Source organism: Dicentrarchus labrax, unplaced genomic scaffold (genome assembly GCF_905237075.1).
Source record: "Dicentrarchus labrax unplaced genomic scaffold, dlabrax2021, whole genome shotgun sequence".
NCBI lineage: Eukaryota > Metazoa > Chordata > Actinopteri > Moronidae > Dicentrarchus > Dicentrarchus labrax.
The window spans coordinates 1,008,551-1,130,446 of NW_026136719.1; the positions used below are offsets into that span (position 1 = coordinate 1,008,551).

General features: G+C 39.1%; 5 protein-coding genes and 2 long non-coding RNA genes across 8 annotated transcripts in view; 4 read left to right on the forward strand and 3 right to left on the reverse strand.

Annotated features, from left to right (window-relative positions):
• Positions 1–7,407, forward strand: part of phb2a (prohibitin 2a) — a 10,857-nt gene extending 3,450 nt beyond the window's left edge. Inside the window, exons 4-10 of the mRNA XM_051378201.1 lie at positions 1–62; positions 1,362–1,546; positions 1,630–1,759; positions 2,253–2,356; positions 3,311–3,388; positions 5,733–5,809; positions 6,321–7,407. The exon at positions 1–62 is cut by the window's left edge and continues 18 nt beyond it. Of these exons, the coding sequence (XP_051234161.1) occupies positions 1–62; positions 1,362–1,546; positions 1,630–1,759; positions 2,253–2,356; positions 3,311–3,388; positions 5,733–5,809; positions 6,321–6,336 (652 nt within the window). The 3' untranslated portion in view covers positions 6,337–7,407. The remainder of the gene's footprint in view (positions 63–1,361; positions 1,547–1,629; positions 1,760–2,252; positions 2,357–3,310; positions 3,389–5,732; positions 5,810–6,320) is intronic.
• A 31,125-nt stretch (positions 7,408–38,532) lies between these two features.
• LOC127351056 (uncharacterized) lies at positions 38,533–42,118 on the forward strand. Its single transcript, XR_007880777.1, has 2 exons — positions 38,533–38,599; positions 41,975–42,118. It is a non-coding gene; the product is annotated as an uncharacterized LOC127351056 (long non-coding RNA).
• Positions 42,119–47,556: 5,438 nt separating this feature from the next.
• Positions 47,557–51,217, forward strand: ptmab (prothymosin alpha b). 2 transcript variants are annotated; one of them, XM_051378212.1, is made up of 5 exons: positions 47,557–47,724; positions 49,925–49,990; positions 50,107–50,191; positions 50,278–50,363; positions 50,455–51,217. In XM_051378212.1, exons 1-5 carry the CDS (start codon positions 47,680–47,682, stop codon positions 50,497–50,499), a joined length of 327 nt encoding a protein of 108 aa, XP_051234172.1. In that variant the 5' UTR covers positions 47,557–47,679; the 3' UTR covers positions 50,500–51,217. The 2 variants fall into 2 exon arrangements, with proteins under 2 accessions (XP_051234172.1, XP_051234170.1); XM_051378210.1 differs by lacking the exon at positions 47,557–47,724 and adding an exon at positions 48,828–49,016.
• Positions 51,218–56,532: 5,315 nt separating this feature from the next.
• Positions 56,533–57,002, reverse strand: LOC127351052 (uncharacterized). The gene is made up of 2 exons (XR_007880772.1): positions 56,908–57,002; positions 56,533–56,804 (listed from the first exon to the last, which is right to left on the reverse strand). It is a non-coding gene; the product is annotated as an uncharacterized LOC127351052 (long non-coding RNA).
• Positions 57,003–64,371: 7,369 nt separating this feature from the next.
• On the forward strand, positions 64,372–83,469 carry LOC127351393 (verrucotoxin subunit beta-like). Its single transcript, XM_051378883.1, has 5 exons — positions 64,372–64,488; positions 65,541–65,653; positions 66,129–67,111; positions 81,810–82,769; positions 83,446–83,469. Exons 2-5 carry the CDS (start codon positions 65,554–65,556, stop codon positions 83,467–83,469), a joined length of 2,067 nt encoding a protein of 688 aa, XP_051234843.1. The 5' UTR covers positions 64,372–64,488; positions 65,541–65,553.
• Positions 83,470–87,601: 4,132 nt separating this feature from the next.
• Positions 87,602–90,017, reverse strand: LOC127351015 (tripartite motif-containing protein 16-like). The gene has a single exon (XM_051378162.1). The coding sequence runs from the start codon at positions 89,984–89,986 to the stop codon at positions 88,322–88,324; it is 1,665 nt and encodes a 554-aa protein (XP_051234122.1). The 5' UTR covers positions 89,987–90,017; the 3' UTR covers positions 87,602–88,321.
• A 3,008-nt stretch (positions 90,018–93,025) lies between these two features.
• LOC127351032 (immunoglobulin lambda-1 light chain-like) lies at positions 93,026–120,670 on the reverse strand. The gene is made up of 6 exons (XM_051378195.1): positions 120,571–120,670; positions 120,156–120,478; positions 118,045–118,108; positions 95,063–95,371; positions 94,872–94,946; positions 93,026–94,205 (listed from the first exon to the last, which is right to left on the reverse strand). Exons 1-6 carry the CDS (start codon positions 120,611–120,613, stop codon positions 94,057–94,059), a joined length of 963 nt encoding a protein of 320 aa, XP_051234155.1. The 5' UTR covers positions 120,614–120,670; the 3' UTR covers positions 93,026–94,056.
• Between the last annotated feature and the right edge of the window lie 1,226 nt (positions 120,671–121,896).

A 121,896-nucleotide genomic window follows, 5' to 3' on the forward strand; every position in this document is an offset into this window, starting at 1 on the left:
TCCCATCATCTACGACATCAGAGCCCGACCCAGAAAGATCTCCTCCCTCACCGGAAGCAAAGGTCAGACTCACACATGTGAAACAGAAGCTGTCATAACCCGACTCCTAGGCTATGACAAATACGACATAGGACACAATAGATGGCAAGAAATGAGTGAATTTATTATATTAACGTAAACAACTGAGGTTATAAGTACAAATGTGAAGTGTGTCAGTCAGTAACTTCAGTGATGTAAATGTGGATGTGTGAGCAATATGAGGTTTAATGTTGTAAAGTGAAAACAAATCAGAAACCAAACAAAGAGAATGTGCTGCTGCTGCTGAATGAGAGAGAGAGAGAGAGGAGAGAGAGAGGAGAGCAGAGTTGAGACAGGGTCTTTATCCATTAAGGAACCAGGAGCTCCAAATCCATACTCTGCTGATGGTACCTTCAAGGACACATAGGAAAAACAATAACTGGTCAACCACATCAACAGTAGACCGGGACCATCACAAAACTCTCAAAGGAAACTGAGGGAAGCTGGACCGGAGGCTGCGGATCAGTCCGTTTACGGGGGGGAAACATAGTGATTGAGTTCTCTGATTCTGTTCCCTAAAACAAAACATAGAATTATTAAAAACGTAAAAGAGAGATTGTGACAGCGCGTTTTACTTTAAATATATTTCCAGACGGACATTTTGAGTTTGTGCCGTTTTCTAAATGTCACACTTTCTACTTATAGAATAAAACCAATCCTCCTCGGTTTGAACTCTTACGTATGAGTTAAAGTCGTGTTACCGTGTGTGAACCCTGGAAGCTCGTTGAGTTTCTCCAGTACGGCGTTTGTCCAGCAGAGGGCGCCCACCAGCTGCTCTTCACTCTCCCATATCACACTGACACTTCTTTAAACCAGAGTCAGTTCGGATCCGACCTGCGGCCCTATGCTGCCTGTCATCCCCTCTCTCTGCCCCCCTTTCCTGTCTATCTTCAGATGTCTCTGTCATAAAGGCAATAAAAAGCCCCAAAGAAGAAGAAATGTTTGTTAGGATTATTTCTGAACTCTCTCTCTCGTTGATCTGAACCTCAAGAATCCAGCATTGATTATCCTGGAAAACCTGGAAATTGATTAAAATTACTCTCTGTCTCACTCTCTCTCTCTGTCTGTCTCACTCTCTCTGTCTCTCTCTCTCTGTCTGTCTGTCTCTCTCTCTGTCTGTCTGTCTCTCTCTCTGTCTGTCTCTCTCTGTCTCTCTCTCTGTCTGTCTCTCTCTCTGTCTGTCTCTCTCTCTCTCTGTCTCTCTCTCTGTCTGTCTCTCTCTCTCTCTGTCTCTCTCTCTCTGTCTGTCTCTCTGTCTGTCTCTCTCTCTGTCTGTCTCTCAGACCTTCAGATGGTGAACATCGCACTGCGAGTCCTGTCTCGGCCGCTGGCGTCCAACCTGCCCATCCTCTACCAGCACCTGGGACAAGACTACGACGAGCGCGTGCTGCCGTCCATCGCCAACGAGGTGCTGAAGAGCGTGGTGGCGAAGTTCAACGCGTCCCAGCTGATCACGCAGAGAGCGCAGGTACACGCACAGCTCAGCTCACACTGAGTCTGTTCACAGTTTATTATTATTGATGTGACATCATGCTAACCCCCCCCCCCCAGGTCTCCCTGCTGATCCGCAGAGAGCTGTTCGAACGGGCCAAAGACTTCAACATCATCCTGGACGACGTGGCCATCACAGAGCTCAGCTTCAGTCGCGAGTACACCGCCGCCGTCGAGGCCAAACAAGTCGGTGAGTCGACGCAGGAAGTGATCTCTCTGCCCGTATCCATGACAACAGCTGTCATTGCCCAGCTATAATGGACTAATGGCTTTAATTTGACCTTTAATTTAACCCGTATGTACGTATAGAACCTTTTAATTAAAGTTACACCATGTGGTTAATGTAAATACATTCAGGTATACTTCCTGTTAACTGTCCTGTAAAAGCTGAAGGTTCACTTCTGTTTAATGTTTAAATGTAAAATAAATAGTTAATTCAGTCTAATAGAACAATGGTTCAACATCAGGAACAATAAAACTAATCTGTATAAAAAGTTCCTTAAACAATTCATCCAAATATCAGAGGAAGCATTAAAAATCAAAGTTATTCCACCAAACTTTTGAACTTAACTTTAGCAAATAAATGTAAAATGAGCTGAATGTAATTAGTTTATTATTATAATGAAAGCAGTCTGCTGATCATCAGTGTCTGTGAGCATCCAGTGACTGTTGTTCCTCTCCAGCCCAGCAGGAGGCGCAGCGAGCTCAGTTCTATGTAGAAAAGGCCAAACAGGACCAGAGACAGAAGATCATCCAGGCTGAAGGAGAAGCTGAAGCTGCCAAGATGGTGAGTTCATTCAGTTTCTGTACAGACGGAGAGTTTCTATCTCATATAATCTATAATCTATAATCTTCAGGTGTTCTTAAAGGTATTTTACAGTTTCCTGATAATCAATAAAACTCTGTCGTCCTCCGGCTGCTTCCACTCTCTGAGATTTACAGAGTTTCCTGATGGACAGATAACTTTAGCTAAAGCAGCTAACAGCTAATTAACTGCTGCTAACTGTCTCAGAACCGGGCTCAGCAGCCGGACCGGGATCGAACAGCCTCCGAGACCGACAGTGAGTAACGTTACAGCACCGAGGTCAGTTCCAGTTTCTGATGGACAGATTGATCAGCTGCTGTTAGCTCGGTGACTCGCTGGTCAACCTCGGTGCTGTAGTCCCTGTTCGGTCCCGAGTCCGACTGCATCCACTACCGCCTACTAGACGCTGATGTTTTTACAGGCAACCAAACTACCTGCACAGAGACACAGTATCTGTTTGTATTATGGGATGGATCCGCCCCTAAAACAAACACTTTCAAACCGGATCAAAGGTCACCCGTTCCAGCGAGAGCCGCCTGCTTGTTGTTACTGTTGTTGTGTCTTCGGGCTGTTTGTGTTTAAATGTGACATTGAGCTCCGACTGTGCAGTTAACAGATTGCTGGTCGTGTTCAGCTGATTTATAACAACGTAATTAACCTGAAACCCAGCTGCAGATCCTCGGCTCCGACAAACTCATCACTTAAACAAACACTTCATCCAAATATGCAGTAATTGTTTTTCCTGCCTGTCGACACGCGTGAGAATATCGCAGCCGTGCAGCGACACGCCTGCAGCTCCTCGCGGCGAGCCGCTCGGAGAGACCGGCTCAGCCTGCTGCGGATCAGCCTCGGGTCGGACGCTCCCTTTTGTTAGGTGTGTAACAGTGTTCTCCTGTGAATACACTAACAGTTTAAATGTGTTTGTTTGTGTGTCAGCTGGGCGAGGCCGTGACGAAGAACCCAGGATACCTGAAGCTCAGGAAGATCCGGGCGGCGCAGGCCATCGCCAAGACGGTAAGAAACGCCTCCCTGAAACGTCCTCGCTGCACCAGAGTTCTGACCTGGTTCTAATAGACCACATCCATCTGAAACCCAGACTGGACCTCAGGGCTTTATTATCCTCACGGAGGAACTCTGCTCCGTTCATCATTAAACCTCCTCAGATCAGATATAAACATTTAGTTTATACTCGACTGTCGGTAGGATGAATCAGTGTTAAACGATTAAAAAGTCCCAGTTTAATGACGGCAGCTTTAATTTGAGATAATAAAACCAAACGAGGTTCGATTACACTGAAAGCGTGTCGGAGATCTTTGAGTCATTACAGCCAGGAGAACCAGTTTGTGTTCAGCGAGCTCCTGAATGTTGTTTTAAGACGCACTCACCTCTCTTTAAATAGGATTAAGTTATTAATCTGTCCTCGGCCTTAATAGCGCTGCTGTTGGTTCACACGCTGAGGAGGGTAAGTGTCGGCTTATAGCTCAGCGTCCAGCTCATATCTGTCAGTACATTATTATTTAAGATGATCACAGTGTTGTTTATTATTATTATTGATCGCAGCGTACAGTGACAGAGCTTCAGTCTCTGATCAACAGCCTCATCCTGCATCAGAAAGCAATCAGCTGATCGATCAATGAGAATAAACAGTGAATCTGTCAGAAAGAAGAATATTAAGTCTGATTGTTAAAATGATAAAAATACAGACAGAGAATGGATCAATATATCAGGAAAACTCGAATAATAAATAATAATCTGCTCAAAATTCATCCACATTAGGTCTCTCAGTCTCATATAGTCAGTTCCTTAACGGGAGAACGAACCAGATATTGATCTGACAGAACAATAACAACAATAATATGATAGATATATTCTGTATTTGGACTCACATCTCTAAAATACACAGATTTAATGTCACAACCTTCATAAATCAGTTTAATTGATAACTGCTGGTACAGTTGAGAGTGAAGCAGCTCGGGGAGTCCACCAGGTGGCGCCAGCTGAACATGGATTTGATGGAGAAGTCAGAGGAAGGATGATGGAAACAAACATTTGACCTCTTTTTGTTCACTACAGTTTATATTTATAACACAACAGAATATTTAATCAGGAGGATAAAGAACTTTATTTACAACATAATAAAGTTTCATACCTGATGAATCTGAAACTTTCCTCTACAGCACTTTTTGTCCTAGTTAGTCGTTTTCTTTGAGAATTGGAGTTTAAGCTGTTCAGATATTTTGTCCTGAGTCGGCCGCTCACAATATGGACTTAAAGTTAAAGAATGTGTCCAACGCTGTCGTCACTACGTTAATGACAGACCGCCTCTGTGCCTCATGTTTAATATTCACTGTAGTTAACAGAGAAACAATCGAGCGTTTGATAACTCTTGAAGAAGTCGTACACTGTTAGCATTTATTAAGGATTCATTAACGTCAGTCACTGTGGGTTGAAAACATTAAAGGTTATTACAACTGCTTCATCAGGCTTTCATTAACTGTTTGTACATGAGCAGAATGTGCTGTTGTAGCTTATCACTACATTATAAAGTTATAATTAATGTGTTTATAAACCATTTATTAATATGATCTACTGAGGTTGAAGGTTTTATCTCGATATATGTTTTCATGAATTAATATTTAATGAAATAAATGATAAAATAAATCTGTTTTATTGTTATGAGGTAAAAATGCTCTTTAAATATATAATATAAACCTACAACCACGGCGAGCACGGAGCAGGAAGTCGTCCATTAAGGGAACTTTTTGTATCTTAACAAGAGTCCAAGTTTTAGGTTTTCACTCGTGACCAAAATATAGTTTAAGTGTTCGGGGTTCCCGGTCAGTCTCTGAGATAATGTTGGGTCCCGGGTCCGACTGCGTTCACTGGAAGGTAGCTGCTGCCTCCCCAACTGTTTTTATAGTAAATACATAAATATGAGGAAGCGAACGGCTCTCTGCTTCCTGTTTCATGGGAACAGTTTGGGCCCCAGCTCTATTTTAAGCTTGTTAATAAAGTTTTATATTGAACTCTGATGTGCGCAGCCTCTCTCTGCACGTCTTTAACGAGACACGTGACTGTTGATGATGAAATGAGTCATTAGTCCGCTCTGTAATGGCTCTACCTCACAGTGTGACCTACAGTCACGTCATGTGTTCGGGGCGCTGTGGCGGTGGCGTGCGTTTCCTGTGTGTATCGGTGAACGGGCCTCAGCAGCTCGCCGTGCTGTGAATCAGCTCAGTGTTGAAGCTCTGACAATGTTCCCATTGTGCTCAGCAGCAGCAGCTCGGTCGAGCCTGAACGCTGAGAAACTTTCCACCTGTGTTTTCTCTCACTCGCTGTTTGTTTGTTTGACCTGCAGGTGGCGCAGTCTCAAAACAAAGTGTACCTGAACGCCGACAGCCTGGTGCTCAACCTGCAGGACAGAGACAGCTACAAGTGAGTCCCGACTGGGTTTCACCTTTAAACCTCTCACTCGTGGCCATTAGAGTCTTCATATGACGTCTGCCCTGTATCTATAGCAATGACGGCCCCTGTATGTTTATATGTTTGTACCGATCGGAGTTTTTATAGGTTTGTATTTTTCTTTAGTTTTAATTTGTTTTGAATTCAGTTTAGTTTTTATTTTATTTAATAATGTTTAGTTTTTAGGTTTTGTTGGGAGGAATCAGAGTCAGTTACATCTGATAGCTAACTTAAGCAAACCGATTGCTAACAAGCTAGCTAATCTAATGCTACATCAATCATTTGTTAGCGTTTTGCTAACATTAGCCGATGTATTACTACAGCTCAGTGATTAATGACGTAGATTGTCTCATTAACGTTAATTTATATCTGAGCACAGGATACAGTTTCCCTTTGCTTCCAGTCTTTGTGCTAAGCTAGGCTAAACATATCTTACTTATGTTCAGAAGCTGCTGCTTTAATGTAAAATCTGTGTTTCTTTCAGTTTGTTGCGGAAGTAAGAGGACGTCTCTCCGTCGGTTCGTCATTCCTTCTGGTCTTCAGAAACCTTCTCCACCGCTCTCGAGTCCACGACCTCGTTTACGGGCCACAAAACTGAACTCTAATCTGTGGACTGGTTTTATTTTGAAAGGTTCCTCTGGTGTAGGCGACTGGTGATTCTTCTGCTTCTGTGTTCCCTGTAGACGTTTACGACCTCTTTACTTTGTGAGTAAGACGTAACGGAATAAGTTTGTTTGTTCACGCTGAGAAGTCTTCAACTTCCTGTAAGGTCGTTGTTTTGGTTTTTTTAAGCTTTTCCATCTTTGAAAGATTATTTCTGTACAGTTTCACTCCACAGGTTGTTCCATAAATAGGTCAGAAGCACTGATAAACAAGTTATTCTGCTTTCTGCTATTTCCTAAAATTAAGAAAATTAAAGTTTCAAGAATAAAATGTGAAAAATTACTTTAACAAACACCAGAGGAATCTTTAAACTCGTCAGTTTTCCTAAATCACAAAAGAATAAACATTACAGCTGCAGATTTATCTGATTATTCTCCTGATTAATTGATGATTCTTTGGTCTAATAATTGTCAGAAAGCCTGTTACAAGTCCAGAGCCAATGAGAAAGACTTTAATAATCCTGTTTACTGTCAGCGATTAGGAATCAGAAAGAAAGATAAATTAAAAAGCTTAAAACAGTAAAATTACAGCAACCTGTTGTTTACTGCCTGATATAGTTCAAACGATCAATCAGGAAGTGTGTTTGTGATTTGGGTGAACTGACTCTTTATGTCTCGCTGAACTGAGCCTGGAGGAGGATTTAACCTGGAAGCTGTTATTGGCCGGAGGAGAAGCTCTGAGAGCCGATCACAACTATTGTGTCTGTCGGAGCGTCGCGGCTGTCTGGGACTCTGGACTGGATGAGAAGAAGAGATTGAAGCATTTGAACATTTAAAGCTTCACATGTATAATGTTTGTGTTCAGTGTCATTAAAGGAAAAAGAAATGAGAGGAGTTTATCGATTGTTAGCACCTCTTTAGCATTTATTAGCTCTATATGAAGATTGAATAAATGGTTTCTAACACTAAGGTAGTTGTAAGCTTTCATTAATGGACAGTATGGACTCATTCAGGATGACTTATTTCTGTGGTTCGACCCTGAACTCGTCCTGGTTGGGATTTCTCTATTGATTGACTGAGGCTTGCTCAACTGTGATTGGAGCACGGAGCAACGGGGGCGGGGCTAAGTAAGGGTCAATTAGTGGAGAAGATCCAAGTGGAGTGAGTAATGAACCTGAGACACAAATATAAACAACAAATAAAACGAGTTAAACGTGTCGACATTACGAATATGTGAGTAAATGATGTCCTGTAAAGTCAAAACCTGGAAAAGTCCTGGAAAAGTCCTGGAAGATAGTTTCCTACAAAGAGAGAGTGGAAGAGCTGGCGGGTCCGTTGGAGTATCGCTGTGTCTGTAGCACAGGAACTCTTGACTCAGGGATCAGGGATCAGCGTCGAAGCTGCAGGGACTCAGTTCTCGCAGCAGCTTTTGTGTTTTGTAACACTTCAATAAGCGTCTCATTGAGTAGAGCCTCCGCTCAGCCTCAAACTAAACATGAACACTGTTGGCTCATAATCGTTAATGCCAGCGAGTATTTATGTCGACAGCCACAGTGACCATAAACACACTGTTATCTTTGTGTCAGGGAAAAGCTTGTGTGTGTGGGGGGGGGGGGTCTCAGGGTTTCTGCACCAACTCAATTAACCTTAAATAATTCATTTAAATCATTAATAACAAGTATAATTAGGAAGCTAGTTTAAAAACAGGCACACAAAGGGACACCATTTACATCAGACTGCTGTTAGCTGATAATGATCCTGATCAGTAATCAATACCCCCATTAATAAAGCATTAATCCAACTAACATCAGACAACCTGATCAGCCTTCAGCAGTTAGCTAGTGTTTCTGTAGTGGAGACTAAACGTTAACAATGATCCATATCAGCAGTTTGAATCCAACTAAAAGCTCCCTGCACCAAACTCCCTTTAAGAAATATCACATTTTAACAATTCCTAACGTGTTCGTAACAACACGTAACTCTAGAAACACGAGCTAAAGGCCGTCATATGTCCACAGTCTGACTGTCAATACAGGATCAATATCATCCATACAGATACAGTGTATACTGATCAATATCATCCATAAAGATACAGTGTATTCTGATCAATATCATCCATAAACATACAGTGTATACTGATCAATAATCCATAAAGATACAGTGTATACTGATCAATAATCAATAAAGATACAGTGTATACTGATCAATAATCAATAAAGATACAGTGTATACTGATCAATAATCAATAAAGATACAGTGTATACTGATCAATAATCCATAAAGATACAGTGTGATTTGTTGTATGTAAATGTGTCTTACACACAGAACAGGTTCATCAATATTCATCCAAACAACGTCTCTGATTTATTTATTAATGAATCTGTCACTCATTAGTTTCATCCACTAACAGATCAATACGATCACACAATTATTGAAGAATAAGATAATCAATAAATAATTCAAATGTTCCGAATGTCAGATTCTGAAGCATTGTAACTTCATTAAAGTGAACAGAACCAGAATCAAACTCATTAAAATCTTCTCTGTCAGTGTTTCCAACAATCACCAACTCTGGTTTGGTGGAAATAAATCCTTAATTCACCGACGTAGATGATAAAAACAGCAGTTTCAGTCGGAGCAGACCGGCTATGGAAACAAACCACAGAGAGGCTGCGATACAACACAGGCAGAGGGAGAGAGACAGGCAGAGGGAGAGAGACACCATGTGACTCTGTGTCTTTATAAAGAGAATATAATGTTTAATGTATAAAACCTTTATAAAGTTAACAATAACTTTAATTTAATTACTTATGTGTAACAACATTTATTCCTCTAACAGCTCAATAAGACTTTGAGGCCTTCGGCTGATTTCGTCGGTCACATGACCCTCATCATATTCGTCCCCAGAGCCCCCCCCCCCCTCCCCTCCCCCCCTCTACAGGGTTACAATAAGAAAAAGAAAAGATAAGATGGCTGCCGAGTTATTTATAGCCCGAGAGGCTGCAGTTCAGAGCTGCTGCACTGCAACCTGAAATCTGCAGAGAGAGCAGGGGAGGGGGGAGGAGGGGGGAAGGGGGGAAGGAAGAGGGAGGAGGGGGGAGGTTTGGAGTCCATTGTGTTAGCGACACAAAGCGAGCTGCCGTCCCTCCATGTTGCGAGAGGCTGCTGTTCTTCTTCTACATAAGAAAGAGGAAGGAGGAGGCGGAGGGAGGGGGGCGGGGGCAGATTTAAATCTCAGAGGGAGGAAAGGAGGGGGGAGAAGGGAGGAAAGGAGGAGGAGGGAGGAGAGGAGGAGGAGGGGGAGGAGATGGTACAGGCGGGTGAATATTCATGGAAGGTTTTTTTTAAAAAAAAAAAAAGGAAAAGAGAGGGGGCTGGGAGACGGAGGGAGGGCGGGATTGGCTGCCGCTCCACGCCCCCCTCGCACCTCACAACAAGCCTGTCAGGGCGGCCAATCAGGAGCCTCGGCTGCGTTTGAAAGATGCCAGAGAGAAAAGAGGAGGCGAGGAGGAGGAGGAGGAGGAGGAGGAAGAGGAGTCAGAGATGATGAATGTGCTGCTGGTGTCGATGTGCAGCCGCTGCACTTTGTGAGATCTCTGAATTCAACCTCTTCTCCCGCAGGAAAACCTGCTAACGCCGCCGGGGTTCACCGTACGGTCGACGTCACCCGGCGCTGCAGATTAATCAGGTTGTTTGTTTTCTACCCGTCAGCGGGGAGAAGTGTTGGGATGATGGCAAAAAAAAAGAGATGGCTTTTACTTCTCCTGCTGTTTAAAAGGTCCCCTGAATCCCAGATACAGTAAAATATCAGCGCCAACACGTTAACAGACTTTTATTTGACTGTAAAGCCCCTTTAATGCTCTGCAGACGGTTGGAGTCAGTGCGGGGAGGTGTTAGTGAGGTCGTACATCCTCCGTCCTTCCTCATCGTGTCCTTCCTCATCGTGTCTCTGCTGCAGCTTCCTGCAGCGGCTGCGAAATGCCGCCTGTTTGTGGTGACCTTGTTTTTTTTTGTTGCTCCAGATCATCAGCGCCTTTTTAATCTTCTGCTGGTTCCTGCCTGATCTGCAGTGCATGATTGCAAATGAAGAGCGAGGAGGTGGGAGGAGGAGGAGGAGGAGGGAGGAGGGGGGTGAGGAGGGAGGAGGGGGAGGAGGAGGAGGAGGAGGAGGGAGGAGGGGTGAGGAGGAGGAGGAGGAGGAGGGAGGAGGAGGAGGAGGAGGGGGGTGAGGAGGAGGAGGAGGAGGAGGAGGAGGTGGGGTGAGGAGGAGGAGGAGGAGGAGGGAGGAGGTGGGGTGAGGAGGGGGTGAGGCTGCAGCATTTTGGGAGGGGGGGATCTCACACACACATGCTACCACATGCTCACGACTCGCACACCTCCCCTCCCGTCTCTGCCTCCAACCCGCCCCGTCCTGTTTCCACGGTGCAAAAACAAGGACGGATTACCGTTCATCTGCTCCGTCGCCATGGAAACACTGACCTCACACTGTGGTGACCGGCAGTCTGGGCCGGTCGCCATGGCGATCTGCTGCCGGTGCCGTGTGCCGTGCCGTGCCAGGCTGGGAGGGAGGGAGGGAGGGAGGGTCTGCTGGGTTGTGACGGAGAGGCCCTGCAGCTCACCGCAGTGTCGTCACCAAACAGGCTGTACCAGGATGTGACCAGCAGAGGGCGACGTCACTGATCCAGAGCAGGAAGTGACACACTAACGAGAACCAAGAGTTCATTAAGAGACTGGACTCTATGTAGGTTGAAGGTCAAAGGTTGTGACCTTTATGTTCCCTACAGTGTCCAACAGAGTCCACAACACAGAGTCCAACACAGAGTCCAACACAGAGTCCAACACAGAGTCCACAACACAGAGTCCAACACAGAGTCCAACAGAGAGTCCAACAGAGAGTCCACAACACAGAGTCCAACACAGAGTCCACCACACAGAGTCCAACACAGAGTCCACAACACAGAGTCCAACACAGAGTCCACAACACAGAGTCCACAACACAGAGCCCAACACAGAGTCCAACACAGAGTCCACAACACAGAGTCCAACACAGAGTCCACAACACAGAGTCCAACACAGAGTCCAACACAGAGTCCACAACACAGAGTCCAACACAGAGTCCACAACACAGAGTCCAACACAGAGTCCAACACAGAGTCCACAACACAGAGTCCACAACACAGAGTCCAACACAGAGTCCACAACACAGAGTCCAACACAGAGTCCAACACAGAGTCCACAACACAGAGTCCACAACACAGAGTCCAACACAGAGTCCACAACACAGAGTCCACAACACAGAGTCCAACACAGAGTCCACAACACAGAGTCCAACACAGAGTCCAACACAGAGTCCAACAACACAGAGTTCAAAGTCAAAGCTAACATTAATGCTAAGCTAGTGGAACATATTGTCTGATTGTGCTGTTAGCTGGATAACGTTAGCTTGGTTGCTAATTCAAACAAATTACTAGCTAGCTAACGTAGCAAAATGCTCTCAGAAAGATGTTTAGCTACCGGTTAGCTCGCGTGTTTTAAAACATTTAAGAAACAACCACTTTAACAATGTAGCATCAGGAAGCTACAGTCAGTTTACTGCTACTGCAGATAAAAAGGGTTAGCTAGCTAAAGTCCCACTTCAGTTAGCTTCGGCTCTCCTGAACTTTCTGAAAGAGTCGGTTTCGTTATTCCAAACTAAATGTACATGAAACCAGTGTTAGCATACTGAAAGCTATATCGTTGTTCAGCAGGACTTCGGTGGTCTGACGGAGACTCTGAGGACGGTTCGGGCCCAGGACGGTTCGGGCCCCGGACGGTTCGGTCCCCGGACGGTTCGGGTCCTCGGACGGTTCGGTCCTCGGACGGTTCGGGCCCAGGACGGTTCGGGCCCCAGGACGGTTCGGTCCTCGGACGGTTCGGTACTCGGACGGTTCGGGCCCCGGACGGTTCGGGCCCCGGACGGTTCGGGCCCAGGACGGTTCGGGCCCCGGACGGTTCGGGCCCCAGGACGGTTCGGTCCTCGGTGCCGCAGGAACGAGACAAACATGCTGCAGTTTTTATGACAGAGGCAGTTTATTTTCTGCTGCTACAGGATGAGAAATAGTGAACTGCCGTGTTATGTTGATGATGACGGTGTTTGCTGAGCGTGAAGGAGAGTCGGTTTCCCAGAGGCCTCTTCTGTCTCCGCCAACTGGTCTCTGCTTTTACCCAGAAGCCCTCAGTCTCTCTCCTTACTCACAGGAAACAATGTCTGCACTGAAAAGACGTGATAGAGTACAATGGAACCGCACTTTACGGGCTATTTACAGAACTTACAGCTTTAGTTTCTTTACTATTTAAAGGTCCAGCGTGTAACAGGGGTGTTTTTATTAGTGTATAATCACCTGAACATCAGAATAATGTTTTTGTTACTTTATAATGAGCCGTCCGCCATGTTGAACCGATATACAGTGGGTACGGAAAGTATTCAGACCCCTTTAAATTTTTCACTCTTTGTTTCATTGCAGCCATTTGCTAAAATCAAAAAAGTTCATTTTATTTCTCATTAATGTACACTCAGCACCCCATCTTGACAGAAAAAAACAGAAATGTAGAAAGTTTTGCAAGTTTTTAAAAAAAGAAAAACTGAAATATCACATGGTCATAAGTATTCAGACCCTTTGCTGTGACACTCATATTTAACTCACATGCTCTCCATTTCTTCTGATCCTCCTTGAGATGGTCCTGCTCCTTCATTGGAGTCTAGCTGTGTTTAATTAAACTGATTGGACTTGATTAGGAAAGGCACACACCTGTCTATATAAGACCTTACAGCTCACAGTGCATGTCAGAGCAAATGAGAATCATGAGGTCGAAGGAACTGCCCAAGGAGCTCAGAGACAGAATTGGGGCAAGGCACAGATCTGGCCAAGGTTACAAAAGAATTTCTGCAGCACTCAAGGTTCCTAAGAGCACAGTGGCCTCCATAATCCTTAAATGGAAGAAGTTTGGGATGACCAGAACTCTTCCTAGACCTGGCCGTCCAGCCAAACTGAGCAATCGTGGGAGAAGAGCCTTGGTGAGAGAGGTAAAGAAGAACCCAAAGATCACTGTGGCTGAGCTCCAGAGATGCAGTAGGGAGATGGGAGAAAGTTCCACAAAGTCAACTATCACTGCAGCCCTGCACCAGTCGGGGCTTTATGGCAGAGTGGCCCGACGGAAGCCTCTCCTCAGTGCAAGACATATGAAAGCCCGCATAGAGTTTGCCAAAAAACACATGAAGGACTCCCAGACTATGAGAAATAAGATTCTCTGGTCTGATGAGACCAAGATTGAACTTTTTGGTGTTAATTCTAAGCGGTATGTGTGGAGAAAACCAGGCACTGCTCATCACCTGCCCAATACAATCCCAACAGTGAAACATGGTGGTGGCAGCATCAGGCTATGGGGATGTTTTTCAGCTGCAGGGACAGGACGACTGGTTGCAATTGAAGGAAAGATGAATGCGGCCAAGTACAGAGATATCCTGGAAGAAAACCTCTTCCAGAGTGCTCAGGACCTCAGACTGGGCCGAAGGTTCACCTTCCAACAAGACAATGACCCTAAGCACACAGCTAAAATAACAAAGGAGTGGCTTTGGAACAACTCTGTGACCATTCTTGACTGGCCCAGCCAGAGCCCTGACCTAAACCCAATTGAGCATCTCTGGAGAGACCTGAAAATGGCTGTCCACCAACGTTCACTTTCCAACCTGACAGAACTGGAGAGGATCTGCAAGGAAGAATGGCAGAGGATCCCCAAATCCAGGTGTGAAAAACTTGACGCATCATTCCCAAGAAGACTCATGGCTGTAGTAGCTCAAAAGAGTGCTTCTACTCAATACTGAGCAAAGGGTCTGAATACTTATGACCATGTGATATTTCAGTTTCTTTTTTAATAAATTTGCAAAAATTTCTACATTTCTGTTTTTTTCTGTCAAGATGGGGTGCTGAGTGTACATTAATGAGAAATAAAATGAACTTTTTTGATTTTAGCAAATGGCTGCAATGAAACAAAGAGTGAAAAATTTAAAGGGGTCTGAATACTTTCCGTACCCACTGTATTTCTACAGTAGCCCAGAACGGACAAACCAAATACTAGAACATTTTAGATCTGTACATCTGAAACCATTAGTCCATTAGTCAACTCATTATCAAATATTTCACTAAAATCCAAGACTGAAGTAACAAAACCTGCAGTTCCTCTAACGGCCACTAGAGGCTGGCTCCAGCAGTGAGTCTCCATAAGGCCCATGTTTACAGCCTTTTGGTCTCTAGAGCTAATTTCGTCGTTATATATAGAATAACATCATTTTTTTAAAGTCTGTGTACCGAAGTCAGGATGTTGACCAACTGACCTCTGCCCGCAGTCTAAAGCTTGTGTGAAATCATCAGAACTGTTCATGTTCATTAGCCTACGGACTGTTATTATAGTTACACAGTCTGTGGGTTGGATAGAAGCATTGTGAAGAAGTAGTTTAAAATGACGCCAACCAACTTCCACAGTAAAATCCTTTTTTCTACATTAATGCAGTCAGTCATAACAATCTAATTATATCATATATTACATATATTATATCATTATATTATTATACATAAGATTCTGATCCACAGGGGACATTTTTCTTGTACTTTTAATATTTGATTACATATTAACTATTTTTACAGTGTAGTACTTTTGCCTGAGTAAGGGATCTGACAACCTACTGCACCACTAACAACATATTTTATGAGTTAATAATGAGGTTTTATATATAAAATCTCAAAGTCTCAACATTAAAACAACAGTAAACGTACACAACATGATTTATTTTGACTTTCACGAGCCCTGAAGTGCAGGAACTTCTGTTTTCAGACCGTTAATCACTCCCAGATTGCTGCCATCAGAGCTGATAATAAGAAGGCTGGGGAGGTCAAAGGTCACAGCACCCTGACAATATCCTTAAACCCCCCACTGGGCCTCCTGCTGGGACCTCGGCCTCACCGGGATCCGTCCGTCTGTCTGTGAGTTCAGTGTGAAGGTACCGCCCTCCTGTTGCTGATCTGATCGAGGCTAATTAACCCGCTTCCCTCTCTCAGCGCTCCCCCGTCGGCGTGAAGGTCCACGGGGACGATCGGGGAGCCGGCGTCCCAGTTCACAGAGCCTCCGTCACGCCCTCTTTGTTCTGCAGCTCCTGAATTATGTGACACGTAAACAAGCCTCGTGATCGCTTTTACTTGTGCGACATTGTTCCCGTCGCGTAACTCAAACAGTGCATTATAACTGTTTAAAGTCTAATAGTCTAATAACCATTTAATGTAGAGGAGCTTCCTCTGTGCCACTGACTGACTGATGTGTCAGGACTACAATCCAGCTCCATCATAGTCCAGACGACATTAACCCTTTAGGATCACATCTCCAGTCATATTGTTCCCATATTTAACAATGTACGCCAATAAATTAACCAAAAAATCATTTCTTTGTATTTTTATATAACAAATGAGTTTGTCTTCCTCTAAAACAACATTTCAACCAATAATATCCTGACTTTCACCCGTCAATCAATCTTCAACTTCATTTTTCATTAGTTCATTAGTTTCTACAGTACAAACACAACTTTATCAGGGATTGGAAACTGGATCAGATTTTATGGAGAGAATATTGTCTCTGCTAACTGCTAATGTAGCTGCTGTTAGCGTTAGCAACTGAACGGGGCTCAGCAGCCTCCCAGTGAACACAGAGACAGACGGAGGACAGTGAACACAACCTCAGACAGACGGAGGACAGTGAACACAGAGACAGACGGAGGACAGTGAACACAACCTCAGAGACAGACGGAGGACAGTGAACACAGAGACAGACGGAGGACAGTGAACACAACCTCAGAGACAGACGCAGGACAGTGAACACAACCTCCGGGACAGACGGAGGACAGTGAACACAGAGACAGACGGAGGACAGTGAACACAACCTCAGACAGACGGAGGACAGTGAACACAACCTCAGACAGACGGAGGACAGTGAACACAACCTCAGAGACAGACGGAGGACAGTGAACACAACCTCAGAGACAGACGGAGGACACTTGTGTAGGATTTTAAATACGAGACTTTTACTTGTAATTAAGTATTTTTAAATTGTGAAATTAATACTTTTACTTTTAGGATTGTAGTATTTCTTCCACGAGGTCCCTGAAGAGTCTCTCGTGCTCCAGTGAAACGTGGCTTAAAGTCTGAACAAACATGGAGGACTGTTGTTGCTTTGATCAGGAGGATATAACTTTATATTTCCTTACAAATTAAAGTGGGAGTCACAGTCAGGATCTTTGTTATTTGAGTCTTGTTTAAAAGGAAAGCTGCAGAGAACAGAGAAGCTTTCAGTGGTTTGAACCATCGTCTCATTTTGCTCATGAAAGTTAATCACGTCGTACAGGAAACGAGGAAATCTGACCTCCGATCAGCAGCCGAGAGTCTGCGGCGTCTCGCTGCTGCAGAGTGAAACTGACGAGCTACAAATTCACTTTTCATTTCTCTGCGTTCAGCTGACACAGCGGGCTGGAAACTGAGGAGGTGGGAGTCAAACCTGTGACCTTTTCAGCACTGGTTCACTCAGACTGCAGACCTGTAAGAACCTAAAGAACATTAAAGGAGCAGCACACAGACTTTACACCTGCTCAGCTTACTTACTGGTTATTCCCGTTCAGTTGCATCGTGTCCTCTTTGATCCCCAGTAAGTATACAGAAACTTTAAAAAAACTAAAAGCATCACAACTTTTTAGAAAAGCTGCAGCGAGACATTTTAGGCCACAACAATCCCAAAACAATGATTGAATTTAATATAAAAATACAAATAAACTGAGTTTTTGTAAAAGTATTTTGTTAATAGAGGAACAATATAACCAGGTCTCTTTTTTTATATCATTTGGACTTTAAATGTAAAAAATCTTTAATTAAAAATGCCATTGAACTGCATTATGGGAAATGTAGGATCCAGTGATTTTTGAGTTTCAATACTAGCAACTAAAAATAAAGATATTTCCTCCTCTGCTGCTCATTAACTATCTCTTAATCTGTCTCTTGTGACTCTTTAAACAGAGAAACCAAACCTTTATTATTACCATTAGTTAATTATTTAGATTTATTTCTGCGTCATATATTTGGCCGATCACAGATCAGCTTACAGACATTTATTCATACTGATGCTTCAGGGTCGGTTTCATGGTGCCCACGGACGGACACGTGACGCTGCAGTGAAAACACAAAGAAGAAGCAACACACAGTTATCAGGTTTCATGTTGTGTTCAGTGACGTCTGCTTTCTGTGGGAAACGTCGCCTCCAGGTTTTAGTCTCACCAAAAGAAACCTGAAGCCTCTTTTTCTTCTTTGTTGGTTTGAGGAGTTGTGACTTTTTGTTTTATGTTCTTTGTTGTTTCCACCAGCGGACAGACAGTTGACAGGTTGTGGGGGGGGGGTCGTGGTTTCAGGTGCATCAGGAACCAGCAGGAACCTGTTTGTTGGTAGAGGGGGTTTCCGGCTGAACGCTGTCACAAAGTTTCCCCTCTGAAACGCCACAAACGGATCTCGGCTCAAACCGCCTCACAACCATTTCAGGCTGAAATATCTACAGCTTTGTTTTTTCTGCGTCTGAGTCACAAAAACATTAACCAAATATTGCGGCGCTGGAGCTCGGCGCTGTTATCTCGCCTCCGCCCACAAAGTGCTGCTTCAAAAGGAGCAGGTCACCATTTTAGATCCTTTTACAGCCGAAGACTCAAAACGTCTCAACATTATTCTGAAAATATCTTACTGACGTCATACCGAACAAGTTTCTGCACATCGTCACCTTGTAACCTTCTTATTTAAAATACACTTTTGTTTTCATTGTAATTGCATATGAAGGTATTTTAAACAACTGAATTAAATAAATGAAGAATCCAGTGTTCCAGAGGGAGGAGGATGGAGGGCTGGAAATGGCAGTTTGAGGCCCCTGTTCTACAGAGTTTTAATGAAGCTAGGTTATCAGTTTCCCCCAGCTTCCAGTCTTTGTGCTAAGCTAGGCTAATCTGTGCACTGCCAGTAGAGGTTTCTGACCCCGGACTGAAGGCGGTCCAACTTATAATCAGTGTCATCAGGTCTTGCGGAGTCTCGTTGTATCACTGCAGTTCTGTGTCGATATCAGATCGATTTGCGTTTTGATTCCCTAGAACAATCAATTGTAATATTATTGTATATAAGTCTTCACAAACATCTTTAATGAACTATATAACATAAAACATTTTGGGGCCCAGTACTGATCCTTGTGGGACACTTCGTAAGCTCGGAGGTCAGTTAAATATTGAAAAAGTGTGAAAAACGGCAACTGGACATTTTTGACATAGTTACCAACTTTTAACCAAAAACCACTTTTCCCTCTTTCAGTAACCGAAGATCTCCACCCGACTGCGTCCATACGACCTCCAGGTAACACAAGGAGTCGGAAAGCAGCTTAATTTGTATCTGAGCTCAGCAGTGGGCGGAGGTCACATAAGTGTCCCAGTGAGGGGTTTCTGAGTGACTTTAGGACCCAGAAGAAACAATCAGTGGTCTTCAGTCTGCTGCTTCAAATCCATCTCAAATTACCCCCCCCCCACTGAAGAGTGTGGGAGTCAGTCAGACATGGAGGAGCGTCCGTATCGATTGATCAGCTCAGCGAGGTCGAGCTGCAGCAGCAGTTACTTCCTGTTCAAACAGGAGACGTTGGCACTAAATTCAGTTGTTTGTATGATTTCTGGTTTGACCTCCTGACCTTTTCTCCCAACGCCACCAAAATATAATCATCATTTAATCTTTAAATCCAACATTATATTGCTGTTCTGTACAATATCTGACATTCAAGGTTGTTTTATTGTTTCCTTTCTGCTACTTTAAAAAAACCTATTTCTTTTTAATTTGTGTTAATTTGGATTTAAGTGTTCCCACTACTACTGCGTGTCACTTGCATATCGATCTAATTAATATCTTAATTTCTTCCTTTAATGCTACTTTTATATAACTTGTTGTATATTATTGTTTTATTTAATTCTAATTTAAATATTTATTTGTACACATCTGTGTAGCATAGAGAGGATTTTATTACTAATAAATAACTGATTATTAGTAATTAGCTTGTAATGAGGTTATCCAGCCAGATCAGCTCCGAGTCTGGATGAAGCTAGCTGACAGTATTTTGCTGCGTTAGCAACCAAGCTAACGTTATCCAGCTAACAGCACAATCAGACAATATGTTCCACTAGCTTAGCATTAATGTTAGCTTTGACTTTGGACTCTGTGTTGGACTCTGTGTTGTGGACTCTGTGTTGGACTCTGTGTTGGACTCTGTGTTGTGGACTCTGTGTTGGACTCTGTGTTGTGGACTCTGTGTTGGACTCTGTATTGTGGACTCTGTGGTGGACTCTGTGTTGTGGACTCTGTGGTGGACTCTGTATTGTGGACTCTCTGTTGGACTCTGTGTTGGACTCTGTATTGGACTCTGTGTTGGACTCTGTGTTGGACTCTGTATTGTGGACTCTGTGTTGGACTCTGTGTTGTGGACTCTGTGGTGGACTCTGTGTTGTGGACTCTGTGGTGGACTCTGTATTGTGGACTCTGTGTTGTGGACTCTGTGTTGTGGACTCTGTGTTGGACTCTGTGTTGGACTCTGTGTTGGACTCTGTGTTGTGGACTCTGTGTTGTGGACTCTGTGGTGGACTCTGTGGTGGACTCTGTGTTGTGGACTCTGTGGTGGACTCTGTGTTGGACTCTGTGTTGTGGACTCTGTGGTGGACTCTGTGTTGGACTCTGTGGTGGACTCTGTGTTGTGGACTCTGTGGTGGACTCTGTGTTGGACTCTGTGTTGTGGACTCTGTGTTGTGGACTCTGTGTTGGACTCTGTGGTGGACTCTGTGTTGTGGACTCTGTGTTGTGGACTCTGTGTTGGACTCTGTGTTGTGGACTCTGTGTTGGACTCTGTGGTGGACTCTGTGGTGGACTCTGTGGTGGACTCTGTGTTGTGGGTGCACTCGGAGCATAAAGGTCACATAAGTTCTGTTTCTAGCAGCACGATGTGGTTAAAAGATCATATTGAGATTCATTTTGACAGAAATTGTGATTTGAGTCACTTTTAGTGTAAGAATGATAATTTCTGCATCACAAATGTAATTTTAACAAAAAAATGTAATTTTGTCGGTACTAAAGAAAATAAATCGACATCACAACAGAACGTCATTATAACACTGTTGGTCACGTTTTACTGTAGTCACATTACAGCCTTTGCTCGGATGTTTTGGATTAATTGTGCAGCCGTTGTGTTACAACCACTTCACTCAATAAAAAGTGATTAGTACATGAAAATAAAATGTGACATATGGACCTTTAATAATAACAGATGACAGAATGAGTGAAACTACAAACTGAGCCTCCACCTCTCCGCCGGGCAGCGCTTTATCTTTACATCATATAAATATAGAATAATGTATTTTTAGAGCTGAATCAGCTCCTCAGTCTGTTCACGTCTGTCATCACTTTCACTGCTCTGACTCTGAGTCAGGCTCCAACAATCACGGAGGGGGATTTTACGTTTCTGTGTTCAGATCGAATGTGAAGCTGCAGAGAAAAACAGGAAGTGTGCAGAGTGATCTCGGGCCGGCCGCCGTGTTTCAGAGCCTGCAGGTCGTCTCCTGCAGCTCGCCTCGCTCCACACAAACGCACCAGCACTTCCTCATTCTTCACATTTCCGCCCCGAAGCCAACGAACGGCAAATATTTGTTTTTATCCTCGAACAGGAAGACAGCGAACGCAGCCCGACTGCTGCTGGAACATGTGTTCAGATGATCTCCAGTTCTCCAGAAATGAGGCCCAGCGCTGATCAAGAAGATGGCGCTGGAACAGGCCTTTAGGGAACGCCACACAGTCCTGTCAGTGCATCAGACTAACATCAGTGCCCTGGTAAAGATCAGTTTAAAAATCTTATATAAGACTAAAGCATAGTCTCAAGAGGAATCGTGTGGACATGAGTCAGTTCTTTATTATTAAATTCTTGTTATTTAAGGCATATTTAATCCTTTAAAGGTTATATATACTGTATGAAGTCTCAGACCAAAACAATGGCACAGAAACAAAATAAAGCGTCTCTGTTAGTGTTTCCAATAATCACCAACTCTGGTTTGGTGGAAATAAATCCTTAATTCACCGACGTAGATGATAAAAACAGCAGTTTCAGTCGGAGCAGACCGGCTGTGGAAACAAACCACAGAGAGGCTGCGATACAACACAGGCAGAGGGAGTTCACTTTTTTTTATAAACTGGAAATAAAATACTTTTTTCAATAGAGTCTGGTGGATCCGTTAGCTTTATCCAGTCTGAAGCCACATTTTTAACCGTCCACTGTTTAGATCTTTTTGCCTTTTAACTCTAGTGTGGAGGTGGGTGTGGTTTGCGCTCAGCTGCAGGAGAGAGAGAGAGAGAGGTGTGGGGAAGGCTTGTGAGAGCAGCACCAGGTGAGTTGATTACCTCAGCTGCTGATCATTACCTAATCACTCTACCTTTATCTTGCAGTAGTGTGCTGGACCTGGAAGGAGACATGCTACTGGGAGTGAGAGCCACTGAGTAGCCTGAAGTTGGTATTGGTAACTGGGAGACTAAAATAAAAATTGCGTGTTCCAACTTCCTGGTGTAAGAGCTTGTGTGCAAGACTTGCTACATCTAGATTTGAACCGGATGAAGGATTTTAGTCATCAGACCACAAGAGTTATCAGAGAAACAAACAACATGTAGAATTCAGATACTTTGAAGTGTCCAGATTTGGACCTAAATAAAGCAACAACACTAGTACACACCCACATTCACAGGTCCTCAGATGGGGAGGTTAGTTATTCTCTCAGGTTACAAATAGTCTCAGTTTGAGGAACTGAAAGCTGCCTGTGATCAACCTGCAGCAGCAAAAACACATTTCACATCCACCTCTGGAGTTTCACATTGTTTATCTGCACTACAATCATTCAGGATCACAGACCTGCAGTCAGTTTTATCTTATTTAAACCGGTTTCTTTCTTTTAAAACGTTTCAGCATTAAGAGAACCTGTTTACTAAGATCATAAAAAAGATATAAAAGATTCCTGTGAGGCAGAAACCTTGTATCTCCAATTTTGGGAATTTCCCTGCTTAAAAATGACTGGAAGAAGAAAGGAAACATCAAAACCAGAAAACAGAATATGTAAAAGAATAAAGAACGTAAGAAATGTTCATATAATATAAATGTAGTTGAGGTAAAAACACATAATTTTTGACTGAAGTTTGGTGGAAGTTACCCAAAATGGAAACACTCATTCCAGAAACTGTAAAAAATGCAGAGGAAGGTTTTGAAGTTTCAACCAACAACTGAAGCTCCGACAAACATGAAGAGACATGATGATCCGTCTATCACCGTCACACACACACACACTCACACACTCTCACACACACACTCACACACACACACACACACCCTCCTTCAGCCAGTAAGTCTGCGTTTCTAAAAATAAAGGACTCGCCCTCTGAGACTCTGGGGAAGCACAGTCACTCCCTGCTGGAGAGGTTTTTTGGTGGCTGGAGGTTTGAGACATTTCCCCTCAGACCATACATGGAGTCCTGACTGCAGGAGGAGGAGGAGGAGGAGGAGGTGATGAAGGGTGAGGAGTCCTGAGAAAAACACAAACATTAACATGAAAATAACAGCTGCTGTCTGAGTCTGCAGAGACATTTTCTACATAGAAACATATAAAGAGATTTTAAAGACTGTTTTTGATGTTTTTCTCAGCTCTCAACTCTTGAATTTAAAGGTACAGTGTATAATTTCTGCCACTAGAGGCTCTCTCACATCCAACAGTAACTAAAGCGTGATGAGGTGGTGAAGCAGTGAGGGATCATGGGAGTTGTTGTCTTCACCACCATTGGTGTCATTGCAGTCAGCTTCTCCCGGTTAGGATTCCTTCAGTGTTCATGGTTCAGGAGGTTTCTACCGGGACCCAAAAAACCCAAAGACTCCCCCCCCCCAACACAAAAAAAGACCCGCTGATTAAAACCACTAAACACACTGAATAAAGCAGTTCCACCTTAAACACACTGAATAAAGCAGTTCCACCTTAAACACACTGAATAAAGCAGTTCCACCTTAACTGCGAGCTGACCTGCTGCTACTAACGTTAGCTCAGCTTGTTTCTCTGATAACTTAAGATCCAGACGTCCGATGACTAAAATCCTTCATCCGGTTCAAATCTAGAGTTAAAAAGCACCAAGATCTAAACAGTGGATGGTAACAATGTGGCTTCAGACTGGATCAACAGTCAATGTATGACAGCTTCTGGCAGACAACCACAGCGCTGACTCTGGTTGATAAGCTGTGACAACAAGTAGTGAATAAACATTGCTTCACAATAAACGCTCACGAGGGAAAAGGTTCACTTCTACGTCGAGGTCTGCAGAGTGACCGCCGGCTACTGTGTCAGCTCAGAGTTTGGTTCTGATGGCGTTATCCACAAACTGTACAGTGACAATTAAAAACTCAAAGTGTACAAACACTGCAGCATTAAAGGGACAGGCTGACATAACGGGATATATGTTTTATTTGCTGTCTTCCTGAGAGTTTGACTGATAGACTGATACCACTCTCATATCTGTACGTTAAATACAATGATACAGCCAGTTAGCTTAGCATAAAGAATGGAAAGGGGGGGACACCTGTCACTGTGTGTGACAAGTGTGTTTTCAGTAGCCAGGCTTCATTCAGCTACACCTCTTTGCCCATTTTTGGATTAGCCGGCGGACTCAGGACTGCCAAGATGGCGACGGCTAGAACCGACCACGCTGAGCTTCACAACGGGTCTTCAGAAACCTGTCACAGAGACTACGGACGGTTTTATTTTACAGTCTTTGGTCTGGAGATTTGTTGATTATAACAAAAATATAGAACAACACCATTTTGCATAATTTCTAATAATACAAGAATGTGAAAATTCATAAAACAATTTGAATTGATTGTAAAAAGAACATTGTTTTATGCAACATTCATCCCGATGCCACTGATTATAATAATTATAATACTCGTTGATAATAAGAAGTCAGAGCTTTCACAGAGGCCTCAGTGTGGTGGGATTCAGCAGTGGTACTTTCATTTATTTCTGTAGCTTTTCAATCAAACTCTGAAGGACATTTGTCCAGCTGACCTCCGCCCACATTCTAAAGCTTGTGTGAAATCATCAAAACTATTCATGTTGTGAATTTGTTTGATATCTAATTACGCAGTGTACAGAAGATGTGCAGAAACAGAACACTGTTTTATGCAACATTCATCCTGATGCCACTGATTATAATACGCATTGTTAATAATAAGATGTCAGGGATTTCACAGAGGCCTCAGCGTGGGATCCATGGTGGGATTCTGCAGTGATGCTTTCATTTTCCTTTTACAGTTCAGTCAAACTCAGCAGTAATTTGACCAAACTTCCTCTTCAGGCTGAATTAAACTGTCACACACATGAAAAACTGGATGTCTGCGTCTCTCTCGGGGGGGATGACAAATGAGTTTACTTCGAAGTGGAAAAACCTGAAACCAGATCAGAATCCAGATCCGTCCCCGATCTCTGGCTCCGCTCCGGGCTTTCTGTTCCTCCACCATTTTCTCCGGCCGCCATTTCAGGAGCTGCAGAGGCCTTTTCTGTCATGGAAGAACAAAAGCAGCTCTGTCTTTGTCTGCAGCTTCACGTTCACATGCAGCGTTTACGTTTACACACCGAGACACGAGACAGTGACACGACCTTAAATTATTAAAACATTTGTTTTAACATGTGGCTGAAAATGATTGAGTGGAAAGGTCAGCTGGAAAACACACACACACACACACACACACACACACACACACACACACACACCTTTCTGTCCATCTGCATCACATTTGAGATTTTCTTTGGTAGACTTTTATTCTGAAAGTTTGTCACAAAGATGTCTCACAATGATTCAATTACCATGAAAATGTTTAGTTTAATGTTCAATAGTTCTCACAGTTTGATCTTTTCATGCACTTTAGTGTATTTATTTATTTATTTATTTATTTTACATCTCTAGTGTCTCCAACTTGATCAGAAAATCATTTAAAGAGCATCAAAATATTCACTTAAACATAAAATTCTGCTTTTCTTGGCCTCGATAATCCTAAATCTTCCTGCAGGGACTCACCGTGGGAGAGTTTATAAAGGTTTTATTGCTCTTCAGGGACTCTATAACTGTGCTGTGATATGATTCCCATATGGAGATTAAACATTAAAATCTAAAATGTGGCTTTAGAAGCTGAATCCACCTCAGATTTTACACCCAAATAAATAATGAGAGCAAAAGAAAGCTGGTTACTTCCATGGTATGGAAACGCCCCCCCCACACACACACATAAAGGCCATCCCGTATCAAAGGACTGTTTGATGTCGGTCGGTGTGGGCCGGCTGGGTTTGGGGGGGTTGGGAGGGGACAGACAGCAGATGGGGGGGGGGGTGTCATGGTAAACAGCAGGAATACCAAACCTCCTCTGTTACACAGAATGCAAACACTGTACTGAAACCCACACATGCATTTATAACCAACAAAAGAGGAAGAGACTGCAGCTCTGTTGGCGCCCTCTAGAGGTTTCAGCGTTCATTACAGACTGAAGTTGCTCCCTAAAGATCGGACTCAAATTCACCTTTAATGCTGATTATTGCCTCCATTAATCCATTAATTGATTAATCTGTAATAATTCTGAAAATAGTAAGAAAACAGTCTAAAGCTCCAAATTATTTCAAATACATTCAAACTATTACAAAAATATTAAAACTATTACAAATATATTCAAATTATTAAAACCTTTAAAGGAAAAAATATCGGGGGATCTCCCATGGTGCACTGAGCTCCTCTCTTCCTCTCTCTTTCTGCACTCATTCATGTTCCATTAATGCATGTTACTAACTTCACTTCTTCCCCGGAGTTCTTGTGCTTTCTCGTCTCGCAGGTTCTTATCGATCCTGGTGGAGCCTCCTGCCATGGTCCTGCTAGATTGCCATTGCTAATATCACTTATATTATTGTTATTATTATTATTGCTACGGTTACTGTTGTTGCTGTTGTCACTGCTCATTGTCCCCCATCGTTGCTGTTGTCATGTTCATCATCATCAGTCACTACTATTAGTGTAGTTGTTGCTACTGTTGTTGCTGTGCACCTGTCTGTCTGTCTGTCTGTCTGTCTGTCTCTCTCTCTCTCTCTCTCTCTCTCTCTCTCTCTCTCTCTCTCTCTCTCTCCCCCACCCACCTAGAGCCGAAGGGTCTGTCCTAGGTTTCTGCCTTTTAACAGGCAGTTTTTCCTTGCCGCTGTCTCCGCTGTCTGTTGGGTCTCTGTAAATAATGTTTTAAAGAGTTCGGTCTAGACCTGCTCTATTTGAAAAGTGTCCTGAGATAACTTCTGTTATGAATTGGCGCTATACAAATAAAATTGAATTTAATTGAATTGAAAAACAGCAAATCTTCACGTTAGAAGCTGAAAAATGACTGCAAGCATTGATTTTCAATAGACTGATTGACCAGTGGACTGCTGGGTGGTTCAACTTATAATCAGTGCTGGGCAGTAATGCATTACTAGTAATAATATTACTGTGATTATATTACTTTGTACAGTAATTAATTACTAATAAATGTCAATAATAATATTACACAATTATTAATTTTGTGGGGAGTAGCAGAAAATAAATATAACTAGTAGTGTAACTAATTTACCTTGTCAGGTTAAGTAATAATATTACTTTTGAAAAGAGTAATTAATACATTTTTGATCCCAACACATCAGATTTCATAAACTCTTCAGATGTTTGTGTGTCACAAATCTTAATTTGTAAAAAAGCTGTCAGATAAAGTGTGAAAAGGTTAAACAGGTGTCCTGTAAACATCCTGGAAAACCTGGAAAATTAGACACTAGTTTTCCAGCTGTCAGATGTGGAGCCATTGAGAATATATATAAGACCTTATATATCATTCAATTTAGATTCAATTAAATTCAATACAATTTTATTTGTATAGCGCCAATTCATAACAGAAGTTATCTCAGGACACTTTTCAAATAGAGCAGGTCTAGACCGAACTCTTTAAAACATTATTTACAGAGACCCAACAGTACCACCATGAGCAAGACCTTGGAGACAAGGGCAAGGAAACACTGCCTGTTAAAAGGCAGAAACCTAGGACAGATCCTCCGGCTCTAGGTGGGTGGTCGTCTGTCTCGACCAGTTGGGGTAGAGAGAGAGAGAGAGAGAGAGAGAGAGAGAGAGAGAGAGAGGGTGGGGGGGTAAAGAGTATACAACTATACTAATAGAAATGACTGATGAGGATTATGATGTGAACAATGTTGAACAACAACAACAACAACAACAACAACAATAATAATAATAATAATAATAATGATAATAATAATAAATAATATTAATGACAATAATATCAGTAATATTAGCAGTGGGAGTCAAGCAGGATAATGGCAGGAGGCTCCACCAGGAATCAAACTACAGTCAAATGTCTGAATATAAATATAAATAAAATAAATAGTGTTTGCCCTCCAACCTGCTGTTGTTTTGTTACTGTTGGTTGAATTTAATCCGTCTGTCATTAACTAACATTTATTTTCCCTTTAAAAGGTCTATGTATGTATTTTTACTTTACACTATGGGGCTATAATGCATTGTAATTACTGTGTGCATGGAAGGATTTGTTCCCTGTAATATTTTGTGTTTTGTAACATAGCCTACGGTTTTTATTGTGTGTAGAAATGTTTTATATGGTTTAATTACTTTTTCATGATCAAAACACAGATTTTGAAATTGAACCCACCCGTCTCATCTTGGTGCCTACATCAATGGTCCCCAACCTTTTCCCTTAAGGAACCATTTTCTATCAATTATTAAACTGACATATTTTATATAAAACTGTACAATGAACCCAAACAGTGAACTCAGTAACTGCAGGAAGTTTGTGTAAAACCAGACATTTGGATGAATTGTGAGCAGATAATTTGCTGTTTAGGGAACTTTTAATACAGTTTTCTGTTTGTATTATGAATTTTCTGATCATTAATAATTAAATAACAATCATACAGACTGTTTTCTTCTCCCTGACACTTTGGCCGTTGTTCTATTAGACAGTTGTTTATTTTTCTCCACAGAAGTGACCCAAACCCTGAGATATCGGTCTACTGTGTATATTCTTTAAGTTTTCTTACACCCCTTAAAATCAAGAAGGCCTTGCGACCCCCAATGAAGCTTTGGCAACCCCTAGCGTGGGTCCCGACCCTCAGGTTGGGAACCAGTGGCTTACTGTATGTTACTGAAGCATTATAGATTATTGATTCTTTCATTTGAATTATCAGTAGTTAAATTAACTTTGTATCATGATTATTCTTTGGTAAACAAGGCAATAAAAGGTGACATTGAACCTTTAATTGGTTCTAGACAGAACTCTCTGAAGGTTCAATTATATTTAATGTGGAGGTAAATTATATGATTGTTTGTGAACTACTGGAAAATGATTAAAGAGTAATAGAGTAAAAATACCTTTAGTTTGTGCATAGTTATTCCACCTCTGGATGTTGACGATGATGAGCTTGTTTCAGGTTGATGAAGATGATACTTTAAGGAAGGTGCATCAGATACAGTTTGGGCTGACAGTAAGAACTGAGTTATTACAGTTATTAGTAGATATTAGTTATTAGTTTATTTCTTTGTGTCTAATATTTATATATTTAAATAGATCCTCTCTAAAATTATCCGTTCTGTATTGTGTAGCATCGTGTATGTTGAATGGATTCCTCTTGTTATAGCACCTTCCTAATCTTTGGACCACTCACATTTACACGTTCATACACCGGAGGATCAGGACCAAGTTGGGATTCAGTGTTTTGCTGAAGGAGCAGCTGGAGGATCGAACTACCAACCTTCTGATTGGTGGACGGCCGTCTCTACCTCTGAGCTGCAGCCGGACGCGTTGAATCACAGAGTTGAATCGCATTGTATCGCCAGATAACTACAGCACTGGCCCAAAAAGGCTTTTCTCCATTAGGTTACATTGTGAAAGAAACAGCTGTAAAATGGTGGATACGTTATTTCGAGCGCCACAACCTCCACAAATCCAAATTTGATCCATTCACTCCGATAACCTTTGAAAAGTCTAGAAGAGCTGCACGATTAAACCATTTATCTACATTAAAGTTAACCCTGGAACCCCATATTGCTCCTGATGCTGTGCCACTGAGGTGTGAATGCCATCAGTGTATTTGCTGTTTTATTCACATACAGATGTTCAAACTTGTTTCTTTTCACACCTCAACACAACTCAGTGTGTGAAGACGGTGAGATTTGTTAACACCAGTCCAACCACACTGCATACCGAGGCCTGAAGTCCTCAAAGGGCTCAGCACTGTTGGATCATCGGGTACTGCATAGAACTCTGCAGACTCAACAGAATAACAAAACAATAAAAACAGCTTGGAGGATTTATCTTCCAGAGCGGTCGCTGGTGTCAATAAAACAATAAAACATAAAGATTAGAAAGAGTTCAAAGAGACGTCCTCAGATTCCTTGTTTTACACGCCCCACAACCCAAAACCCAAATTATTCCTGTTACTGTCATATAGTATACACACATATATATATATATATACTATACATATATGTGTATAATTATATATATATATATATATGTGTGTGTGTATAATTACTATAGTTTACTTCCTCTCAAAGAAAAGCTGCATATTCATCTCATTTAAGAAGCTGAAAACATTCAATATTTGACAGAGGACAACCCCTGCCACCAGTATCCTGATGATGTCTCTTCACTGCAGCTGTGAGACATTTCCACCTTAAATCAGAGCTGATAATGGGAGAGGAACGGGTGAGGAACGGGTGAGAATTGGCGTGAGTTCGGTTCAGGTTGAGACTTGATGCTGAAGACCTCGACGGCCTCCACAGAGCCGCTCCAACCAAACACACATAATGAGGAAATATCTATAATCAGAGCAAACGTTTCCTGTTCTAAAGGTTACATCTCGAACATGTTCAGCGTTATTTATAACGAGGTTGCTGGGAAGATGTTGGACAACCGATCAGTAAGTTAATTTTAATCTACAGGTGAAGTTAAACTGGTTCTACTCTCACTGGGATTCAAGTAGTTCAAGTTCCTGAAACACTTTTGGGCCATAAAAGGAAAATAAATGTTTGTTTTTATTTATTTATCACCATTGCTTCTCTACTGTAGTTGAACCCCCTTTGACCGACCCCCCACTGACCCCTTTGCTTTCATCCTGCCCCCCCGGCGATGCGTCCGTCACACAGCTGACCTTTGTGTGGACGTTGCTCCCTCAGCGACAGCAACCAGACATGAAAAACAGATACAGTAAGTAAAATAAAATAAAGGGAAGAAAGAGTAATAATTATTAATAAACTAGAAATAAACTATATGAAAACATTTATTTTATTTTATGGGTCTTTTATAGGTCCAATGAAGATCAGGATTGTAACTGTGCTGTTTGACTGAGTGAACACCAGAGGGCAGCAGATACAGTCACACAGGAAACCTCAAACATCATCACACTGTTCATGAAAACTTTAAAGAGTTTAAAAACTTCTAATTATGAGCTCAGCAGGTTGAAATGAATAATAAATAATAATAACAGTTTATAATATATAAATACAGAAACAAGAAAACAAAGTCAAATGTTGCTGTTGTGCAAACAATAAAACTTCAGACACAAGTATTGATCAGAGATCAGAGATTATAATAAAAGTATAAATATAATTGTATTATTATTTTATATTGTTTTTAAGTTTATTCACTTGTTTTAAGTGAATATCAACTTAACTTTATTTGTATAGAACATCTCATAAAATAATGAGAATGAGACTAAATATAAATGAAAATTTTAATATAATTCTGTATTATATTATATAATTCTGTATTATTATTATTCCTATATTATTATTATTACATTATTATTATTATTATTATTACATTATTTTATCATTTTATATAATTATTACTTTATTATTTGATTATATTATTATAATTATATTATAATTATATAATTATATTATTATTTGATTATTATTATATTATTATTTTATATTATTATTAGTATATTATTATTATTATTATATTATATTATAGTATTATATTAATATTATTATTATTATTATATTATATATTATTATTATTATTATTATTATATTATTATACTATATTATTATTATTATTATTATTATTATATTTTATTATTTTATATTATTATTATTATAATATTATATTATTATTATTATTATTATTATATTTATTATTTTATTATATTATTATTATATTATTATTATTTTATGATACTATAATTATTATTATTATTATATAATACTTATAACCTTCTCCTGCTGACACAGAGTATGAAGCTGCCAGCAGATGGAGGCAGAGACTTGAACATTATTGACTCTGTAGACGTTCAGCTGTCAGATAAATGTAGTGAAGTACAAAGTTTTCTACAGTGGAGGAGTAAAAGTAACAGGTAACGGAGTAATGGATTACTTGTAACAGAGATATGTAATCAGGATACAAAAAAGGTAACTGTAATCAGTGACTGTTACAGACAAAATGATGTAATCAGATTACATTTTAAGCCTTTTGTGATGTCTGACCATTAATTCTTGTTTTATTTTCTTTATTCTCATTTTAACTGTTTTTATATTTTATCTTTGTTGTTTGTTTTATCTCATTTATATTGTTACTATATTATTATTATTGTTATTATCATTGTTATTATTATATTATTATTGTTATATTATTGTTATTATTATATTATTATTATTGTTATATTATTGTTATTATTATATTATATTATTATTATATTATTATTGTTGTTATATTATTGTTATTGTTATCATTCTTATTATTATTGAAAATACATGAGTTATATTTTCTGATCTCGTCCTGTTGTCTGATAGATGATTATCCGATCAATACTTCTTATTGATGTTTATTTGCTCTTGTTTTAATTAACATATTTGGTGTTGAAGTAATCCAAAATAACAGAAAGTAATCAAACTACTTTAATATTGTGAGTCTAGGGTTAGGTTACTGAGTACCTTCTTTAGTATTAGTAACTGTATCAGATTACATTTTAAAGTAATCCTCTCAACCCTGAATGTAAAGTAGCATAAAGTACTCGAGTAAATGTACTGAACTGAGTATAATGTAATCCATTACATCACTATGACCTCAGTGCTACATTAATAACAATATCATTAATTAATTAATTAACAGTGATCAATAACATATCAATATTCATAAATATATAAATTCTGATTAATTTACATTAAGCCCCGCCCACCTCCAACATTCAGAGCACAGGATTGGACGCTGCTCTCGCTTTCAAACTGATTGACAGGTTGTTTGTTTTCTGACGCTGTTTGTTTACGAAAGTAAATAAAATAAATAAATAACCACAACTTATCAAACAATACACACACATATTCATAATATATATTTATAATATATATCTCTTATATTTTTATATATCATATAAATATATAAATATTATTATATATAAATAAATATAAATAAGTATATATATTATAATATATATTTATAATATATATCTCTTATATTTTTATATATAATATAAATATATAAATATTATTATATATGAATAAATATAAATAAGGTTATATATTATAATATATATTTATAATATATATCTCTTATATTTTTATATATAATATAAATATGTAAATATTATAATATATAAATAAATATAAATAAGTATATATATTATAATATATATTTATAATATATATCTCTTATATTTTTTATATATAATATAAATATATATATTATAATATATAAATAAATATAAATATATATATTATATATATTTATTGAGGATTTTGTCACAAACTGGTTCCAGTGAAATGTTTTCACTATCAGACCTCTGCACTGATCCATGAATCATCTTCTTATTAAATTATCAGACGTACATTACACACTGACTAATGACATCATTGTGTGTGTGTGTGTTGTGTTTGTGTGTGTGTGTGTGTGTATGTATGAGAGAATGTGTGTGTGTGTGTGTGTGTGTGTGTGTGTGTCCATCTGCCTGCTGCAGGACTCTATAGAGATCAATAATTAAACACGGCTAATGGGCTGCGAGCTGCAGGGACATCTGTCTGACTGTGTGTGTGTGTGTGTGTGTGTGTGTGTGTGTGTGAGTGTGTGTGTGTGTGAGTGTGTGTGTCTGACTTGTGTGTGTGTGTGTGTGTGTGTGTGTGTGTGTCTGACTGTGTGTGTGTGTGTGTGTGTGTGTGTGTGTGTGTGTGTGAGAGAGAGTGTGTGTGTGTGTGTGTGTGTGTGTGTGTGTGCAGTCAGACTGAGCATGCTCAGTGCAGCTGTATCATAACGAGGTCAGAGCCTCAGTTTGACCTGCTGACCTCCAGAAACACGACGTCGGCAGAGATCATGTTTAAATATTAAAGCGACTGGTGCTGGTGAGACTTTAACTTTCTTATGTTCAACAAATGAACCACATCAATCAGAGGAATTATAATAATAATATAAAATAAAATAATAATACTTGTCCTCTACAATCAAAGGTATTTTTAATTATAACTTATAATTTGTAGCATAAACACAAGTTTTTAAGTTGATTAGACTAAAATGAATTGAATCTGTTTTATCTTGCAACCGTGTATTCATTTATGACAACAGGTAAAATATTTACAGGAAAAATATCAAATATAAACTTATCACAGATGTTGTATAAAAGTATAGTCACATATTTTATTGTGCTTAAATAAATAATTTATCAAATTCAGGTTATTTTCCTCTTTTGTGAAACATTTTATGGAAACATTAGTAGTTTCATTAACAGCGTTATAGATTGAGACTGATTTCATATTATTATATTCATATTATCAGTTGTTGGTGGGTTGTAGTTGACCTTTGTCCCTTTGGGGTCTTTGGACTAAAACCCACAAAAAAAAAAAAAAAAAAAAAAAAAAAAAAAAAAAAAAAAAAAAAAAAAAAAAAAAAAAAAAAAAAAAAAAAAAAAAAAAAAAAAAAAAAAAAAAAAAAAGAGTCCAACACAGAGTCCATTCAATTCAATTTTATTTTTATAGCACCAAAGTCAAAGCTAACATTAATGCTAAGCTAGTGGAACATATTGTCTGATTGTGCTTTTAGCTGGATAACGTTAGCTTGGTTGCTAATACGAATATTACTAGCTAATGTAGCAATCAGTCAGTTAGCTTATCCAGACTCCATGATATCATAATGTTATTCAATCTGACTGGCTAGCATTAGCTTGCTAGCATTAGCTTGCTTGCTCACTAATGTTATTGCTAGCAAAATACTGTCGTATATGTTAGTTGGCTACTGTTAGCTTCCCCAGCTAACGCGATCCATGATACTAACTGATGAATCCTGATGCTAGCCAACAATAAATTATGCTAACAGCACAAAGCTAACGATAGCTTTCTGCTAGCTGAGAGTGATGTGAGGCGGGAGCATCCAGCTAGCTAACTGTGGCTAAGCTAACTGGGGTTGTCTGTCTGTCTGCCAATAAAACAATAAAATATAAAGATTAGAAAGAAGATGGTGCAGTTCACCGAAAGGCCACTGGTGGCGCTGTTAGCTACAGGTACATGTAGAGGGGGGGGGGGGGGTTACTAATGAACCAGCTTTAAAATGTCTCAGGTGCAGATGTACCTTACCTGTGGCTGTGTAACACCTGTACCTGACTGCCCTCCCCCAGCAGCAGCCCTCCAGCCATTGTTATGTGTGGAGTCTCTTCTCTGATGCGTCCGACTCAAAGACATTAACGCTGTAATGAGAGTGTGTCTGACCCTCAGTTATATTCTTCCTCTATTCAACAAAACAAACTCTTCTCTGTACTTTTACATCAATATTCAATCTTTGTGTCTCCCTGTGAAACTAAATGTGACGCGTGTTTACGTCAGCATGAACCAACCAATAATATCCTGATACTCACCCGTCAATCAATCTGCAGCTGTTAGCGACACAGAGCGAACATTCATTAAGATTCACAGAGCTCACTGATTACTGTACAAACACACAACTAACCAACATTTTACAGAAAATTAAAACTGTACTTTAATGAAAGACAATTTTTTACGAGTAGTTCTCAGTTATGTTACGGGTTATGTTTGGTTTTTTACGAGTAGTTCTCAGTTATGTTACGGGTTATGTTTGGTTTTTTACGAGTAGTTCTCAGTTATGTTACGGGTTATGTTTGGTTTTTTACGAGTAGTTCTCAGTTATGTTACGGGTTATGTTTGGTTTTTTACGAGTAGTTCTCAGTTATGTTACGGGTTATGTTTGGCGCTGCAGCTGCTGGATTATCGGCGTTCTTGGTTTATCAGTGGTAGAGTTTAGTGAAGGGAACCCCTGTGGCAGCAGCTGGTACTGCACCCCCCACCCCCCCGCAGGAGGTTTTCCAGGAAATAAGAGTCAGTTAGAGGAGGAGAAGGAGGTCTGGAGGAAGAGGGGAACAGAGGAGGTCTGTTGGAGGAGGAGCAGCAGGGTTTTTGAGCCCCTCGCTGTTTCAGCTTGTTCTTTCAAACAGAATTCCAGCTGTAAACGCGGAGCCTCGGGCTACAGGCTCGTAAAGCTGCACAGACGCCTTTAAAAAGCCCGAGCGAGGGTGTGTGAGCACAAACATCAGATACACACATCAGGACGCGACAGCTGGAGCTGCTTCTCTAAATGTTTATCCATATCTGCTGGTCTCAGGCCTGCTGCAGCGCCTCCACTAACACAGGACCTGATGGTGATAGAGTCCTGATAACACAGAATAACAGAGCAGGTGGAGGTGGAGAAGAGTTGTTTTTAATCCTTCCACCAAAAGAAAAAGAGTCTGTAAATAATAATAAATAATAATATTACAGGTGGTTGTTTATGAGTTTACAGCTCAGCTGCATTCACAATAAACAGTAGAGAGTTTACAGGAGCAGCAGCAGGCTGCGAACTACAGGGGGCGCTAACAGGAGTCTGTAAAATAATAACAATAATAATAATCATTTTAATAATAATAATAATAATAATGATATTAATAATAGTAATAATGATATTAATAATAGTAATAATAATATAGTTATAATAATAATGATTAATAATAATAATAACAATAGTTATAATAATAATATTAATAATAATAATTCACTGCAGCTTTTGTAGTAAATTGTGATGTTCTTCAGATCTGTGAATATGAATGTTTTTAAATCCGATATCTATAATTTCTTTAAATATGATTTTTCAAAATAATGGTAATTTTAAGAAAAATAAACAAAAACATTTAATTACATTTAAAGGCAAATCACAAACAGGCTCATAAAAACAAAGTTATTCCAATGTTTGAACACGATCCAATGTTTTTATTTCTGCACATTTTTATTATATAAAACCTAATTTACATATTGAAACATAAAACTTCAGAAAACTTTGATTAAATAAAATAATGAATGTAATTAACGGGAGAAGTTTGATGGTGAAATCTCTTTAAATCATTCAGACTGCAGGAGGTTGTTTAAATGTTGCTGCTGCACCACAAACAGTAAATAACACACCTGAAACATCTGGAAACAAACAGCCAACCATGTTTTATTGATTTATTCATATAAATATAAATATTGATATTGATAATGTATAAAAGGAATCAATACCTCTGCTCTAATAATAATAATAAACAATAACTATACAGCACAGTTACAAAGTGCCTCAAATGCAAACCAGACAATGAAAATCAAACAGAAGTCGATCAGTAAAATAAATATTAACAATAATAAAGAATAAAATCTGCCCATTCGTCCTCCACCGAGGTTTCTCCTTCGCGATTGGAAGAGAGGGTGAATCGAAAGAGTTGTAAGTTCAGTTCTTTACCGACTGTATTTCAACTTTTCTTTACAAGCCGATAAAACCTCGCGACCTCCTCGTGACGCTTTGGTGACCCCTAGTGGAACCACCGATATAAAGCACTTAATAATCAATAAAGTTTCTTTAACATTGCAACATGCAGAGTTTTAAAGAAAAGCTGCGGTGAAATAGATATAGATACATAGATATATATGTGATAGATATATAGATATAGATATATATTATATATATATAATATTATATATATATATAATCTCACACAGACACCTCGAGGTGATAATCACTGATCTCTGTCATCTTCATGTAATGTCATACATCAGACATTATGTCCTTGCTGGGCGATCGATAGAGAGAGAGAGAGAGAGAGAGAGAGAGAGAGAGAGAGAGAGAGAGAGAGAGAGAGAGAGAGAGAGAGAGAGAGAGAGAGAGAGAGAGAGAGAGAGAGAGAGAGAGAGAGAGAGAGAGAGACAGAGAGAGAGAGAGAGAGAGACAGAGAGAGAGAGAGACAGAGAGAGAGAGAGAGAGAGAGAGAGAGAGAGAGAGAGAGAGAGAGAGAGAGAGAGAGAGAGAGAGAGAGACAGAGAGAGAGAGAGAGAGAGAGAGAGAGAGAGAGAGAGACAGAGAGAGAGAGAGACACAGAGAGAGAGACAGAGAGAGAGAGAGAGAGAGAGAGATAGTGAGACAGAGAGAGAGAGACAGAGAGAGAGAGAGAGAGAGAGAGAGAGAGAGAGAGAGAGAGAGAGAGAGAGAGAGAGACAGAGAGAGAGAGAGGAGAGAGAGAGAGAGACAGAGAGAGAGACAGAGAGAGAGAGAGACAGAGAGACAGAGAGACAGAGAGAGAGAGAGACAGAGAGAGAGAGAGACAGAGAGACAGAGAGAGAGAGAGAGAGGAAGTGAGAGCAGAGGAAGGAGGGGCAGAGAGAGAGACAGTGAAGTCAAGCTGTGGTGTCATGTGACCTGTGTATGAAGCGTCTCATTGGCTGTTGGTCATTAAATAGGACAAATGGATGCTGATATTATCTATAATAATAATAATGCACTTTAACTACTTTATATTCACTTTTATTTAAAGGTACAGGGTGCACTCTCTGCCACTAGGGGGCTCTCTCACATCCAAACAGTAAGATCATAAAGTGTGATGAGGTGGTGAAGCAGCGTGGGATCATGGGAGTTGTTGTCTTCACCACCATTGGCGGTTAGGGTTCCTTCAGGAGGTTTCTACCGGGAGGATGCTAACGGACTGAGGCCTAAAGCTAACTGTACTGTGAGTGAGTACAATGTGTGTACAACGAGAACACAGAGAAATAAAACTACTAATTACACAGAAAATAACATAAAACCATCAGATGGAGAGAAATGGAAGAATAATGAAGGAATATCTGAGTAGACATTAAATAATATACAGTCTGTACAGGTGAGTTAGTTTGAACCCATCTTAGGTTGTCAGTTAGCATTATATAGCTAACCTTTAGAGTTTCACACCTGTGTGGAGCTGTGTGATTCTGTTATTATAATCAGAGACCTTCAAAATAAAGACTTTATTGTGAAAGTTTCCAGGTATAATGACTTTATTGTGAAAGTTTCCCATTATAGTGACTTTATTGTGAAAGTTTCCAGGTATAATGACTTTATTGTGAAAGTTTCCCATTATAGAGACTTTATTGTGAAAGTTTCCCATTATAGTGACTTTATTGTGAAAGTTTCCAGGTATAATGACTTTATTGTGAAAGTTTCCCATTATAGTGACTCTATTGTGAAAGTTTCCCATTAAAGTGACTTTATTGTGAAAGTTTCCCAGTATAAAGACTTTATTGTGAAAGTTTCCCAGTATAAAGACTTTATTGTGAAAGTTTCCCATTACAGTGACTTTATTGTGAAAGTTTCCCATTACAGTGACTTTATTGTGAAAGTTTCCCATTACAGTGACTTTATTATGAAAGTTTCCCATTATAGTGACTTTATTGTGAAAGTTTCCCATTATAAAGACTTTACTGTGAAAGTTTCCCAGTGTAAAGACTTTATTGTGAAAGTTTCCCAGTATAAAGACTTTATTGTGAAAGTTTCCCATTATAGTGACTGTATTGTGAAAGTTTCCCAGTATAATGACTTTATTGTGAAAGTTTCCAGGTATAAAGACTTTATTGTGAAAGTTTCCCATTATAAAGACTTTATTGTGAAAGTTTTCCCATTATAAAGACTTTATTGTGAAAGTTTCCAGGTATAATGACTTTATTGTGAAAGTTTCCCATTATAGTGACTTTATTGTGAAAGTATAAAGACTTCCTGCTCTGTGTGGACTGGTTGCTGACAGAGGAAGTGATGGCCCCGCTGCTCTTCCTCTGGTGCCAGATGACGAAGGTTAAACACTCTCACCACACTGAGCACATGATCAATGCAGAGGACCGAAGCTACGCTACAACCCCATCACTGATTCATACATTAAATAATACGGACATTACTCACAGGAGGAAGCTTCATCTCCTCCTCTTCCTCCAGACAACATCTCAGACACCTTCACCCTTCATCTCCTCTGGTCCACATCAACGAGTTCACTGCAGTCAGAACAACAACAACAACAACAACAACAACAACAACAACAACGTCTTCTTCTTCCATCAAACTGTGTTAATAAACAACTTTATAGTATAATAATATTAATACTATATATTATATATATATATATTTATATTAATATTATATACATATTAATATAAATATAATATTAATATATATATAATATTAATATATATTATATATTAATATAGAAAATAGATGATATATTATATATTAATATTAATGTATAATATTATATATTAATAATAATATATAATATTAATATTATTATTAATAATTATGTTAATATTAATATCATAGATTATATATTAACATTATATTATATTAATATTACTCTTTTACTTAGTGTTGTTATTCTGGTGCAGCGGTTTGGACTAGCTTAGCTACAACACAGCCGCTAGCTTAGCTTCAAACAGGTAACATACAGAAAATGTAACAAACAGCGTGAATGTGCTTCTAGTGCCCCGTTAGCCCCGTTAGCTCTGTTAGCCACTGTTAGCCCCGTTTGCTCTGTTAGCTCTGTTAGCCACTGTTAGGTACAAGCTCACTGTTAGCTCTGTTAGCTCTGTTAGCCACTGTTAGCTCTGTTAGCTCTGTTAGCCACTGTTAGCTCTGTTAGCTCTGTTAGCCACTGTTAGCTCTGTTAGCCACTGTTAGCTCTGTTAGCCACTGTTAGCTCTGTTAGCTCTGTTAGCTCTGTTAGCTCTGTTAGCTCTGTTAGCTCTGTTAGCCACTGTTAGCTCTGTTAGCTCTGTTAGCTCTGTTAGCTCTGTTAGCCACTGTTAGCCCCGTTAGCTCACTGTTGCTGCTGTGGCCAATCACTATTCAGTTCATGTTTTTATCGGTTTGACGTCGCTGTAGAGTTCAGTAAAGGTATAATGCATTGTGGGTAATTTTAAAGCCTATTTTGGTGTAATAATATTACAACATTAGTAACTGAAGATTATATAATATAACAGTAATAATACGTATCAGTAATTATTATATTTAGCAGTAATGTATTTTAATATCTTTTATTTTGTGAAATGGGTACGAATATATTTTACCTAATGTATCTGTTTTATTTTTTATTTTATTTATTGTGTTTTGTTTTTAATGCCACACTGCATTTCATGTATGAAACGGCTATATAAATAAAGTTATCATTATTATTATTATCATTGTTGTTATTATTACTACTACTATTATTATTGTTATTATTATTGTTATATTTTAATTATTATTATTTTTTTTATTATTTTAATTATTATTATTATTATTATTGATGTTATTATTGGTATTATTATTATTTTAATTATTATGATTGATATTTTAAATATTATTATTTGAATTATTATTATTTTATTATTATTATTATTATTATTGATGTTATTATTGTTGTTATTATTACTACTACTATTATTATTGTTATTATTATTTTAATTATTTTAATTATTATTATTATTATTATTGTTATTATTTTATTATTATTATTATTATTATTATTGTTGTTGTTATCAGTATTATTATTGGTATTATTATTATTGTTATTATTATTATTATGGTTATTATTGATGAGTGTCTCCGTGGACAGCAGTGTAGTCCTGTAGACTGGCTTTATCCCTGCAGGGTGAGCTGCAGCAGCCTGGATTAACTATAAACCTGGATTAGTGTCAACGCTCCAAATGTTTAAACTCCACTTTAACCAGCTGAGTCTGACTCTCTGTCTGTTTACTCGGCGTCTGCGGTGCCGGATTACATCATTTAAGCATTTACAGATATTTACCTTTGATTCAGAGGAGTTCACTGTAAATGATACTCTGACACATCAGACACCTTCACACTGCTTCACTGTGGATTATATACTCGATATGTCCTCCTGCTGCTGCTGTGAGTTCAATGTACTCTCTGTAGTCTCTCTCGCATCCAAACAATAAGAAAATATAAAGCGTGATGGTGGTGAAGCAGTGTGGGATCATGGGAGTTGTTGTCTTCACCACCATTGGCGTCATTGCAGTCAGCTTCTCCCGGTTAGGATTCCTTCAGTGTTCATGGTTCAGGAGGTTTCTACCGGGAGCCCAATGATCCACAGAGGTCTCCTCCTCTCCAACACAAACAGACCCGCTGATTAAAACCACTAAACACACTGAATAAAGCAGTTCCACCTTAACAATCACTGCTTCTCCCACGCTGTTGGACAGACAAAGGACGTCCCGGAGGGGCTGCGAGCCGAGCTGCTGCTAACGTTAGCTCAGCTTGTTTCTCTGATAAAGCTAAGCTACATTAATTGTTAGCTAGCTTATTACCAGTGAACATTAGCTCTCAGCTACGTGGCTAGCTAGTCAGGTAGCATTTAGAGCGGGCGGTAGTTCACCTGGTAGAGAGCGCCCCACCTGTAGGTTGAGTCCTTCGATAGTTCGATTCCAACAGACGGCCCTTTGCAACATGTCCTATCAAAATAAGGGCATAAAAAAAGCCTCAAATACGTCTTTAAAAACATACAGTTAGCTAGCGTTTTGCTAACATTAGCTAACTTCACATGTGAATGTGTCTCATTCCGCCTCCTTGCACACTTCAAACACTTATAGTATATAGTGTGGATAACACAGAGAGTCAGTGCACTGAAAGTACCCGGATAACAACGGTCAAACAATTCAGTGCGTAATGATGGACCCTACTCGCACTGAACGGACGCCATCTTGCCTACAAAGCGGAAGGGGAGGGACCAGGGACGTCAGCAAGTTTTCAAAAATTTGGAATAATGGCGGACAACTCAGCCGAAGCTGCGACGACAAGTTCGACACCTCAAGCGTATAAATGTAAGTAATGGTGGTAATACGAGACATTGTCGTAAGTGTTCTAACATCAGTGTTCGTTTTGGGACAATACTAACCATCGAAAGTGGAACTACGGCAGGAAGGAGACAGCCTGTATGTTCTCTGATAACTTTGATACCATCTGATGATCTGATAGCTTATGATTAGCTATCGGAGGTACTTAACTAGCTAATAATTAATATAGATTAGTGTCATCCTCAAGCTCGGGACCAGAGGCCTGGGAGTTTGAGGGTTCTGTGCAGTATCTTAGCTGTTCCTAGGACTGCGCTCTTCTGGACTGAGGCTTCTGATGTTGTTCCTGGGATCTGTTGGAGCCACTCCCCCAGTTTGGGGGTCACTGCCCCGAGTGCTCCTACTACCACGGGGATCACGCTCGCCTTGACCTTCCACATCTGCTCCAGCTGTTCTTTCAACCCTTGGTACTTTTCAGCCTTTTCGTGTTCCTTCTTTCTGATGTTGGCGTCTGCTGGTATGGCCACATCTATCACCACCGCCTTCTTCTGCTCCTTGTATATATATAATGTAAGAGAACAGCTCAACTTGCTATAGAACATAGTTTATACACTGTTTATTGATTATATATTATAGATTATAGATTTAATGTTGGGGTTAAATATAATAAATAAAGAATATTTAGGTTTATCATAATATATATTACACTACAACAACATAAAGTCAATAACTCGGCCAACAGGGCGCCGGCTGAACGTCGGCACGCTCAGAGGAGTTCTGGCACTTGCCGCCCAGCATGGACAGATTAACCTGTTAAGGGGCCCCCGAAGTAAAAATTGTGTTGTTTGGCCTCAATTATAACTGAAATAACTGTGGTCTTAAAGCTATGCATCGACACGGGGCCCCTCTACAGGACAGGGCCACAGGATTAAGTAGTGATCCAGGACCTGTCTCAGTCGATATTGTACTTCAATGGTGCAAATTCCTAAACAAATGTGCAGTTAATCAAATTATGTACAACCAACTGACACACACTGAACCTGGGGCTTTGGGGGGGCCCCCTCTGGGTCTGGGGCCCCGGGGCAGCTGGTGATCCAGCCTTGCCGGGATATTTAAGGCTGATAGGTTTGTGTCTGTGTTTGTGTTGGTACCCAGAGTTGGATGGCTCTCATTCTTTTATATTTTATAGATTTTATTTATTGGACGGGGTCCTGAACCAGAGTCAGGCCGTGTTACTGCAGGAACTGGACCCTCTGGAACCAGGTTCTTCTCATGTAAACCAGGACCTGCTGTGTACACGTGATGAAAACAGGTTTGATCGTAGGAACTCGTCCTGAAAGAGTCTGTAGAAAGCACAGATTTTTATTTTGAAGGATGCGTTGTGTGTTTCACACTGAGGTCGGGTTGGAGGTCATCGCTGGAGGAACAGCAGACATTTTATTCTGTGCACTGAACCTGCTGCTCTTCTTTTGGCTTTACTTCCTGTTTACTGACGGCGAGTACACAAGAGAAACCTCTGAAGGATTCACATATAAATATATAAATATATAAATGCATCGTTTCATCAAAAGAGTTTAAAAATTACATTTTATGGGCTAAAGAAACACTGACAATCCTACACTTAGTACTAATGTCTATAATATAATACAATATAATACAATATAATATAATATAATATAATATAATAAAATGTAATATAATATAATATAATATACTATACTATAATATAATATAATGTAATACAATATAATATAATATAATATACTATAATATAATATAATATAATGTAATATAATATAATATAATATAATATACTATAATATAATATAATATACTATACTATAATATAATATAATACAATATAATATAATATAATGTAATATAATATAATATAATATAATATAATGTAATATAATATACTATAATATAATATAATATAATATAATACAATATAATATAATATAATATAATATAATATAATATAGTATAATATAATATAATATACTATACTATACTATACTATAATATAATATACTATAATATAATGTAATATAATGTAATATAATATAATATAGTATAATATAATATAATATAATATACTATACTATAATATAATATAATATAATACAATATAATATAATGTAATATAATATAATATAGTATAATATAATATAATATAATATAATATAATATAATACAATATAATATAATATAATATACTATAATATAATATAATATAATATAATATAATGTAATATAATGTAATATAATATAATATAATGTAATATAATATAATATAATATAATACAATGTAATATAATATAATATAATTTAGTATAATATATAGCTCTAGATACAACAGACAGAAAATACACATTAAATAAAAGATATAAATTAAAAATAGTAGTAATATGTAAACTATATACAGTGTTTGTATACAGATGAGGTTGCAGCAGCAGAACAGTGTAATTTAAAGGTAATATAATTTAATTATAGGAGTATAAATATGATCACATCTCAGAATGTGAATGAAAAACATTCTTTTTCAGTTTCTAGAGATTTTATTTTTGTGAAATAGAAAATAAAAATAAAACAAAGAGCAAAAGAAAATACTTTATTTATATTTGTTGTTTTTAAAAGAAAAGAAAATAGAATCATTTAAAGATACACTGTTCAATAAACCAACGGGTCCCAAACTTTTCTGTGCTGGGCCCCAATATAGCATTAGCTTATAGCCGGGGCCCCAATATAGCATTAGCTTCTAGCCGGGGCCCCAATATAGCATTATCTTATAGCCGGGGCCCCAATATAGCATTAGCTTATAGCTGGCCCCAATATAGCATTATCTTATAGCCGGGGCCCCAATATAGCATTAGCTTATAGCCGTGGCCCCAATATAGCATTATCTTATAGCCGGGGCCCCAATATAGCATTAGCTTATAGCCGGGGCCCCAATATAGCATTAGCTTATAGCCTGGGGCCCCAATATAGCATTAGCTTATAGCCGGGGCCCCAATATAGAAATAGAAACTGTGCAGTTCTTAGGACAGTAAAAACAATGATATGTTGCTATGACGATGGGGTATTGTTTACAAATAACAGAATAAAATAAATTAAAAATGTTATTTAATGTAATTTATTTATTATTAGCGTCTCGTTGTCCCGACTGTCCGTTTTCTCTTTCTGCGAGGAAGCAACTTCACATCTAATACATCGCAGACAGCAAGAAGTTCGGGTCAGGGGTCCCACAAGAGGGGGCGGAGCCTGTTCGGAACCAACGTCTCCACTAAAAAACAAACAAACACTAAATGTAACAAACAGCTCGGTGTGCTCCTGGCGGCCTCCTCCCGCTCGCTCATCCAGACCTCTAAATATTTTATTAAACAGCTTCATGAAACATGAACGCGGGCGGTTACACAGCGGCTCTCACGGATATCATGGCGGGAAAAAAAAAAAAAAAAAAAAAAGCAGTGAAGGTTGAAACATGTGAAAAAAAGCCAGAAGTGAAACTGATGCTGCACCGATCCACCGATCCACCGATCCGGATCCGCGGTTTGCAGCGCGCCGACCGAGCTCCCGGTTTGAACTGACGGACGTCCTCAGCAGCCAATCAGCGCTCTCCCTGCGCCAAAGCTGTGTTTACTCCACTTAACGGACCAATCAGAGGCCGAGTGCGTCAGCCGAGCAGAATGTGGATGTGGGCTGCACGTTACCGGACCGCACTGCTCCCATCCCCCCCATCCCGAGCGAGCAATGGCGGCTGTCTTTCTCTCTCTGTGCCGCTTTGTCCTCCTCATGAGTTCTAAGTTCAAACCTCGGTAAGATAAAAATACCTGTTTGCCCTTCATGAGAATGCTGTCCGCTCATGAGCACATTTATATCCGCACTTTCTCATCGCATGTTGTTGTGTCGCACTGCTTTTACCTCCCTCCCTCCTCCTCCTCCTCCTCTTCCTCCTCCACTCTACCTCTTTTAACAATGGAGGGATGGAGGAAGTGAGGCCACTTGTACCCGCTTCACTTTGCACATACACTTATTATTACACCAGTCCTCTCTGAGCACAGGGGCGACCTTGGGGGGGGGGGGGTGATAGAGAGAGAGAGAGAGAGAGAGGAGGGGGGGACGTTATGTAAAATAAATAAATAAATAAGCGTCAAGTGCGCACTTCCACAGATGAGTGAGGGAGTTTCAAAAAAAACATGGACGCCGGGAAGGAGGAAGAAAGGGGGCGGGGCCGCAAGCGAGAGATGAAAAGATGGCGGCCGCTGTACATTTACATCCTCCTGAGGGTTTTAATGTGATCGATAGTCGGCTGAAGAGGCGTCAGTGAGGTCGTAACGAGCGTTAACCGACTAACAGTGCCGGTGGCGTCGACATTTTGCCTCCCCCCTTAAAGATAACACACACTCTTATTCCCTCGTCGCGTCGGTGGGCGGGAAAACTGCTCTGTAGTGACTCGAGCACACGAACATCAATCAATCAAAGTGTGTCATCAACCGGAGCGGGGGTCTGCTCGGTGTGTTTGTGTTGTATTTCGGTGTAAACTTGATGTTCCCGGTGTCCCGGTGTCGGCCCGGCGCTCGGCGGCGGACTCACCCGGGTTTATTCGGCTTTTATCGGCTCTGCTTTTTGTTTTTGTCGGGAGAAAGGGCAGCGCGCGGCGGGCAGGAGGGGGCGTGGCCTCCGGGTTTAGTAATTCTACCCATTGTTCCACTCCAACGCGCGCGGAGAACACCTCTGTGGAGCGCTGCAGCCAATCAGCGGCCGCCGAACGTCCCCCCGGCCCCGCCCACCAGCCTATATTAAAGCCCCGGCCGTCAGCAGCGCTGGCCACTGGCACAATATAAAGTGATCGATCCACCAACCGAGGAGCGGGATTTACTTTATTCAACCTTTCTGTTCCAGCCGTCCTTTATTTTATTGACCTAAAACAATGGCAGACACACAAGTTGACTCCGGCTCGGATATCTCTGCCAAGGTAAGCCCCCTCTCACCTTCCCGCGGACCCCCCCCTCCTCCAGCACAATGAACCGTTTCCAGACTCTAACCTTCATTTTTATTTTAAAGCCCGTTCGGTCGGTTCGCGCTCACCCGGACTCTGAAGGTCCAGAGAGACAGCCGGTGTTAGTGTTTGTGTGTAAACTCTGTAAATGAGGTAGAATGGAGCGGGGGGGGGGCTCGGCTCTCGGCTCTCGGCTCTCGGCTCCGCATCATGGAAATCGGCTGCGTTCACAGTCCGTGTCTCATTGTCCGGAGAGGAACAGTCTGCGCGGGTTCTTTGTTTATACAAGCGGGCTCGGTTCTCCCCGGAGCCCCCGGAGCACCGGACCCGGGGGGACCCGGGGCTCCGGAGCTCCGACGCGCAGTGTTTGGGCAGCTTTTTACGCGCGCGGCTCGCGCTGCTGCACGGTTCTTTCTTCCATCTATCAGGACGCCTAATGCGAATTAATGCCGACCCGGTCCCGGTGTGCAGGAGAGTCTCCCGGTGGTTTTATTAATAGAGCGATAAGGAGCTGCTGGGGCTCAGCGGCCGAGGACTAAATGGGATTTTCGGAGGCTCTCCAGGCTCCAGCTGGGGGGGTGGAGGGTGAAGTTGGTCCGTTTGAATGGACGCACTGGCGGCCGCTGCGTAACGGAGCTCTCCGGTTCCAGCGGGGCTGTACCGGCGGAGGGAGCGGGTCTCTGTGTGTGTGTGTGGAGGCCCGGCTGCACCGTCCGACCCCCGGTTTGTTTACCGACTCTCTGGAAGGTCGGCTGCTGTCGGTTCAGCCTCCGTTCAACCGGAGACTCTGCTGCGTCTCGCGGCTTCCGCTTCTTCTTCTGCGTTTGGAGCATGTTCGCGGGGCGCGTGAATCTCTCAGGGGAAAAGTTTTTCTTTCTTTTTCTGTGATGCAGCCCACTTCCCCGTGCGCGCGCGTGTGTGTGTGTGTGTGTGTGGAGGTGTGATGTGACGGTGCTGGTTTTTTCCGCCTTTGTGCGACCCTGTTCGGCTCTCTCTGCTCCGGTCTCACCGTCTCTGTGCTCCGGTCTCACCGTCTCTCTGCTCCGGTCTCACCGTCTCTGTGCTCCGGTCTCACCGTCTCTGTGCGGCTGTTAATGTTGATTTCCGCTGGTGGACTTTGGATCAGATCGGGTGAAACTTTAACAGCCCCCGCCGCGGTGGGGGAGTCGGCTGTCCGCGGTGGGGGAGTCGGCTGTCCGCGGTGGGGGAGTCGGCTGTCCGCGGTGGGGGAGAGCAGGAGCCGTTTGGATGAGAGGAGCAGAATAATTGTGAGTGATTAAAGGAGGACATATGGAGGGTGAGGAGGGTGAGGAGTTGGGGGTCCTGGTGCTGCCGCTGAGGGTCCGGGTCTCCGTTCAGACTCTATTTATAGCCGTGGAGCGTTTTTACGCGCAGTGAGTGCGCGCAGCCGAACCGGAGCTCGGCTACCGGAGAGGATGCTCGGTAAACAGCTTAATGGATTTCAACCAATCAGATTATGTAAAGCAGTGAATCAATAACAGTGTGTCGGTGCACGGGGGGGGGGGACTCTGAACCGGAGCGCTGTTAACAGGCTGCGGCCGGTTTTCCGGTAAAAACCCCGGAGGTGTTTGTGACAGGGTGCGCGCGGACTCTTCTACCCGCTCTGCTCGGCGGCCATGTGTCGGTTTCTATTGTCCTTCCCAGCCTCCGTTACGGCCAGCAGCAGCAGCAGCAGCGTGCACCGCGCTCTCCGCCGCCTCCTCCATCACCCCCCCTCTCTCTCTCCCCCTCCCCTCCTCCCCTCTCCTCCCTCCCTCCCCTCCTGCGCCCTCCCGTGTTATTTTAAACGGAGCGGTGCATCCTGGGTATTGCAGTGCCTCTCCCGGGCGTGTCTCGTGACATATGGCTGCGACGCAGACCACGGAAGACTACAATACCCAGAGTGCCCTGGGGGCCACATCAAAGTATCAGATTACAACACATTAGAGGGGCTGGAGTGGGAGGAGGATGGGGGAGGGAGGGGGAGTCTGCAGAGACCAATATGGTGTTTAAATAGGAAGGCTTCATTTTGACAGGGAGAGGGCTGAAAAAGCTCCCAGAATGCACTGGGGCTGGTCTAACTAGGCCATTAGGTAGAAGGGCAGGTAGCACAAGTTTCTATATTTATAGTTTTTCTGGTTTTTAACAAGTTTTTTTCTCCTGTTTGTTTCATCAGGACCTGAAAGAGAAGAAGCTGGTGGAGGAGAAGGAGAACGGTAAAGATGCCGCCACCAACGGGAAGGTAACCGCCGCCGCCGCTCGACACAGGGCGCTCTTCCTCGCAACTTTTTATAAAGTTTTCTAACCGCGCTGCTCCGCAAAGTCAGCCGCTCTAAAGCTTTTCTTTGGCGTTTCCAGGAGAACGAGGAGAACGGCGAGCCCGACGTAGACGACGAAGAGGACGAGGAGGTGGATGAGGAGGACGAGGAAGATGACGGAGAAGGTAGCTGATGCTAAATTATTTTAAGTGTTAATAATGTTTCCTAATTTTTACCCCAAAAAACTCAAAAACTCTTCTCGACTTCGCAGGCGAAGAGGAAGACGAGGAGGACGATGACGACGACATCGAAGGCGGCACAAAACGGGCAGCTGAGGACGACGACGAAGACGACGAGGTGAGACGGCGCGAAGAATCCGAGAAACCCGTTCACGATCTCTCCATCCAACTCACTAACCCTCTCCTCTTCCTCTTCCTCTTCCTCGCAGGACGACGTCGAAACCAAGAAGCAGAAAACCGACGACGACGATTGATGTGTTTCCCCCCCGCCGGCGCCATCCTGCTGAACCACTTCCTGATTCTTCACCTGTGACTGTTTTTGTATGTCGCAGGTGGAGGAGCTGGAGGACTGATTTAAAGGAAAAAAATAAAAATAATAATAAAAAAATAAACATGGTCATTAGCAAGTAGAGTTCAACAAACATCGACCACACTCGCCCTCGATCTCCCCTCCAACTGATAACAAATTTTCTAGAGGAACTCGCCACCACATCGACGCAGAAATCCGGCTTCAACAACAATAACAAACAACAACAAACAACAACAACAAAGGAGAATTTGTTTGTATTTTTATTTACATTTTATATTTTTGTACATATTGTTAAGGGGGGGGGTCAGTTTCTCTCCCGGCAGCGATCTCGTCAGACCAAATCGGTGCTTCTTTAACGAAAGATTTTACTTGGTTGACCGTGTCAGGATCTGTCCGCAGATACAACGTGTAAAAACAGTCAAAGACCTTTTAAAGCCGTTGAACTCAGAGCATTCCAGTAAATTTAATGTATGTACTTTAGCTGTACCATAACTAGTTTGTTTGTATGGGAGGGTAAGGCCAAAGAAAAGAGCCTCTTTTCTTTTTCCTGTTTTATTTTCTTTGTTTTTGTCAGCGACTTTTGGTTTTATGACGGCCTGTTTTGATGTATGTGCGAAGTTTGTTGTTTGACAATAAACCGGACTTTTATTTTGTGAGTTGTACTTTTGCATCTCTGCTTGTTTTCTTCCTGTCCTCACGGTGGCGGCCGGACGGCGAGAAGGTGGAGGTGAACCCGCCGGCGGTCTTTAACGAGGGTTAAAGGTCATACTGTAAACAGCGACTGAATAAAAGAAGTAAACAAACAGAACTTTACTTTAATCAGTTACAGGATATTAGTTAATTTAAGTCCCGTTGACTCTTTTTCTTTAAGTTGAATTGAATACTATTACAAAAATATAAACCCCAAAATGAATCAGCGGACATTTAGACACACACTCAACAAATAAACAACAGTTTGCCTCAATCTTTGTGAGTTATGGTAACGATATTCAATAAATGAACTAATTGAGTTAAAGGCATCAACTTTTCCTCAACAATCAAATATTGTGTTTATTTACTGTTTAATAATTTGTAGCATAAACAAACTTGTTCTCACATTATTTATCTCAACACAACACAATGAAATAATGTTTCAATGAATTAGAGGTTTTATTATTTATTTAAGTCAACTGCTTCAAAAGGTAATGTAATAAGTTACTTTGTACAAATAAAATGTATTTAAGTTAATCAGATAAATTCTATAAAAACACATTTTAAACGAGAATGTAACTTATTAGTTTTAAATACAATTAATTTATCTTCCTGTAACAAATATTTATAATAAATGTAGAGTTAAACTAACTCAGTGAACGTCACTGTTAGAAAGTAACTAAATACATTTACTCGAGTACTATACTTAAGTACGATTACATTTACTTTCAGCTACAGTTTTTAACATTTTATATATAAAATACATAGAAAGTCTCTAAAGTTTGAGGTTTTTATGTTTGGATGTTATATCGACCCCGTTCCCTCGTCACTCCTACGTCATTCTATAAACTTTATTTAAGAAGATAAAGTATATGTTTTATATATTAATGTTTGAGTTGCACTAGAATTATCACATTATGTAATTCTGCATTAGATCAAGTAGGTTTGCTCTAACAATGGACAAAAAGAATCTGTATATATTATATTATATTATATAATGTTATATTACAATATATTATATTATATTATATTATATTATATAATGTTATATTACAATATATTGTATTGTATTATATTATGTAATTAGATTATATTATATTATATCATGTTATATTATATTATATTATATTATGTTATATTATATTATATTATGTTACATTATATTTCATTTTTATATTATATTATATTATATTACATAATTTATATTACAATTACATTACATTATATTATGTTATATTACATTATATTAGATTATGTTATATTATATTATATTATATTATATTATATTATATTATATTATATTATATTATATTATATTATGTCATATTATGTTATGTTATATTATATTACATTATATTATATTATATAATGTTATATTATATTATATTATATTATATATATATAATGTTATATTACAATATATTGTATTTGTATTATATTATGTTATATTACAATATATTATATTATGTTATATTATATTATGTCATATTTTTATTACAATATATTGTTATGTTATATTATATTACATTATATTATATTATGTTATATAATATTGCGTTATGTTATATTATATTATATTACATTATGTTATATTATATTATGCTATATTATATAATGTTATATTATATTATCTTATATAATGTTATATTACAATATATTATCATATGTTATATTATATTATATTACATTTTTATATTATATTATATTATATTATATTATGTTATATTATATTATATCATATTATATTATGTTACATTACAATATATTATATTACATTGTATTATATTATATTATATAATGTAATATGTTATATTACATGATATTATCATATGTTATATTATATTATATTATGTTATATTATATTATATTATGTTATATTATATTGTATTATATTATATCATATGTTATATTACATTATGTTATATTATGTTATATTATATTATATTATATTATATTATATTGCGTAATTTTATATTACAATATATTATATTGTATTGTATTATATTATGTTATATTTACAATATATTATATTATATTATATAATGTTATATTATATTATGTTATGTTAAATATATTATATTATATTATATTATATTATATTATGTTATATTATATTGCATTATGTTATATTATATTATATAATGTTATATTACAATATATTGTATTGTATTATATTATATTATATTATATAAAATGTGTAATCTTGTGCACACTGTTTGTGTCTTTGACAGATACAAATATGATGTTGTGCATTAATTCCAGTCAGATTTTAGTATTATAATATGTTGTATTTTTATTCTGGAGTCTGATTATAAAGCTAGTGGGTCACAGGGGCGGATCTAGAGGGGTGGGATCGGGTGGCAGCTGCCCCTAAAACCTGCCTGGTGTCAAATTAAACACATTAATTTAAGTAATTAAACAAAGAATATTGTTTTAATAATGGATATATCACATTTAGTAATTCTGGTCGAGACAGACGACCACCCACCTAGAGCCGGAGGATCTGTCCTAGGTTTCTGCCTTTTAACAGGCAGTGTTTCCTTGCCCTTGTCTCCAAGGTCTTGCTCATGGTGGTACTGTTGGGTCTCTGTAATTAATGTTATAAAGAGTTCGGTCTAGACCTGCTCTATTTGAAAAGTGTCCTGAGATAACTTCTGTTATGAATTGGCGCTATACAAATAAAATTGAACTGGACTGAATTTACTTTTAAAGTTTTATTACATTTATTCAATCACATTTTAAAGTTACAGTTTAAATATTCCATTAGTAACGACATCAGCTGAACGCAGGACTTTAACTTGTAATGGAGTACTTTTACTCTGCTGTACGGGTACTTGTAATGGAGTACTACAGTTAAAGGTTAACAGGCGTCTAATGAACCCGCTGGTGGAAGTTTATTGATCAGCGAGGAACGAAGGCGACAACCGTTAGATACGTTCCGGCTAACATTAGCTCTCTGGCTAACGTTAGCTCTCTCTGTTGCAGAGTCGTGAGGTTCGTCCTATTTCCTGGAGCAGTGAACAACGTTTCCATTGCGACATTATGGGATGGTAATGATTCTTCCAGGTATTAGGAAGGGCCTCAGGTGTTACCATGGAAACAGAGTAACGCTTGTAAGAAGCTTTATATTGTGCATGAATAAATGAACGATCTTTGGCAGGTGGCCGCGGTACTAACGGACTCGGGTCGGGGAAATAAAGCTTCCTGTTAGAAACCCTGAGGAACTCCTGGAAATGGAAACGTAGAAATACTGTGTCGCTCATTTAAAGTCAACAGTTCGGTTACCGCACTGTTTCCAGGCCACTTTATCCTTCACAGGTTTTTAGGCCGCAACAATCCCAAAGAAAGCCCGTGAGATCCAGAACCTCCACCGGGTCGGATCCAGTCACATTCCCCTTGAAATCAATGAAACCAGGCTGTAGAGACACTACCACGTTTGTCCACAGGGGGCGCCAGAATCACCCCAAATTAAAGGCTCCCTGTGGGGGTTGAATGTATAATCCGAGCAGCTCCTTATAGTCGTGCAGGTCCACACAGTTTGGATCCAGAGCGCTGGCTGAGCGCTCCCTGCGAGCTGTTTACAGTCTGCAGCCCGCCGTCGGGATCCGGGACAAACATGACGGAGCCTGAACGAGCGCAGGACGATCTGATCTGTGTTCAGTCATGTTGCCGCAGCCTGCAGGGGAAGTGCAACACACAGGAATGTTAGAAACACTTCATTCCCACACACACACACACCCCCCACCCCACCACACACACACACACACACACACACACACACACACACACACACACACACACACACACACACACACACACACACACACACACACACACACACACAGGAAGAAAGTGTGTCACAGTGTTACAGGTGAGTCTGCTGCAGTGGGAACCAGGAGGAGAGAAATCTGCTCTTTATGTGGATTTCTGTAACATCTTCAAAGTTTTCACTCTTTTATATTTCAGCATTTTCATGTGAGTTCAGCAAACTTAGTATTTAAATATTTAAACTGTTTATTTCTGTTATTTATCATCAAATTAACAATATTTATATTGTCTATTTTATTTTTTTAGTGTTAATATTGCTTTCTTTTATTCTTATATTTATTTTTATCAAGAATATATTTTTATATATTATAATATTTGTTTGTATTATTCTTTGTTTGTTGGGTTTTTAATTTTATTTTTTTCTAAAAATGAAACAATATTTAAAAAATGTATTTTCCATAATTTAAAATATGTATATAAATATTTCTATTGAATGTATTTATTTTATTTATTATATATTGTATTATTCAAAATGTTTTTAAAACGTAGATTTCTTAGAAACATTATTTAGTTTATATTTTTAGTTAGATTTAAATTATAAAACCTTATTAATATTTAAATATTAATATTTTATTATCTAAACAACAAATATTTGACAGATTATAATTGTTTGTTTAATATAATAATGTTGTTATGCAGACACATTGAACATTGATCAAACTCTAAAAGGACATTTAATAATTGATACATGTTCAGAACAGCAGTAAACCCAGCAGGTCTAACTGGTCCCAGTTCAGTATTAAAGTGTAAGTTGAGCTTTAATAATCCTGATCCTGGGCTCAACGTTATGTTTCCCTTCAGTAAAAACAATAAAGCCCTTTAAGTGCAGGAGAACAATTATTGTACGTAGAAATCAGAACCTGAATTGGACCAATAAAATGTGTCCGTGCTCTAATTGAGCTCAACCTTTACAACAACACCTCACTCACCAACACCTTCGGTGCTCTTTATCTCACTGATGTGTTTACCTGGACAATCCTGAGTCTCTGATTGGCTCTGACGTTCCAACCAAACCAATGAAGGCAATGGACAGCAGCCAATCAGAGGCAGAGTAGCCTCAAAGCAAGCCCTGATAGAAAGTCATTGAGAGCTGCAGAATAAAAGGTAGTTCCTGTATTGATGTGCTTCCTGCTGCTGCATCGTGCTCAGGATCATCGTACACTAACTAACTCTCTGCTGAACGTTGGACAGTGTTTGACCCTCACTGTCTCTGTGGAGCTCACATTCAGAGATGAGTCCTGACACGACACCAGATCAACGCCGCGGGCGGAAAACACCAAGTCTGACCTGCGTGTAACAACATGGCTGCTGGGAGAAGGGGGCGCTGAGGGGGCTGCAGCCCACCTGAAATCTGCCATAATTATTAGTTATTAATTAGTTATTAATCAGTTATTAAAAATGTTAATGATGACTTTCTCTTGTCTTTACTTTATAGCAGGAACGAGGTTTTAAAAACAGCTGTTTTAAGGAAGTAAAACCTTTATTTCCACCATCAGTGAGACTCTGATTCTCTTCAGTCTACAGACACAATCTGCTCACATTGACTCAGTAACATCATTAACTAACCTGTGAGGAAGAGTTGGACACAGACACACTCACTGACTGTCTGTCATTAACTAACCTGTGAGGAAGAGTTGGACACAGACACACTCACTGACTGTCTGTCATTAACTAACCTGTGAGGAAGAGTTGGACACAGACACACTCACTGACTGTCTGTCATTAACTAACCTGTGAGGAAGAGTTGGACACACACACACTCACTGACTGTCTGAACTAACCTGTGAGGAAGAGTTGGACACAAACACACACCAACTTTCTGTCATTAACTAACCTGTGAGGAAGAGTTGGACACAGACACACTCACTGACTGTCTGTCATTAACTAACCTGTGAGGAAGAGTTGGACACACACACACTCACTGACTGTCTGTTATTATTCTTACAGTAGCTTCATACAGATTCCAGATATAAAAGGAGTGGATATGAAAAGTGTCCTGATATAAGTGAACATATTCAGCGTTTGGGTTCAAACTGTGGCGCCATGAAGATAAAACCATCAGTAGTTTTTCCATTGGAGACAATAAATGTGCCTCTCTTCCTGTCTGATAACTGTCTGCTGGTGCTGCACTGCCCCCATGTGTCCACACTCTGAGCTGCATGTTGGTTCCTCTGCAGCCTCTCTGACGCTCACATTATTACATTCTTCATCACAATAACTGGATCTTCTTCTTCTTTTTCAGGAAAATGTTAAATTGAATCACTATTTTGATTAAATGTGCTGTTTCTGTCTGATTTTAAAGACAATATTCAGATCCTTTAAAGGTACAGTGTGTAATTTAAGAGGTCTCTCTCATCAAAACAATAAGATAAAACATAAAACTATTAAAACCACAGTTCCACCTTAAAAATCCCTGCTTCTCCCACGCTGTTGGGCAAAAACATAAAACTATAACTCAGTCTGTTTACGTGTGAAGTGTTGTTGTGCCTTTTTCATTGAAAGTTTGTCTGTAAATCACTGTAAATAATAATAATTCACATTTATTTTAAATATATATTTTATTTTATGACTTTAATAGGATTAAATGATAGGAGTCGTATTACTGTATTTCACTGTTGGATTTGGTATTGGTTGGTTTATTTTATGTACTGTTGGGTTTATCAGTGTGAGGCACTGGTTCCCAACCTGGGGCTCCCGACCCCCACTAGAGGTCGCCAAAGCTCCAAATAAACAGTAGGCCTATATCTCCGTTTATGTGGAAGAAAACTACATGAAATAGTTTTATTATAGAAGATATAAACAGGACGAGGCCACGCTGAGAGCTGAACACAGTGTATATTATTATTATTATTATTATTATTGATCAGTGTACAGTGACAGAGCTTCAGTCTCTGATCAACAGCCTCGTCCTGCATCAGAAACCAATCAGCTGATCGATCAATGAGAATAAACAGTGAATCTGTCAGAAAGAAGAATATTAAGTCTGATTGTTAAAATGATAAAAAAAAACTGAATACAGACGGAGAATGGATCAATATATCATGAAAACTCATAATTAATAAGTAATTAATAAGTGAATGATCTGTTATGGTGACATTTTTTGACAAAGTGATCAATGAAATGAAGTTAAAATAATAAAAAAGCAGATATTTAAGAAAGATGCAACCTTTCAATGTTTCTATTGGCTGCTTCACTGATGTGTCACAGTAATGTTTTTGACTTCAAAGGTCCATTTGGGGCTTTTCCAAGCAAATACTGATGTGATTGTCATTAAATAGACAGTATGGAGAGGTGCTAGTTCCACCTCCTGTGCACTGCTGAGGTGCCGTTAAGCAAGGCACCCTAACCCCTAACTGCTCCCCGGGCGCCTGTGGCTGCTCACTGCTCCTGATGTGTATAGTAATGTATATAGGAAGGGTCAAAGGCAGAGGACAAGTTTCAGTTCATGTATGTAAAATGCTGTAAATGAGAATAAAGACACACACACACACACACACACACACACACACACACACACACACATACACACATTGATTGATAGTTTAAGATATTTGATTAACATGAAGACAGGAGGACATACTGACAGCAACATCTGTATTACACAACAAACACAACAAAAAAACGACAAAAAACAAACAATTAGAAGTAAATATTAAAAAAGAAACAAAGTAAAACCAGAATAAATAAATAAATAAAGACGAGTAGAAGTACAGATATCGTCAACTGGTCAGAGAAATTATTAATGATTGAGGTAATTGGGGGAAGAAAGAAAAAAAATAGAGAAATACTTCACGCCCACTTTCAATGTGTGACTTTCACACCCAATCCCTATAGAAATACCACACACACACACACACACACACACACACACACACACACACACAGACCATCAGGGGTCTAGACATCGCCCCGGCAACCAGGGGCTCACCTAGCAACAGCCAGTATCTTCACCCCCCCCCCCAATCTTATATGCACACACCTCTTTAGGGAGTGTGTGTGTGGCATCATCACTGTATTATAAATAAAGTTGCATCAGAAATGACAGGACAGAGAAATATTACACATTTTAAAACACACTCGTACAAAAATATAGAATAAGAAAATAAATCCCAGTTAGTCAACATGAAACTCAAACTCAGCTTGCTAATAACTCATGAACCATGAGGGATAAAAGAAACATTTTTGTACTGTGGGTCTCTTTGATGATGCCAATTTTTTGTTAAAGACGTTAAAACATAAAGCCACATTAGACGTTCTACTGACAATAACTTCACAATAATACTAACAGGACAGAGACAGGAGAGAAGTTGGTGCTGTATACATGCAGGTCAGAGGTCAGTGCTGCAGATACAAGGCAGTATCCCCCATCACTCTCTCTCTCTCTCTCTCTCTCTCTCTCACACACACACACACACACACACACACACACACACACACACACACACACACACACACACACACACATAAATATAGAATAAGAAACATGAAATTCAACATCCACAGACTTCAAAACCTTCAAATTAAAACAAAACAAACTATTATTATCTGAGTCAGTAGTGAAACTCCTGCAGACATCGATGGGTTTCAGACCCATGAAGAGTGACAAAATGATACATATTTAAAATGTATTTTACTTTAATTTAATTTATTCAATTATAGCATTTAGTTTTGCATAGATATACATTCATATTGTGCAATCCTTTTATAATTTAAATGTGAGATGTTTTACTTTGCAGATCCTGTTGTTGGTATAAGTCATTTATTAAAAGATTTATTATCTTTTATTACTAAATCTCACAGCAGTCACTACACCTTTTCTTCTCTTCTGTTCAGTGTAAAGTAAAAGTAGAACTGCAATGCTCTGAAAGTCTAGAAGTATTATCAGCAATATGAACTTTAAGTATCAAAAGTAATACTCATTATGCAAATAGGCTCCTTCCATAGTGTTATATTATTATATAATATTACATTATTCAGTTTTTATTACCAACAAATATGTGTAAGAACATTTTAATGTTCATCAATGTGGAGCCAGTTTTAGATATTCTGTAGATTAATGTTGAATGATATCATATAAACATGTTCTTTATGTAAAAAGTATCTATAATTATCAAATGATAGTTAACAGTAATGTAGTAGTGCAGAAGTATTAAGCAGAATAACATGGAAATACTAGTAAAGTATGCAGGTCAAACTTGTTCCTTCCAGTGTGTAGGATTTAGTGTCATCTAGTGGTGAAGTTGTAGATTGCAACCAAAAGTTGACAAAGACCACAACTCTCTGAGCACAATCTGGTGGTTTGTAGAAAGTATAAAAGCCCTTCAATAGTGGAACTGTAGCTCTATAACAGTATTTTATCAATGTTTTATAACTATTGATCCACTTCTGAGGACCTCACCAAATACATAAGGCAAAAATAAACTGGGCTGTTCTGTTCTTATCAGATTAAGTCTTTTATAAGGGGACAACATATTTCCAGTATCGGGACCTGAAAAGGGGCTTGCACTCACACTGCTTTCAAAGTAGTAAGTAAATCAAACACCCATTGCAAACTGTGAAGACCTGAGACCGGACCCAGAGACACAGGTCAAGGTGGGGGGCATTGGCTCACTGGTGTCTCTTGTGGAACCTCAGACTCAAACTTGTCTTGTATGTGAGTTGAGACAGCTGGGGGGAATCAACAGCAAGGTAATACCTAAAAAAACTTTTAATGTGCAGGCAAACAGGGCTAAAAGGGTGAATGTCCTACGACTGGTCCTCAGAACACATTGAACTAATCATTTCCCTCTGTTTTCCTCACTATTAACAATAATGATATCATTAATATTAATTGTATTTGTTAATATTATTTGACAATAACTGTCTTTCAGAGACAGTTAATAAAGATTGAGTTTATTTGACAATAACATCTAAGTTACAGAGGACAGACTAGATACAGGACAGATACACACAGTATAAAGAAACAATGGTGTGATGTTGTTTGATTGATGGGAATCTACACTGCACCAGCCTCTCACGGCCTTACTGAAAGGAAAGTTAGCCTACGTCAATGTAGCCAACAGTTACTGCATTTTTGAAAGTGGAGCTGGATGAGTTTTATTATTAGATATTCGTAAGTGGTTGAAAAGCCCACCAACAGTCTCCTCTGCCAAATCGGATACGACAGCGACGCCTCCTGATGTTGTCGTTGGAGAAGGAGACCCTGGACGACAGTCTGAGCCTGAGCCCGTTGCTAGTAGCTCCATGGAGCCCGACCCTGGGCCTGGCAGGACCTGCAGCAGCCACGGAGCAGAGGCTACCAGCAGGTCAAGTGCAACCGCGACTGGGGCAGTATTTGGGCCACAACTGCCTGTAGGATTTTTTTGGAGTAAGCAACATGTTGTCCAACTTAATGTCTTTGTCTCGAAGGACTTTTGACTGTAGCTGTGGGGATATAAGTCCTCCTAATGGAGGGGCAACATAAGTAAATATTGTAACTAAAATCATGTTAAAACTAAACTACAGTTAGTCAGTAAGTATATGAGTATTATAGCGAACTTCACTTGTGCACTACAATGTTCTCTGTTAGGGTTTTACTATTACAGTTTTTCTCGATTGTTTACATTTACTGAAAGCATGCCTCATACTCTCAGAACTCTACACACACACACACACACACACACACACACACACACACACACACACACACACACACACACACACACACACACACACACAATGGGTAAAACCCCTCAATTCTCCTGCAAAATGAAACTTTACATTCAAAACAATGTTATTTCTTCTCAAAATGGTATTTTGCTTTCTAATGACACACAAACCATCATATGAATAAACATTTATAAGAACCAGTTGAACACTGATGTGCTCAATGTAAAACACTGAATGGAAAACACTTCTTCTCCATTCATCATAATGACTTAGGCCTTTATTGTTCAGTTTTACACTACAGACAGTACATACATAAGTGTGCTGTAAAATATTTGAGAACATCGTTTTTATACTCAGAACACACAAATACACGGTAACAAATATATTTTATTTTTCCCACAAAAACAATGTACACAGTGAACATCCCAACCAACAGTAGGTTGCACATACAGTGGTCTACATACACACAAAAGAAGAATTTACTGGATACAGTTACAGTAAAATAAACTATGCTGCATCCTCTCTTCTGTTTGGGTCTGGCCACAGCACCTCATCCACATCACAAGCAATGTTTTCCCTGGCCAAGCAGCGGGGGAAATATCGCCTAGCATGGCGAATCCAGCCATGAAAAGCATCAACTGCTATATCTAACCCTAACCTGTTGCCCTTTATGCTAAAGCTCTGATTGCTCATTGTAACACTGTGTGACAGGTGTTTGCCCATGTGATGAGTCAGTGTGCATAGTAGGGCAATTAACTTTAGAATTTTGAATGACAGTGTGTTCCTGGTGAAAACAAGATATTTTCTTCATGAACATTGTACCAAATGCAGAGAATTGTGTGTAGTGTTTTGAAAGAAGTGTTTTAGAACTGCAAATTGAGTGTAAAGCAGGAATTGTGCTTGTGGTTTAGCAGAATTGGTTCAGGGGGTCGGTGCATGAGTTACATGTTGTGGTCATTGTGTCTCAAGTACCAGTATTTGTGTGTAAACGATTGAGAAAAACTGTAATATTACTATATGGGCTATTTATTTATTTTAAATAGCTACATTTGGGCCACCAACTTTAGGGGCTTAGTAGCCCATTGGACCAGTATGAAACTGGTATAAAAACAGGTCACAATAAATGAAACCCTTTATTGATTAAGTGAAATCTAACAGTAAAATCAATGCCTTTGTGTGAGGTTGAGTTATGAGTTATTCAGTGTCACCCAAACATGTTGTTATATGAAGGTTTTACCACTAATCTGTTCTGTTGAATGTTGTCTGTCTTCTCTGTGTCTGTGATTGACTGTTTTGAGCCGTAGGAGCAGGTAGTTGAAGCAGTGTGTTGTAGCAGCCACTAGAGGGGAGCATCGTACAGGTTTTAATCCTGACAGCAGCAGCACAGAGCATCTATTTCATCTAGTTTTTAAAATCTATTTCCATTGCACCCAGTTTACATTGTTCATATATTTTACGATGGGTTATCAGCTACCTGCTTATTTTAACATGTTTTATCTACTATTAACTTTATTTTGTTGAAGATTTGAAAACATGAAGACAATCTGAATCATTTGAATTCCTCCTGATGTGTATTGACTTACATTATATTGTCCTGTTGGGTAATACGATGGCCCCCACTGAAGGATGGAGAAATCATTCAATAATAATCAATAAATAAACAATCTGAGAGAAAAGATATAGCAGGAGACTGGGAGAGATGGTAATGAAAATATACATAATACACCTCACCCTCCTGGGCAGTGGCGGACTCAGAATATCTGAGGGGCAGGGGAGAACAAAAATAAAAAGGGCACCAGAAAGTCTTGATGCATGGGGAAACAGTTTCACACCGTTTTCTGGCATATTTTTCTTCCAATCCGTCCTCATATCTAAACGACAATGCAGTGACCCAGAACGACTTATAAGACCGGTGGAGAGTAGACCACTGATACCAGACATTGAGTGCTTCGCTAAAGTCAGGTGATGTTGGTTAGGTTAAGGCACAAAAACCACTTGGTTGAGGAAAAGATGGTGTTTGGGTTAAAATAAGTACGTTACATTACGTAACTCACGTGATGCAACTTAAAACTTTAAACAAGTCAAACGTGACTTTTGGTTTAAAATGGAACACAAACCCCCATCTCCTTTGAATCATCCATCCTCCCCGACCTCCTCCTCACAGACCCTCTCGCTCTTTATATTACTCCAATCATTCTTACTTCGGCCACTAGAGGACGCCACCCAACAATAAATGTAAATATGGGCCGTAATGACCTGCTTGACCTAAACAGGCACATTTCTGGTGAGGATGGGATGTTTTCTACCACAGGAGCATCTAAGAGGGCACTTTTCTGTGTTTTTTTTAAACCTGGGGGATCTGGGGGGGGCGACTGCAGCTCTCCTTCCTGCGACTGTCTGAAGCCAACATGTCGTTGTTGAACCTTCTGTATGTTGCATCAATCAACAATGAAAACTTTCCTCAAAACTATGATACATTTTCATACATTGGACTGGAGGCAACAATTGGTTTATCTGAAAATTAGTTTTGGGAAGTTGAGGGGTCTATAATGGGGAGGCACACAATGCATTGCACCCCAATACCCCACCCACCCCACATACTGAGAGAGGAGAGCTTCGACGTCACATTTCCTCCAGTGAAAGTGAAAGTTTGAGAGACTGCAGTGACACAGCAGAGCTGCAGTCGAGACCAGTCTCTCTGTGTTTCTCTCCGAAGAAGAATTCAGCTGAATCCATCAGGGTTTTCTCAACAGAACAGCAGAATCTGGTGAGTACATTGTCCTACACAGAGCTATGGAATAATGTATGGCCACTCAGTCCTTCTCTTTCTTCAGTTTAAAAGGTTCAGCCTCACTAAAAGGCTCTGAACACTGTTAGAAATGACTCAGCAGCTCCTCTTAGTGAGGAGCTTCAGAGAACTGGTACTTTGTTGTAGTAGTTGGAGGTGGAGTTTAAAGCAGTGTGTTGTAGCAGCCACTAGAGGGGAGCATCGTACAGGTTTTAATCCTGACAGCAGCAGCACAGAGCAAACTGATGAAGTCTTACTGAGGTGATGATCATTGGATTAAAGGTCAAAATAAAAACTCTAGAGTAATCTGACCTTTCCAGAAAAAGTGGAGTTTAAAACACAACAAAAAGTTACAATTTTACTCTGAATGAACTAAAAACATGGAAACATACTAACAAAATTATAATGTTATTAGTTCACCTGGTTGTGTCTAACTTTTTTGATCCTCTGACTGATTGTGTTTCTTCTTTTTAGTGATGTCACCTGATCTCAGATGTTAATTTGGTAAGTACAAAGTTATTATTACTGTTAGAAATGCTGAAGGGGATGCTGCTGACTAGAACAATGCACAATGTATATACTTTCATTTATAGTTTTATATTTTCTATTATATTTTATAATATTTTATTTTGTGATATTCTTTGCACTACTTTGCCCTATTCCTGCTGTGTCGACCTGAACTTCTCCTAAGGAGGCTCAATAAAGGAATATCTTATCTTATCTTATCTTATGAATCCAAGTCAAGTATTAACTCTCATTTAGCTCTATTTTTAGTCTGCATAGATAAACAATCATCTATGAGGCTCCATAAAGTCGATGGCTGCTGATTCAGTCTCTGAAGGTACATTCATATTGTCATATCATAAATTGTTATTATAAAAATATCCATAAAAGAATTAATGACAACTTAAAGTAAAGGTGTGAGGGTGTTTGGACATGATATTACCACATACATAAACAACAGACAGATAAATAACAGGTTGAACAGCAGAAGAGAAGTGAACTAACAAACTGTCGTCCATTTTGTCCAGTTCAGACTGAGCGATGGACTCTGAATCCAGCAGAACGATGGAGGTGGCAGCACTGGGCCGGCCTTTCAGCCTCGGGATGTTGTACGACTGCCGCAATGATTCACTCATCCCTGGTAAAGATTCACATTTAAAGAAACGTAATGCATCCGACCAAACCGTCAGTATTTAAAGTCATATTCAACAATGATAAAATCTCTGATCTTATTTCTTCTTTTTTATGACCCAGCTTATATCAGAGTTATGAAACCCTTTTTATCGCTGTAATTATTCACTGGTAGCTGTTTCCTGCAACACCAGGAGGTATTTTAAATTAAGATAATCCTTCATTAATCCCACAACACGTAAATGTGCTGTATTACAGAAACAAAAGGTAACAGGGACAATATCAGCAGCATCAATTCAAAACTTTATAAAATTAAAATTAAACAGACACGTTTGTGAAAGTTTGAAGAAACTTCTTTCTACCTAGAAACAATCCAAAATAACCTGCATCCAACAGTTTATTGGCCTGTTCCCAACTCACTGACTGCATCTGACTTATGTTAGTCTGTTTCTGGAGGCTGAACTTGAGTTTTACTTCCTTTGCAGGAATGACATTGTGGGATCGCAGTGATCTGAAAAAAGATATTGGAGAAAGACCACAGAACTATAATGACTTTGAGATAGTTGCATCAGAATCAATTGAGGACAAATCTTCAGCATTAAATGTTGAAGCATCACTGAAAGCAAGTTTCTGTAGTGGACTCATAGAGGTTGGTGGATCTGCCAAATACCTGAAAGATAGTAAGACTTCAAAAAATCAGGCCAGAGTAACACTGACGTACAAAGCTACCACAAAGTTTCAGGAACTGTCAATGGATCATCTTGGAAGAGGCAATGTGAAGCATCCGTATGTCTTTGATAAAGGATTAGCAACACATGTAGTCACAGCTGTTCTTTATGGGGCACAAGCCTTCTTTGTCTTTGACCGTGAGGTGTCTGAACAGGAAGACCATCAAGACATTGAGGGTAACTTGAAGGTGATGATCAAAAAGATTCCCAGCATTGTTATAGAAGGTGAAAGTTCACTGAAAATGGAAGACAAGGACAAAGCAAACGTTCAGAAATTCTCCTGCAGGTTCTATGGAGACTTTTCCATTCAGAAACCTCCTACAACCTTTCAGGATGCAGTACAAGTCTACCAAAGCCTGCCACAGTTGCTGGGAACCAACGGAGAAAACGCTGTACCAATGAAGGTCTGGCTGTTGCCACTGACAAGTTTAGATTCTTCTGCTGCGAAACTTGTCCGTCAGATAAGTATAAGACTAGTTCAGCAATCACAGAGTGTCCTGGAGGACTTCAGTGAGCTGGAAATGAGGTGTAATGATGCACTGAAAACCACCACTGCGCAGCAGTTCCCACAGATTGGCAAAAAACTTAAAACCTTTAAAGAGATGTGCTCTGAGTTCAAGCTGGAATTCCAACAAACCTTGGCAAAGAAACTTCCATCAATCCGAGGAGGAGGAGAAGAGGAGGCTGTGCTCGCAGAGATCCTGAAGAAGAGACATTCTTCTCCTTTCAACAGCAAAGACCTGAACGAGTGGATGGACTGTAAAGAGAGAGAAATTTACACTTTAAAGTCTTTCACCAATATAATGAAAAACACCAAGATTGTCCCGTCTCAAACAGACCTGTACAAGGAAAGTGTCAGTGTAGACCATTCAGTGTGTTTTGTTTTCACCTCACTGGGAAATGATGAACCGTTCCTCTCAGCTTTATCAGACTACTTAGAAGGAACAACCAAATCAGACAACCCTCAACATTCACATACTCATGATGTAGAGAAGGAACAATGGTATTCCTCAAAAGAAGTAGCAGATGCAATGAGAGATAAAGCAAAGCTCTTCAGTGACTTTGCAGAGGCCAACAAGGAGAACAAGAACATTAAGTTCTTGATAGTTGGTTCAACAAATGAGGCAGAGAAAGGTTCAAGCATCTACCTTTATAAAGACGGCTTTTCTGTAAGTGAGAACTTTGAGCCGCCTTCAAAGCCTGAAACAGTGACAGTCAGGGACATAAACCACAACAGTGTGACACTGAAGATTTCTCCACCCAGATTTGGAGCAGAGAACATCACCTCCTACTCTGTTGAGTACTGTGTCAGTGGAGAGGATGGATGGCAACAACAGACAGCATCAAAAGCTGAAGAAGTCACAGTGAGCGATCTGAGTCCTAACACAGAGCATATGTTCAGATGCAGAGCAGTGACCTCAGTAGGAGTTGGACCAGCCAGTGTAGTCAGTGGTTCCATTAAAACCTTACCTTGCAGCCCTCCTGGAAAACCTCAAGTTGAACCAAACTCAAGTGAGATATCAGTGAGCTGGGAGAAACCTGCTGAGCTTGGACAAGATGTCCAGATACAGAGCTATATCGTGGAGTACGCCAAAACAGACAACGGGATGAAAGAGGAAGATCTCCAATGGAACCAAATGATGTCGAAGGCTGAAAAGATGATCATTTCAGAGCTTCAGTCAGAGACAGAATATGTTGTCAGGGTCAGATGTGATTGTGGTGCAGCTGGAAGAAGCAAAGAAAGCATCTCTGTTAATGTCTGCACAACAACAATTACACATCTTGCAGAATTCCTCAGAAGTACAAGTGAAAGGTTAAATTCTGAATCACCTTCAGTTTACAAACTACTGCTAAAAGAAGAAGATATGGACATCGATGGATGCAGAAGATACAGTTTTGGCAAAGAAAGCACGAGGCAAACCCGAACAATAATGCTTTTTGGAGAGAGCGGATCAGGAAAGTCCACTCTGATCAATGGAATGATCAACTACATTGTTGGTGTAGAATGGAACGACAATTTCAGATTCAGATTAGTTGATGAGGATCAGTGGAGATCACAAGCTGAAAGCCAGACCTCTGAAGTCACAGTGTACAAAATCAACCACCAGGAGGGGTTTAAAATCCCCTTCTCTCTGACCATCGTGGACACACCAGGGTTTGGAGATACAAGAGGCATAAAACGACATGAGGAGATCATTGAACATCTGTGTAATCTCTTCTCTGCTGAGCTTGGTGTCAGTGAAGTTGATGCTGTGTGTTTTGTAACTCAGGCTGCTTCAGCACAACTCACACTATCACAGAAATATATGTGTGATTCAGTTCTCTCAATCTTTGATAAAGATGTGGCAGAAAACATCAGGGTTCTGGTGACATTCACAGACAGCCAGCGTCCACCAGTTCTACAGGCAATCAATGCTTCAGGTGTCCCATGTCCAAAAACAAAAGACGGGCTGCCAGTTCACTTCAAATACTATAATTCAGCTTTGTTTGCAGACAATAAATCAGCAGCAGCAGACAGCATGAGTGAGGATGAGGAAGATGAAGGCTTTGATCAGATGTGTTGGAACATGGGAACAAAAAGCCTGAAGAGGTTCTTTGTGGATTTGAATGTCACTGAGACCAAAAGTTTGACGATGACGAAGGACGTCCTCAGAGAAAGAGAGCAGCTCAAGGATTTAGCTGAAAAATTGCTGAATCAGGTCAAAATACAACCAGTATTCGAACATCCTTTAGATTTGTTACCGTCAGTGAAGGATGAATATGACCAAATAAAGATGTCGGCTCAGAGACTTAAAGAGAAATCACTGAACCCAAATCTTCTGTCAGTTCCAGAGTACATTGACATTATTATTGAGAGAGAGAAATCTGAGGCCAGACTTGGCTGGGAGGAACGAGTTCAATACTTTAGAAGAGTAAGAGAACAATGGAAAGATTATGATGATGTTCTCAGCTTCTGGATCAGGAGGATCAGGAGTTTTTTTTTGGCGATACCAGATGTCGGCAATATTGAGAAGATCTTGATAAAGATGATGATGATGACATCTTCATCATCATCTTTCTTGGAGGACATGATTAAGATCTTTTTTCGAAGAACATGATGAAGATGAAGATGATGAAGATGAAGATGAAGATGATGACGATTATGATGATGAAGATGAAGATGAGGATGAGGATGATGATGAAGATGATGATGAAGATGATGACGATTATGATGATGAAGATGATGATGAAGATTATGATAAAGATGATGAAGATTGTGATGATGATGAAGATGAAGATGATGAGGATGATGATGAAGATTATGATGACGACGACAACGATGATGATGATGATTATGATGATGAAGAAGATGATGAAGATGATGATGATGATGATGATGATGAAGATGAAGATAATGAAGATTATGATAAAGATGATGAAGATGAGGATGATGAAGATGATGATGGCGACGACGATGATGATGATGATTATGATGATATCATCTTATTGATGAGGAAGATCAGGAGGGTGATATCAAGGATATCATACTCACCATATAATAAAGATAGTGATGTCTGCGTGATTGAGAAGAAGATAATGATGATGATGATGAAGATGATGATGATGAAGAAGATGTTGGTATGATTAACTCTTCTTCAGGGATTGTTTCACTCTGTTGCTATTTATTTTCACACATGCTCAACCTATCAGGACCTATAGACTAATGAAGGGCTAGGGATTTGGTGCCTTGCTCAAAGGCACATTGTCAGTGCCCAGGAGGTGAACAGGAACCTCTCCAGCTACCAGTCCAAACTCTGTACCGACTGGTCCGTGCTGATAATGAACCAAAACCCTCTGGTTCCCAAGTAAAGTCCCCACGGACCAGTTCACAGTGATCACAGAGGGTTCGGGCTTTTTATGTCTTTATTTGATCGGACAATTGAAGAGAAACAGTGATTACAAAATCAACTAATCCAAGACTAACAAGAAATTCTCAAATATAAATGTGTCTGAGATAAAGAGAGAAAGTGCTCAGTTTTCTGTTGTACAAACATATTCCAGCAGGAATTATCTGCATGTGCTGTTTAAAGGAAAACACAGATTTACTGTGAGTTCTGATAAATGTTTAAATGTGACCACAGTTTGTGAACCATTAACTTCCTGACACCATTAACACCAATGTAAAGCTTTAAGTCTGCAGCTCTGTTAACTCAACAAACCTCAACACTGAAAATGTGATTTTATTTCCTATTATGATCATTTAAATATTATCTTTGCATTAAAGTTTTGGTTTTATTTTCTTTGAGGTTTAAACACATAGTTAATGTGAATGTTAATGACTTATTATACTGATGTGTTGAATTACATTTTATTGTCCTGTAGTAATAAGGTGGCTTCTACTGAATGATGGAGAGATGATGAACTGATAAACAATCAATCTAATCAGATATGTATATTAATAATGTTTCTGTCAGCAGTGTCACTATAACCTGTCCAACATCCAGTGATGAAGATAATAGACTCTGTTCAAATGGACGCTGGACTGTCTGGAACTTATTTTGTTTTTATCTTTAATCTTTAAATCTGTTTCCATTGCACCCAGTTTACATTGTTCATATATTTTACACTGGGTTATCAGCTTCCTGCTTATTTTAACATGTTTTATCTACTAGTAACTTTATTTTGTTGAAGGTTTGAAAACATGAAGACAATCTGAATCATTTGAATTCCTCCTGATGTGTATTGACTTACATTATATTGTCCTGTTGGGTAATACGATGGCCCCCACTGAAGGACGGAGAAATCATTCAATAACAATCAATAAATAAATGTTATAATTACAGTCTGTTGTCCTCTGATGTGTCAGTGCCAGTTTCTTTTTATTGTGCAGCTTTGTTTTCTCTTCCAGGACCTTTCAGCTCAGTCGTTACTGTAATGTACTAAAGTTCAGTTGTCAGGTGCTACTTTACTTGAATATTTACATTTTATGATCATTTATGTTTCTACTCCATTTCAGAGAGATATTTTGTACTTTTTACTTCACTACATTTACCTGACCTTAGTTAAAGGTTCATCCATTTAATCATCATTTATATCATCTGACGACCCCTCAGATTTATCTGGTGACCCTTTGGAGGGGCCCGACCCCTAGATTGGGAACCGCTAGACTAAACTAGTTAGCTGTAGTAGTTCAAACTTGCTCTTTTTATTTAAGTTCACAAATGTTTTTATGTCTCTATTTACAGAATTGTAACATTATGTAGGTTTCATTCTGTTTTTGGTGCTGCATTATTACTATTCAATATTTAATAGTTAATATATATCTATGGTTATATGTTCTGTGGACTATAATCCTCTTTAACAATTAATATAAGAGGAAGTAGAAGAATTTTGAATGTCCTTTCCTTTAAGAAAAGCAGCAATACTATAATGTGAACAATATTCTGTTGCAAGTATAAATCTAAAAATCAACAACTCAGAACACTGGTTGAAACTACCAAGCTGTGTCCAAAGTACATACAACTAGCAAATGACTGCAGGACACTAAAATATACAGAATATTACAGGAAAAAAATTGGTAACAGGTAAGAAGAAAAAAATAGTAAAAAGTCTCTCAGAGTTCAGTTTCAATTAGCAGTACTGAATATAAAAGCTGTTTTCTTACATTAGTTACAGTTGGAGCTAATCTGAGAGAAAAGATATTGCAGGAGACTGGGAGAGATGGTAATGAAACATAATACACATCACCCTCCTTGGCAGTGGCAGACTCAGAATATCTGAGGGGCAGGGGAGAACAAAAATGAAAAGGGCACCAGAAAGTCTTAATGCATTTATGGGGAAACAGTTTCATGCCATTTTCTGGCATATTTTTCTTCCAACATGTCCTCATATCTAAACGACAATGCAGTGAATTAATTCAGAACGCTGCAGCACGAGTACTGACAGGAACTAGAAAAAGAGATCACATCTCTCCTGTACTAGCTTCTCTGCACTGGCTCCCTGTAAAATGTAGAATAGAATTTAAAATCCTCCTCCTCACCTATAAAGCTCTTCATGGTCAGGCCCCTTCATATCTTAAAGAGCTCATAGTACCCTATTACCCCTCTAGAACACTACGTTCTCTGAATGCTGGGCTACTTGTGGTTCCTATAGTCTCTAAAAGTAGAACAGGAGCCAGAGCCTTCAGTTACCAAGCTCCTCTCCTGTGGAACCAGCTTCCATTTGTGGTTCGGGAGGCAGACACCCTCTCCACATTCAAGAGTAGGCTTAAGACATTCCTCTTTGATAAAGCTCATAGTTAGGGCTGGATCAGGTGAGTCCTGAACCATCCCTTAGTTATGCTGCTATAGGCCTAGACTATCGGGGGATTTCCCATGGTGCACTGAGCTCCTCTCTTCCTCTCTCTTTCTGCACTCATTCATGTTCCATTAATGCATGTTACTAACTTCACTTCTTCCCCGGAGTTCTTGTGCTTTCTCGTCTTGCAGGTTCTTGTTGATCCTGGTGGAGCCTCCTGCCATGGTCCTGCTAGATTGCCATTGCCAATACTGTTGTTGCTGTGCACCTGTCTGTCTGTCTGTCTGTCTCTCTCTCTGCCTCTCTCTCTCTCTCTCTCTCTCTCTCTCACCCCAACTGGTCGAGACAGACGACCACCCACCTAGAGCCGGAGGATCTGTCCTAGGTTTCTGCCTTTTAACAGGCAGTTTTTCCTTGCCCTTGTCGCCAAGTGCTTGCTCATGGTGGTACTGTTGGGTCTCTGTAAATAATGTTATAAAGAGTTCGGTCTAGACCTGCTCTATTTGAAAAGTGTCCTGAGATAACTTCTGTTATGAATTGGCGCTATACAAATAAAATTGAATTGAATTGAATTGAATTGGATGTGGGAGTCAGCTGACTGGGACAGGTGGAACAGTCTGAGGCCATCTGGTGGACAGGTAGAGAAATGGCAATGAAAGACAAATCCTGCAGCTCGGTCAGTGGCCCTCCGCTTCAAAATGTGACGCTGTAGGTATCCAGCAGCAGAACAAAGAGGAGGATCTGAATCTTTATCTCAAACATCTTCTTTGGAATTTGTTCTTCTATTATACAAAATGACTTTTACTTTTCATCTGTTTCTGTTTAGTTTGTACTTTTATTGTTTTCTCTTGATTTGATTTCATCATTGTGCTTCTGTTTGTATCCTTTCTCCTCACTGTGTGGAACAACAATAAACCTGCTGAAATATCTGATCAAAATATCAATCAATAGAATATGAAATCAATCCTGACAGCAGGAAAGAAAATCAGTCCCTCAGTTCAGTATGTTTGTGACTCTGGCTGAGATGGAGGTGAAATATGTGAACCTGGGCTGTGGTTTACTGCTCTCTTCCTGTCACACACACTGTTTGACATCTGTTGGTTTTTGTTCAGGCTGCAGGAATCATTTCTCACTGTGGGGATCAACCTTCCGACAGGAGCAGTAGTAGGTGGCTGAATGACTGAGTTTAACTGTCTGGATCTGCAACTCACAGCCATTCCCTTTATTCACAGCTGAGAAATCATCTTTCTGAGGATGTTTGTACCTGTAATCTATGTTACAATTCTTCTTGTTAAAATAAAGAATCTGTGTGAATGTTTCTGTGTCTTTCTTCTGGTACCAGAATACATAATCATTGTAACACTGGTCAGTTCCTCCACAGCTGAAGGAGACGGTTTGACCAACTCTCCTGGTCAATGTTAAACGATCCTGACTCAGCTCTGCTGCCATGGCAACCAGCGCTGTAGAGAAACAGACAGATAGATGAAGGTTAGTGTGACAGTGTTGGTTAAAGGTTGACTTTGTTGGCTCCTGATTGGCTGGAAACACTCACCTGAACACAGACAGCACAGAGCAGCAGCTGGGAGGAAAAGCATTTTGTGCAGTGGTGTTTCCTCTGGTGAACCTGGGGAGAAGTGGCGCTCTGATGCAGCTGAGGCCAAACAAGGACGAGCTGTGAGATCAGACGAGGGCCACGTGGTTTCTAACAGGTCCTCAGACCTCCCATCAGCCCCTGCGGCCGACAGATAAGGCTGCTGCTGCTGATTGACAGCTCGGCTGAAGCTGCTGTGTGCTTTTCATTTCTTATTGACACTATTTCTCTTTGTTTTATTCTCATTATTTGGAGCTGATTCTTTTTTCCCAGACTTCTCTGTTTCTCTGAACTGATTCAGTGAGAAGTTTCTTCGTCTTGATTTGAATCTGACAGCAGATGAAAAATCTGGGTGACGATGATGCAGAAATAGAAAACCACTGACATATCTGATATATTAGAAGAGTGTGGACTTGAAGACAATTATCTCCAAAAAGCAAATCTCGTCTCGCAGGTTCTTATCGATCCTGGTGGAGCCTCCTGCCATGGTCCTGCTTGACTACCGTTGCTAATATCACTGATATTACTGTTATTTTTAAACAAAGCATCCCGTTAACAGCCGTGAGTTGGTGTACAAGACAGGGTGTGGTAAATGTACTAAATGTACTGTATTAAGTGTTTACTCTTGTTGTTATGTCGCAGTGTCCATATGTGTTTTTTTTCTCTGTTCTTCGTATCTATGTATGCATGTACAGACTGCGGTGACAAATTTCCTGTGAAGGTCAATAAAGTATAAAGTAAAGTATAAAGTATTATTATTATTACTACAGTTACTATTATCACTATTGTCACTGCTCATTGTTATCGTCGTTGTTTTAACAGGCAGTTTTTCCTTGCCCCCGTTGCCAAGTGCTTGCTCATGGTGGTACTGTTGGGTCTCTGTAAATGTTATAACGATTTTGGTCTAGACCTGCTCTATTTGAAAAGTGTCCTGAGATAACTTTTTAAAAATCAAATAGAATAGAATAGTGACCTAGAATTATATGACCGATGTAGAGTAGACCACTGATACCAGACACTGAGTGCATCGCTAAAGTCATGTGACGTACATTGGTTAGGTTAAGGCACAAAAACCACTTGGTTGAGGAAAAGATGGTGTTTGGGTTAAAATAAGTACATTACATTACGTAACTCACGTGATGCAACTTAAAACTTTAAATAAGCCAAACTTGACTTTTGGTTTAAAATGGAACACAAACCCCCATCTCCTTTGAATTATCCATCCTCCCCGACCTCCTCCTCACAGACCCTCTCGCTCTTTATATTACTCCAGTCATTCTTACTTCGGCCACTAGAGGATGCCACCCAACAATAAATGTAAATATGGGCCGTAATGACCTGCTTGACCTAAACAGGCACATTTCTGGTGAGGATGGGATGTTTTCTACCACAGGAGCATCCAAGAGGGCACTTTTCTGTGTTTTTTTTAGGGGGGCGACTGCAACTCTCCTTCCTGCGACTGTCTGAAGGCAACATGTCGTTGTTGAACCTTCTGTATGTTGCATCAATCAACAGTGAAAACTTTCCTCAAAACTATGATACATTTTCATACATTGGACTGGAGGCAACAATTGGTTTATCCGAAAATTAGTTTTGGGAAGTTGAGGGGTCTATAATGGGGAGGCACACAATGCATTGCACCCCAATACCCCACCTACTCCACATACTGAGAGAGGAGAGCTTCGACGTCACATTTCCTCCAGTGAAAGTGAAAGTTTGAGAGACTGCAGTGACTCAGCAGAGCTGCAGTCGAGACCAGTCTCTCTGTGTTTCTCTCTGAAGAAGAATTCAGCTGAATCCATCAGGGTTTTCTCAACAGAACAGCAGAATCTGGTGAGTACATTGTCCTACACAGACTAAAATGCAGTAAATATTTACTAAATATCAGAATCTGGCTTTTTCTTTTTACATATGCAAATTATTGTGACATAGAATGTGTGATTTTTAAAACAGGTAAAAACCAAACCTCAAGAGAGGGGTAGAGGGGTGTGTTGCAAATGCGCATGTGTAAGTGTCCATGAGTACGTGTGTGCACATAAGCCTGGAGAGTCGCTTCGTCTAGCCTCTCAATCAGTGCCTCAGTTCACTTGGTGTCATTGTGACACAGCAGGTTGCCATGGATCAGGTCCTAAACAGAGTCAACTATCAACAGGTGTCCGTGTGGGAAGGGAGGGAGGAATAGGGCAGAGCGTCTTCCAGCAGCGATCTCCTGGAGGAGTTGTTCCAGCAGCGGCCTTGGCCAGGGCTGGTGCTACTGAGGGCCGGAATGCAGATTAGATTATGACTGTTTGGGTTAGGGCGAGTAGTCGCATTTCAATAGACACGACTTACTCTGATTGTCCATTCTGGTCTTCAAATCGATTCATTCTCCTTTGCAAAGCCGAAAACTTCTCCAAGATGTTATCCATGTTGCGGTTAATGACCATAGTCTGAGCATTTACAGCTCTATCCAAGATGTTTTCCATGTTGCGGTGTATAACCACCGTCAGTGCGCTGACAGCTCTTTCCAAGGTGTTTTCCATGTTGCGGTTTATACCCACAGTCTGAGCGTTAACAGCTCTGCTCACTCCATCAATCATGTCGGGCAGCTTCATGGGGCTTTGGACTTCTGACACCGTCTTCCGAATTTTCCGATACACCAGGGCAATGCCTAATCCAATCAGCAGATAGCCTGTTATCATGGTTCCGAATATGTAGAGATCCTCGATGACCAATTCCATGATTGATGATGCTGCAGAAATTCTTTTGTAACCTTGGCCAGATCTGTGCCTTGCCACAATTCTGTCTCTGAGCTCCTTGGGCAGTTCCTTCGACCTCATGATTCTCATTTGCTCTGACATGCACTGTGAGCTGTAAGGTCTTATATAGACAGGTGTGTGCCTTTCCTAATCAAGTCCAATCAGTTTAATTAAACACAACTGGACTCCAATGAAGGAGCAGAACCATCTCAAGGAGGATCAGAAGAAATGGACAGCATGTGAGTTAAATATGAGTGTCACAGCAAAGGGTCTGAATACTTATGACCGTGTGATATTTCAGTTTTTCTTTTTTAATAAATTTGCAAAACTTTCTACATTTCTGTTTTTTTCTGTCAAGATGGGGAGCTGAGTGTACATTAATGAGAAATAAAATGAACTTTTTTGATTTTAGCAAATGGCTGCAATGAAACAAAGAGTGAAAAATTTAAAGGGGTCTGAATACTTTCCGTACCCACTGTATATCAAGTATCGGTATCAACGCAGATCGCATTCTTAACTGATCGGATCGACTATGTTGAGCTTTATTGATCCGAACTGATCTTTTGTTTTACGTCAAACTAATACAATTATAATGTTATTATTTCACCTTGTTTGTTTCTAACTTCTTTGATCCTCTGACTGATTGTGTTTCTTCTTTTAAGTGATGTCACCTGATCTCAGATATTAATTTGGTAAGTATAAAGTTATTATTACTGATAGAAATGTTGAAGGGAGGGTTAAAATACATAAAAACATAAAAACTGTTGTAAATCTCTAAAATAAACTAAAAATGAATTTCAGTTATGTTAACACAGTAGGAGGTATGAGAGAAGACCCTGACCCATCCTACAATACTTGAGGGCTGATATTGATGAGAGAACCAAATAAAATCTGATCACGATCCCTCAAACTTAAAGACACCTTGTGGAGTTTCTGATCACCAGTAGTTATATGGAGGTTGTTTTTTTATGATTATCAAATGGGTTGTGTTTGCAGCATGTCTACTGCCATCAGAGTGGAACATTTTACAAACAAAGAGCAAACTATAGCAAATATTATCAGCAAATATGAAGTTAAAACATGATCCAGGCTAAAATCAACAGTTGCAGCTGCCAAATGCAGTAATAAATCAATAAAATAATTAAAGCTGAAAGCAGCATTGGGCGGGACCTTGCCATCGACCCACGGCGGTCGCCCGCTGCAGCTGTGCCACGTCACCCCACGCCCAAGCCCTCATCGCCGGAAGCTGAGAGAGACCGCTCTACATTGTCACGGGTTTCAGAGTCCCTTGCAAAAGACTCCCGCTTTCATAGCGAGAATCTTCCGGCGAAACGTGGAAATTCAGCGCCATGCCACAGACACGCTGTTAGGCACACATTAAATATTTGATTAACTTTTGATCACCAACGTGTCTATATTGCAATAATTGAATTTGAAGTTAATCCGATAAAATCTGTTAGGAGTTAGTTAAAATAGAGGCCCTGAAATGCCTGAAATGGCATCACAGTTAGACATTCGATTCAAAATGCCCAACTTTGACGGCACGCCACGGACTCTCCCCATATAGGCCAGAGGGAAAGCCAGGGACACACCCTTCAACATATAGTAACAAATAGCACAACTTTTAATCAGCAATGTTTTTTGACTGTACTGACCAATTTTGAAGCAGATCTGATAAATTCTCTAGGAGGAGTTCGTTCAAATACAACGCAAAAAAAAACTGGAAGTCTGAGTAATGCCGGAAATGGCATCACAGTTTGACATTCGATTCAACCTGGCCAACTTTGAGGGCAGACATTCGGACACGCCCCTCAACGTACAGTCACAAATAGCACAATTTTTATCAGCAATGTTTTTTGACTGCACTGACCAATTTTGAAGTAGATATGATAAATTCCCTAGGAGCAGTTCGTCGAATACAAGGTGAAAAATTCACAGAAAATGAGCATGGAATTCATAATGGCCAACTTTGACGGCACGCCAAGAACACACCCTTCTACGTACGTGCACAAATAGCACAACTTTTAATCACCACCATATTTTGACTGTACAGACCAATTTTGAAGCAGATCCAATGAATTCCCTAGGAGGAGTTCGTTCAAATACAGCACGAAAAATCACAGAAAATCAAAATCAAAATCAAAATGTCCGACTTCCTGTGGGGTTTGGGGTATGGGTCCAAGATGCTTTTTTGTACGTCTCGACATGTTACACGTGCCTACCGAGTTTCAGACATATCGGTGAAACGTGGCGCCGGGGCTGCTTTTTCAAAATCCTGTTGGGGGCGCTACAAACACGATTTTTGGTATGTGAGCTCTCAGTCTACACATGCCCTGTGAATTTCATATTCATAACTATTACGGTTTCTGCAGAGTGATTTACCATGCCACCAGAACGCCACCTAGTGGCGGATTGTTGACACCTTTTTTAGGGAGCCTCAGGGAGCCATGGGCAAGCATCATACCAAGTTTAATTTTAATCACACGTGCCGTTGCAGAGATATAAACTTCTTTATTTTAAAGAGCGCCACCTTGTGGCGATGGCCTGAAATTGTGCATGATGCCTAAGGAAGACATGGGGAACTATGGACCCAAGTTTGGTGTCAATCGGACATACCAATGTGGAAAAATGCTCCACTTCCTTTTTTGATGAAAAATCTACAGTTAGTCTTAATTTTATAACATGCTTTTTTTGGTTTGTTTTGTGCAAATAGGACAAAGCACATAGGAGAAAAACGAAAAAGTAGTTTATGGACATTATGCGTTCTAGCGGAAAAAACTTATAGGCGGAAGTTGCCGTGGCCTATATGGAGAGGTGCAGCTCCATTCACCGAATGCGTGGATATAAGGTTTTTGAATGTGCGACAAACTATGCGGGAGTTATTAGCCTAAACACATTTTTTATGGTAGTAGCGCCGCCTAGTGGCCAACCCGAAAGAGACACATAGAATTTCTAAGTGCAACCAGGCCTGACAAGTCTGCCAGATAAAATTGACTTTCGTATATGTTCAGGGGGTCAAAAATGCAGTCAATGTTCTGAAAAATAATAATATGAGCAAAAACAATAGAGACCTTCCAGTTGATACTGGCTCAGTCCCTAATAATTTCATTGCCACACTGCATCTGATAATAACTCATTTGAATGCTCTGTTTCCAAACTGGGACGAATACATTTGAGAGGCAGCGAGCCTTTGGAGGCTTTGAAAAGACTCCTGACTTCCAGAACTGGAAGATTGCTAGTTTGAATCCCCATGAGGCTCCATAAAGTCGATGGGAGCTGCTGATTTAGTCTCTGAAGGTTCATTTTTTTAATGTCAAATTAAAGTGAAAATGTGAGGGTGTTTGGACATGCTATTACCACATACATAAACAACAGACAGATAAATAACAGGTTGAACAGCAGAAGAGAAGTGAACTAACAAACTGTCGTCCATTTTATCCAGTTCGGACTGAGCGATGGACTCTGAATCCAGCAGACCGATGGAGGTGGCGGCACTTGGTCGGCCTTTCAGCCTCGGGATGTTGTATGACTGCCGCAATGATTTACTCATCCCTGGTAAAGATTCACAATTAAGTGATCCAGCTTATATCAGATTTATAAAAACCTTTTTAATGCTGTAATTGCTCACTGGTAGCTGTTTCCTGGAACACCAGGAGGTATTTTAAATTAAGATAATCCTTAATTAATCCCATAATGGGGACATTTCCAGAGTTACAGCAACAAAGGGTAACAGGGACAATAGCAGCAGCATCAATTCAAAAATGTATAAAATAAATAACAAAACAACAATAACAATACACTGACTTATGTCAGTCTGTTTCTGGATGATGAACTTTTACTTCCTTTGCAGGAATGACACTGTGGGATCGCAGTGATCTGAAAAAAGATATTGGAGAAAGACCACAGAACTATAATGACTTTGAGATAGTTGCATCAGAATCAATTGAGGACAAATCTTCAGCACTAAATGTTGAAGCATCACTGAAAGCAAGTTTCTGTAGTGGACTCATAGAGGTTGGTGGATCTGCCAAATACCTGAAAGACAGTAAGACTTCAAAAAATCAGGCCAGAGTAACACTGACCTACAAAACTACCACAAAGTTTCAGGAACTGTCAATGGATCATCTTGGAAGAGGCAATGTGAAGCATCCGTATGTCTTTGATAAAGGATTAGCAACACATGTAGTCACAGCTATTCTTTATGGGGCACAAGCCTTCTTTGTCTTTGACCGTGAGGTGTCTGAACAGGAAGTTCATCAAGACATTGAGGGTGACTTGAAAGTGATGATCAAGAAAATTCCTTGCCTGGCAATAGAGGGTGAAGGTTCACTGAAAATGGAAGACGAGGAAAAAGCAAACGTTCAGAAATTCTCTTGCAGGTTCTATGGAGACTTTTCCATTCAGAAACCTCCTACAACCTTTCAGGATGCAGTACAAATCTACCAAAGTCTGCCACAGTTGCTGGGAGCCAATGGAGAAAAAGCTGTACCAATGAAGGTCTGGCTGTTGCCACTGACAAGTTTAGATTCTTCTGCTGCGAAACTCGTCCGTCAGATAAGTATAAGACTAGTTCAGCAATCACAGAGTGTCCTGGAGGACTTCAGTGAGCTGGAAATGAGGTGTAATGATGCACTGAAAACCACCACTGCACAGCAGTTCCCACAGATTGGCAAAAAACTTAAAACCTTTAAAGAAATGTGCTCTGAGTTCAAGCTGGAATTCCAACAAACCTTGGCAAAGAAACTTCCATCAATCCGAGGAGGAGGAGAAGAGGAGGCTGTGCTCGCAGAGATCCTGAATAAGAGACATTCTTCTCCTTTCAACAGCAAAGACCTGAACGAGTGGATAGACTGTAAAGAGAGAGAAATTTACACTTTAAAGTCTTTCACCAACATAATGAGAGACACCAAGATTGTCCCGTCTCAAACAGACCTGTACAAGGAAAGTCTCAGTGTAGAGCATTCAGTGTGTCTTGTTTTCACCTCATTGGGAAGTGATGAACCGTTCCTCTCAGCTTTATCAGACTACCTAAAAGGAACAACCAAACCAGACGACCCTCAACATTCACATACTGATGTAGAGAAGGAACAATGGTATGCCTCAAAAGAAGTAGCAGATGCTATGAGACATAAAGCAAAGCTCTTCAGTGACTTTGCAAAGGCCAACAAGGAGAACAAGAATATTAAGTTCTTAATAGTTGGTTCAACAAATGAGGCACAGAGAGGTTCAAGCATCTACCTTTATAAAGACGGCTTTTCTGTGAGTGAGAACTTTGAGCCACCTTCGAAGCCTGAAACAGTGACAGTCAGGGACATAAACCACAACAGAGTGACACTGAAGATTTCTCCACCCAGATTTGGAACAGAGAACATCACCTCCTACTCTGTTGAGTACTGTGTCAGTGGAGAGGATGGATGGCAACAACAGACAGCATCAAAAGCTGAAGAAGTCACAGTGAGAGATCTGAGTCCTAGCACAGAGTATATGTTCAGATGTAGAGCAGTGACCTCAGTAGGAGTTGGACCAGCCAGTGTAGTCAGTGGTTCCATTAAAACCTTACCTTGCAGCCCTCCTGGAAAACCACAAGTTGAACCAAACTCAAGTGAGATATCAGTGAGCTGGGAGAAACCTGCTGAGCTTGGACAAGATGTCCAGATATGGAGCTACATCGTGGAGTACGCCAAAACAGACAACGGGATGAAAGAGGAAGATCTCCAGTGGAACCAAATGATGTCGAAGGCTGAAAACAGGATCATTTCAGAGCTTCAGTCAGAGACAGAATATGTTGTCAGGGTCAGATGTGATTGTGGTGCAGCTGGAAGAAGCAAAGAAAGCATCTCTGTTAATGTCTGCACAACAACAATTACACATCTTGCAGAATTCCTCAGAAGTACAAGTGAAAGGTTAAATTCTGAATCACCTTCAGTTTACAAACTATTGCTAAAAGAAGAAGATATGGACATCGATGGATGCAGAAGATACAGTTTTGGCAAAGAAAGCACGTGGCAAACCCGAACAATAATGCTTTTTGGAGAGAGCGGATCAGGAAAGTCCACTCTGATCAATGGAATGATCAACTACATTGTTGGTGTAGAATGGAACGACAATTTCAGATTCAGATTAGTTGATGAGGATCAGTTGAGATCACAAGCTAAAAGCCAGACCTCTGAAGTCACAGTGTACAAAATCAACCACCAGGAGGGGTTTAAAATCCCCTTCTCTCTGACCATCGTGGACACACCAGGGTTTGGAGATACAAGAGACATAAAAAGACACGAGGAGATCATTGAACATCTTGGATATCTCTTTTCTGCTGATCTTGGTGTCAGTGAAATTGATGCTGTGTGTTTTGTAGATCAGGTTGCTTCAACACAACTCACACTATCACAGAAATATATGATTGATTCAGTTCTCTCAATCTTTGGTAAAGATGTGGCAGAAAACATCAGGGTTCTGGTGACATTCGCAGACAGCCAGCGTCCACCAGTTCTAGAGGCAATCAATGCTGCAGGTGTCCCATGTCCAAAAACAAAAGACGGGCTGTCAGTTTACTTCAAATTCAATAATTCAGTGTTGTTTGCAGACAATAAATCAGAAGCAGCAGGCAGCATGAGTGAGTATGAGGAAGATGGAGGCTTTGATGAGATGTTTTGGAACATGGGAACAAAAAGTATGAAGAGGTTCTTTGTGGATTTGAATGTCATTGAGACCAAAAGTTTGACGATGACAAAGAAGGTCCTCAGAGAAAGAGAGCAGCTCAAGGATTTAGCTGAAAAATTGCTGTATCAGGTCAAAATGTATCCTTGTCATTGGTCATTGACAGAGTATGATGAATATGACCAAATAAAGACGTCGGCTCAGAGACTTAAAGAGATATCACTGAACCCAAATCTTCTGTCAGCTTCAGAGTGCATTGACATTCTTATTGAGAGAGAGAAATCTGAGGCCAGACCAGACTGGGAGGGACGAGTTCAATACTATGAAATATTAAAAGACGAGTGGGAAGATGATGATGATGATGATGTCGTCTTGAAGATAAGCAGGGTGATATCAATGATTACATATTCATCATATGATAAAGATAGTGATGTCTGCTTGATTGAGAAGAAGATCATGATGATGATGATGATGATGACATCATCATCATCATGAACAGGAACCTCTCCAGCTACCAGTCCAAACTCTGTACCGACTGGTCCGTGCTGATAATGAACAAAAACCCTCTGGTTCCCAAGTAAAGTCCCCACGGACCAGTTCACAGTGATCACAGAGGGTTTGGGCTTTTTATGTCTTTATTTGATCGGACAGCTGAAGAGAAACAGTGATTACAAAATCAACTAATCCAAGACTAACAAGAAATTCTCAAATATAAATGTGTCTGAGATAAAGAGAGAAAGTGCTCAGTTTTCTGTTGTACAAACATATTCCAGCAGGAATTATCTGCATGTGCTGTTTAAAGGAAAACACAGATTTACTGTGAGTTCTGATAAATGTTTAAATGTGACCACAGTTTGTGAACCATTAACTTCCTGACACCATTAACACCAATGTAAAGCTTTAAGTCTGCAGCTCTGTTAACTCAACAAACCTCAACACTGAAAATGTGATTTTATTTCCTATTATGATCATTTAAATTATCTTTGCATTAAAGTTTTGGTTTTATTTTCTTTGAGGTTTAAACACATAGTTAATGTGAATGTTAATGACTTATTATATTGATGTGTTGAATTACATTTTATTGTCCTGTAGTAATAAGGTGGCTTCTACTGAATGATGGAGAGATGATGAACTGATAAACAATCAATCTAATCAGATATGTATATTAATAATGTTTCTGTCAGCAGTGTCACTATAACCTGTCCAACATCCAGTGATGAAGATAATAGACTGTTCAAATGGACGCTGGACTGTCTGGAACTTATTTTGTTTTTATCTTTAATCTTTAAATCTATTTCCATTGCACCCAGTTTACATTGTTCATATATTTTACACTGGGTTATCAGCTTCCTGCTTATTTTAACATGTTTTATCAACTAGTAACTTTATTTTGGTGAAGGTTTGAAAACATGAAGACAATCTGAATCATTTGAATTCCTCCTGATGTGTATTGACTTACATTATATTGTCCTGTTGGGTAATACGATGGCCCCCACTGAAAGAAATCATTCAATAATAATCAATAAATAAATGTTATAATTACAAGTGTTGTCTGTTGTCCTCTGATGTGTCAGTGTCAGTTTCTTTTCATTGTGCAGCTTCGTTTTCTCTTCCAGGACCTTTCAGCTCAGTCGTTACACTGCTGACATCCACTTCAACCCCTCCTCCTGCTTTTACTCAAGTACTCAAAGTTCAGTTTGTACAGTGGGAACCAGCGGACTAAACTAGCTAACTGTATATAAAGCAGTTCAAACTAACTCCACCTGGAGCAGCTCCAACAGTAAAATGCTGCTCTTACATTGTACATCAGTATTAACAATCTAATAATGTCAATAGCTGCTTTCCACTCAATAAGATCACACATACTCTCAGAAATGATATAAAAACATTGACACAATTAGTTGTCAGAATAAACCAGGTTTTTTTTTATGTTGCCTCTCTTTATTTTAGTGAGGATGACAAAACATACCTATGAATATTATATTTAATTTCTGACAACATATCCTAAATGTTACAGACTAGACCTTTATATCTAAACTTTGAAACTAAAATATTCCAACAACCAAAAGAAGGCTGTTCTGGTGGATATGCAGAAAGTTGAGTGAAGACAGCACGCTCAAGTGTTTTATAAAGAAAAGGAAGAAGAGAAACAGTTCTGTAATTCTTTATATCAGAAGGGTTGAGTGTTGGTTTCTTTAAAAGAGGATTCATTCTTGCTGCTGTAAGAGTGAAGACAATAAACATGGTAGTAAATCACCAGACTGATAATAAATCAGACATTTGTGTATTGTTTTTCCCTGTTAAACGTTGGTGTGATGGTTTGATTAGTTTTACACTCACTACGTTTAATGAAACCTCTCTGTCGCCCTCTGGTGGCTGCAGCCGCTCACTGCTTCAATCTACAGCGTGATCTACAGTCAGTATATATATCAGTGCTGTCAGTGTAGATTATCCACTGTAATTAAAACAAGAGACAGCAGGTGGAGCCAGACACACACTGCTGCTGAACCAGGTCAGTGAACGCACCTTAATCAGTGTCCATGGATCTGGTCCACGTGGATCCTCCGGACCTGCAGGATGACCTTAAAACAGCATATTTCATTCTGAGCTTTGTTATGTGTTGGTCACATTACCAGATGGACAACTTTTATCATTATTATTATTATTATTTTAATAATTATCTGCAGTAGTTGTAGTAATGGTGGCAGCAGAGGTTTGACGTGTTTATAGTCACAGCTGATATATAGGACATTTTATTACCACAGTCAACAGGCAGAGGTCAGGTGTTGCCTTCAGGGACCACTGAGCAGGCTTTGGGAGTGGTGGATTATAACTGAGTGACATAATCAGGATACAAAAAAAGAGTTAAATGTAATCCATTACAGTTTTTGTTTAAAAATACTCTGAGCAGAGGAAACATTTTTTGATGCTATTACGTTCACAGCCACATTGTCTTATAGAATACACTCAGATCAATACTTCTTATTCTAACTTACATCTTATTTCTTTTCTCTTGTTTTTATTTACATATTTGGTGTTGAGGTAGTCCAAAAGTAACGGAAAGTAATCAAGTTACTTTAATATTGTGATACCTGAATTTGGTCAATGACTGTGTAGCCCTCCCAACCCAACACAAACACACCTCCACCTCCACCCAGCAGTTCTTCCACCTCACACCTGCTCAGATGTTGATCAAGCTCCCTCAGTGCCGAATGTGAGTGTGGAGCACCGACCCAGAGTGCTTTGCTTTCTACTAACGTCAGGAACTGAAGCTGCAGTAATACAGTAATACTTCTGACTTTCTTATTAATGTTTAATCCTTTATTTCTAGTTTTTACTGCATTTTTACCTTTTTTATTCTAGTTGGTATTTATTTTTATTGATCTCTCTTTTGTAAGCCCTGAATTTGAGAGCTTGAAGCTCTTTCATCTTCATCACTTATCGTTTAGCATTGATCATGTTTGTCTGTTGTTTGAGTTGTTTACGTTTTTTTAAATTTTTTTGTCAAGAAGAATGTCTTTAACTGAACCTGAATACTTCTGAAGTGGAAGAGGTGAAGTAACTTTACCAACTCTACCTATCCTATCCTCTTTATTGACTGAGTGCACAAACTAAATGTTGGTTGTAAAAAGCAACCAGTGATAGAAAACTCTGCTCATTTCTCTGTGACGAAGCTGTTTTAGTGAGGAAAGTTGAAAGGACAGAGACTGACTGACAAATGCTCTTCTGTTCTGAACATGAACACTGAACTTTGTGGTGTTTCAGGAGGAAAACTGCCTCAGTAATACTCTCATTATTTATATTATTTAAGTGTTTTGTAAGCTGCTAGAACTTCAATTTCCTTGCGGGAGTCATCCCAAAAGGATCAATAAAAAGAAGTATAAGTCTAAGTCTCTAAGTCATATTAGTTTCAAAGTTTCTCCATCAGCTTTGTATGAGACCCTGGAATGAAGACAAGAAGAAAATACTTTGTTCATGTTTTTTTATTCATGATGTAAAGCTTCAGTTTGTCCACACATCCCATCAGTAAAGTCTGTTCAATGACTCTTGTTCAATGAGTTCATGTAGAGATTCACTTCATCCACACAATCAGTTTGTTGGAGCAGAATCTCAGCAATGTACATGAAACAATCAATCATCTGCTTATTGATTATCATCATGCTAAATACACTTTTTATAATAGTTCTCATAGTTCCTCATTTGCACCACCACCACCACCAACAACAACAACAACAACAACAACATTTGGTCTGGCAAACAAATAAATGTGATTAAAGATTTATTTCCAAAGCGTTGAGAACAGAATATCTCCGATAAAGGAAGGTCTGCTGCTTTCTCTCTTAGATCCATACAGTGGAAGAGAAACAACAACATACAAATACATCATTACGAATATTCAACAAACACAATATATATAAATATCACTTCCGGTAAATGATATCATCATGAGCAGTGATAGCCTCCATGGCTAAACAGACACAGGAAGGAGCGCCACCTAAAGACACTCAAAAGTTTACAGGACAACTAATGAGAAGATGTCAAAGTACCGCCCACAATGTTTGATTGACAAGTGATCTCTGTGCCATGAAGAAACACCACAACAATCAGCTCTCAAAAACAAACATGAAGACAAAATATGTTTAAGGAATAAAATGAAAAAAGAAGTTAACCCACTGTCCCTTAAATGACTAATTAAGTTTACAGACCTCAGCAGTGACTTCATAACTAAGCCAAAGTCCAGCATGAAGAGGCTGAGTGAATGTGGTCTGGACTCTGTGGAGGAGAGTCATGGTTTCAGAGACGCTGTAGAAGGACAGAATACCTGCACTGTGATCCAGATACACTCCAACTCTGGAGGACTGAGGACCTGAGAAAGGAGTTTTGACATTGTTATACCAAAAGTTATAACTGTTATTATCACATCTTAACGCCCAAGATTTGTCATTGTGTCCAAATCCACATTCATTCAAGCTCCTTGTTCTGTTGATATTCTTGTATGCGACTGCTACACGAACTATTCCTCCTCTCCACTCCACCTCCCAGTAACAACGTCCAGTCAGACTCTCTCTACTCAGGACCTGATAACAAGTAGTGAATCTGTCTGGATGACTAGAATAAGACTGTTTTTGGCTCATTACTGTTACTTTTCTGTTCCCCTGTGATAATAACAGCTGTGTGTGTGCTGTGTTTGGATCCAGTGTGATTTGACATGAATATTGTAAGAATCCAGCTCTGGTCTTGGGCTCTGGTTGTGGCAGTAAAACATCCACTTCAGTCACTGTCAGTGAGACGTTTGTCCATTTCTCTCTCAGAACGTCCTGTAGTTTATCTCTGAGCTCTGAAACAGCCGCTGTCACATCCTCAAAGTACCTCAGAGGACGGATATTGATGCTGGATGTAGATTCACTGAGTGCTGACAGTGAGGGGTAGTTGTGTAGAAACTGGGTGTGGTCCTCTGTGTGTGACAGCTTCTTCATCTCAGCGTCTTTCCTCTTCAGCTCAGTGATCTCCTGCTCCATCTTCTCCTGAAGCTCTTTGACTCGACTCACTTCAGTTTCCTGCTGGGATCTGACCTGCTGCTTCACATCGGAGCTTCTTTTCTCCATGAGACGGATCAGCTGAGTGAAGATCTTCTCGCTGTCCTTCACCACTTTATCAGCAGAGCGATTGATAGCCTCCACCTCCCGTTGAAGCTCCTTCACATCTTTCTCTCTGTCCTGGATTCTCTGCTGGATGTTTTGTCGACTCACCTCGAGCTCTCTCTGCCTCTCAGTCCTTTCTGCTGCAGCTGAGACTGTGTCATGGCCTTTATGTTCATCCACAGAGCAGAGATAACAGATACACTGCTGATCAGTACGGCAGAACATCTTCATCACCTCATCATGATGAGAGCAGATGTTCTCCTGGAGCTTCTTGGAGGGGTCCACCAGCTTGTGTTTTTCAAATACAGGTAATTCAAAGTGAGGCTGGAGGTGTTTCTCGCAATAAGAGGCCACACAGACAAGACAGGACTTCAGAGCTTTCAGTTTTCTCCCAGTGCAGAAATGACAGGCCACATCTTCAGGTCCAGCATAGCAGAGATCAGCAAGAGCAGCTGGGAGTCCAGTCTTCTTCAGTTCCTCCACTAAATCTGCTAACATGGTGTTTTTCATCAGGACAGGTTTCGGTATGAAGGTCTGCCTACACTGAGGGCAGCTGTGGATTTTCTTCTCATCCTCTTCATCCCAGAAGCTTTTAATACAGTTCATGCAGTAGCTGTGTCCACAGGAAGTAGTCACCGGATCCTTCAGTAGATCCAGACAAATCGGACAACAGAATCTTTCTCGGTCTAGCTGAACTCCTTGCTGCGCCATTTCCCCTCTCAGTGACAGCAACTGTCTGAGTTTCACTTCCTCAGAGCTGAAACTAGTTGAGAACATGTGTTTCTGCAGCGAATGGGGGCTGTCGGCTCTTTTACGTCACCACATGTTGGTTCCACCCATTTTCAAACTGTAGATCTAAAGGACAGGGAACAAGGAAACATGCGGGTGAAGAGAAGGAGGGAGGGGATATCAAGCTGTGATTCTTTCTCTCAAACTTTACCTCACAATTACTAAATATTTACTGAAAGAAAACTGTTTATATCAAAGTTGCACCTTGAAATAAAATCTTCTTTAAACTCACAGTGGTCAACCTGAACTTCAGTAGAAGGAAGCATGAAGTCAAATAAGTCCAAAAGAAAGCAGAAGACTTGAAATAGAAATAAAGGAAGATGGATTTCAACCTTTGACCTTCCCTGGATCCCCTGTAGAAACTGTCAGTAGGTTGAAATATGTCGGAAACTATGACGGACACTTTATATTCACACAGAGATTGTATCTATACTTTTGGTGGTCTGACACCATTTACCATGATGTATGACACAATGCACTTTAACTGTAAAGGTTTCTATCAGCCTGAAAACATGTTCTTAACTAAAACTGTAGACAAAGTGAGTTGAGGTGCTTTAACCTCCACTACAAACCTGGTTAGCAGGATGAAGGCGCCCTCTTGTGTTGTGAATCAGTTTTCACATTTCCCTTGTTAACCTGCTGTGATGTTCACTGCGGGAAGACATGTAAAAACTTCACTGAGCATTTGGCAGCTTTAAACAATGTCAGTAAAGGGAGATTTAATTATGTATAATATCACACTATGTCAGTTTGTTCACAGGAGTCACAGCCTGTAACACTGATGCTGCATTCAGAGCACGTGGGAAAGATTGTAGAGAAGATTCTCCACTTTACAAATATTATTCACATCAACTCTCAGGTTATAAATTGTATTTAGGAATATGAGATTTAAGGCTAGAGATTACGATTTCGGACTGAAATACATGTAAAGAATAATATGGATTTTAAGATTTTATAATTGGACCTGATGCAGACTGCACATTTTCCATTTGTTGTTGAAGTTAAAATATTTCACTCACTGGTTAAGTGACGACTGAGAAAACTTCTCAGGGACAACATAATCCTCCAACAAGCACAAATGATCAGGGACTATAATAATGATAATGATAATGATGATCAATTTCTTTGTTGCCAATTGAGGATCAATTAGACATCCTCTATCTTGAGCACAGCAGCTGTTTTGTAGAAACAACTGGTTGAATCAAGTCTGGATTCAAACTTTACAACCCAGGACATGATAAAGTTTCATCTTAAAATCAACTTAACAATAAACAATATGAAATAAACAATAGCTGTTGTCTCATGTATGCCAGGACTCAAACTTCTTCCCAGCCAAAATTACCCAAAAGACCTTTTTCCAAAATCTTCAGCCTGTGTAATAAATCCTCTTTATTGACTGAGTGCACAAATTAAATGTTGGTTGTAAAAAGCAACAAGGGATAGAAAACTCTGCTCATTTCTCTGGGATGAAGCTGTTTTAGTGAGGAAAGTTGAAAGGACAGAGACTGACTGACAAATGCTCTTCTGCTCTGAACATGAACTCTGAACTTTGTGGTGTTTCAGGAGGAAAACTGCCTTAGTTATACTCTCATATTAGTTTCACAGTTTCTCCATCAGCTTTGTATGAGACCCTGGAATGAAGACATGAAAAAAATACTTTGTTCATGTTTGTTTATTCATGATGTAAAGATTCAGTTTGTTCACACATCCCATCAGTGTGTGAGGGATTTATGGTGCTGGAAATCTTGACCTTTGAGTTAAGTTAGTTATGTCAGTGAGGCTTACTGCTAAAGTGCCAGAACTTCATCATCATCATCATGCAGCCGGTTTAGGTTGCACAGTAACTGTAGCGCGGTCTCCCAAACACCTTGTTCAAAAAGGCTGAAAGTGGCACTTTACTGTTGTGTGTTTTTATCCACTAGATGTCACTGTGTTTTTTTGCCAGTATAATAAGAGATCAGAGTATCATCATGTTGTCATGGCGACCATCATTAGCATCATCTGGATACCCTTGCACTTCCTCTGACTAACCACAGGGTGGTGGTGTTTCTCTCTGATGTTTAATGTCAGCACCAGCAGCAAACACAGAAATCCACCATATGATAAACTTTAGTTTCCAATCTGTCACACAGCCATGGTGGAAGAGCTTATTTATTGGTGTGACACCTATCTAACACCGTACAGAGACATGTAATGTCACACAGGTCTCGTCTGGTGAGACAGTTGCAATATGTTGTCATTCTTCCAACAGTGTTTCATGGTGAAAATGATCAAGCTGTTCAGAGTTATAACATAATAGAACAAACATCCCTAAAATAATATGAAATTACTACATTTGAACAAACGGTTCAGGTAGAAAAGAAGAAAATATTTTTTTTCTGAAACTTCTTCTAGGACAGAGTGACAGTTGTCTTGTTTGGTTTGGTTTGTATTTATATTTTGAATTTATAGAACTAAAACTTACTCCTTACGCCTATTGTACTTTGATACATTATATATATGGCTGTGACCTCCAGTTCAGTGGTCATTGGCCAATTGGTCATTTGATTTCACTCATTAGAGTGTGTAAGTCAAGACTGCATTAACAAAAAAGGAACAATTTCTGAACACACACTCACATGTGTCTGGTTTGGTTTTTGAGTATTTTCAGAATTAAATATTTAAGCAAATAAAAAGCTAAATTTACAGAACTATAGACAACCTGACGAAAGACAAAGAACTGCAGAGAGTGAGAGGAGTTCATGAGTGTGTACAGCAGCAGATATGAATCTGTTCTCAGTGGTTATTAGGACTCATAAAAAACTGTTGACAGCGAATCAACACTTCCTTTCCTGCAGTAGACGGGCTGTGTGGGTTTCCTCTCTGCAGCCTCCTCACCGTTAGCTGCACTTTTTCACATTAATAACACAATGACAGTTACAACCATCGACTCTGGTTAAAGAATCATTCCAGGAACTTCAGTTTGATTTCAGCTCTCAGTACTCACTGTGAAAGTTGTCTTTAATTCAAACTGTTTTATTGATTCTGTAAAGGTGACAGTTAAATGACAGTTTCTCCAGCCTGACTCCAACTTGTAACATAATACAACATATTAGGACATGTGGGAAAGGATCATAGCCTGCATACATTTATAACATCATCAATACAAAGACAACTTCTAAGTTATTCATTTATACGTTAAAAATTAGAATTTGTCTGAATTATATCAAATATAAGGTAATTGAAGCAGTTTCAGTTTTTTCTACAATGTTCAACTTTTGTATTTCTTTCTGAAGCATTTTGTGATTCTGTCTTGAAATGTGTTACAAAAATATAAATCTCCGTTAACGTATAATCAGTAACTATACCAATCCATTTCATCTTGATGAAGCTGATTACAGTTTAGTGGCATTTTATTGGTTTATGGAAAATAAACACAGCCAACATTTAGCCAACATTCAAACTTCAGGACGGTCTGATCAAGCCGCTGTATCATCATTTTATAGCAGATGTAGCTTTAAAGCAGCTCACTCTGCTGTTTGTTCATGTGTGTAAATAACAGTGTCATCAGCATAGAGTTTTACATCCACACTGAATTATAAAAGGGGCTTAGCACTAAAGCCAATGACACTGATTGTGTTTCTGAATTTTTGCCATGAAGCCAAACTGAAATTCACAAAAACCGAAGAAAGAAAATAAGAACATAGAAAATATAAACAGTAAAATATCAAACAGCAATATCTTTTTTTATCTGAGTCACAATTAAAAGCAGAACTAAAGTAGCAGATCAAAATAAGACTTTAGCACATAATTTACACTCAGTAACTGCAGATATATAAATGTGTATATGTGTATTTATATTTTTAGAATGACTGTATCTAACCTGCGTATTAAAAGCTACATTTTACAACCAACCACAAAACGTCTAAATTGACATTTCTGGCTGCTGATCAAAGTGATAAATGACATGAATTGATAAGATGTGATGGAGATAAAAGGAGAGCAGAAAACAGTCAGTCAGCATGTGTGCAGTTGGTGGACGGTCCCTTGTTTCTGAGGATCATCAGCAGAGAGAGTCCACAGCAGTACACCAGACTCTTCACTATCAGCACTGTGTACATCAGACAGAGCAGCTTCACCTGGCACTGAGACTGGAAGGACACTGACAGAGAGACAGACAGACAGACAGACAGACAGACAGACAGACAGGTCAGTCTTCTCTCCACACTGTTTCAGTCTGTTCAACTGTGTAAATTTCATCAGTATAACTTGGACTTTTCCAGACGGGACAACCAGCTTTACATGAAGACAGGGGTCAGCTACAGTTTGAATGAAAGCTCAAAGGCCCTTATTAAATACAATAAGTCAGGGCCCCACCAAACTTTTAAAGTTCCTAAATAAGATTTTATTTTCTGTTTGATCCAAAACAAAAACTTGGAGCTAAAAGATACTAAAAAGCTCCGTAGAGCTGCAGAGTTGGTGATGAATCTCTGTGAGTTCACAACTACCAAAGACACCTTTCACTTTATACAGAGTCATTAGATTAATTCTTAATCTAGAAATATTCATAGAGGAGCTTTAAGATATAGTCTCCAATGTTTTTAAATCCCAAAATGTAGTATAGAGTGCCTCTAAAACGTATTATTAGTCAGATAGTAAAGTGAAAGCTCTCTCATTAGGATTAGTTGTTCTGTTGGACTCTAACAGAATCAAGGACTATATGTGTAAATCCTTCAATGATGAGCAGAAAGTAAACAGACTGATATACAGCCCTAACTGCAGCAGAACATTGGAGCTGTCCATGCAGAGAGGCAGCAGGTGATCTTACAGTCAGCTTGCTGCAGAGCTGGCAGGTCTGCTGGCTCTCTCTCTGGAGGACAGGAGGCTGCTGGAGCTGGAACCTCTGAAACAGAAAAGGAGTCAAAAAGAAATGTCAGTCCTCTGCTCCTCTGCTCTCTTTGACAGTGTCTCCACATGAAGCTGAATCACTGCTGAACACAGTCACCAAGCCTTCATTACCTTGTTCTGTTTGGGCCTCTACTGTGCCCCCCTCGTGATGGACAGAGCAGCGGTATTTATATGTGCTGTTCTCTCGCTGAGGGATCAGCAAGATGGAGGTGGTGCGTCCCGACTCTCTGAGCTCCAGCTGCTCTCCCTCAGCAGAGGTCACGTCTTCCTCAGTACCATTGTCCTTTTGTCTTTTCCAGGAGAACCGGACCAGAGGAGGAAACATGTCTGAGGCCACACACAGCAGGGAGCTCTTCCCCTCCAGGTGGGCTCTGGATGCTGCTGGGTACACGCTCACCACGGGCTTCACTATCTGCTCATCTGAAGTTTGACAGCAGCAACAAGCAGCACAGACACACATTCACACAGTCAACAGCAGCTTACAGCACTGCACTGCATTCAGTCTGATCCTGGAAACTACATGGACTCTGATCACTAAACTACTCATCAATACAGCACAAAGTTCAATTCTTCAATCTGCCTTCAAGAAAAGAAAAAGTATTTTATATATTATGGTTAATGTTATTTTTTATAGCAAAGGACAAATTGATCTTAACATCAAACACAACAGCCGATGGACGATTACAATATATTAGATATATTCTATATTTACCAATATTCTTCACTCTAACTGCCAGATATCTACGGATATGAGACTTTATTGATCCTTCATGGGAGAATAATTAATATAACGTCATAAAATAAAATAAATCTGGAAATGTAGAATTCTTTAAATGTAAACTCAAAGTGAACTCTGTAGCTGGTTTTTAACTAGGAATGTTTTTTATTTATTATTTATCTCATTTTATTCTGTTATTTTATTTTTCCTTGTAAATTTCATTGTAAATGTATTTGATCAGTTTCTTAATTTTCTTTTTAATCAATTGATTTGTTTTGTTTTTATTTTTGCTTTCTTAATCTATTTGATCTAGTTTTTAATATAGCTTTAAAAAATATTGTTATACTTGTAAGATTTAATTAACTACATTTTATTTCTTTACTTTTATCTTTGTATTTTTTTGAAAATCTGATTTTGTTTTTGAAAGTATAATATGTTCAGTATCTGATACATATTTACCGCTATATACTATAAAATTTATTTACTTTTACACATTGGAAATTATGTTCAACATCATATAAAGTATTAAGATAGAAATGTGTGTGTATGCTATTATATATCATCATTATAGAAATATATAAATGAACATTCATCATCCACTAAAAGACAATACAATTGTCATTATGTACATTTTACCATTATACTTTTTTCCTACACAACATATCTTAGGTTAAATGCTTTTCAAACACATTTACTGATCTACATTCAACAATATTTAATATATTATATTGTTTTATTAAACAAGAGATGGTTCTGAATTACTGAGATGATCAAATACTGTATATCTGTAACATTGCCAATATTGCACAATGATCACTGACATCATTAAAATATATGTTGAGGTGTATTTGTTATAATTAAATCCAGCAAGGTCGACTTATTTTGTGCTTTAGGATTTGGCCTTGTTGGTGCATTAATGAGTTGCACAAGGTTTAAGGAGTCACAGAGTTCTTTAAAACAATCTGCCAGCAGATACTAAAACATGTGTTTACTTTTACACTTTTGAAATTATATTAAACATCATATACTATTTATATTAAAAGTCTATCAAGATACAAATACATATTTATACATTATATATCAGTCATCTATATTTATCATATATAGAAATAGAAATATATAAATTGGTACGTATACATTCTCTTTATATCCAGTATCTGTTGGCCTTCAGCTATGAGTATATTTTCCTTTTAAAGACATTTGTACCATCATATAAAATACAATTAGCAAAATCCTACCAATAAAAAAATACTTTTCTTATACAACACATTTAAAGACACATACTGACACATATTTAATAATATATATTATCATATATTATCTAGTTTCATTAAAACAGGAGATGGTTCTGAATTACTGAGATGATCAAATACTGTATATCTGTAACATTGCCAATATCATACTTTTTCTATATAAATCAGTGTGATCTCATGCAGAAATAAAGAATAACTTCAGTTGTGCGGAGATTTAAACATCTTTTCGAATTATGAACCTTTTTATGTAACAATAGCTGCATGGCTGCAAGAATTCTCTACTAATTATGAAAAAACTAACATGTAAAGCCTGAAGCAGCAGAAACTCATTAAAGGAAAATGAAGGTTTATTCTTACCTGTTACATACAGTTTAGTTCCAGAGCCATAGATGGGGTAGTAGTATCTACTGTCAGTGAGCACAGTGAGAGAGACTAATACAAAAACCTGTCTGCTGTTGAATGTGTCAGCTGAGCTGAACGAGTCCAAATGATGAAGCAGGATCATATTTCAGCTCCATGATGTATTTCTCTAATGTTCATATCAACATGACTGTCTCTTCTTTTATTGTCTCTTTAGACACACTAGCAGTGTCGCTCTATGGATGGTAATGTCTGTCCGTCCACTACTTTAGTCCACATGGATTGGACCTGGACCAAAGGGTGGATGGATGGACTGACATTAAATCTTGTACAGACATTCTTGGTCCCCAGAGGATGAACTTCATTCATTTACTTTGTTGATTCAGACTTTTCATCTAGTGCCATCATCAGGTCAACATTTAAATTTGTTCAATACTTTGGTTTATGACCAAATACCTGCTAAACTAATGACATTCTGTGGGAGGATCAGAACATGGTCCGTCTGTGGAGGATCTGGGATGTTGATGGATCAGGTCTCTGTAAAGATGTGGACACAACAGTCTCTGATTGTCCCATTGGGCCAGCATGGCTCCTATCGGCTCTCTTCCTCTCCTCCTGGGGTGACAGCATCCATGGTGGGCTGTTAACACTGATCTTGCTGGTTGGATCATTTCACAGTCCGCTGCTCTTTAATCCAAACCCCACACTTCCTTTTCTGATGACTGCAGTCTATTTCTGTCAGAGGTAATACGTGTTTGAGCAATAAAGCTGAAAGCAGATTGAAACAGAGTTTGAAGGAGGAGCCTACCGACTGCAGCATCTGAATGTGCAGCTGTTGCCACAGTCACAATCTCCTGATCCAGTCCATTAAAACAATTCTGACTTTAAAATCAAATTCAATCATCACTGAATGTTTTCAACAATAAAGCCAGAAAAACACATCATGAACCTGCTCTAGGTTTAAATTAAAAGAAATTTAATTAAACAATATTCACGATAAAAAATCATAATATGTATATGAAAGTCAGTGAGGTCAGTAGTGTAGTGTAGTGTGTGTGTGTGTGTGTGTGTGTGTGTGTGTGTGAAAAGGTAATGCATATATCCAAATACCAAGACTATCAGAAAACCAAAGACAGCAACAAACTAAGAACCTGCTGACTGGAAGGAGAGAGAGAGATTGATCACAAATCAGCCATTTATAAAGACCAGCAATGACACACCAGGTGTCGCCCATCTAATGGCCACACCCTCTGCCACGCTGTCTCCTGTGAAGAAGGGAAAAAGACCTAGACCACCCAGAGGGGGGAGGGGTCATCACATACAGAAAACTGTTTAAAGTGTGAAGGATCTGTTGGTGTAGGTACCAGATGTGCTCGGGGTCCTGTGTTTATAGATGCTGTAACACATTAACACATTACGATTGGCTGTATGTTGAAAAGTACATGTGCAACTCTCAGCAGAGATGAGAAGGAAACAAGATGGCTCACTCGTTAGTTACATCCACAGTCAGCTCTGTAAAAACTGTTACGGTGCATTATTTAATTTTTTAATATAAAACTTCCTCACTTCTCAGTATTAGCTAAAATAACATTCATAACTTTAGCTAAGATATCTGAATACTGTGCTTGTAGAGGGTAAGTGTTCAAAAGTCTGATTGCCCATGGATAGAAGGTGCTCCTAAGCCGGTTGGTCCTGCTCCCCAATACCCTGTATCACTTCCCAGAGGGCAGGAATTTGAAGAGGCCATGGCCAGGGTGGGATTCGTCAGACAGGATCTTTTTGGCCCTGTTTAGCCCTCGCGTATTTGCAATGTCTTCCAAGGAGTTCAAAGGGCAGCCAATAATTCGCTGCGCTGATTTAATGACCCCTTGCAGGGCCTTCCTGTCCTTGGCCATGCAACCTGGGTACCATATAGTGAGGCAGTATGTCAACAGACTCTCTATGGTGGAACGGTAGAAGGAACGCAGCAGGTGCACACACAGGTCACATTTCTTCAGCAGTCTTAGGAAGTGTAGCCTCTGCTGGGCCTTTCCGACTACCGCTGACGTGTTGGTGGACCAAGTTAAGTTGTCAGCCACGTGCACCTCAAAAACAAAAAAAAAAGGAGACTCTCTCCACGCAGTCCTATCTGTAGTGGGGCAGGGTCAGCTCTCTTCCTCCTCCAGTCCATCACCATCTCCTTGGTTTTGCTGGCATTCAGCAGGAGGTTATTCGCTGAGCACCAGGCTGCGAGCCTCTGGACCTCCTCCCTGTATGCTGTCTCATCACCGCCAGAGATGAGGCCCACCACTGTTGTGTCATCCGCGAATTTGACGATGATGTTGGAGTGGTGGAGAGGGGCAAAGTCGTATGTGTATAGGGCATACAGGGAAGGGCTTAACACACAACCTGTGCTCAGTGTCCGAGTGTTGGATGTAAGGGTCCCAAACCTCACTGTCTGTGGCCGGTCCGTCAGGAAGCTGTTTATCCAGTCACAGGTGAGGGGTGGGAATCCCAGGTCAGTTAGCTTCTGGAAGAGGATGTTTGGTAGTATGGTGTTGAATCCCGAACTAAAATCAACAAACAGCATCCTGACATAGTTCCCCAACCCCTCTGTGTGGCTCGCAGCAGTGTGGAGGACGGTGACTATGGCATCTGCTGTTGACCTGTTTGCCTTATAGACAAACTGGTGCTGGTCGAAGTTCTGGGGGAGGCAGGACTTGAGGTGGGGCAGGACAAGCCTCTCAAAGCACTTCATGACCACAGAGGTCAGTGCCAGTGGTCTGTAGTCATTAAGGCTGCTTATGGAGGCCTTCTTAGGTACAGGAACGATGGTGGCTGTTTTTAGGCACGGTGGAACAGCGGCCTGTTTCAGGGAGATGTTGAAGATCCTTGTTAGGACCCCTGACAGCTGGTCAGTGCAGGCCTTCAGTACTTTGCCCAGTACCCCGTCTAGGCCTGCTGCTTTGTGTGGATTCACAGCTCTTAGAACCCTTTTCACCTGATCTTCCTGTAGTCCAAGCAGGTGGGTGTTTGAAGGCTGAGGAGCTGTGGGGCCTCACTGACTCTAAATATAAATCTGTATACTCTCTTTATTTTACTACACACTTTTCTTCAACTACTATTTAGAGCAGTTTATTGTAAATACTAAATCAACTATTTACACTTTACTTATTAATTTATGTTCATCTCTCAGTTAACATTTTTTGTTTCTCTACCTGTAACCTAAATTACTTTCAGTTTAATTTCATTACTGAATTATTTTCATCTTTTTACACATTTTTGTTACAAATCTACTTGTTTTAACCAATGTCCTTTTACACCGGGCTACATATTTATACAAAGTGCTTCACACAGGACCACAACGTCAGAACCAGTAGATTTAACAACAGTAGTTCACAGTCTGTAATGGCTTTAATATATTGTTCAGGGTTCAAACATAGAAGATATTAACAAGCCGGCATTAGATAAAAACAGAAAGGGAACTTAGAAGTTGATCTGCGTCCTTTGTTGGTCATTTTGATTAGCTGGCTTTTTAAATGTTGCTGCCGCAAGGAATTGTGGGATGGCATTATGTCCTTTGGTATCTAAAGGAGGGTCCAGTGTATCTTCTGCTAAAGGAGACAATAAATTAAGGATTTAGAGAATTCACACAGCTCTGATCATGGCTGCCACTTTAATACTTCCAGGTCCTTTCCCTCAGGTAGGAACCTTCCTGAGCAAAAGAGACTATTGGACCAGATAATGAATCAGCTCTCACTGTTTGTCCCTTGTAGGACACCGTAGTTCTGAAGTTTGCTCTGTGTATGATGCCCAACCCTGTCTGCTGTAAATTCTGTTTGTATATTACTAAACAGTTTTCATCATTACGTTGTGGTGACAAACAGAATGGCTGCCTGGATCATGTTCAGAGACAATGTTTCTTTGACAGAATGAAACACTACATTTATGTAACGTGATGGAGGCACAAGGTGGAGGTTGGGGTGCATGGCAGGTGTACAAAGTGTAGGACTGTGACAGCAGAGTCCTGGGTTCAGGTCCAGACTCTGGTCTCTGGTTAGGTTTAGACAACAAAAGCACTTTGGTTGAGGTTAAAGATCATGATTTAGGTTCCGTGTTAATAATGCTGTAAACACTATGAGTGGACAGTGTATTGTAAGATTGTCTATTTTGATGGAAAACAAATGAAATTGGTTGTCAGTGAACATTTTACTGATACGTTCACTATCAACATGTTTGTGACTTCTCAGGTACGTTAATGAACAACATTTCCTCATTATGTTCATAGAAAACGTCATTCAGTCGGCATTATGTTTCCCTCAGAACGTATTTGCTGTTGCAGATGAGTTGTATAGAAACCTCATTTCTAGGAGAGCGGGCTCAGGATGCCATGTTTTTTAAAGCTGACTTTGCACTAGCTCATAAGGTAAGCAGTACTAACAGCGGCTCACATCATCATAAAATATCAGAACTAAAGCAGCCGTCTGTAACAGCTCAGAAACACAGCAAGTTTGAAGTTTGTTGGGTAAGATAAAAGTTGACTTTTACTGGAGGCAAAAGGCAGACAAGGGTTGAAACCAGGTAGACAGTCAGAACAGGTAAAGTGATCCAAAAGGGGGGCAGGCAGAGAATCATCAAACTGTGGATCAAGCAGCAGGTCAGGAAGCCAGAACAAAGGCTGGATAGCTGGGTGGACAAAGCAGACAATCTGGCAAAAAATGGCTGGAAATGGGGAACAGGTGAGCAGGTGGGCGGGGGAAGGTCAGGTGAAAGGGGTTACTGCAGGGCAGGAGGGAGTCGCTGAATGTGGGAGTCAGCTGACTGGGACAGGTGGAACAGTCTGAGGCCATCTGGTGGACAGGTAGAGAAATGGGTAACACTTTATATTAAGGTACACCTATTCACCATTAATTAGTTGCTTATTAGCATACAAATTAGTAACATATTGGCTCTTAAATAGTCATTATTAAGTACTTATTAATGCCTTATTCTGCATGACCTTATTATACAACCAGTAAGCCATTAACTAAGAGTTTTCCCTCAATAACCTCAGAATTATTGCTTATTAGTAGTAAGTTAAGAAGTTGTTGTTTATGAATTACGATCTCAATATGCTTTGCTTAGTATGGACTTTATAAGGTGGTAGTACCACAAGAATAGTTATTCTGCCTTAATAATACTTAATGAATATGGTCTGTTCTTACATAACAAAACACAAAACTACAAGTGTTAATAGTGTCCAAATAACTCTAAATTAAGTCTTTGTTACTTAGAATATGTTCCCCACACTAAAGTCACATCTTGATCATTACTAATTCACTAACAGCTGAACACTTTTTAACCAACACATGTTCCCTAATCTAAAGTTGCCTCCTATTCACACTTAGTTAATATAATATATCACATAACTACTGCAATGAACAAGTGATGGGTTACACCTTGGAAAAGAATGATCTATCTACAGGTTCCCTCTCATTCAGTGGTAGAATAACAAAGACAGCACAAGTACATTAAACAAGGCTAAGTTATCTTTTTTTATTTTTTCCCTTGGTGGGAATGGACTTCCACAGTAAACAGCCTGCCAGTCCTGCATCAAAAAAAGGTGCAAAGTGACCCACTTTGTAGAGTAATGACTGACATAGCAATCTACCAATCCGTAGCCGTGCTGTGTTGCTCTCATCCAATCATTGACTGTTACTATGCTGTCATGTGACATCCTCATCCAATCATCCAAAGGGAGCGACCAGTCACGTCAAAGATCCGGAGAAGCTGGCTAATGGCTATTTGCCGTTTCGTTCAGCTTGGAGAGTGAAGAGGGAAATTTGTGTAATAAAAATGGAAAGTTAAGCGCTAGCCTGTTAATTGAAACTCCCATTTAGTTTTGTAAGCACATCATAACACCCGTCCCCGGCCGTTTACTTAAAGAGTAGTAAACCCTCCTATTTATCTGCAGTGTAGAGGCTAATTAGCTAATGTAATGTTAAGCTAGCCGAGTGCGTGAGTCTGCACGTGAGCTGGGTGAACAGTAGGAAAGAAACATTACCATTAACATTAACATTAACATTAACATTAACATAACCATTACCATAACCATAACCATTACCATTAACATTAACATTAACATTAACATTAACATTAACATTAACATTAACATTAACATAACCATTACCATAACCATTAACATTAACATTAACATTAACATTAACATTACCATTACCATTAACATTACCATTAACATTAACATTAACATTACCATTAACATTAACATTAACATTAACATAACCATTACCATAACCATTAACATTAACATTAACATTAACATTACCATTACCATTACCATTACCATTAACATTACCATTAACATTAACATTAACATCAACATTACCATTAACATTAATATTAACATTACCATTAACATTAACATTAACATTAACATTAACATTAACATAACCATTAACATTAACATTAACATTAACATTACCATTAACATTACCATTACCATTACCATTAACATTAACATTAACATTAACAACCATTACCATTAGCATTACCATTACCATTAACATTAACATTAACATTACCATTACCATTAACATTACCATTAACATTAACATTACCATTAACATTAACATTAACATTACCATTAACATTAATATTAACATTACCATTACCATTAACATCAACATTACCATTAACATTAACATTAACATTAACATTACCATTAACATTAACATTACCATTAACATTAACATTAACATTACCATTAACATTACCATTAACATTAACATTACCATTACCATTAACATTAACATTAACATTAACATTACCATTAACATTACCATTAACCATTACATTACATTAACATTAACATTAACATTACCATTAACATTAACATTAACATTACCATTAACATTACCATTAACATTAACATTAACATTAACATTACCATTAACATTAGCATTACCATTACCATTAACATTAACATTACCATTACATTAACATTAACATTACTTAACATTAACATTAACATTAACATCAACATAAAATGTGAATGTATGTAAAAATATTTTTACAGCCTAAGGCCAAGAAGAAATTGTCCCTTAAAGTCCCTAAAGATGACCTGATGGCGGAGGTGACCAAAAATGGTAAATATTTCTCTTTGCCAACTTTCAAGGAACTTTAATACTTAAATAATTAGCTTGTACAAATGTGTTTAAATATTTAAAGTCCTCTATTCATATGTTGATTTTGTTGTACCTATGCCATACTGTAGGTCCTGATAAAGGAAGCTCTGCTCCAAGTTGCAGCAGTATTAGCAGCATTGGATCAGGTAATGATTTCTCATTTTCTAGCAGTGTATCTTTGTTGTCTAAAATTACAGAGTTTCATTTCTTGCAAGTGATTTTTCCGCCTGGGATTAAAGTTGTTGGCAGATTTTGTCAGTATACATGTGCTTACAAATCAAGTTAAGGCACACACCATATCTGGTCCACTACCTCTGTTGCATGCATGTCATTCTCTCTCTCTCTCTCTCACTCTCTCTTTCTCACTCACTCAATATTGTCAAATTATAATCTTTTTTGTATCCTGCTCTCATTTTTGTTTTTAAGGATCAATCTCCAAAGTGGAGTTCCTAGAAGCCAGGATCCAATGGCAAGAAATAATAATAAAGGATCTTGAGCAAGAGCGCAATTTCTTGCGTGAGAAAATAATGGGAAAGAAGAAATCATGTGAGTGATTTGGGAGCAACTTGTATCTGCAAAATATAATGTAATTGTAATGAAAGGTGTGATATATCTTCATAACAATCTGATCTTTGTCTCATCTATCCTCTATTTGATCAAAGCTCAACCAAAAGTATTTACTTTGGAGGACGACGATGAGGATGACGATGGCAACATGGATGAAGATGACGTCATTCCCCCATCTTCTCCAGACGTCAGTGAGTCCTCGGACAGTGATGTTGTCATCCAAAGACGGAAGACACGTCGGACACAGCCACCTGCATCTGCAACTGTGGCTGTGCCTGGAAAAGCTCATGTGAGAGGTAAGAATGGCATAACTTGAACCACCTGCCCTGTTAGCAACAAGTGGTCATGAAAAGTAATTATTAATAAAAGCGTTGGAAGAGCTGTTAAAAATATATTCTGAAGTAATTATGAGGCAAAAATACAGATCTTCAGTTCTAGATTCTGAATATACTAGGAATTTGATGATAAATAAAAATTAAATGTCTAAAGTCAAAAATGTGGCTTTCATCAAGAATAAAGCTCCATTTTATTTTGCAGCATTCACACTAATTATTATTCAACATCAAATGTATTGCTAGAAAGATTTGTCATACATAATTCTGAACCGTAAGACTTACCAAATAAACAGATCTTACAGAGCATAATTTCTGTATTGAATTCTGAACCACATATTGTGCATAGAATCATATCAGGAGATTGTCCCATTCCTAGAATATGCTTCATACTTTTATCAAAAGAGAGGTGACCAGTTTGAACAATTTCAGCTGACCTTAAGCCGTTGTTTGTGCTCATTTCTTGTGTTCTTTTGTTTTTGTTTTATATATTTTTCAGTGAAAGGGCCAGCTGAGGTTATCAGCAGATATAAAAAGGTCTTATGTCCTCACCATGACTGAAGCCTTCAGAATCAATGGCGTGGACCGGGGAACCATCAAGATGACTTCTGCAATTGCAGAGCTCAACATTGTGGATCCTGAAACCTTCAAGACCCTGAAGTATGATCCTGCAACTGAGACCCTGCAGTCCTTTGCTAAGAGATGTGCAACCCACATTACCCCGGAGAAGAAGAGCATTATAGAGGACATGAAGGCCAAATGCCAACTCCTCCCCTTGTTGATGATGAATATTTAGACCTGATGCAGTAATTATAGAGCAAGTTTAGGCTGTGAAAGTGCAATGTTTGTACAGTTCAGTACATTTGTTCTAAACGTTGACAAGTGTAGTTTAGCTGATAAAGTACAAGTTCATGTTGAGCTGTGCAGGTTTTAGATTTTTTAGATTGTGCAATATTTTGTATTTTTGTACTTAATATTGTGCAGTATTTTATATTGTGCCGTTTTTTGTAAGCAGGCAGATTTTGGTTAAAGGATCACACAGATTTTCAACAATAGAGTACGTGTATTATCATACAGTATGACCTGCTTATACATTTGATACCATATTGTATGACATGTTTATATACACTGATACTTGTCAGTGTTTGAATTTTCAGGCAGACCCCATTACCTATAAATTAAATTACACAGCAAGTTCACGCAGTATTTGTTGTCAGCCTTGGGAAAACCTGAACCAGTGGTTTAATAAATGAGGTATTTGTACTTGTGCTGTCTTTGTTATTCTACCACTGAATGAGAGGGAACCTATAGATAGATCATTCTTTTCAAAGGTGTACCCCATCACTTGTTCATTGCAGTAGTTATGTGATATAATATATTAACTCAGTGTGAAAAGGAGGCAACTTTAGATTAGGGAACATGTGTTGGTTAAAAAGTGTTCAGCTGTTAGTGAATTAGTAATGATCAAGATGTGACTTTAGTGTGGGGAACATATTCTAAGTAACAAAGACTTAATTTAGAGTTATTTGGACACTATTAACACTTGTAGTTTTGTGTTTTGTTATGTAAGAACAGACCATATTCATTAAGTGTTATTAAGGCAGAATAACTATTCTTGTGGTACTACTACCTTATAAAGTCCATACTAAGCAAAGCATATTGAGATCGTAATTCATATACAACAACTTCTTAACTTACTACTAATAAGCAATAATTCTGAGGTTACTGAGGGAAATCTCTTAATGGCTTACTGGTTGTATAATAAGGTCATGCAGAATAAGGCATTAATAAGTACTTAATAATGACTATTTAAGAGCCAATATGTTACTAATTTGCATGCTAATAAGCAACTAATTAATGGTGAATAGGTGTACCTTAATGTAAAGTGTTACTGAGAAATGGCAATGAAGGGGCTGGAGAGGTGGGAATGTGGCTGAAAGGAGGGACAGAGAGGCAGAATGGACACCAATAAACACAACTGAGGCAGACATTGTGACACCCATCCAGTGAATCTGTTCATTCTTTGTGTTTATTCAGATATTAAGCTACACTTTGGCGCCGCTTTGAGTAAGAAGCACTCATGTTTTCTTCTGAAATATTGGCTGTAATTTTGGCGAGCTTGCTGTGTAGCGGTGGAGCATTGATTCTGTGGAAATAGTGCAGGATGAAGCTTTAGCTTTCTGTTGAGCAAATATTTCATTTGATCATTTCTTTTTGAACACAGAGTCCCAGGGGGTGTAGAGAGATTCCTGCAGGCGCAACCCGGTCTCACTCCCAAGTGGTCAAATCCTGCAGCTCGGTCAGTGGCCCTCCGCTTCAAAATGTGACGCTGTAGGTATCCAGCAGCAGAACAAAGAGGAGGATCTGAATCTTTATCTCAAACATCTTCTTTGGAATTTGTTCTTCTATTATACAAAATGACTTTTACTTTTCATCTGTTTCTGTTTAGTTTGTACTTTTATTGTTTTCTCTTGATTTGATTTCATCATTGTGCTTCTGTTTGTATCCTTTCTCCTCACTGTGTGGAACAACAATAAACCTGCTGAAATATCTGATCAAAATATCAATCAATAGAATATGAAATCAATCCTGACAGCAGGAAAGAAAATCAGTCCCTCAGTTCAGTATGTTTGTGACTCTGGCTGAGATGGAGGTGAAATATGTGAACCTGGGCTGTGGTTTACTGCTCTCTTCCTGTCACACACACTGTTTGACATCTGTTGGTTTTTGTTCAGGCTGCAGGGATCATTTCTCACTGTGGGGAACTTCCTTCGAACAGGCGCAGTAGTAGGTGGCTGAATGACTGAGTTTAACTGTCTGGATCTGCAACTCACAGCCGTTCTTTATATTCACAGCTGAGAAATCATCTTTCTGAGTATGATTGTAACCTGAATAAACTTGACCATCACTCCTCTTAATACGCAGAATCCGTGTGAATGTTTCTGTGTCTTTCTTCTGGTACCAGAATACCCAATCATCGTCACACTGGCCAGTTCCTCCACAGCTGAAGGAGACAGTTTGACCAACTCTCCTGGTCAATGTTAAATGATCCTGACTCAGCTCTGCTGCCATGGCAACCAGCGCTGTAGAGAAACAGACAGATAGATGAAGGTTAGTGTGACAGTGTTTGTTAAAGGTTGACTTTGTTGGCTCCTGATTGGCTGGAAACACTCACCTGAACACAGACAGCACAGAGCAGCAGCTGGGAGGAAAAGCATTTTGTGCAGTGGTGTTTCCTCTGGTGAACCTGGGGAGAAGTGGCGCTCTGATGCAGCTGAGGCCAAACAAGGACGAGCTGTGAGATCAGACGAGGGCCACGTGGTTTCTAACAGGTCCTCAGACCTCCCATCAGCCCCTGCGGCCGACAGATAAGGCTGCCGCTGCTGATTGACAGCTCGGCTGAAGCTGCTGTGTGCTTTTCATTTCTTATTGACACTATTTCTCTTTGTTTTATTCTCATTATTTGGAGCTTTTTTCTGGATGATTCTTTTTTCCCAGACTTCTCTGTTTCTCTGAACTGATTCAGTGAGAAGTTTCTTCGTCTTGATTTGAATCTGACAGCAGATGAAAAATCTGGGTGACGATGATGCAGAAATAGAAAAAAGCATTCCTGTTGGCACAAACACATTCAGGTTGGTGGTGAATTTAGTAACACAGACTGTTATCTGTTGTTTAACAGCTGGGATGAAAATACAAAACTACAAATCCACAAAACTCCTCAACTGTGATTTGAAGCCTTAAACGTCCCCTTACATTTCTGTCATTTCATTTCATCATTTCATTTCTAGGCACATAAAACCTTTTCCACACACAGTATCACATCTTTATTGTGGATTCTGTTTGTAGTGCCCCTAATGCTAACCCAAAGGAAGTAGTAGTAGGGCAACTAACATCTAGCTAGGTCCGAGGTGTGGTGCCTTTAATAGCTCAGGACGAGTTAGTATGGGGATCGAACAGTTGACAGTATTTATTGCCTCACCCAACAATATCAACAGCAATTTAAATGGACTTAAATTATAAAATCTAAACTAAAATAGAGCTCTCTCAGTTGTATAGTAAAATAAAAGAAATAGTCCTTTAAGGAGTCTGATATTGAGTTCAGAGTTCAGGGTTCAGTTCCTGATCCTTGTACGTGTGTGCACTGAGTCTGCTACTACCCGGGTAGAGTTAATAGTGTGTACGCAGTCTTATCTGTTCCTGAATGGGTAAAGTTGTCTGTGTCTGGTCGTGCGGCGGTCCTCACTGCGTCCCCGACCCTCCACAGTCACTCTGGGCTCGCCATCATTGGATCCTCTAGATTCTTTCTGGTAGCTCAATAAACCAACCTGCACAAGTAGTGCGAGTATTAAGTTACTCTGTTCTGTTCTTATTTCTAACATGAGACCTCATTAACTTATTTTCTTAGTGCATCAATAACCAGTGACTAGAACATACTTTGTTGACAATGGAATGAATTACCACATGTAATAGCAACTGGTACTTTAAGCACCAACAAATCTTAATCATGAATTTCTATAAACCTCAACAATTGGCTCATGCGCGTAAAGCTGCATGCTGCCTGTTACTCCAGCCTTTGAGTCTGCTTTTTTTAACTTCTTAACTTTTATTCTCTTTTTGTTCATTCTTATTTTTTCACTGTAACTCTATGAAGTCCTGCCCTCTCTAACGAGGTTGTTTGAGAGAGTTTTTGTGTTTTAATAACGCTTCCACCGGGACACGCTGCCGTTGTTTACTCCAGAGAACAGCTGAACGCACTTATGCCTGCGACCACTTTACACTTGGCATTTTTGCATATTTGAAAGTGGGACTTTAAATTATACTATATATATATATATATATGTATAATTTAATATATGTATGTCTATTATAGTATGGAGTAATGTAACAAAAGTAATTTCCCCCTGGGATTATTAAAGGATGTCTGATTCGGATTCTGAATTGGTATTTTAACATCTACAAATTAATTATTTATCATCACTTTCTATATGTGACATTGTTTTTAACTGTTTCCAGACATCATTTTTATATTTTAGACTTTAAATATGAAATTTAATTGGATCACTACTAATGTATTTATCATGTACATTTTAATAAACAAAAGCAGCTCAAACACAGTGTAGTTGGGTTACAAATCATTAAAATGTATAACCAATTTAAAGCTGAATGATTTTAATATGTACACAATAAGTGCAATGCACCTTTAATATCTTATCCTGCTATGAGCTGTCCCCTAACCAAACTAGAGATTGGCTTAGCAATTAACATTGGCACACCTTTAGGAACACAATACAATGAAACACATTAAATAAAACTAGCAATTAGCTTTCCATTAGCATTGGCACTATTTTAAGAACAGTGATACAATATTCATTGAGGCTAACATTTAGCCTTAGGCTAACCCTAACCCTATTTTAAATTATCTTATATAAATAATTTTTACTTTGTTCATATATTATTTTCCAGTGAATCCCTCACTTTCAACCTGTAGTTATCAGCTCATACTACAGTTTATATGACAGTACTTCTATCTGTTCTGTGCTGCTGTGAAGAATAAAACCTTCACTCTGCTGCCCTCTAGTGTCTGCAACAACACACTGCTTCAAACTGTACTGCTACTGTCACTACTACTACAACTGTTTCTTTGTACTCCAGAACAATTTAATGTAGAACTGCTACAGAAAACACACCGTGTTCTTTCAGATAAGTAAGACTTTAAATTCAAGAGTCAGACTGGACACAGCAAAGAGATTGTCCAGTGGTCTAGGAGTATACAATGATCTATGGTGTCAAAAGCTGCAATAAGATCCAGTAATAGAAGCACTGAGATGGAATCTGAATCCAAAGTAAACAGAAACTCATTCAATATTTTAGTGAGTGCAGTTTCAGTGGAGTATCAGGACCTGAAAGCTACGGAAGTGTATTGCATTCACTTGAAAAAAAAAAAAAAATAGGAAAATATAAATTACTCAGATAAAGTTTTTTTTTTTTTTTTTCAAGTGAATGCAATACACTTCCATAGAAAGCAGATTGAAAAGGTTCAAAAAGATTACTGTTAAATATGGGCCGAAAGTTGCTGAGACACAACTCTTTCTAGTGATTTAAAAAAGAATGGAAGGTCAGAGACTGGTCGATCATTATTCAGAGATCCAGGATCAAGCTGTGATTTCTAAAGTCGTTTAACCGCACAGTCTTAAAACTAGTGGGGACAATGCCAGTCGTCAGTGACACATTAACAATATTCAGCATTGTCGATCTCAGAGATGGAAAGAGATCTTTACAAAGTTTAGTTGGCAGGAGGTTGAGGAGGAAGGTGATTGGTTTAAAAGCTAAAAAACAGCTGAGACAATGTTTCAAGAGAAAGAAATAGTTCCTCCTGCACGTTGGCCTGCGGTGGAATGTAACCACCAACCAGTATGAAGGAGGTGAACTCACAGGGGAGTAGAAAGGTTTACAGCTGATGAAAAAAGACTCCAGATCAGGAGAACAGTGCTGTACAGTCACTGTCACATCATTACACCAGCCACTGTCAGTGTACAAACAGATACCTCCACCTTTCGTTCTGCCTGAGAGTTCTGTGTCGTGATCCGCTCTGAAAAGTTGGAAACCTGCCAGCTGCAGCACAGAGTCCGGTATCGATCCACACAGCCACGTTTCTGTGAAACACTAAACTGAAGATGAAGAAAAGTCTCTGTTTTTATCTCCAGATTGAGGAACAGACAAAAGGCTCAGTCTCTGAGAACCTCAGGTTTCTATCAGAGCTAGCAGAAGTAGTGGTAATATTTGTTGTAGCAGTAGCTGTATCTGTAATTGTAGAATTTACTGTATTGGATTAGTTGCAGTAGAAATAATATTTGAATTATTTTAAGTAGTAACAACAACAATGACAGTAATACTAGTTGTTTACTGTTGTGTGTTTTTATCCACTAGATAAAATAAGAGGTAAGAGCATCATCATGTTGTCATGGCGACCATCATGAGTGTCCTCTGGATACCCTTGCACTTCCTCTGACTAACCACAGGGTGGTGGTGTTTCTCTCTGATGTTTAATGTCAGCACCAGCAGCAAACACAGAAATCCACCATATGATAAACTTTAGTTTCCAATCTGTCACACAGCCATGGTGGAAGAGCTTATTTATTGGTGTGACACCTATCTAACACCGTACAGAGACATGTAATGTCACACTCGCTCGTCTGGTGAGACAGTTGCAATATGTTGTTATTCTTCCAACAGTGTTTCATGGTGAAAATGATCAAACTGTTCAGAGTTATAACATAATAGAACAAACATCCCTAAAATAATAATTAAATGCATCATAACTGTCTCTTTGTTATACTTTATTATTTGTACACATAAGACAGCATAAACAAACAATATATAGAAAAAGAAGAGAATATATGTCAAGAAATAATTAGACATCATGAATTAATCATCATGATGATAATTTCCTTTTACATTTTTCTAAAGATAACAAGCTCTTACTAACGTGTCATTTTTCCATATCTGTACAGCACGATATGTGAGGGAGTATTCACCATGTTTGGTTTTGTAAAAAGTAAAGTGAAGATAATCAACCTGTCATTTGGGATTTAAAGTGAAGGAGCGATGAGAGGAGAGAAGAAGAAAATATTTGTATATAAACACAGATCTGTGATGAATATCAATGTCATATACTGACACAATGTTCAGTTTTCTGAACAGGAGGACAGAGGCCTCATTAGACTTTGAGAGTTGACAATCTTACAGATCATTTTTGCAGCAACTAAAGCTTATGAATATTATGAAAATATACTTACAAACTAAGGAAAACTCATTAATCTGAATAAAAAGCTAATAACCATAGTATAATAATCCAAGAATAGATCCTTGTGGTACACCACGTTATATGACTTAAGTTTCTTATATGACAGAATGACATTTGTCTTCTTTGGTTTGTTTTTTCTTTCTATTTTGAATTAAAACAACTAAAATCAACTTTAAAAAATAATGATGTAATAAAAAATATATATGTGGATGTGACCTCCAGGTGGGTGGTAATGCATACTTTGCACGTGACGTCACAACTACTGGCTGGCGGGCAAGAACATCGTTCTCCAGCAACGAAACCCAGTAAACTAATCTAGGATCTTGCCAGGACGTCGCCAGTTTTACTATACAAAAGTATATATACATGTATCATATGTACGTGATTTGATATGATATGATGAGAAGAAGAATACATGTTACAGTACACATTACTGTTGTACTGCGTCTAATTACTTACTTACTTACAGTTGCTTTGCATACATAACGGTACTATCGTACAGTTATTACTACTACATTAACGTTACAACCTAACAGATTGCTAACAGGATTAAAGGCATTTCACTGCCCCAGCTGCTCTTGTCTGTTGTTTGATGCTATGTGGAGTGGATGAGCAGGTAGGCTACAATGTTTGACATCCTGTTAGCCATATATGATACAGCCTAGTTGGCATAAGGGTTTTTTTAAACTAACGTTACTTATCAAGCTGTCATGCGGGGCTTGCATGATTTCATAATCACCGCATTTTCGTTGCAAAAAAGTCACATATATCTTAGCATAAAGTTGAAAAATGTTGTGTTTACTTCACACAAGAGCAGCCATTTTCCCCTATTGCCATGGAAACATTATGAAGTGACGTAATTACGCGACGTGAACATCATCGAAAAGCTGCAAACCCCGCGATGAAGCCATGACGAAGCCCGCAAATCAGTCTCATTTGCCAACAAAAATAATTATTAATTATTTTAACAGATGTCTGTTTTGTATAGTTGCCTCTGTAAAACAGAAAGCACATTTTACTTTTTTATATTGTATTTATTAATTTTTACAGAAGTTGTAGCATATTCCTTTTTTCAACTTGTTTGACTCATCAATGTTTTGTAAGTTTGAGCCATGTGTTTATTAAGGTCTGAAATAAAACAAGATGAGAACTTAAATATTCCCAGCACTTTCTGTGATGTAGTATTCTTGCTTATCATAGGAAGTAATAAGAAATGACTCTTTACATTAAGGTAGTAGCCTAGTGAGAACAGGGTGTTGGGGGAATCACTTTTTTCCCCTCTTTTTCATCATCCGCAGTTTTTGCAAGTTCCCGCAATTTCATCGCATAAAATTGCATAAATATGCCGCATAATCAAGGATTTTTGCCCGCAACAATCACAAAAAAACGCCGCATTTTTCTGGAGGGACTGGCTTACAGACAACAAGAGAAAAGACAAAGAACTGCAGAGAGTGAGAGGAGTTCATGAGTGTGTACAGCAGCAGATACGAATCTGTTCTCAGTGGTTATTAGACTCATAAAAAACTGTTGACAGCGAATCAACACTTCCTTTCCTGCAGCAGACGGGCTGTGTGGGTTTCCTCTCTGCAGCCTCCTCACCGTTAGCTGCACTTTTTCACATTAATAACACAATGACAGTTACAACCATCGACTCTGGTTAAAGAATCATTCCAGGAACTTCAGTTTGATTTCAGCTCTCAGTACTCACTGTGAAAGTTGTCTTTAATTCAAACTGTTTTATTGATTCTGTAAAGGTGACAGTTTAATGACAGTTTCTCCAGCCTGACTCCAACTTGTAACATAATACAACATATTAGGACATGTGGGAAAGGATCACAGCCTGCATACATTGTTAACATCTATGTTTATTCTTAACATATTACAAATTAGAATTTGTGTCTAAATTAAATAAAATATAAGTTAATTGAAGCAGTTTTTTCTACAATGTATAACTTTTGTATTTCTTTGTGAAGCATTTTGTGATTCTGTCTTGAAATGTGTTACATGAATATAAATCTTAGTTAACGTTTAATCAGTAACTATACCAATCCATTTCATCTTGATGAAACTGAATACAGTTTAGTGGCATTTTATTGGTTTATGGAAAATAAACACAGCCAACATTTAGCCAACATTCAAACTGCAGGCCGAGTGATCCAGTCGCTGTGTCATCATTTTATTGCATCTGAAGCTTTAAAGCAGCTCACTCTGCTGTTTGTTCATGTGTGTAGATAACAGTGTCATCAGCATAGAGTTTTACATCCTCAATGACAAAATTATAATAGGGGCAAAGCACTAAAGCCAATAACTGATTGTGTTTAAAAATGTTTTACTATGAAGCCAAACTGAAATTGACAAAAACAGGAACAGAAGACAGAAAATAAGAACATAGAGAATATATACAGCAAAATATCAGACGGCTGATGATTACGATGAAACAATTATGTGAGTCAAAATAACACTTTAGCACATAATTTACATTCAGTAACTGCAGATATACATGTGTATATATGTATTTATATTTTTAGAATGACTGTATCTAACCTGCGTATAAAAAGCTACATTTTGCAACCAACCACAAAACGTCAAAATTGATATTTCTGGCTGCTGATCAAAGTGACAAATGAGATGAATTAATGAGATCTGATGTTGAGAAAAGGAGAGCAGAAAACAGTCAGTCAGCATGTGTGCAGTTGGTGGACGGTCCCTTGTTTCTGAAGATCATCAGCAGAGAGAGTCCACAGCAGTACACCAGACTCTTCACTATCAGCACTGTGTACATCAGACAGAGCAGCTTCACCTGGTACTGAGACGGGGCAGACACTTCTGGTGAAAGTGATGGTGGAAGAGCAGAAACCTCTGAAACAGAAAAAGGAGTCAAAAATAAATGTCAGTCCTCTGCTCTCTTTGACAGTGTCTCCACATGAAGCTGAATCACTGCTGAACACAGTCACCAAGCCTTCATTACCTTGTTCTGTTTCGGCCTTCACGTTGCCCCCCTCATGATGGACGGAGCAGCGGTATTTATATGTGTGGAGAGGGTCCCGATCAACAACTCTGATGGAGGTGGTGCGTCCCGACTCTCTGAGCTCCAGCTGCTCTCCCTCAGCAGAGGTCACGTCTTCCTCATTACCATTGTCCTTTCGTCTCTTCCAGGAGAACCGGACCAGAGGAGGAAACATGTCTGAGGCCACACACAGCAGGGAGCTCTTCCCCTCCAGGTGGGCTCTGGATGCTGCTGGGTACACGCTCACCACGGGCTTCACTATCTGCTCATCTGAAGTTTGACAGCAGCAACAAGCAGCACAGACACACATTCACACAGTCAACAGCAGCTTACAGCACTGCACTGCATTCAGTCTGATCCTGGAAACTACATGGACTCTGATCACTAAACTACTCATCAATACAGCACAAAGTTAACTACATACACTGGATTCACCTTCATATCAAATATATTTACCATCATCTATAGTTCAATTTCTATAATGATACTGTGAAATTACTGTGATATAAAAGGTCACAACAAAATGTTTGGTATATCATATTATTCATAATTAAAACAATTGTAATAGTAACTGTATTTAATATTATTGTAATTATAATTCATATAGAAATAATATACATAGACTGACATGTATAAGATATTCATAATTAACCCCTTAATAAATCAGAGACTTTATTGTTCATGACATACAGTATATCATCAGGCAAAGCAAAACATTTTAATCTATAAATTCACTGTAATTATTTACATTATATTGATATAACAAAGTACATTCATCACAATATTATCATAAAAAATGTTGCCTTCATAAAAGTGTGAATCTATTTTTGTCACGTTATCTATATTTTATACAAGAATAAATATTACCCACCAATCATCGTCATGTTTGTTTTCTGGCCATTATGTTTACTACCATATACTTTTACTTAATCAGTGCAAAAAAATCCACTTTGTAATTACAGTACTTTTCATTTACTGTCCTTCATTTTCATAGTTGCCATAATATATCATACACAGTTCCAACTAAATGTATTGGTATTTATAGTATAGTATGAGTAACAAATGTACTTTTAAAAAATAAAAATAAAATCTTAATTGAATATGTATTTCATATGATGACTTTCCCAGCATCCAATATATTTTTCATAATATTTCTGCAAATAAAAATATATGTTACAATTGTATAACATATTTTGTATAATAGAAATTAAATTAAATTAATTTTAAACAAATTTACAATATCACACAAATATATTTACCACTTGAAATTATTCAAAATATATGTACTACTTACCGTTACATAGAATTCTTGTGTGTTGTTATGTTTTATATTGTTGGGTATAGTCTGTGTTGTCCCATATACCAGTGCCAAAATAAAATTTCCATTTTATGTATATTTAATACATTAAATCTGAATCTACTATACATCAGCTTATATTAAAACTGAATACCACACATTTAGAGAACATTTAAGAAACAAAAGAACCACCCACATATTTACAGATGTTATCAAATACTGTACATTTACATGTTCATTAATCCTGTATTTGATTTTGAATATTAAAATAAACTCTGGAGGTCCTGAATTTGAAGAATGCTGCATATCTCTTTAATTCACTTTAACTTGAGATTTTAAAAGTCAGCTTATGAACAGAGCAGAAAAATCCTCCACAATCATTCACGTAGAATTTGTTTCAGGAAAGAGAAGAAAACCACTTGTGAAGTTTCATCAAACAGCAGGTGGTGGGAAACCCGAGCAGAGTTACAACATCACTGCTGAGTTTCTCTCATTAATTTAAGATTTTAAGACGACTGAGAAAAGGATGCAGAACAAAACTAAGCAACATCTACAATAAAACTACTGAAAGAAAATGAAAGTTTAGTCTTACTTGTGATATACAGTCTAGTTCCAGAGCCAAAGATGAGGTATCTATCAGAGTCACTGGAACCTCCCACAGTGAGAAAGACTGATACAAAAACCTGTCTGCTACTGAATGTATCAGCTGAGGTGAACATTATGTTCACATTATGAACCAAGATCATATTTAATCTCTGTGATGTGTTTCTACAATATTCACATGTAGTTTACAGTGTATACAGAGATTATAGAGATGTGTGTTTAACATCATATGGACAAATATATTTATTGTATTATCATTATTTCAAATGTTAAAATATAATTAATTAATAGATCAAAATGATAAAATGTATTTTAAGTACGTTCACAGATAAAAACTAAATTATTATTATATTAATAATTATTATTGGAAGTAGGAATAAATGGACATATGACTTAAAGTAAATTTGTTGATTACATACAGTTAAAACATGACACACAGAGGCAGGAAGGCTTTTACTGTGAAGGAGCTGCAGGAAGTGTAAATTAGCACTGTGGGGAAGGAATGCTGAAAGCTAAGTTGTCTCAGTGCATTTAGGTTTCAAAGCAGCTCACTCTGCTGTGTTTTCATGTGTACATAAAACAGTGTCATCTGCAAAGAGGTGTACCCTGATGCTGTGTTGTGGAAGATCATTGATATTAATATTGCACATACTATAAATCAGTGTTTCTCAAACTATTTACACTGCGTACCTCCTCAGAAAATAGATAATTGATGAAAACACAGCAGCATAGGTTGATCTTATTCAGCGATGGATGTACACACAGGAGGCAGGTTTATTCTTAATAAGATTATTTATTGTTGACTGTTGTTGAATCCTGTTGAACTGGTTCAAGGACAGAGCTAATCTGGTGGAAAAGGGGTCCTCCTGGACCACACTTCTTCTTCTATCTTTCCAATAATACCCATCTGGAGCCACGATTGCAATGTTTTTGAGCCATTCATTTTACCTCCGCTCAATATTGTATCATCACATTTCAGCTCCTAACTAATCATCAATGTGGGCATGCACTATGTTCATGAATGTGACTATGTAGCAAACTGATATTGAAACAAAATATTACAGAAAATGTGAAAATATTTGAAATTATATTTAAGTGATCTCATAGTTTATTTTCATTTAAATTTTTGTAGTGTTTTTTTTAAATCATTTATTTTATAAAAAAAACAAAAAACGATTAGAGGCCCCATTGCTGACCCTTGTGGAATCCCCACTGAGAGTTTATTACTTACTTTGCCACAGAAGTTAAGTTATCAACTGCTTAAGTAAAAAATACAGCACAAAGAACATATACTTCCAGTCCACATTTAGATTTCTTTACAAGCTAGGGTTAAAGCAGAGCTGATTGGAGGATAGTCGATATGTTGATGATGCAAGATTAAGATAACAAAAAAAACAACTTTAACGCCACATTTTATCAACACGGACAAAAACAGAAACCTTCCAAACGTACAGGTAATTAATATTTGATTCTTTAATTGTCTCTGATGTACAAAAAGAAAAAGAAAAAACTAAACAGGACAGAGCACTGTCAGGAACCTGCTGAAATCTGAGAAAGAACATGAGACACAGAGAGCTGCAATGCTTTTATTGTGAAAAGGCAACAGGAAGTGTTTGTTTAAAGAGCTGATTTTTTATTAGTTTTAGTTTACTTTTAGTCCAGAGTGGGTTTTCACATTTCTCATTTAGTTTTGTTTTTTGTTTAAAATGTTTAGTTATAGTAAATTTTAGTTTTTTTGGTGTTTTTTTTGTCAGAAAAGGTTTTATAAGACTAACAGTCATGCAGACGTCCCAGTCTCAATAAATATATTCACAAATGGCTCCTCATGCTTACTGTGTACAAATTTGAACAGATTTTACAACTAAAACTAAAGACCTTTCCTGTATATTTTGATTTTATTTCGGTTGGTTTTATACATATTCTACACAATATCATTATAGTTAATTGTTTTAGTTGACAATAACAACCTTGAGAGGGACCAGGTCAAAGCTTTCAGCTTGTGAGAACCTGGGCTGTGGTTTTTCTGTTCTCTTCCTGTCACACACACTGTTTGACATCTGTTGGTTTTTGTTCAGGCTGCAGGGATCATTTCTCACTGTGGGGAACTCTCTTCCAGCAGATGCAGTAGTAGGTGGCTGAATGACTGAGACTAATTTTCGTGATCATCAACTCACAGCCTGTACTCTTTCTTGAAGCTGAGAAATCATCTTTCTGAGGATGATTGTAGCGTGAATTAACTTTCCCATCAGCCAGATCAATACGAAGAATCACTTTGAATGGGGTTGTTTCTGTCTTCTGGTACCAGTAGACCTGTTTTTTATCACACTGCTCAGTTTCTCTACAGCTAAAGGAGACGGTTTCACCAACTCTCCTGGTCAGTGACAACTGCTCCTGACTCAGCTCTGCTGCCATGGCAACCAGCGCTGTAGAGAAACAGACAGATAGATGAAGGTTAGTGTGACAGTGTTTGTTAAAGGTTGACTTTGTTGGCTCCTGATTGGCTGGAAACACTCACCTGAACACAGACAGCACAGAGCAGCAGCTGGGAGGAAAAGCATTTTGTGCAGTGGTGTTTCCTCTGGTGAACCTGGGGAGAAGTGGCGCTCTGATGCAGCTGAGGCCAAACAAGGACGAGCTGTGAGATCAGACGAGGGCCACGTGGTTTCTAACAGGTCCTCAGACCTCCCATCAGACAGATATGGCTGCTTTTGGGCAATAGGCCTTTTCACACATGGAAGAAGAAGCATAAGTGTTACTAATAACAATAATGGTTCTGATCTATTCGGGGGTCTCAGTTAGCCATGATGGTGTGACAGTATACCAACTGGAAGAAAACCACGACTCTAAAGCAGCTAAATAGAATTGAGCCATTAGTATTTTATCATTTACACCTAAAAAAATGCCTAATTTTATAAATATATAAAGTATAAATAAATAAGTCATCTGTTGTTGCCCTTTCTGTATATATTAAATCATTTTAGTCCAACATGATTTTTTTTTTCTTACTTTGGTATAATTTTAAAATGTTTTGTGTGCAGTCTGAATATTTTAGGTTTGATACAATCTAAATGTTTGTAATGAAGTTTTTATTTAACAACTGTTGTGAATTTAATAAAGAGTATCATGACATATGTCTATTTTATTTAGTTGTGTTAGTTCCAAATATAAAGACAAACATCAGCTTATCTGCTAAATGTTTTCTCAGATGTCCTTTACATGTTCTTTTAAGAAGCTTTGGGGTTCAAATAACGGTGAACTACAGAGATCTATTCTCGTACCCTTGTTATTTCTTATTATTCATTTGTTTTAGCTTTTCTTTTCCTATTTTGTTTGCTGATGATACCAATATGATTTTATCACAAACTGACTTCCACACTCACACAAATAATAAAAATGGCATGCCACAGATCATTATCTTTCCTGGTACACATAGTGTTTTTTGTACAATTATGACACATTTCATATTATTTAAAGGGATGTTTGTTCTATTATGTTATAACTGTGAACAGTTTGATCATTTTCACCATAAAACACTGTTGGAAGAATGACAGCATAGTGCAACTGTCTCATCAGACGAGACCTGTGTGACATTACATGTCTCTGTACGGTGTTAGATAGGTGTCACACCAATAAATAGCTGTATGTACTGTATGACCCTGGAAGATTGCAAACATCCCACATGTAGGTTCATAGTCGCACTATGGGGAAATGCACCAGGAAAAATAAAAACCCATAGAGATCATCTCATCTCAAATAAGAAAATATTTAAATATAAGTTTATATTATATTATAATTCAATTCAATTCAATATTATAAAATTTAATTGAATTGAATTGAACTG

Coding starts and splice junctions, on each gene's coding strand:
- ptmab (XM_051378210.1), top strand. CDS start 48,843: ATGTTGATTTCCGCTGGTGGACTTTGGATCAGATCGGGTGAAACTTTA. Junction 49,017..49,924: donor ATGAGAGGAGCAGAATAATT/GTGAGTGATTAA, acceptor TTGTTTCATCAG/GACCTGAAAGAGAAGAAGCT. Junction 49,991..50,106: donor ATGCCGCCACCAACGGGAAG/GTAACCGCCGCC, acceptor TGGCGTTTCCAG/GAGAACGAGGAGAACGGCGA.
- LOC127351393 (XM_051378883.1), top strand. CDS start 65,554: ATGGACTCTGAATCCAGCAGAACGATGGAGGTGGCAGCACTGGGCCGG. Junction 67,112..81,809: donor CTCCTTTCAACAGCAAAGAC/CTGAACGAGTGG, acceptor AACAGCAAAGAC/CTGAACGAGTGGATAGACTG. Junction 82,770..83,445: donor AGACAGAATATGTTGTCAGG/GTCAGATGTGAT, acceptor TGACATTCGCAG/ACAGCCAGCGTCCACCAGTT.
- LOC127351015 (XM_051378162.1), bottom strand. CDS start 89,986: ATGGCGCAGCAAGGAGTTCAGCTAGACCGAGAAAGATTCTGTTGTCCG.
- LOC127351032 (XM_051378195.1), bottom strand. CDS start 120,613: ATGCTTTTCCTCCCAGCTGCTGCTCTGTGCTGTCTGTGTTCAG. Junction 120,479..120,570: donor TCTGTGCTGTCTGTGTTCAG/GTGAGTGTTTCC, acceptor GTTTCTCTACAG/CGCTGGTTGCCATGGCAGCA. Junction 95,372..118,044: donor AACTAGACTGTATATCACAA/GTAAGACTAAAC, acceptor GTCAAACTTCAG/ATGAGCAGATAGTGAAGCCC.